The sequence below is a fragment of the Cherax quadricarinatus genome, chromosome 82 (genome assembly GCF_038502225.1).
Source record: "Cherax quadricarinatus isolate ZL_2023a chromosome 82, ASM3850222v1, whole genome shotgun sequence".
NCBI classification, from domain to species: domain Eukaryota; kingdom Metazoa; phylum Arthropoda; class Malacostraca; order Decapoda; family Parastacidae; genus Cherax; species Cherax quadricarinatus.
The window spans coordinates 4511179-4655357 of NC_091373.1; the positions used below are offsets into that span (position 1 = coordinate 4511179).

General features: G+C 40.4%; 6 protein-coding genes across 9 annotated transcripts; 2 read left to right on the forward strand and 4 right to left on the reverse strand.

Moving 5' to 3' along the window:
- Positions 1-4859: 4859 nt before the first annotated feature.
- LOC138855131 (protein FAM76A-like) lies at positions 4860-44214 on the reverse strand. The gene is made up of 3 exons (XM_070102538.1): positions 43984-44214; positions 20402-20466; positions 4860-7620 (listed from the first exon to the last, which is right to left on the reverse strand). The coding sequence occupies exons 1-3, from the start codon at positions 44068-44070 to the stop codon at positions 7380-7382; spliced, it is 393 nt and encodes a 130-aa protein (XP_069958639.1). The 5' UTR covers positions 44071-44214; the 3' UTR covers positions 4860-7379.
- An 8291-nt stretch (positions 44215-52505) lies between these two features.
- LOC138855132 (tigger transposable element-derived protein 1-like) lies at positions 52506-63819 on the forward strand. Its single transcript, XM_070102542.1, has 2 exons — positions 52506-54650; positions 63469-63819. Exon 1 carries the CDS (start codon positions 52798-52800, stop codon positions 54589-54591), a length of 1794 nt encoding a protein of 597 aa, XP_069958643.1. The 5' UTR covers positions 52506-52797; the 3' UTR covers positions 54592-54650; positions 63469-63819.
- On the reverse strand, positions 61215-68927 carry LOC128702871 (zinc finger protein 37 homolog). 3 transcript variants are annotated; one of them, XM_070102539.1, is made up of 5 exons: positions 68846-68927; positions 67810-67957; positions 66566-66834; positions 65062-65272; positions 61215-63893 (listed from the first exon to the last, which is right to left on the reverse strand). In XM_070102539.1, exons 2-5 carry the CDS (start codon positions 67899-67901, stop codon positions 61385-61387), a joined length of 3081 nt encoding a protein of 1026 aa, XP_069958640.1. In that variant the 5' UTR covers positions 67902-67957; positions 68846-68927; the 3' UTR covers positions 61215-61384. The 3 variants fall into 3 exon arrangements, with proteins under 3 accessions (XP_069958640.1, XP_069958641.1, XP_069958642.1); XM_070102540.1 differs by lacking the exons at positions 67810-67957; positions 68846-68927 and adding an exon at positions 65650-65780 and having other exon boundaries at positions 66566-66701; XM_070102541.1 differs by lacking the exons at positions 67810-67957; positions 68846-68927 and adding an exon at positions 65646-65780 and having other exon boundaries at positions 66566-66701.
- Positions 68928-76397: 7470 nt separating this feature from the next.
- LOC128706234 (uncharacterized) lies at positions 76398-91223 on the reverse strand. Its single transcript, XM_070102544.1, has 3 exons — positions 90982-91223; positions 78114-78298; positions 76398-77628 (listed from the first exon to the last, which is right to left on the reverse strand). Exons 1-3 carry the CDS (start codon positions 90997-90999, stop codon positions 77400-77402), a joined length of 432 nt encoding a protein of 143 aa, XP_069958645.1. The 5' UTR covers positions 91000-91223; the 3' UTR covers positions 76398-77399.
- Positions 81710-114147, forward strand: LOC128702872 (store-operated calcium entry-associated regulatory factor). 2 transcript variants are annotated; one of them, XM_053797334.2, is made up of 4 exons: positions 81710-81849; positions 105857-106026; positions 109208-109364; positions 110936-114147. In XM_053797334.2, exons 2-4 carry the CDS (start codon positions 105876-105878, stop codon positions 111639-111641), a joined length of 1014 nt encoding a protein of 337 aa, XP_053653309.2. In that variant the 5' UTR covers positions 81710-81849; positions 105857-105875; the 3' UTR covers positions 111642-114147. The 2 variants fall into 2 exon arrangements, with proteins under 2 accessions (XP_053653309.2, XP_053653308.2); XM_053797333.2 differs by lacking the exon at positions 81710-81849 and adding an exon at positions 103354-103604.
- An 18341-nt stretch (positions 114148-132488) lies between these two features.
- Positions 132489-135887, reverse strand: Aduk (Another Drosophila Unc-51-like kinase). The gene is made up of 2 exons (XM_070102545.1): positions 134815-135887; positions 132489-133525 (listed from the first exon to the last, which is right to left on the reverse strand). Exons 1-2 carry the CDS (start codon positions 135723-135725, stop codon positions 132988-132990), a joined length of 1449 nt encoding a protein of 482 aa, XP_069958646.1. The 5' UTR covers positions 135726-135887; the 3' UTR covers positions 132489-132987.
- Positions 135888-144179: the final 8292 nt, after the last annotated feature.

Sequence of the window (144179 nt, forward strand, 5' to 3'; positions counted from 1 at the left end):
ATTTCTGATATATGGGATCAACTTCGTCATCCTCCTTTGTAAGTTCTCCAGTGCATTTATATCCATTCTGTAATACGGTGATCAAAACTGTGTAGCATAATCAACTTTGTCACCCTCCTCTGTACGTTTGCCAGTGCATTTATATCCATTCTATAATATGGTAACCAGAACTGTGCAGCATAATCTAAATGAGGCCCAACCAAGAATATATAGAGCTGAAGAACCTCTATTATTTATACTTCTAGATATGAAGCTAAGGATTCTGTTAGCTTTATTGTGAACACTAATGCACTGTTGTCTTGGTTTTAGATTACTGCTAACCTGAACTCCTAAATCCTTTTTTCAATCAGTAGTATTATGATCTACATTATTTAGTTTATATGTGGCATGGTTCTTTTCCTGTCCAACATTTAGAACTTTGCATTTGTTTATATTAAACTGCATCTGTCACTTCTCCGACCATTGAATCAAGTCTATTCAAATCATCCTGGAGTGTTCTAATGTCCTCATTAGAATGAATTGGACAGTCTATTTTGGTGTCATCAGCAAATTTGCTTATGTCACTATTTACTCTCTCATCTATGTCGTTTATGTAAATTGTGAACAACAACATGCCCAACACTGATCCCTGCAGAACACCCCTTGTGACATGCCCCCATACTGATTTCTCCCCATTAATGCAAACTCTCTGCTGCTTATTTGTCAACCATGCCTCTACCCAGGAATAGATTTCTCCTCCTATTCCATGTGCCTGAAGTTTCCTGAATAGCCTCTGATGTGGAACTCGATCAAAAGCCTTACTGAAGTCCATATACACAATATCATATTCATTACCATGATCTACCTCCTCAAACGCCTTAGTGAAAAAAGTTAGTAAATTCTTAAGACAGGAACGCCCCTTTAGTAAGTAAGTAAGTTTATTCAGGTATACACAAATACAGTTACATAGAATTATCATACATAGCAGCATATGTGTAGAGAACCTAGGATAACCCAAAAAAGTCAGACAGAGTGACTTATTTCCATTGGGGTCCTTTTACCTTATTATTATAATATAAAGGTTATAATATTTTCTTATTATTCTATAATGAAGATAACATCTTATTATCATACTAAAAAAACATTCTCCTCCCTTTCTGTAGCTACAGTCATTAGATACCTTTTGGCTGTCTTCTTGAACTGGTTCATACTATGACTGGCTTTGACATGTGCAGGCAGTCTGTTCCATTCCTTTATTGCTGTACAATAAAAGGTGTTTGAAGCCTGGCCACTGACTGTGGGTACTACAAAGTTGTGCTCTCTCCCCCTAGTACTATGATTGCTTTGGTTCCCAACCTTGACAAAACTGACAGCAAGATATTCTGGACACTGTTTGTGAGCAATTTATAATTATAAACATGATTTAGCTTCAGTTGTTTTATTCTGTCTTCAACATTCAGCATATCCAACTGCTGTAATTCATTATGGCCTACATGCTCTCTTGGACCCAGGTCTAGGATGAATCTTACAATTTTGTTCTGGGTGATTTGCAGTCTATCTTTCAGTTTTTTTGTCAAGGCAGAGTACCATGAAGAGCAAGCGTAATCCATATGACACTGTATAAGGGCTAGACATAGGGTCCTGCGAGCCTCAGTAGGTAGACACTGTGCTTGTCTATAGAGGAACTACAGTCTGGCATTCGCTTTCTTTACTACACTGTTCCCTATCAATTCTCCTGACATGCATGGGTCAAAGGTGATTCCCAGATATTTTACTGATGAAACCAAAGTGATGGACTCCCCAATACACTGGACATTAAAATTATTTACCCTCCTCAGTTTATGTTTCGTGCCAAAGAGAATGGCTTCAGTTTTCCCGAGGTGTAATGATAGTTTGTTGTCTACTAACCATTTGCTGCAGGACTTCAGTTCCAGTGTTAATACATTAGCTATACAGTGGTCCCTCATTGTTCGTAATTAATCCGTTCCTGGAGCCGTTACTATAAACGAAATTTACGATTTACAAATCAATTTTCCCCATAAGAAATAATGTAAATACAATTAATCCATTCCTGACACCCAGAAGTATTAAAACAAAAAAATTTTTAACATGAAATATACATGTAGTACATAAACAATACAATGGGAAATGATGAATGAAACATTAACAGCATAACACTTACCTTTATTGGAGATTCTTCTTAGTGTATGAGAGACTGGAGGAGGAGGAGAGAGAGTGGATTGTTCATAGTTTGGAAGGGGAATCCCCTTCCATCAACACCTCAGGTACCATTTGCTTTTCTGGGGTTGCTTCTCTTCTCTGTTTCTTAATGCCACTAGGACCACCTTGAGAGTCACTGGAGTCCTGTCTCACAAAATAACTGAGGAGAGAGCTCTGTTTCTGGCGTCTCTTTAACACTTCCCTAAAATGGCCCAAGACTTTGTCACTGTACATGTTGCCAACCTGGCTTGCAACAAACTTGTTAGGGTGATGTTTCTCCATAAAGCTTTCCATCTTACCCCACATAGTAAAAATCTCTTTAATTTCTGAAGAAGGCACCTTCTTCCATCTCTCTTCCTCCTCCTCTGCAGCAAGATTCTGAGCTGCGATGTGTTGCTCTTCCTGCTGAAGCTCTTGCAGCTCCTCAGTGGTGAGCTCTTCATTGTGGTCCTCCACCAATTCTTCCACATCCTCCAAACTCACATCCAACCCCATGGAACTCCCCAGTGCCACAACTGATTTTACAACAGACATAGGCTCATTAGGGTCAGTCCCAAATCCTTCAAAATCCCTCTTGTCGACACAATCTGGCCACAATTTTCTCCAGGCAGAGTTCAAAGTCCTGGTAGTCACTCCCTCCCAAGCCATACCTATAAGGGTTATGCAGTGGAGGATGCTGAATTGTTCTCTCCAAAATTCCCTTAGGGTCAAGTGAGTGTCTGTGGTCACAGTCAAGCACCTGTGAAACATTGCTTTTGTGTAGAGTTTTTTTAAAGTTTGCAATAACCTGCTGGTCCATGGGTTGGAGGAGAGGAGTGGTATTCGGGGGCAAGAACTTTACTGTGATGAACCCAAACTCCTCGAAAATTAGGTCATCCAAGTTTGGAGGATGAGCAGGCGCATTGTCCATTACTAGCACGCACTTGAGATCCAATTTCTTTTCCAGGAGATACTCCTTCACACTAGGGCCAAACACTTCATTGAACCACTCGACGAAAATTTCCCTCGTGACCCATGCCTTACTATTAGATTTCCAAAACACACACAATTTACTCTTCATAACATTGTTTTTCCTGAACACACTGGGATTTTCAGAATGGTACACTAGTAATGGCTTCACTTTGAAATCCCCACTAGCATTAGCGCAGAACATTAGCGTCAGCCTGTCTTTCATAGGCTTATGTCCTGGCATTGCCTTTTCCTCTTGTGTAATGAAGGTCCTCTTTGGCATTTTCTTCCAAAAGAGGCGTGTTTCGTCACAATTGAACACTTGTTCAGGTTTCAGTCCTTCAGCCTCTATGTACTCCTGGAATTGATAAATTAGACACATGTGCAACTCTTGGGTATCTTCATTGAGGAAACGCTTCGCCACACAGTGGCTTCATCAGTCCATACAAAGGAGAATCTTGAAGAACAGGAGGAGAATGAGGTAATCAGTCCCTCAACCTTGAGTCGATGTGATCAGTCCATCAATCTTGAATTCTATTCAAGATTGATGGACTGATCACATCGACTCAAGGTTGAGGGACTGATTACCTCATTCTCCTCCTGTTCTTCAAGATTCTCCTTTGTATGGACTGATGAAGCCACTGTGTGGCGAAGCGTTTCCTCAGTGAAGATACCCAAGAGTTGCACATGTGTCTAATTTATCAACATGTCGGTTCTCTGAACCATTCATCTACACTCCTGGAATTCATGAACATATTTTTCAGCCGCCTTGTGGTCCGAACTGGCAGCTTCACCATGCCTTACCACACTGTGTATGCCAGTACGGTTCTTAAAACTCTCAAACCAGCCTTTGCTGGCCTTAAATCCACTCACTTCACCACTATTTGCAGGCAATTTCTTTACCAAATCTTCATGCAACTGCCTAGCCTTTTCACAAATAAACGAAGTCATAAGAGTATCTCCTGCTAATTGTTTCTCATTTATCCACACCAATAATAACTTCTCAACCTCTTCCAGTACTGGTGATCTCATTTTTGTCAGCATAGTTACTCCCTTTGCAACAACAGCATCCTTTATTTCATTTTTCTTGGCCACTATGGAACATAAAGTTGTGTAGGGTTACTTATACATCCTGGACAGTTCGGCCACACTTGTACCCCTTTCATATTGTTCAATGATGGTTTTCTTAAATTCAATCGTATTTCTCACCTTCTTTACCACAGGCTTGGCACTAGGAGCTTTCTTTGGAGCCATGGTAGCTTATTTAGTACTTGCAAGCACTAAAATAAATGGAATATTATGAAATATTTCACTGGAGCGCGCGAGGGGACCTTCGCTCACTGGTAAACAATGCCAGACTGGCTGCCGCCCTGGCCCACGCCGTGCATACGCGTCCCGGACGAACTACGACTTGCGAGTCAACCTATGAAAAGCGAGTCCATGTTTATACGAAAATACCCCTATGATTGGCGAATTTTACGATTGCCGGGAACTACGAAAAGCGGGGGACCACTGTATCTTGTGGGTCTTTGCCTGACACTAACAGAGCACTGTCATCTGCATACAGTAGGAGTTTGCACTTGACACTTATAGGCATGTCATTGACATAACATAAGAATAATAAGGGACCCAGAATACTTCCTTGGGGAACTCCACATGCTATCGGCAGGGGTTCTGATTCCGTTTTGTTGATTTTGACAATTTGTCTCCTGTTGCTAAGGTAGGACTTAAACCAATCTACAGAACCTATACCGATAGCTTGAAGTTTCTTACATAATATATTGTGGTTGACAGTACCATACCAATGAGGTTCCCCATTGACATCTCAGTTCTCAGGTAATCCATCAGATTAATTAGGGAGGTGTCGGTTGAGTAAGATCTTCTAAAGCCCGATTGATAGCTATGGAAAATGTTGTTGTCATTAAGGTACTTAACTACTTGACAGTACACTGACCTCTCTAGAATTTTGGATATTATACTGAGTATACTAACAGGCCTATAGTTGCTTACATCAGACCTACTATTTTTCTTGAAGATAGGAGTAACTCTGGCCTCCTTGAACCCCTCCGGTACGGTATTAGTGGTGATTGATAGATTTATTATGTGAGCAATAGGAACTGACAATTCAGAAGCACCATCTTTTAGGAACTTAGACGGGATGTTATCCGGGCCAGTGCTCTTAGTTGGGTTTAACCTACTTAGTTCTTTTTGAATAAAGTCATGAGATACACTTACTAGTTGACAACTGTTTGGGGTTACCCCTTTATTGGTATAGTATGTTTGAAACTTATCAGAGTCTGTGTTAAAGGTATTTGATGCAGCTGGTAGTTTACTTACTAGTGTTGATGCAACAGATGTGTAGTAGGAACTAAAGCAATTTGCCACCTTAGATGTTTCGTGGCATACCTCGTTATCGATAGTGAGTACTATGTTAGACCTATCTACTGGTTTATGGCTATACCCCAACTGTTTTAGTTGTTACCAGAGCTTTCTGGGGTTATGCTTATACTCTTCAATTTTTGAGCAATAGTGATTTGCCTTTGCTCCTTTTATAAGCCTCTGCACTCTGTTCCTCACCCTTTGGAATTCATTTAGTGCTGCAATATCCTGTCTGTTTGCTTTAAATATTTTTAGCAGCTGGTCTCTGAATTTCATATTATCTAATATCTCAGTAGTCATCCAGGGTTCAGTTCTTCATTTAATCCTAACCTCTTTAACTGGAGCAATATTATCAAGGATGGTAGTGAACATTGTTTTGAATTTTTCCCAGGCATCGTTTACGTCCATGCGACTTGTTATCTCTGTCCAGTTGAGATTCATTAATCAATTTATGCCTTTCAAGATGGCTACCAATTGTTTCAGCAATTACTGATTCCATAAATTTTCCCACTATGGAGATAAGGCTTATTGGTCTATAGTTTGAAGCTAAGGACCTGTCACCTGCCATTTTCCACTTATCAGGCACTATGCCAGTTTGTAGTGATATGTTGAAAAGATTAGCCAAAGGTTTACTAAGTTCCTCTTTACATTCCTTTAAAACTCTTGCAAACAATTCATCAGGGCCTGGGGATTTGTTAGGTTTTAATTTCTCTATTTGTCTGAGGACCATGTCACTAGTTATCCCAATCATGCATAGTTTATTATTGTCCTGCTCTACATAATTTATTTCTGGAATTTCACTAGTATCTTCCTGGGTAAAAACTGAGAGGAAGTGAGTATTGAAAATATCACATATTTCTTTATCACTGTCAGTGATCAGACCTGAGTTACTCTTAAGTGGGCCTATCTTGTCCCTAATCTTACTTCTGTATACTTGAAAGAACCCTTTTGGGTTAGTCATCGAATCCCTTGCGACCTTAGCCTCATAATCCCATTTTGCTTTTCTTATTCCTATTTTTATTTCTCTCTTTAATTGAATATATTGATTTCTTAACTGCCCATCTCCTCTTCTGATATGCCTACATATGCCACTCTTTTGACCAATGATATGTTTTAATCTACTGTTCATCCATTTAGGATCATTTTTGTCAGATCTAATTTCCCTACTCAGAACAAAAGTTGTCTGGGCAGCTAGAACTATGCTCTGAAAAATGTCATACTGGCAACCAACACCACCTACCTGACCCATAGTCAGGTCATCCCAATTTAGCCCATCCAGGTAATTTCTCAGTCCCATGAAATTGGCCAAGCGAAAGTCTGGGACAGAGATTTGATTGCAGTTATCTGGGTAATTCCTTGATATATTGAAACTAAGTGATTTATGATTTCTTTCCACAAGCTCATCATTAACCTCAAGCTTATTAATTAGTGATTCCCCATTCAAATAACCTTATTTCAAAATAACCTTTTACATTTTCCTCTCAAGCAACCATACCAACATCATTTTTTTTTTTAAAGCTTATTACATTTGCTTACTGTGTCCTAGCATTTTCCTGTTTCATGCATTTTTCCCCACTCACATGCAAAAGATGGCAATTGCTTAACACATATGATGAATAAGTGTTCCTTGAAAAACATTCATACCTCAGAACCACTGAAATATCAGGGAATGACTTTACAGAAGATAAACTCCGGTAAAAAAAAAAAGTAGTAGTCTCTCTATAGAATATGCTATACTAAATCCTCTGCTGACATGGCAGGAAGAGTATTCACACTGTATTTCTAGAAAAAAAAATGTGCCAAAGTTAAATTTAACTAATTACTAAATAATTAAAATCACACCATTTTTAGCTTTAAAAATAACATTTTTCCCTCACCTTTTTCTTGTCAATATCCTTCCTGTCAAACGCACATTTCTGCTTGCATTGGTCACATGACAGAGGAGGACCATATCTGCGTTCTGAATTGGTGCAACGTTGGCATTTGTTACCAATGAAGGCTGCTATAACATTACAGTATTCACAGGCTGAGGGTTTACCATATTGCTTTACCATGGATTCACATTTCTTGCAGATTGTGACTGTGCTGCTTTTGCTGAAACCCAAAGAACGTACATGAACAACAAAAAAAACATGAGTTTAATGTCTACAATTTAATTATAGGATACAACAAAAAAAATGCTAATAAAATCAATTTAATTTTTTAAGGTGCCTTGTTTTGTAAGACAAACCTTTATCAGTTGATCTATGCTGTATCCTCTAAAGAAACTCAAAATAAACGTAAATATTTTCCACACCCTCCTTCATCCCAAAGTTCTTTCTTTATAAACTGCTTTCAGTATATCATTGTAGATTCCTACAATGGACCATTTTTCTTGTGCAACCCTTCAGCCAATATTTACCTTAACTCCCACTCGCTTTGTTCCAGTATGAAGAAAATTTTTCATCTATCATTGGCACTCATCACTTTATTTACTACAGTATGTATATCAAAATTCATTGATATAGTAGTTATCTAAATCATGCCTCTCAGGTTTAGAATTTTAATAATCACATTGTCAATTACAGTTAAAGAAAAAAAACTCATCAATTTAGCCCAAACCTCTGAAAAATATAAACACTAACTCTGTCTCTGAGACAAATATTGATACAGGTAATACTGTCTATATTTCTGTAATTGTGAATTACTGATAACTTTTTACAGAATATGGCTTAAACACAAATTATGCTTGAATTAACAGCAACAAACATTTCTGCTGGCTTTAGTACTGATTTACCATGAATTTGAATCCTGTCACATTATTATGATTTTGGCAAGTCATCAACAACGGCTATGAATGGACCGGAGCTAGATCTTATTGCTGCCATGTGAGTACAGTGGTACCTCGAGTTTCGAATAGCTCCCAACTCGAACAATTATGTAAGTGCATTTTTTAAGTGCTTTTGTAAGCGTATTTTTGGGGGTCTGAAACGGACTAATCTAATTTACATTATTCCCTAGGGAAAAAATTTGTTCAGTATCGGCACTCAAACAGCCCTCTGGAACGAATTAAGTTTGTAACTCGAGGTACCACTGTGCAAAATTTATTTATAAAACTTGCATTAGTGGTCACAACAGAGCCCCTGCTAACTTCTCTAGCATAAAGAAATGTATCTAGTCAACTGAATCTTATTAAGCCTGCATAGCCTTGTGGTTACAGCACTACCAAGCTAGTTTTAGGACTAGTTTGCCATGGGTTTGAATCTTATCTATTACAAGTCGTTTACAATTAAGTTATTGCTAGTTCTGCAAGTCAATAACAAACATATGCAAACATATCAGTAACCTACTACAAGACAAGTAGACCCAGAGAATACACTCACTAGCAATCATTCCCTAGCTGTCATTCCAGAAGTTCATGGACCCTTAACCCCAGAACCTGAACATTCTTTGCCCATCTTTCAAAGTGAAGGAAGGTAAAGTACTTCAAACCTCCAGAACTAGAGTTCAGGAAATTCATTTTTAATAAATAAATATATAAATACTTTTTTTTTTTTTTTTACAAAAGTGCACCTTATATTGCTTCAACCTTTGTGCACAGCATACCCATGCATGCTCAGCTTGAAGCCAAGTCACTCCTTGCTAAATTACTATACTAAGATTGTCTAATTTTTTCAAGGGATGTGGGAGAACAAATTTAAATTTTCTTTAAAACAGATGTTTGGCAGTAACACCAAAAGGCTTCAATGGTAGGTTTTCTTCTCTTCATTTTATAATCAAATACTTTGCTATTTATTATAAAAAAAATAACCATGACTGCATGATCTATCCAACTAGCTAAAAATGCTTTACTCAAATTTAGTTCCACAAACCAGAAAATCTCTAAACTGGTGACCTTGACTGGCAATGTGTACTGATACTACCTTCGTTATTTTGCCTTTGCATCCATCGTTCTTGCTGAAAGAATTGCCATACACCTAGTGTTACATCTTATTTTAATTTTTTAAAAGAAACTCCTCACAAGAACAAGCCTTGAAATAAACACCAAAACACGAATATACACCACACTGAAGGAAAGGAGAATAGGAGTTGGTAAGAAATGCAAGAACTTCTTCGGTCTGGATGGTAATGTCAGGTGAGGCAAGGAAAGAGTCAAACCTGGTTGCATCACTGAGTAATTAACCTCCATGCAGAGGCAATTATGTCTAACTATGCAAAATGTGAAGTAGTGTTAAACATCCCTCAGTTGTTCTACACTGCTGGAACTTTATCTTATAGCTGCCTCTAACCATCTTGGCAAGAATATAACACTAGCATGTGTAATCCACAGCAACAAACATGTTCCAGTCATCAATTACTCATGGAATGAACAGGATTTGAACCCATGGCAAGCTTGGAAAACAAGTAAATTAATAATAAAAAGAGAAAGGGGTACAGAAGCAGCAGTTGCAATCCCAAGTTCACACACATACACACCACAAACCAGAGCCATGAGACAGGTAACATTCTTTTACCTCTTGCAAAAACTATTTACTGAAAAGTCCCAAAACATCATACACAAATAATCTGCACATATGTGATGCATCCAGACAAGGATGGGAAAGGGGCCTTACTCATCCTCAGGAAAATTAACAAAAAAAAAAAAATTGAATATTTTAGCTACTCCAAGCCCAGTTTCAAGTTACTTCCAGTCCTAAAACCAATCAAAATTATTTCTATTTCAGTAGTACATCTTTCATTCTATCAAATGATACCAAGAAACAGCCACACATGTTATGCATCCAGACATGTTTATTCCCTTATCCATTTTACCTGGCTATCCAAACAGAAATTTACTGTATTTTAGCATTTCTAGCAAACAGACTATGATGCTTGACATGAGCTAAATTTCTAAAACAAATGACCATCTTCCTTTAGTGTGTCTCCTCATGCTGATATTAAGTCAATCCACAAAACAGCATTCTTGGAAATTCGAACAAGAAGTACTGTTAAGACTTCCTTAAAAAAATTTAAAGAGAGCCTCAAAAAAAAAAAATTCTTCTGATATGGGAGAGAATCTTTTTCTGAAGGTAATGACACCAAAAATACAAAATCTGATGGAAAAACTTTAGAAATTATGCAGGTGCAAAGTTAGTGGTATGGGCGCAATTCATCCATCAGCGATTTTGCCAACTTATTCTTATTTTAAGCCAATCTCATTGTTCCATTTGACCAAATCTTACCTATTTTACATCATGCCTTCCATTCTATTGACTGAGCACAAGAAACAACCCATTCAACTATTACAATTACCTTATCAAGTGCACAGAATTTGGTAATTTGGCCAATTTTACACAAAACTAGAAAAAATAACAAATCTAAAAATAGTGAAAATAAACAATGTAGACATTCCTGGCACTAAAACATTTCCTCTTTTCATTAATAAACATCCAAAGGCCTCTCCTGTATTAAACTTGCCTTCCATTTCAAATTCATGATCACACAAAAATAGAAGATTTACTCTATTTCCTGGATAATAAAATATAACCTGGAATGATTGGTCATGGTTTATGGCATACCAATAATTGAATCTGACCTAATAAAAACCCTTAAAACAGATGGGGAAGGGGGCCTTACCCATCCTCAGGAAAATCGGAATTTTTTTTTTTTATATTTCTGCTACTCTTTTGCCAAATTTCAAGCTACTTCCAGTCATGAAACCAACCAAAATTATTTCTATTTCGGTAGTATGTCTTTCATTCTATCAAATGATACCAAGAAACAGCCAATAAAACCATCTTAGAAAATACATACCTCAAATTTGCTATTTTAAACTAAATGCCTTTTCACAGTTTTGCTTTTCCCACCATGCACCACGTGGGGTAGGATCTTTGTTTTTACACTGTGCAGACTCACCGTGTAGACTCATTGTCTCATATCGAGGCCAAAATTCACTGCTCACAGATTATCTGAGTAAGATGAGCTCATGACATAGCACTATATGAAGGACCCTGGTCTCAGTGACAGTTCTACATGATGGCCACTAAAAGGGTTAACGTGCATTTGATGTTATCTCAACATTAACAGGAACCTGAGACAGAATGCAGGTTTACCAAGCACATGCTTTTAGCAATCCATAACACCTTTAAAAGATTAAAAATTAAATATTTTATTTCTTTGCAAAGGTTAGAATGTGTAATTGCAATTTTGATTTGTTAAGAAAGCCACTATCATGCCAGGGCATTTCAGCAAACTAATCCTAGTACATAATAACTATTTAAATCTAGACAAGATAAGAATGGTTAACTTTTTAAATCTTTATTTTATCTTAATACTAATGCAAGGTAGTCAGGGTGGAGGTGTATAAGAATAATAATCTTGAAGTTGCACATAAAAACAATATTAAAGATAATGGTTCAAACTAATATTTTATGGACTGGCAGATGTTTTAATAGACTAGAGGTCATATAATATAATACAGTGGACCCCCGCATAACGATTACCTCCGAATGCGACCAATTATGTAAGTGTATTTATGTAAGTGCGTTTGTACGTGTATGTTTGGGGGTCTGAAATGGACTAATCTACTTCACAATATTCCTTATGGGAATAAATTCGGTCAGTACTGGCACCTGAACATACTTATGGAGTGAAAAAAAATCGTTAACCGGGGGTCCACTGTATTTGGGAGAGTTGCTTCTAACTGATTAGAAGTTATTTTGGTTGGTTTGGTTATTATTGAGAGATGAGATGATTTTTAAGCAAGTTATTTGGATCTGTCTATGGTGACAAATGGCAATGTTAGTGACCCTTTTATCACCTTACACTCTTGATGTTCTAGGGCCAAGAGAACACTAATCATTTCATTCTCTTTTCCTTCCCCTCCTCCCCTTTCTCAGCCTCACTCTATCATCCTCTTTCTCACTGCTCTCCTCATCCTCTCTTCTTTCTTATCCTTCCTACTCCTTCCTCTGTCTTATTATTCATCTTCCCCATTCCTCCCTCTTATCATTTTTCCTCCAAATTCTTTACCCTTCCTCCCTCTTTTCTCATCCTTCCTCTTCATCATTATCTTCCCTTGTCTTTTCTCCTACCCTTTACGATCCTCCACCCATTTCAGTATTGTACAGTTCTCAATGGTCAGACAAGTTTGTGTGTAGTATTAACCTTAAGCAAAAAAAGTTAAATGTCAGCACCACAAAGTCATGCATGTAAAGTAAGAATAACAGCATTATGGTCTCCATGCACTTACCACCTCTCTCCACCATCATTTCTTCTTAGTATTACGTACATTACCAAGTTATACCCCAGTAAGACAATTGTATCACCATCATCATAAAAATTTTACTTATTTTTAATTCTAACTTATGATAACCCCACTTCCTTGAATCCCAGCATATTTCACAAGAGAAAACAGTTTATGTCTCTGATTAACAGAAAGAAGAGTGAGCCACCAACACTCACTGCCTTGAATAACCCACACGAATTTATCATTCACATTAAAAAAAAAATGTACAAATTAACCACAAAATTAATTCATGTCCCTGTCTTTTGTATCAAGAAATAATTCTCCAAAAGGTTTGAGAAGTGTGAAGATAAGTTTTACTGGTGTAAAAATGGTACAGAGGAGTATTGTTTAAAGTTAAATTTGGAGTTTAAGTGGGGTAACAGAGGTTTTTGAGAAATGACAATAAGAGTTTGAAAGGATGAGGGAGAGAGTTATAGGAGTACAGCATATTATAAGTGTGAAAGTAGAGAAGAGGGTCAAGGAAGTGAGCTGTAAGAGTTAGGGTAATGAAGTACATCAGTCTTAGTAGCCAAAATAACTCCTTTAACCCTTTCAGGGTCGAGAGGCCCTCTCCTAAACTTGTTCTCAGGGTCGAAAATTTTTCGGAAAAAAAAAATTATTTTTTCTTGTGAAATGATAGAGAATCTTTTCCTGATCATAATGACACCAAAAGTATGAAATTTGATGGAAAACTTACGGAATTATGCTCTTGTGAACTTAGCGGTCTCGCCAATGTTTACGCATTGGTGATTTCGCCCACTTTGAGCCCTATTTTCAGCCAATTCCTGTGTACTTGTCTTTTCTATCGAATGAGTACAAGAAACCACCCATTTACCAATTTCAACTGTCCAATAAAGTGGTTAGAAATTGGCAATTTTGCCAATTTCACACAAATTTCAGAAGATGTCAATTTCCAAATAAGGTCCAGAATAAACAAGACAGACATTCCTGGCACTAAAATAACAAGTTCTCTGTTCGTTAGTCACGTCCCCAGGCCCCTCTTATATTTCTTTTGCTTTCCATTTGAATTTTTATTCTTACAAAAAATAGATTTACTGTTATGCAGACTACTGCATTAATGTAAAAATGGTATAAATAATATCAACACACTTGTGAAAGAATACATATTAGACTTACCAGTTGACGTGTATTGGATGCTTGGCATGATTTGTTTACTTTTGAACTTTGGTAAAAATCGAACATTTCTGCTACTTTGAGCTCAATTTCAAGGTACTTTTCATTGTGAAACCAATCAAAATCATCTCAATTTCTATAATATGTCTTCCATTCTATAAAATGTGACAAGGAAAACTAGAATACAACCATAAATACCATACGAAAATACAGTGCAAAGTTGCTGTTTTAATCCAAAAACATGGTCAAAGTTTTTTTTTCTCATTACACACTGTGTGCTGCAGGATTTTTTTATACTGCGCACACTGACCACATAGACCCTTTCTTTCATGTGTAGGCCTACCAGCTTTCTCTCGCTAGATTTGAAGGCGCTAGAATTTAGGCGTTCTAGTACGTCAATAACCCTGGTGCATAAGCCGTACTAGTACGTCGAAAACCCTGAAAGGGTTAAAGAAATAAGTAGGCCAAGAAATTGCAGCGCCTCTGGACCATGAGCTACAGTTCAACTCCCTTGACAGGTCCAAAAGCTGCAACTTAGCCTTCTCAAATTGAGCTAAAACTTGAAGTCAATGGCAAATAATATTGAGATATTTACCCAATATTCAACAATCTTAACAAGCCAGGGGACTGCAGGTCAAGCTTCTCGAACATAACCAAAGAGGTTTAATGTCGATGGAACAAGGCATTCTCAAAACACATATTTAACATCATAGTAGAAACTGTGATGCTCATACATCCTGCTCACAAACCAAAATCTACTACTAAATTTTGCCAAAGGATTAACAGCTTACAGGGAGTGCAAATCTTGTGCCAACTGAGTGCAAACCAATAAGCAGAACTTATGATCAAATTTTTAGCTATTTCGCCAGGATGCCTTCCGTTCTATTGACTAAGCACAAGAAACTACCCATTCTATTATCAGAGCTACCCTATAAAGCACACAGAAGTTGGTAATTTGGCTAATTTTACACAAAATTAAAACAAAAATCCCAATTTAAAAACAGTCTAAAATAAACAGTGTAGACATTCCAGACACTAAAACAACATTTACTCTGTTCGTTAATCACATCCCAGGCCTCTCCTATATTACACATTCTTCCATTCCAAATTCATCATTACACAAAACATGAAGATTTACCCTATTTCTTAGATAATGAAATATAACCAGGAATAATTATTCATGATATATGGCATCCCAACAATTGAATCAGACCTAGTGAAAACCTGTAAAACAAATGGAGGGGGGGGTGAAAGGTGATATTCCTCGTCCTCGGGAAAATCAGCAAAAATCATATACGTACTGTACATATTTCTGTTAATTTGAGCCCAATTACAAGTTATTTCCAGTCATGAAACCAACCAAAATCATCTCTATTTCAGTAGTATATCTTCCATTCTATCAATGATACCATAAAGCACCTCAAGGTCAGAGATCAGAGTTTTGCTTTTCCCATTATGCACCACATAAAGCAGGATTTTTTTTATACTGGCACACTTGCCACAAAGACCCATTCTCTCATATTTAAAGCAAAATTTAGCACTCAAAGCTTATCTGAGGGAGCTGAGCTCAAAACATAGCTCTACATGAGGAACCCTAGCATCAATGACATAGATCTATATACGTACATGACAGACAGTGAAAGGGTTAAGACACCCCAAAGCGTTGTTGGGGTCATGCAGTGAGTCTGGTACAGTTTCATCTTTATTTTTTACTGCTCCAAATGTCTCCGAAATTTACCCTCTCTCCCTTCTTCCACACACAAAAAAGTTCTAAAATTAGCAGATTAAGAGCTACAATATCCATTTATTAAGAAACAATGTTGGGTAAATAGGCAACAAACTAGTAATATGAAATAAGCATGGCAGAGCAAGCCCCTTTTTTTATTAAGACAATGCTCTGCCTTAAACAGCATTTCTTCATGTCTTGTTAAAGACCTATTTATGGCAATAACACCATCTAATAAAAAGGTTTGATCTGCTACGTGGACTGATAAAACATTGGAAATCTGAATTCAAGCAACTGTTCATGAGTGAGCATTACACCCGGATATTTACTCAGTCCAACATCACTTGTATACACATCATTTTGATATGCAAAAGGACCAAGATTTAACCCCCAGATGAGGGAAGATGTATGGGCAAATCTCCTGACACCTGCATCCCCCTCTTCACCTAGCAATAATTAGGAGTTGGTTGGTGTGAGTTGAATTATAGGAAAAAAGGACCTAAAAGACCACCACTGGAGTGAGAGTTCAATGATGGAATTTATTGTTTATATGGTAGTTGATGTGGTTTAATGAAAAAGAGAGCAAAATTTGACAGCAAAGAATAGACTGTGCAATCAAATTTTGAGAATTTCTTACAATGAAAAGAGTCTAGGAGCTATTTTTTTTCCCACCATATCATCTAAATTAAATTGTGAGAAATGAGTATGTTACATTCAACAGGTATGTGTGAGTGTCAGATAGTAGAAGCAGTATTTATGACTGAGCATGCTGCTGGAGTGTGAGCAAGGTAACATTTATGAAGGGATTCAGGGTACACTGGTCAGCCAGACTGGAGGTGGGAAGTACAGTGCATGCACACTGAAGGAGGGATGGGGATACTAGAGTTTGGAAGGTCATCTGAGATGTAGTGTTGGCACACCTCTGGTAAGACAGTGATGGAGTGATGGTGAAAGTTTCTTCTTTTTCTGGGTCACCCTACCTCAGCAGGTAGGGTGACTGAGAAAAAAAAAAAACTTAATAATTATACAAGCTTTCAAATATAGGGATGAAGAAATAATGAAAGCTGTTTACAACATATATTACACACAAAAAAAATCTGAATATGCAGCTATTGTGCAGTGTCTAAAACTAAAAAAGATACCAGACAGATCAAATAGAAAACCCAGAGAAGAGCTACAAAATGAATCCCAGAGCTAAAAACTAAGTTAAGATGAAAGGCTGAAAACACTAAAGATGCCCACACAGGTTGATAGAACAGAAGGAGATATAACAAAATATAAGTTTATAAAAGGATATGAATGAATAGATAAAGGAGAGTTTTTAACCCTTTGACTGTCGGTGTCGTATATATACGTCTTACGAGCCAGTGTCGGTCAGGTATTAATACGCCAAAATTCTAGCAGCTTCAAATCAAGTGGGAGAAAGTTGGTAGGCCCACATGTGAGAGAATGGGTCTGTGTGGTCAGTGTGCACAGCATAAAAAGAATCCTGCAGCATGCAGTGCATAATGAGAAAAAAACTCCGACTGTGTTTTTGGATTAAAATGCCGAATTTGAGGTGTATTTTCGTATAGTATTTATGGTTGTATTCTCGCTTTCTTGGTCTCATTTGATAGACTGGAAGACACATTACAGAAATACACATTACAGAAAGGACCTTGAAATTGAGCTCAAATTAGCTCAAATTAGCCATTCTAATGCACAGTCACGAATGGGATGACTTTACTTATACAATTATTACAATAATGCAATAGTCTGCATAACAGTAAATGTTCTATTTTTTGTGTGAATAAAAATTCAAAATAGAAAGCAAGAGTAATATAAGAGGGGCCTGGAGACGTGACTAATGAACAGAGAAAATGTTATTTTAGTGCCAGGAATGTCTGCATTTTTTATTTTGGACCCTATTTTGAAACTGGCATCTTTTTTAATTTGCGTAAAATTGGCCAAATTGCCAATTTCTGACCACTTTATTGGGTAGTTGAAATTGGTAAATGGGCAGTTTCTTGTACTCAATTGATAGAACAAATGAAGTTCTAAAGAAATAGCAACGAGTTTGGTCAACTGGAACAATGGAATTGGCTGAAAATAGGGCTCAAAGTGGGCAAAATTGCCGATGCCTATATATCGCCAAGATCGCTAACTTTGTGAGAGTTTAATTCCGTAAGTTTTCCACCAAATTTCATACTTTTGGTGTCATTACCATAGGGAAAAGATTCTCTATCATTTCATAAGAAAAAATAATGTTTTTTCTGAATATTTTGCGACGCAGACACTTCAGGATTTGGTGTCTCGACAGTCAAAGGGTTAATACCTCAAACGGAACTGAAGGAATACTGGGATTTTTTTTTTTTTACAAATAGTGAAAAAATGGAATAAATTCAAAGAGGAGGTAGTAAGTGCTACAACCACTGGAAATTATAATTAATTAAATGATAAACATATGACTTCTAGTTCTGAAAGTTTTGATAAAAAATTAACAAATTTTTGAAGTTCGAGCTATTAAGCCTGGATTTGTGGTATCCTCCTGCATTACCATTTGTTTTCTTAATTAACAAAATTATAAAGCAAACAGAATATCTTAATACTTTCAAATTGCTATGTCTAGGAATGGTTGTACAAACACCCCAATGGTAATTCTGCAACAAATAACATTCGTCATTACTCATTCTCTAGCAATTTTTCCAAAAACACTTAGACATCAAGATTCAAGTGACCCATTAATTATAGCATTCCTACCAATTCTTCAGAGCACAGGCATTGTGCTGCCCACCTTCAAAACTCAGGGGTCAACTAACTAGTTTCACTGAATGACTTCATACATATTACTTTGCTCACACTCCAACAGCACACCAAATTCTAAGAGCCAATTGTTGCCGTTTACATACCTGCTGGATGCCTGGGCATCCAGCAGGCTCTTTAATTAAACATCCTTCAAAACCTGTATTGTAATTTCATCACTATAAAACATGGAAAGGTATAATACTAAATATGAAATATTTTTATCCTCGAAAACATTTCTGATTATAATACGAGTGTCTGAGGAAATAAGGTTCACAATGTAAAAATCATTTTGAGATCTTTCTCCAGAGTGCATCCCAATAGTAAGAGGAAATTACTTGGTACTACACAGTATAAAGTTTTTACCATTTCTAAAATAGAAATTAACCATCTTTCACAGTAATGTGACATGTTTGTAAGCAGAGTGATACTTAAAAAATGATGCTAAATGACATAAATTAGATGTACATATATACTGCAGTGTGTTTCCTTGCTTATACACATTATATGCACCTTGTAGAACCAAAATTATATTATCTGTATAATTTATTATCCATGCACATATATACCGCATAAATATTTAAATGCCTACACGAGTGGTACCAGCTGATAGTATTTATGTTGGAACATTAAATTCTATGGTCAAGAAATGGCAGCCCATCCTGAATCAAGTGCCTGTCTTGTGGAATGGGAGGAATCCTAGAACAGAGTGGACTGTTCAAGAAAATGTTTGGAGGCAAATTAATGTGTCATTGCAGATACACACTTTACTCATTGAAAGTGTATTGTTATTATATTTAGCATGAAACACTGTACAATGTATCAGACTAAGTATGTGAAATACTGAATCTAAAAAAATGCATATTATATAACTGATAACAAAAATACTTTATATAATATCTTGTGCCTGCAGTGTTCACCATCAGAGGAAATATATTAAACTAGATAAGAACATATTATACAAAGAACAAAAATGTGGTTAGAACAATTCACAATTAATTTGGAGAAAAAGCCTTAGAAGGTTTGGTCTACCATGGATCACTATTTAGTTGTGATAAAGAGAAAAGGGAAGCAACTCAGAAGACAAGTCAGGTAAAGAGGGAGGAGGGAGGAGGGAGGAGGGAGGAGGAGGAGGAGGAGGAGGAGGAGGAGGAGGAGGAGGGAGGAGGGAGGAGGGAGGTGGGAGGAGGGAGGAGGAGGAGGAGGAGGAGGAGGAGGAGGAGGAGGAGGAGGAGGAGGAAGGAGGGAGGAGGAGGAGGAGGAAGGAGGAGAGAGGAGGAGGAGGAGGAGGAGGAGGAGGAGGAGGAGGAGGAGGAGGAGGAGGAGGGAGGAGGAGGAGGAGGGAGGAGGAGGAGGGAGGAGGAGGAGGGAGGAGGAGGAGGGAGGAGGAGGAGGAGGAGGGAGGAGGAGGGAGGAGGAGGAGGGAGGAGGAGGAGGGAGGAAGAGGGAGGAGGGAGGAGGAGGGAGGAGGAGGAGGGAGGAGGAGGAGGGAGGAGGAGGAGGGAGGAGGAGGGAGGAGGAGGGAGGAGGAGGGAGGAGGAGGGAGGAGGAGGGAGGAGGAGGGAGGAGGAGGGAGGAGGAGGGAGGAGGGAGGAGGGAGGAGGGAGGAGGGAGGAGGGAGGAGGGAGGAAGGAGGAGGGAGGAAGGAGGAGGGATGAAGGAGGAGGGAGGAGGGAGGAGGGAGGAGGAGGAGGAGTCGAGGTCAAGTCAGAACAGTACACCGTGAAAAGCTCAAGTCCTCAGAACACATGACTTGACCTGACCCTTGCATTCTCCTCACATCATTTCCTGATGTGTCTTCTGGCTTTACTTTTTCTCTCACCTAAGATTTTATAATGATCCAGGATGAATTGAAACATGCTCAAAAGTTGTCTCCTGATTGTGGGACAAGTGTGCGAAGTTTATAAAGAGGATCAGAATCTACTCTCAGTATACAATGAAATATTGAAGGTTTTATAAATAAATGGGTAATCAAGACCATTCCTTACCTTTCCTGTTGGAATTCACTTCGACAGTATGTGCATTTTACAATGGGAAACGAACCTCTACACTCCTGGAAAAAAAATTGAGGCACTGCATTAATAGCGTATTCAGACAAATTCTCGCATTATAAATTTTATAAACAATGTAAAAATATACAGAACTCTTTGAGAAGAAACTACTTGAAACAGCAATGAACAGTAAACTCTCTACATTTGGCAGTTTGTAATTTGTGACATCCTATTACTGCAATTTAATATACAGTATAGTACGTACAGTACAGCAATATTCAACACCTGTGCTCTAATTGAGATAGGTAATCTGCTAGTATGCAGCTTTCTCAGGTTATAAGAGGGGTAAGAACGGAGTTTCTTCTATAAAAGGTCGAAACCTTGTCCGAGAGGGTGAGGAACAATCACAACTCTTAGGACCCAGCAAGGTGCTGGTCTGTCATCAAAATGGACCACCAGTGTAGAGTTCTCTAGTCAATGCCTTGACACACTACCCACCTTTTTCCTCATTTATCTTTCTATGTTCATCTCATCTTTCACAGACCCATCTGCTGACAAGTCTACTCCCAAACACTATCTAAATACATACAGTACATCTACTTCCTCCATACTCCCTCCCTTCAATCTGATATTCACTCTGTCCTTGCTTAGACTTTTTTGGTACACATTATCTTGCTCTTTTCTATGTTCAATTTTAATTTCCTTTTTTACACACCCTCCCAAATCTATCCATCTTTTGCAACTTGTCTTCAGAATCTGTCATCGGTAAAGAGCAACTGCGATAACTCCCACTGTATCAGATCCAATAATATTTAATCCCACACCTTTTCTCCAAAACCTTTGCATTCGCTTCTACAACCACATCCATAAATATGTTAACTTGACCATGATGACATCGTGCATCCTTGGCTAAGTCATACTTTTACTGGAAAACAAGTCCCTTCCCCCACCCCTCTTTCTCCTACATGCCTTAACTTGAGCCTTACTCTCTGCCTTATTGTCCTTTCTAAATGACAAATCATCTGACACTATACACAAACTCTATGTTCTTTCATTCTTTGAAATGGACTGCCTGGGTTTTTTGTCCAGTGCTCTCTGAGTTTATTTTTTTCATACCTGAGCAGTTGGAATTTGTCACCAATGAATATGACATTAATTTCCATTATCCACTGGTATATTTTATAGATTTCTGTTTGCAATGTTTCCATGTCTTCTACTACAGTGACTTTTATGCTTAATTTTGTATCTGCAATGTTCAATGCAAAGTTGTGGTTATGAGGATGAGAAACAGTAGAGGAACCAAGACCATGCCTTGGGATACTGAATATTTTACACTGAACAGCCATCGTAAACTCCTCTCTCCTATGTGCAAGTTATTTGTGTATTATTCCAGTCATGGTATTGTGCCTTTTTGTTCTGTACTGAACATTTTACTTTGCTAAGGTTAGAGTGTACTTTGTGTGCTACAATTACTTATCTATTTGTTAGAAAACTAATTATCTATTTTCCTACTGTTCCTGGTACTATATCTATTAACCATATTTTCTAAGATATCACTCCATGATCCTATCTGTCAAATGCCTTAGCATATGGCTGACCCAGCAGTTGTGATAAGCATGATCTCCTTGCTTAGATCTAGCATGCTGGTTTGGCTTGTGTAGGTTATGTTTTTTCATAAGATTTGTATTATGGCATCTCACCACCTTTTCAAAGATTTTTCAGATTGTGTGTGATGTTAGTGTTACTGGTCTGTAGTTTTTACCTAAGGTACTATGTATGCATTTCACAGTCCTCCTGCCTCCGTTGTGCAGAGGAACTCCTGGTGTGTCAGTGCTTTTAAATGTCTTTGGGATTTCACATACAACAGATCTAAGCCTTCTCCAAAGAATAATGAGTACTTGTGGGTAGCCCCTTGTGCCTCATTACAAATACTTGTATAAAGTTCCATTTATCAGGCCCAGGTGCTGCATGTGGGAGCATCTTTTGTAAATTTCCTTTTTGAATTCTGAGAACTTTGTGCTCATGTCAGATATATGATACAGTAGGGTCCCACTTTACGGCATTCTGCTAATACGGCAATTTCAAATTATGACCAAAACTTTACACAAATAACCCGCACATAAAAGAGAGAAGCTTACGACGACGTTTCGGTCCGACTTGGACCACTGACGAAGTCACACTGTTATTTGTGTATCGTTCCAGTCATGGTATTGTGCCTTTTTTTGTTATTTATGACCAAAACTTGCTATACGACAAGTGGTCTTTCTAATATGGCGTGCCCCACCCAGTTTGTTTACATTCATGAGCACATCTCTCCATTATGTCTGGAAATTTTCCAAAATTTCATTTCAAGTGTTTTAAAGTTATTGAATACAGTATTTTATATGTACTCTGATAATTATACTTATGTCTACCTGTTCCTAAATATACTTGCACACCGTGCTGGCGTGCAGGTACACATTAAAATCACTGTCCCCCTACTCTTGATGCCACATAATAGTAGTCTCTTGGGCACATTAAATGTCATATATTATGTTAATATAGACATTTCCATTAATCCATCTATGATATTCTTTTCAAAATTATGTAATAAACATGCTACATAACATGTAAACATGATACATACAACCACAGTACAAAAATTGACAAATATGAGATTTGTTAACATGTAAACATGATACATACAACCACAGTACAAAAATTGACAAATATGAGATTTGTTTACCAAGTGGTTTGTAGGAGTGTCAGAAGAATTACATTTTCTCTAGCCAAACACCAGTTACTCAACTGTAGAAAAATATTCCTTTCACATGCCTTCACTCTATCTACAGCTATTCACGACCCCTGTGGGTTTAGCACTTCTTTTTTATAATAATAATATCATTCACTCTAAAAATGGTGTGCTGCATGAAAATGAGAGTGTTGTTGTTTATTTATTCTGTACTAGCTTATCAGAGCATCATTCCTTCTAAAATGATGTTACATGAGAATGGAAGTGTTGGTCTTTATTTATTTTACTGTACCACTGTGGAGACAACTTGTACACAATGTAAGATGTTTGTATGAATGTGTATGAACCATAAACAGATGCTTCGTCCGTTTGTTTACATAGTACTCTGCATGGGTGGGGTAGCCAGGAGGGCTACCCTACCCTACCTCCCACACCTGACTTTCTACAAATAAATACTTTTCACCTCTCACCCTACATAAAGACCATTAAGACTACAAATTTTTTAAGGTAAGTAATGAGTGTACTGTATATGCATTTTATCAGTCTAGAGTGCTTTAAGTGTCGTAGTATATTATGTGTCAGTGGGCTGGCCAGGAGGGCTACCATACCTACCCACACCTGACTTCTTATAATAAATACTACTCACCTTTTGCCCTACATTAAGACTACAAATATTTTGAGGTAAATAATGAGTGTACTGTGTGTATTTTACTTTGCATTGTACAGTGGTCCCTCGCTTTTCGTAGTTCTCGGCAATCGTAAATTTCGCCAATCATAGGGGTATTTTTGTATAAACATGGACTCGCTTTTCATAGGTTGACTCGCGAATAGTAGTTCGTCCAGGACTCTTACGCACGGTGTGAGCCGGGGAGGCCTCCCTACCCAGCCAGTCTGGCATTGTTTACCAGTGAGTGAAGGTCCCCTCAAGTGCTCCTACGAAATATTTCATAATACATGTATTCCACTCATTTTAGTGCTTGCAAGTACTAAATAAGCTACCATGGCTCCAAAGAAAGCTCCTAGTGCCAAGCCTGTGGTAAAGAAGGTGAGAAATATGTACAGTGACAAAGTCTTGTACCATTTTAGGGAAGTGTTAAAGAGACGCCAGAAACAGAGCTCTCTCCACAGTTACTTTGCGAGACAGGACTAGAGTGATTCTCAAGGTGGTCCTAGTGGCAGAGAAGAGAAGCAACCCCAGAGAAGCAATTGGTACCTGAGGTGTTGCTGGAAGGGGATTCCCCTTCCAAACTGTAAACAATCCAATCTCCTCCTCCAGTCTCCCATACACTAAGAAGAATCTCCAATAAAGGTAAGTGTTATGCTGTTAATGTTTCATTCATCATTTCCCATTGTATAGTTTATGTACTACATGTATATTTCATGTAAAAAATTTTTTTGTTTTAATACTTCTGAGTGTCAGAAACGGATTAATTGTATTTACATTATTTCTTATGGGGAAAATTGATTCGCAAATCGTAAATTTCGTTTATAGTAGCTCCTCCAGGAACGGATTAATGACGAAAAACGAGGGACCACTGTATTTTAATGCCTAGTTCTACTGCTAACTTAATATATGTTAGTGTAAACTTGTTATCTGGCATTTATGTGGAAAATATTGGTGTTCTGCTTTCTGGCGATGTCTGCTTTGCGGCAGTAGCTTGGAACCTAACCTGCCGTACAAGTGGGGCCCTACTGTATATGGGCAATGGTAATAAAAATCAAACTACTGTATCTGGATCCTCAACTCTCCTGTCATTTAGTGGACTGCTGTACACTGACTCACATTAGCCTTTCAAAATTTCATTTTGTACACGAACCTCCTGCGATTAGTGAGCTAATCTGAGTTTTTTTTTATGCAGATTCTGAAAATGTGTTGCAAAATTAACCCTTAAACGGTCCAAACAGATCGATGTTCAAATTCGTAGTGCTACAAAAGTAGATCTACTTTTTTTCACATATTTTCAAATATAACAAAAAAAAATGTAGATAAAAGTTTTTTTTACACGATTTCAAATGTAAAACAAAAAAGATCTACATTTTTTTACATATTTTCAGATGTTGAAAAAACGTATATATATGTTTGGACCGTTTAAGGGTTAAAGATCTTTTACTATTTCCGGAAAAAATTTTTTTTTTCCTTTTTTGCTCTTCTATCGTATATGAATACAGTATAGCCTCTCCTCATTTAGCAACGTACTCATTTACTGATGACTCAGACTTACGATAGGTTATCTGATCACTATGCATACTTAAATAATGTATATTAGAGCTGATTTCCTCTTTTCTATTTAATAAAATATACAGTACACTACTGTATAAACATTTAAAAATATATCATAAATGTTATAAATGGTGCAAAGGCAACATTAAAACAATATCAAAGATAGTTACAGCATGCTCATCACTTAGCGACAAATTCGTTTACCGACACAGTCTTAGGAACGGAACTCCGGCGTTAAGTGAGGAGAGGCTGAATTTAATAAGACATGACCTGTGAACACGCAATGAGCTCAAATCTAAAACACACTTAATATAGTGACTGAATTTTGCTCAGTATTTGTGGATTTCCCACAACCAACAGTGATATGGGGAGTGTGACCAAAAGCCCAAATGTCGTTTGATTAAAAATAACTTTTTGGTCAACAATGCTGCCCAGTTATCTCTATCTTTGTTAGTACATACTAAAAAGGTTGGAAATTGAAAACCACCTGTGGGAGATGCAGAATGCGTAGACTGAAAATTCACCGCCCTGAATTTCGCCATACCCAGGGATCCAGCAAAAGCTAGCTCTTTTGTGGGTTTGCTAAAGATGTAACAAAACCAACATTAAATGCAAAGATTTAAGGGAAGTAATCAAAGCTATGAACTGCTTGTAACAATTTGACTGTCGGACCACAATCAATAATGAGGCAAAGATGGTAGCAATGTGAATGATAGCAATGAGAATCATTACTATTATGTGTATAGAGAAGCACTAAATACTGGGGAATGAGATGAAATCAGGAATGATCCAAGACAACAGAGAAAAGCATACAACTCAGTTGTGAAAATACAATACTAGGCAACTATAGTATTCACCCTTGTGTTACATGATCAGGAAAAAAAACAGTTGCCTGTCTCACCTGGTCTTAGTATTTGGAGCCATTAGGGTATACAGCAGTTGCATCAATATGACTGAAAAGCGATAGTGATCAAGACAGGATCAGAAGTAGTTCCCCACACTAGAGATAAGCTGGCCTTTGAGCTCTAGTCGATTGTGAATTTCTCTTACATTTCAAAGGTTTGTGTGTGGAAGAATATTCAAGAGCAAGATGACAACCCTCAGAGTAAATCTATTTGAGCATATAGACTGAAAAGAATGCAAGCCGCCACCTGGAGTTTTTTAAAAAAGGCATCAGTTTGAGAGGCAACCCATACGTAAACAACAAGAACTTGGTAGAGTAATATATGGAAACTGGTCCTGTAACTAACCAATGGTATACATGTACAGGAAATGGAAGGAAAACTAAGAGAAGATATGTATGCCTAGCAAGAGTGTGCCAAAATGCAGAGAAGAAATTCATACCCAAGAGAAAAGCAGAGAAGATAGCTCATGGTTAAACCCCAGCTGAGAAGTAAAAATAATAAATATCAGAGTATGAAAGAGATAAAGAAAACAGAGGATGGAAGTCCGCAAAAACGTGAGCTAAAACAGAAGTAAAGCTTCTACATATTCCCCTCAGGTAAGATAATAGAGACCAAAAAATTAAGAACTGACAAGTAATGAGAGGGAGATTGCCAAGAAAATGAACCCTTTCACTGTCGCAAGTACTGACAGTATTGCAATCTTAAAAATAAAATTATCTTCTGAAATGGTAGATAATCTTCTTCTGAAGACGACAGCAAAACTGTGAATTTGATGAAAAACTTAGAGTTACACAAGCATAAAGTTGGAGGTCTTGGCACAAATTATGCATTACTGATTTTGCCCACTGAGGCTTCAAGTGCACAAAATTTGGTAGCATGGCCAGTTTTACACAAAATTCAACAAATTCCAATCTAAAAACAGTCCAAAATAAACACTAGACATTCCAGCAACCTTTCCTCTATTCATTAATCATATCCCCAGGTCTCTCCTATATAACACTTGCCCTCCACTGATTCCATCACTACACAAAAAAAAAAAAAATTAACATTTTACCCTATTTCTTGGCTAATAAAATACAGTAACACCCTGGTTTTTGTCCTTAATCCATTCCAGAAGGTCGGCCGAAATCCAAAATGGACGAAAATCGAAGTAATATTTCCCATAAAAACATAAATCCAATTAATCCGTTCCAGACACCAAAAAATATTAACAAAAAAATTCATTTTATAGAGAATAACTATAGTAGTTTTACATACAGAAAACAATGAAAAATAAATACTATAAAGCATTAATTTTAACCCTTAAACGGTCCAAACGTATATATATACGTTCTCTCGCATAGCGCCCCGAATTTTGCGAAAAAAAATCGTGTTTTTTTTTTTAATAGGAAAAAAGAGCATATGGTACCCAGGCGTCCAATTTTTTTTCATATGGCGCACAGTGAGTGCACACACCCATTCTCTCATGTCTAGGCGACTCAGGCTTATCATGGCAATGTTGAATGAATGACAAATGAAACGTATATATATGTTTGGGGCGCTATGCGAGAGAACGTATATATACGTTTGGACCGTTAAAGGGTTAATGGATAAATGAACATTTAAATCAGTTTTACCTTTCTTGAAGACTCCTGTTGGCATATTCTTTACGAGATCCGGATGCAACTGCCTTGCCTTTTCGAAAATTATTACCTCCACAACACTATCTCCCATTAACTGTTTTTCCTTGATCCACACCAACAACAACCTCTCAACATCTTCAATTGTTTGCCATCACTACCACCATCACTTCCACCCTCTATTACCATCACTATCACCCTCTACCACCATCACAACCACCCTCTTCTGAAAAGCAGCATCTCAGGAGGATGGCCGCATCTGATACGGACGATTTCTGAGCGGATGTATGAAACCCGGGGGAAAATTTCACCGAAAAAAGTGCTTGAAATCAGAATTGTATGATTTCTGCACCAGACAAAAACTGAAGGTTCGCTGTATAACTAAGATTGGTAATAGTTTAAGCCATCTCAATAGTTAAAGGATACCTAGTAAAAATCTATAAACCAGACCAGGGAAAAAATAAGGGGTGCACTACCCTCAGGGAAAAAAATTAATATTTCTGCCACTTTGAGGCCTATTTCAAGTCACTACCAGTCTGAAACCAACCAGAAGCATCTCCATTTCACTAATATGTCATCCATTCTATTAATATAAACAACCCTAGAAAACACCTCAAAGTTACTATTTTAAACCAAACTTAACCCCTTGACTGTCACAACCCCCAATCCTGAGGTGTCTCCTGGTGTTGCAAAATTTCAAAAAAAAAAAAAAATTATTTTTTCTAACGAAATGATAGAGAATCTTTTCCCGATTGTAATGACACCAAAAAAATGAAATTTGATGGAAAATGACGGAATTATGCTCTCGCGAAGTTAGCGACCTCAGCGATATTTACAAATCAGCAATTTTGCCCACTTTGAGCCCTATTTTCGGCTAATTCCATTGTTCCAGTCGACCAAACTCATAGCTATTTCTTTAGAACTCCATTTTTTCTATCGATTGAGTACAAGAAACTGCCCATTTACCGATTTCAACTACCCAATAATGTGGTCAGAAATTTGCAATTTGGCCAATTTCACAAAAATTAAAAAATATGACAATGTCAAAATAAGGTCCAGAATGAACAATGCAGACATTCCTGGCTCTAAAATAACATTTTCTTTGTTCATCAGTCACATCTCCAAGCCTCTCTGATATTACTCTTGCTCTCTATTTTGAATTTTTATTCAAATAAGGAGGCCTGGTCACAGACCGGGCCGCGGGGGCGTTGACCCCCGAAACTCTCTCCAGGTAATCTCCAGGTAAATAAAAATAAAAGATTTACTGTTGTGCAGACTACTGCAATACTGTAATAATTGTACAAATAATGTCAGCCCATTTATGACTGCATATTAGAATGGCCAGTTGGACATTTATTGGACAATGACATCATTTGTTTACTTTTGAACATGGTAAAAATCAAACATTTCCCCTACTTTGAGCTCCATTTCAAGGTTCTTTTTATAGTAAAACCAATCAAAATCACCTCTATTTCTATGTTTTCCATTCTATCAAATGAGACCAAGAAAACGAGAATACACCCATAAATACTATACAAAAATAGACCACAAAGTTGGCATTTTAACCCTTAAACGGTCCTAACAGATCGACGTTCAAATTCGTAGTGCTACAAAAGTAGATTTACTTTTTTTTACATATTTTCAAATACAGTGGACCCCCGGTTAACGATTTTAATCCGTGCAAGAGGGGTAATTGTTATGCGAAATAATCGTTATGTGAATGAATTTTCCCCATAAGAAATAATGGAAATAAAATTAATCCGTGCAAGACACCCAAAAGTATGAAAACAAAAATTTTACCACATGAAATATACATTTTCCCACACACAAAGAGAAGGATACATGCACAATAGTAGAGTAGTACATGCACAGTATATATTGTGCATGTACTAGTCTACTAAATGAAGAATAAATGACACTTACCTTTATTGAAGATGCAGCAATGACTGATGAGACACTGTGTCCTGGGAGTGCCTTTTCCTCCTGAGTACTGTAGGTCCTGTTTGGCATTTTCTTCCAGAACAGGCCTTATCACACTGTGTATGCCACTACGATTCTTAAATCTCTCAAACCAACCTTTGCTGGCTTTAAATTCACCAATATGAGCACTAGTTCCAGGCATTTTTCCCTGTTCACCTGGGTGTTAGTCGACTTGTGTGGGTTGCATCCTGGGAGATAAGATTAAGGACCCCAATGGAAATAAGTTAGACAGTCTTGGATGACACTGACTTTTTTGGGTTATCCTGGGTGGCAAATCCTCTGGGGTTAATTGTTTCTTGGTATTCTCAATAAGCCACACCAACAACGGTGCTACAGCAGCAGCAGCAGCTGACAGTGCAGCAGCAGCAGCAGCTGTACCACCAATAGTAGCGATGGTTGATTGGGGTTTATTATACAACCTGGCCAGCTCGGAGACATGCACTCCACTTTCATACTTATCAATGATCTTTTTCTTCATCTCTATTGTAATTCTCACCCTTATTGCTGTAGGGTTGGCACTAGAAGCTTTCTTGGGGCCCATGGTCACTTATTTTCCAGAAAAAGCACCGAAAACACTGTAATAATACGAAATATTCCGATTGTATGCTTGGATGTTACCGCGGAGGCTGGCTGGTAAACAATGCCACCGGCGGAACATGTGAGCGCGTCTCGGAAGAAAATCGGTAAGCGGGTTTTTAAGCGGTATGTGAGGCAAAATTTTTGCAATTAAAGTAAGCGGTATGCGAAATAATCGCTATGTGATGCCATCGTTATGCGGGGGTCCACTGTATAACAAAAAAATGTAGATAAAAGTTTTTTTTACACATTTTCAAATGTAAAATAAAAAAGATCTACATTTTTTTACATACTTTCAGATGTTGAAAAAACGTATATACAGTGGACCCCCGGTTTACGATATTTTTTCATTCCAGAAGTATGTTCAGGTGCCAGTACTGACCGAATTTGTTCCCATAAGGAATATTGTGGAGTAGATTAGTCCATTTCAGACCCCCAAACATACACGTACAAACGCACTTACATAAATACACTTACATAATTGGTCGCATTGGGAGGTGATCGTTAAGCGGGGGTCCACTGTATACGTTTGGACCATTTAAGGGTTAATTAAAAAAAAAACGGTCGGAGTTTTTTTTTTTCTCATTATGCACTGCATGTTCCAGGATTTCTTTTATATAGTGCACACTGACCACACAGACCCATTCTCTCACATGTGGGCCTACCAGCTTTCTCCTGCTTGATTTGAAGCCACTAGAATTTATGAGTACAGTATATACGTCAAACATGGTACCTCGTAAGATGTATATATATGACCAAAACAGTCAAAGGGTTAAGATCAGAGGTTAGTTGTTCCCATCATGCACTGGGCAGGAAGTTTTTTTTTATAATATGCACACCCACTATACAGACCCATTATCTCATATCCAGGCAAAAATTTACCACTCACAGCAGATATGAGGTCACTGTGCTTAAGACAGATCTACGTGAGGGACACTGTGTCCCATACAGATCTGCTGATTGATGTGGGAGATAGTGAAAGGGTTAACAAGCATTACAAGGATATACTACTGTATATTTACCAAGAAAACAGGAGAGAATGGCTAGACCAGCATAGACTAAACAATACTGCCAAAGTGAATATAGCAAAGTTGACTAGACACTTTTTTTTTTTCCAACAAACTGGCCATCTCCCACTGAGGTAGAGTGACTCAAAAAAGAAACACCTTCACCATCATTTGCTCCATTACTGTCTTGCCAAAGGGGCACCTATATAGTTCAAAACTGAAGACATCCCCACCCCTCCATCAAGCTTGACACATCATAAGTACTAATGGGACTAGACAAAGTGTTTCCTTGGGTCTCACAAGAGGAAGTAGACACATTACATGAACTGTATGGGAAAATCTACTTATCACTGATGGAGACAGAGCATATTATGGAAAGTTGGAAAATGGCAAATGTCTTTAAAAAAAATTCACAAAAAGGGACAGACAGGAAGCATTGAATTAAAGGTGGGTATGCTTGCTGCACACACACACTAGGGTAAAGTGATGAAGAAAGACAATAAGTACAGTGGTGGAGCATATGGAGAGGTATGGAGTCCAATGTTAACCAGTATAGATATATACCCTTGATGAATTTCAAATCGTACCACCCCTAGAGCCCAGCCATGGGCCAGGTTCATCTGGTGCTAGCCTGGTGAACCAAGCTGTTGCTGCAGGAGGCCCACTGCCTCACTTATCCATCACAGCCTGGTTGATCTGGCACCTGGTGATTACACTTGTCTGGTTTCCTCTTGAAGACTTCTACACTTGTTCCAGCAGTGTTTCTGATATCTTCTGGTAAGATGTTGAATAATCTGGGGCCACAGATGTTGATACAGTGTTCCCTTATTGTGCCCGCCACACCCCTGCTTTTCACTGGGTTTATTTTGCACTACCTCCCACATCTCTTGCTCCAGTACGTTGTTAGGGCAGTGTGCAGATTTAGGACCAGGCCCTTAAGTACTATCCAGGTACATGTACAAGTATATACACCTACCATCCGACTTACGACATGCTCGACATACAACCACTCAACTTACGACCACGTTTTGTATGCCAAATTTCTGGGAAATAAACAACTGTGTTGTACACAGTGTTTATCCTAAACTTTACAGTATAAAATACAGTACTAACAGCATAAAAAGTAAAGTAAAAAATGAAATACCAAAATAAAACAATAAAATAAAATCATTATAAAAATGTAATGTTGATATTCAGTAGTAAGGTTCGACTTACATCCATTTTGACTTATGACCAGTTGGTCAGAACCAAGCTCGATTGTAAGTCGGATGGTAGGTGTATTACCATGTATCTCTATTTCCTCCGCTCCCGTGAGTACATACTATTTAAGAGTTTAAGGCGTTACCAGTAATTTAAGTACTTTACAGGCTCTATGCGGGCCATAAACAATCTCCGTATTTGCTTCAGCTCTGATATTTCTTCAGCCTTAAACGAGGCCGTCAACACTGAACAATATTCCAAATGAGGGAGCAGTGGCGATTTGAAAAGTGTCACCACTGGCATTATTTCCCTTGCTTTGAAAGATCTCATTACCACTCAATCATCCTCCTGGCTGTTGTGACCTTAGTCTTATTATGTTCTTGGAAATAAAGGTCAGTTAAATAATTATTCCCAAGTCTTTCTTACACATGTTCCTTTTGTTCTATTTGACAATTCTCATGAGCTTAGCATAGTGTTCCTTTTGAGTTCATCATTCTTTCCATACCTAAGCAGTTAGAACTTATCACCACCGAACATCATGTTCTCCACTGCCCACTAGAAAACATTGCTAATAACTTCCTGAAATTTTTCAGTGTCTTCTACTGGAGTGACTTTCATACATATTTTAGTGTCATCTGCAAATGATGATACAAAACTGTGATAAGTGTTTATATCTATGTCTGCTGTGATGATAAGAAACAGCAGAGGTGCCAGGACAATGCCTTGGAGAACTGAGCCTTTTATCTCGCTGATGCTGGATTTACTCTTTACTACTACTTTTTGTGTTGTGTGTGTTAGGAACTTGAAAATCCATCTGCCTACCTTCCCTGTAATGTCTATGGCCCTCATTTTGTGTGCAATCACTCCATGATCACATGTCAAATACTTTCACAAAGTCTATGTATATCACATCTGTATTTTGGTTGTCTTCCAAAGCCTCCACAATTCTGTCATAGTGGCTTAGCAGCTGTGACAGACATGATTGTCCTACTCGAAAACCATGCTAGTTTGTGTTATGCCAATTGTGCTGTTCCGTGAAATTCGTAATCTGCCGTCTCATCATTCTTTCAGAAGTTTTTATGATGTGAGAAATTAGTGCTACTGGTCTGTAATTTTTAGCAAAGGAGCTATGTCTGCACTCATTAAAGTCTGGTATTTCACCCATGTCTAGGCTCTTTCTCTAGAGAATACTGAGGGCTCTTGCTGGTGGTACTTTGCACTTTTTTTAAAATAAGGCATTCCATGAATCTGGTCCAGGTGCTGAGCGAGTGGGCATGACTTCAATTTCTTTTTCGAAATCTATAGGGTTGATACATACTAATATCAGATAGTTGGTCTGCCCAGCCTTCTGCTAGAGTGAAAAACATTTCTGCATTCTCTACCCTGCTGTCATTTAGTGGACTGCTGAACACCGACTCTACTGTTCCTTTAGAATTTCACTCATTCCTGTTCAGCATCAGTATACGAGTCTCCTCTCATTAATAGTCCACTTCTACAGGTAGTTCTTGGCATGGATTTTGCATATGAAATATTTTGGGTTTCTTGCAATATCCTGGATGGCCTTTTGTTCTATTTGTGCTTCTTCTGTTTGGCTAAGACTATCTAAGGCTAAGACTGTCTCGGCTAAGACTACCTTTCCTTCTTTGTGACATGTTTATGTTTTAAAGTGATTCAATAACCCATTTTCTTCTTTGATACCATCTCCTATGCTCTTTCTCCATACATTTATATACATGTATACTGTATATAGAGGTGGCCCTCCACATTCGCAAGTTCCACTTTCGTGAGCTTCGAACATTCGCGAATGCCCAGCCTCCCAATCATATTAACCCCTTCAGGGTCCAAGGCCCAAATCTGAAGTGGTGCCCCAGTGTCCAAGAATTTTCAAAAAAAAAAATTTGTTATTTTTTCTTATGAAATGGTAGAGAATCTTTTTGTGAAGGTAATAAAACAAAAAGTACGAAATTTGATGGAAAATTGACAAAATTATGCTCTCGCGAATTTTGATGTGTCAGCGATATTTACGAATCGGCAATTTTGCCGACTTTGACTCCCATTTTAGGCCAATTACATTATTCCAGTCAACCAAATTCTTAGCTATTTCACTAGTATTACTTCTATTCTATCGATTGAGCACAAGAAATCAGCAAGTCAACTGTTTCAACTACAAATTAAAGTGATCGGAAATTGTTAATTTGGCCAATTTAACACAAAGTTCAAAATATTCCAATTTCAAAATAGGGTCCAGAATAAACAATGTAGGTATTCCTGGAACTAAACTAACATTTCCTCTGTTCATTAGTTACGTTTTGAGGCTTTACAAATAAATTCTATTTTGATTTTTTATTCACATAATGAATTTTTATTCGCACCAAAAAATAGAAGATTTACTGTTATGCAATACTGTAATAATTGTATAAATATCATCACCATATTTGTGAATGCATATTAGACCCACCAGCTGGCGTGTGTTAGACGTGTGAGGTCGTTTGTTTACTCTTGAATATCGGCAAAAATTTAACATTTCTGCTACTTTGAGCTCAGTTTCAAGCCATTTCCAGTGCTAAAACCAATCAAAATCATCTCTATTTCTGTAATATGTCTTCCATTCTATCAATTGAGACCAAGAAATCGCAAATACAACTATAAAAAACATACGAAAAAACACTGCAAAGTCGCTGTTTTAATCGAAAAATCATGATTTCAGTTTTTTTTCTCTCATTATACACAGTGTGCTGCAGGATCTGTTTTATGTGGTGCACACATACCACATAGATGTATTCTCTCATATCTAGGCCCAAATGTACCACTCACAGTTTATCAGAGTGAGCTGAGCTCATGACGTAGATCTACGGTTTGGACCCTGAACGTAAAGCCGTAGATCTACGGGACGGACCCTGAAAGGGTTAATGATTCCTGCCGCATCCCTACTACCCTCCCTCTTACTCCCTCAACCGGAAACCAGCCCACCAGTCCGCCACTCACTCAGTTGTTGTCCAGATATGAGTGTCACTCAATACTGGAAGAAATTCACCATCGCTGACTGCCTCTCAATAGTGCATGAGTGTGTCAAGGATTTGCGCCCTCAGACAGTGAAGGGTTGTTGGAGGGCTTTGTGGCCAGTGAGTGAGTGAGTGAGTGTGAGTGTGAGTGTGAGTGTGAGTGTGAGTGTGTGTGTGTGTGTGTGTGTGTGTGTGTGTGTGTGTGTGTGTGTGTGTGTGTGTGTGTGTGTGTGTGATTTTTGTTGGATTTGGTCCTCAGGACGAGGTTAACAAAGCCCTGAGGAAGGCTGTGGAGTTAGCAAGGCTAGTTGGTGGTGAAGGGTTCGAGGAAATGCAGGAGGGTGAGGTGGGAGAACTGGTTGAAGAACATGCACCGGGCCTAAATGATGAAGAGTTGTTGAAGATTGTGCAGGCAGAGAATGAGGATAAGAAGAGGAGAGTGTTGCTGAGGCCAATCAACCTCAAGCCCTTGAAAAACTAGGGCAGGCGATGAGAATGACAGCACTGCTCAAACAATTTTTTTACGACAGACCCATCGATGTTGAGGGCTTTGATGGTGATGAATGACATTGATAGGAGCATAATTCCCTACAAAACTCTGCTTGTAGATATGAAGAGGAAACAGTCTCATTTGTTATTAAACCTTAACATGTATGTATACACAATACATGTATGTATTTTATGATGGTTTCATGTGTTTTATGATTGTTCATAGTTCAATAGGTTAAGGAAGCAGTATTGTTAGGCACCCGATCTGCATGACAGTGTCTTCCACTGCAGACACTGCAAGGCTCCAGGCGGACATCAACCAAATCTTTCAATGGGCTGCAGAAAACAATATGAAGTTCAATGATGAGAAATTTCAATTACTCCGATATGGTAAACATGAGGAAATTAAAACTTCATCAGAGTATAAAACAAATTTCAGCCACAAAATTGAGCGAAAAACTAATGTCAAAGACCTGGGAGTGATTATGTCGGAGGATCTCATCTTCAAGGACCATAACATTGTATCAATCACATCTGCTAGAAAAATGACAGGATGGATAATGAGAACCTTCAAAACTAGGGATGCCAAGCCCATGATGACAATCTTCAGGTCACTTGTTCTATCAAGGCTGGAATATTCCTGCACACTAACAGCACCTTTCAAGGCAGGTGAAACTGCTGACCTAGAAAATATACAGAGAACCTTCATGGCACGCATAACGGAGATAAAACACCTCAATTACTGGGAGCGCTTGAAGTTCCTGAACCTGCACTCCCTGGAATGCAGGAAGGAGAGATACATGATTATATACTCCTGGAAAATCCTAGAGGGACTAGTACCGAACTTACAAACGAAAATCACTCACTACGAAAGCAAAAGACTCGGCAGACGATGCAACATCCCCCCAATGAAAAGCAGGGGTGTCACTAGCACGTTAAGAGACAACACAATAAGTGTCAGGGGCCCAAGACTGTTCAACTGCCTCCCAGCATACATAAGGGGATTACCAATAGACCCCTGGCTGTCTTCAAGCAGGCACTGGACAAGCACCTAAAGCTGGTACCTGACCAGCCGGGTTGTGGCTCATAAGTTGGAATGCGTGCAGCCAGCAGTAACAGCCTGGTTGATCAGGCCCTGATCCACCATGAGGCCTGGTCACAGATCAGGCCGCGGGGGCGTTGACCCCCGGAACTCTCTCAAGGTAAACTCCAGGTAAGTAAATGCGATTATTATATTTCCCTATAATATATTTGTGCACCAAACATTCGTAAATTTTCAACATTTGAGAGGTTCTTGATCCCCTAACCCTCGAGAATGTGGAGGGCCACCTGTATATAAAACCGACCTTCTGAGTTTTCTTAATGGTATGTATTTAATACAGACCTTGTATGCTTCTGCATTCAGCTTCTCCAGGCACTGGTGAGGATTTAGTGTGCTCATGCCTGTTTCCCAGGATATGACTGATAGTTCTTGATTTATTTTATCCCGGTCAATCCCTTCTCTTAACATTATTGCTGTAGTTAACTAATCCTGAGTTCAGACTCATTTGTACTTCTATGGTGTTGTGATCAGAGTACATTGTTTTTGTATTTGTTATTTCTCTGATTAGTTCTGCATTTTTTGTGAATATCAAATCCAGGGTATTTTTATTTCTAGTGGGATCAGTTATCTGTTGATTCAGTGAGTACTTTTCACAAAGTCTCTTTAGTTCCCTGGTATGTACCTGTTGAGCCAGAGTGTTTCCAGGAGATATTTTGAGTCATCTTCCATTTTACATGTGGGAAATTAAAATCTCCAAGAAGGATAATAGTTGGTGTGGGATTTTCCAGCCTATCCAAACAGTTATCTATCTTGACTGGTCTGTGAATTTTTCAGCAGGCTTCAAGAAGACTTCAGAGGCTTAAAGAAAATGGCTCCTGGCTCACAAATCTACCAGACAAAGCAAGAAAAAGACAAACTATATATTTTTAAACTGTAAAAAGAAAATCATTTGAACAATGTACCTGAGAATGTAATTTATTTGATAGAAATAAGACAAATACGTAACTTTTCTTATTGTCAAGTACAAAGCGACCCCTTTAACCCTTAAACGGTCTAAATGTACATATACGTTCTCTCGCGTAGCGTCCCAAACGTATATATATGTTTCATTTGTCATTCATTCAACATTGGCACAATAGGCCTGAGTCGCCTAGACATGAGAGAATGGGTGTGCGCACTCAAGTGTGCACCATATGAAAAAAATTGGGGATACCTGGGTAACACATGCTCTTTTTTCCTATAAAAAAAAAAAATTTGTTTTTCCTCAAAATATTTGGGGTGCTACGCAAGAGAACGTATATATATGTGTGGACCGTTTATGGGTTAATCCTGCCATATACAGTGGAACCTCTGGTCACGACCTAATTTGGTCATGACCCGAATCTAATTTCCCCATTGGATTGTATGCAAATATGATTAATCCATTCCAGACCCCTACAAACTGTATGTAAATATTTTTTTTTTTTTAAGATTTTTAAGCACAAAAATAGTTAATTATATCATAGAATGCACAGTGTAATAATAGTAAACTAAATGTAAAAAACTTGAATAACAATGAGAAAACCTTGAACATCAGTGAAAACTAACATTGCACAAGTCCCTTCTAGACCCCTACAAACCGTTCGCTGTAAACAGTTTTTTTTAAAGAGCTTTAAGCACAGAAAAATAATCAAAGTTTGAAAAATCCTTAATTACACAAAATAATGCACAGTTTAACAGAGAAAAAACTTAAATAACACAGGAAAAACATACCGTAAACAACCAAGAAAACAAAATGAATTCAAAAACACACGAAATACAACACAAGGAGTTCACAGTAAATGAACACACATCTGACCGAGACTGACTACAAGGTGAGAGTCTCTGTTAGGTGTACACAAACAACAGGAAGTGGGGGAAAACTGGCATGCGAAACAAATGGCACAGAATGCAAAAATTGGTGCAGCTGTGTTTGTTCGGCACCTGATTACGTGTTCGTGACCAGACGCAAAAATTTGGAAATTTTTGGGTTGTGAACCAATCTGTTCATGTTCGGAAGCGTTCGTGACCAGAGGTTCCATTGTAAGTGTATGTGCTTATATATTAGAATTACATACTTTTATCTTAAGCCAGTCTTAAGTCTGTATACATAAAGTATGCGCAATGATTTTTTTTTTTTGTTCAGTTATGTTCTATCAGTCTTAGGTAAAGTTTAAGCTTGTTAAAATGCTCTTCACAACTATGCAAAACATGGAAATAAACACCGAAATTTCCTAATCTAGTACCACTATTTACAAATTGTCAATTACTGTTTTTTATTATTCAATGAATAATCTTGCAACTTTCATGTTAACCATTTTTAACTCTTGTAAATAGTACTCAATAGTTCTTCTAATAGGTCTGGTATTGTATATAGCCCTAGCTCTAGTCTGAGTTTGCCTGAATATGCTGTGTATATTATAACTTTAACGATACATTTCCCCTATTCGCACTTAAGATTTTTTCTAGGCAACTGCAGAGCAGTCAGTGATGAACACAGTGAATGTTAACACCAGGACATCTCAATCACAGAGAAATGCTACCAAGGGAAAATGGACTCCATCATTGTTACCTGGAGTTTACCTGGAGAGAGTTCCGGGGGTCAACGCCCCCGCGGCCCAGTCTGTGACCAGGCCTCCTGGTGGATCAGAGCCTGATCAACCAGGCTGTTGCTGCTGGCTGCACGCAAACCAACGTACGAGCCACAGCCCGGCTGGTCAGGAACCGACTTTAGGTGCTTGTCCAGTGCCAGCTTGAAGACTGCCAGTGGTCTGTTGGTAATCCCCCTTATGTGTGCTGGGAGGCAGTTGAACAGTCTCGGGCCCCTGACACTTATTGTATGGTCTCTTAACGTGCTAGTGACACCCCTGCTTTTCATTGGGGGGATGTTGCATCGTCTGCCAAGTCTTTTGCTTTTGTAGCGAGTGATTTTCGTGTGCAAGTTCGGTACTAGTCCCTCCAGGATTTTCCAAGTGTATATAATCATGTATCTCTCCTGCCTGCGTTCCAGGTTTAGGAACCTCAAGCACTCCCAGTAATTGAGGTGTTTTATCTCTGTTATGCGTGCCTTGAAAGATGCTGTTAGTGTGCAGCAATATTCCAGCCTAGATAGAACAAGTGACCTGAAGAGTGTCATCATGGGCTTGGCCTCCCTAGTTTTGAAGGTTCTCATTATCCATCCTGTCATTTTTCTAGCAGATGCGATTGATACAATGTTATGGTCCTTGAAGATGAGATCCTCCGACATGATCACTCCCAGGTCTTTGACGTTGGTGTTTCGCTCTATTTTGTGGCCAGAATTTGTTTTGTACTCTGATGAAGATTTAATTTCCTCGTGTTTACCATATCTGAGTAATTGAAATTTCTCATCGTTGAACTTCATATTGTTTTCTGCAGCCCACTGAAAGATTTGGTTGATGTCCGCCTGGAGCCTTGCAGTGTCTGCAATGGAAGACACTGTCATGCAGATTCGGGTGTCATCTGCAAAGGAAGACACGGTGCTGTGGCTGACATCCTTGTCTATGTCAGGTATGAGGATGAGGAACAAGATGGGAGCGAGTACTGTGCCTTGTGGAACAGAGCTTTTCACCGTAGCTGCCTCGGAGAAAAGCTCTGTTCCACAAGGCACAACTCGCTCCCATCTTGTTCCTCATCCTCATATCCGATTACTGATGGACAATACCAAGAGATGCTCCAGAAATGAAATACGTATACAGGACAAGCAAAGATACCTCGGGCTGAATCAAAGCAAGTGAATAAGAAGTAAAATCATTATACAGGTATATTAATATTCCTTGTTCAAAATTTGTTCATCATTGTTACGTACTTATTTCCATGTCTCTATGATTTTGTACATCTTCTGATAACTGATAAAATACAGAATTGGTACCTAGTCGATAATTATTGCTTAATTAATACTATTACAACTATTTCTTTAACACATCACTCTGCCCCTTTTTTCAGTGCCACTACTACCTTCTTATTGCCATCTCTATTACTGTTGCATCACTACTACCAACTACCACTTCTAATATTACAATAGTACTACACCCTCCTCCCTTTCTCCCACTCCAGGCCCCCCATCTCCCTCTAGTACGTCTGTGTGACTAGGTAATGGTCTATGTCAGACCGAAACATCATAAGCATGTTTTCTGTGAGCAGGTTATTTGAGCATTGTTCATCAAGGTATTGTGTCTTTCTTATTCTAACCTGAAATGCGTTTAAAAAAGTGGTGTGGTAATATGGAATATATATTCTAAGGGGATAAATAAGTATACAAAAATGTGATGGGCTGCATAGTGAGAACAGCTTACTAGGTTTCAATGTATTGGATGATAAAATGTTGAAGGGTATACCTGTAAATATACCTGAATGTTTATTTATTGGTAACTAGAGTAAGAAAAGGTTGAATGCAATAAATGTTGTGTCACTGTATAGGAGAGAAATTAATTTGAATACACTAAAGACAGAAGAATAAGTATCAGTGCCCTGTTGAACTGATAGGAATGGGAAAAGGGAAATGGGGGGAAGAGAGAAACTGAGCATGATTCAACTTGGGTAAAAGCAGTGCAGCATTAGGTATCAGTGAAAAAAAAAAAAACTCGCACCTGGTTAGCTAGCCTATAGGTCTATTGTAATTATAATTATCAATCTGTAGCTACAGGACCAGAGCTATTCTCATAGTATCCTGTCTTCAGTAAGTTTTTCCATCAATTTTTTTTAATATTTTCAATGGTTGAGGCCTTAAAAATTGAAACAGCTAAGTTTACCTGGAGGGTGTTTCAGGGGTCAATACCCCTGTAGCCTGGTCCACGACCAGGCCTCGCGGTGGATCAGGGCCTGATCAACCAGGCTGTTACTGCTGGCCACACACTAACCAACGTACAAACTACAGCCTGGTTGGTCGGGAACTGACTTTAGGTGCCTGTCCAGCTCCTCCAGGGGTCTACTGGTAATCCCCTTTATGTATGCTAAGAGGCAGATGAATGGTCTTGAGCCCCTAACATTTATTGTGTTGTCTCTTAGTGTACTCGTGGCACCCTTGCTTTTCATAGGGTGAGGTTGCACTGCCTGCAGGGTTTTGCTTTCATAGGGAGTGATTTCTGTGTGCAGATATATGACTAGTTCCTTTAAGATTTTCCAAGAGTGTATTATCATGTAACTTTCTTGCTTGCATTCCAAGGAGTACAGGTCAAGGGACTTCAACCAATCCCAGTAATTTAGGTGCTTTATCATACTTATACACAAAGTGAAAGTTCTCAATATATTCTCCAGGCCTTCATTTTTGCCTACCTTGAAAGGGGCCATTAATGTAGAGCAACATTCCAGCCTAGAGAGAACGAGTGATTTGTAGACAATTTTTATTGGCTTGGCATCCCTAGTTTTGAAGGTTCTCATAATTCATCCAATCATTTTCCTTGCTTGTTGTGATCGTTGAAAGTGAGATTCTCAGACATGATCACTCCCAGGCCCTTCACATTAGTTTTTTGCTCTACTGTGTGGTTGGAATTTGTTTTAATACTCTGATCCTGTTTTTATTTCCTCTAAGTTTTCCATAGCAGAGTAACTGGGATTTGTAACTGAACCATGCGAAAATCAGAAATACAGAAAAAGGAAGTGAATGGTATTGTGGCAGTAAGAAAATTTATTTAGATACAGGTACACACACAGTTACACAAATTATACGTATTAACATGTGTAAATTACCAAGGATAACCCAAAATAGTCGAAGTAACTTATTTCCCCGATGTGATAAAAAAAAGGACATAGGTTCAAAACAATTATTTAAAGAAAGAATTTTTGCAAAGTAACTTCTTTCTCCCATCCTTCAGTCATTAAAACAGGCCACACGTGGTGAAACGCTTCTAATAAATGTCCTAAACTGTACGTTGGCGAGTTTATTTAGACACAGGTACACCTAAGTACAAATATCATACATAGTGTAAATTATTTAGAATAACCCTAAAGAGTCAAAGTGACTTATTTCCACTGGGGTGCTTGTATTATCTTATTATTTAAATCTTATAAATAAATATAAATAAAATAAAATATTTATTTCTTCGCTAAGGTTACAATGTGTGTTTACATAACATGATTAGAGCAAAGAAAGCCACTATCATGTTGAGGCATTTTGGGCAGACTTAAATGTTAAAATGGCTAAGTAATTCAACTGTATAACAATTAAGGAATAATAATAATAATCTTTATTTCTACAAGTAAATGATACAACTTATACAGACCATAGCTGACATCAATGACATACTTCTATATAGAAAGTCCCTTGTTATGCAGAGCATTTCAGGCAAAAAATTGGTCAATTTTGTCCCCAGAATGCGACCCACACCAGTAGACTAACACCCAGGTACCTATTTACTGCTAGGTGAACAAGGATAGCAGGTGTCTTAAGGAAACACGTCATATGTTTCCACCTGTACCGGGGATCGAACCAGGAATCTCAATGTGTGAGTTGAGTGCGCTACCAACCCAGCTAGCAAGTGTTGGCATGTGAGGTGTTATTACTATGAACACTGGTGGCTAATTACCTGGATCCTACTCCAACTTGAGGGAGTGAGGACACTACTGAAGTGAGAAAGTGGAGTAGAGTGATTATAATTATTATAATCATGGAGAAGCGCTAAACCCGTAGGATTATACAGCGCATGTGGGGAGGGGGGGATGGAAGGTATTCAGGGAAGCGGAGTGCAGATCCAATTCCTAAGATCAAGAGCCCGTGACCAGCGTCAAGGAAGTAAGAGTGAGCCAGGAGCACCGGTCTCCTGCAACACTCACCTTACACAGCTGCTGACCCTGGGAGAGCTCCTCAAACGGGTGCCGGCTGAAGCAGCGGGAACAAGCGAATAATGCAGACATATTCATACGCTCCAGACGCTCTCTCTCATACAGAGAAATAAATAAAATGCAAGTTTTGGTGGGGGATGGATGAGTGTGCGAGTTAACTGGTCGACCGTCACAACAACTGAAGGATCATGGCGTCTCTCACCCTCCCTACCACCATCCTCCCTCCTACCACCTCCCGACCACCATCATCCCTACTACCACTATTATCCCTCCTACCACCACCCTCCTCCCTCCTACCACCACCCTCCTCCCTCCTACCATCATCGTCCTTCCTACCACCTCCCGACCACCATCATCCCTCTACCACCTGCTGACCACCACATCCTTGCTACCACCATCCTCCCTCCCTATACCAATATCCCCTCCCTACCGCCACCCTACCTCCCTACCACTTCCCTCCCGAATCCCTCTGCTGACTAGACCTACCTGGAGTTCATTACCTTTGTAAATTGTGAGTTCATTACTTTTGTAAATTGTGAATTCATTACCTCTGTAACTTGCTCAGTCATGTTGACGGCAGTGAAGGGACTTGAGCTAGAGTTCGTCACGGCCACGCTAGCTGGAGATTCGTCTGTAAAAACTTGCATTTGTGGTCACAGAGGTGCCTGTGCTAACTTTCCTATGGTGTAGAAATATACCTAGTTGGATGAATCTTATTGTGGCTAGCTGGTCTAGTGGCTAGCGCGACGGGCTGGAGTTTTGAGACTCTATGACCGCGGGTTCAATCCCGACCGGGGGTATGGTTTGGTTTGCTCAGCTATCAAAACTTTGAGGCCCAGTCCCTGGACCCATTATGTACCTCTGTAATCTTTTGACTACCGCCCACTGGATGGGTATGGGGTGCATAATAAACATATTAAACTAACTACCTCCCTACCACTTCCCTCCCGAATCCCTCTGCTACCTCCCTACCACCTACCTCCCCAATCCCTCTGCTACCTCCTTAACACCTACCTCCCTACCACTTCCCTCCCTAATCCCTCTGCTACCTCCTTACCTTCTACCTCCCTAATCCCTCTGCTATTACCTGGAGTTTACCTGGAGAGAGTTCCGGGGGTCAACGCCCCCGCGGCCCGGTCTGAGACCAGGCCTCCTGGTGGATCAGAGCCTGATCAACCAGGCTGTTGCTGCTGGCTGCACGCAAACCAACATACGAGCCACAGCCCGGCTGATCCGGAACTGACTTTAGGTGCTTGTCCAGTGCCAGCTTGAAGACTGCCAGGGGTCTGTTGGTAATCCCCCTTATGTGTGCTGGGAGGCAGTTGAACAGTCTCGGGCCCCTGACACTTATTGTATGGTCTCTTAACGTGCTAGTGACACCCCTGCTTTTCATTGGGGGGATGATGCATCGTCTGCCAAGTCTTTTGCTTTCGTAGTGGGTGATTTTCGTGTGCAAGTTCGGTACTAGTCCCTCTAGGATTTTCCAGGTGTATATAATCATGTATCTCTCCCTCCTGCGTTCCAGGGAATATAGGTTTAGGAACCTCAAGCGCCCCCAATAATTGAGGTGTTTTATCTCCGTTATGCGCGCCGTGAAAGTTCTCTGTACATTTTCTAGGTCGGCAATTTCACCTGCCTTGAAAGGTGCTGTTAGTGTGCAGCAATATTCCAGCCTAGATAGAACAAGTGACCTGAAGAGTGTCATCATGGGCTTGGCCTCCCTAGTTTTGAAGGTTCTCATTATCCATCCTGTCATTTTTCTAGCAGATGCGATTGATACAATTTTATGGTCCTTGAAGGTGAGATCCTCCGACATGATCACTCCCAGGTCTTTGACGTTGGTGTTTCGCTCTATTTTGTGGCCAGAATTTGTTTTGTACTCTGATGAAGATTTAATTTCCTCATGTTTACCATATCTGAGTAATTGAAATTTCTCATCGTTGAACTTCATATTGTTTTCTGCAGCCCACTGAAAGATTTGGTTGATGTCTGCCTGGAGCTTTGCAGTGTCTGCAATGGAAGACACTGTCATGAAGATTCGGGTGTCATCTGCAAAGGAAGACACGGTGCTGTGGCTGACATCCTTGTCTATGTCGGATATAAGGATGAGGAACAAGATGGGAGCGAGTACTGTGCCTTGTGGAACAGAGCTTTTCACCGTAGCTGCCTCGGACTTTACTCTGTTGACGACTACTCTCTGTGTTCTGTTAGTGAGGAAATTATAGATCCATCGACCGACTTTTCCTGTTATTCCTTTAGCACGCATTTTGTGCGCTATTACGCCATGGTCACACTTGTCGAAGGCTTTTGCAAAGTCTGTATATATTACATCTGCATTCTTTTTGTCTTCTAGTGCATTTAGGACCTTGTCGTAGTGGTCCAATAGTTGAGACAGACAGGAGCGACCTGTTCTAAACCCATGTTGCCCTGGGTTGTGTAACTGATGGGTTTCTAGATGCGTGGTGATCTTGCTTCTTAGGACCCTTTCAAAGATTTTTATGATATGGGATGTTAGTGCTATTGGTCTGTAGTTCTTTGCTGTTGCTTTACTGCCCCCTTTGTGGAGTGGGGCTATGTCTGTTTTTTTAGTAACTGTGGGACGACCCCCGTGTCCATGCTCCCTCTCCATAGGATGGAAAAGGCTCGTGATAGGGGCTTCTTGCAGTTCTTGATGAACACAGAGTTCCATGAGTCTGGCCCTGGGGCAGAGTGCATGGGCATGTCATTTATCGCCTGTTCGAAGTCATTTGGCGTCAGGATAACATCGGATAGGCTTGTGTTAATCAAATTTTGTGGCTCTCTCATAAAAAATTCATTTTGATCTTCGACTCTCAGTCTGGTTAGCGGCTTGCTAAAAACTGAGTCATATTGGGACTTGAGTAGCTCACTCATTTCCTTGTTGTCATCTGTGTAGGACCCATCTTGTTTAAGTAGGGGCCCAATACTGGACGTAGTTCTCGATTTTGATTTGGCATAGGAGAAGAAATACTTTGGGTTTCTTTCGATTTCATTTATGGCTTTTAGTTCTTCCCGCGATTCCTGACTCCTAAAGGATTCTTTTAGCTTAAGTTCGATGCTTGCTATTTCTCTGACCAGTGTCTCCCTACGCATTTCAGATATATTGACCTCTTTTAGCCGCTCTGTTATTCTTTTCCGTCGCCTGTAAAGGGAGCGCCTGTCTCTTTCTGTTTTACATCTACTCCTCCTTTTTCTTAGAGGAATAAGCCTTGTGCATACATCGAGTGCTACCGAGTTAATCTGTTCTAGGCATAAGTTGGGGTCTGTGTTGCTTAGTATATCTTCCCAGCTTATATCGGTTAGGACTTGGTTTACTTGGTCCCACTTTATGTTTTTGTTATTGAAGTTGAATTTGGTGAATGCTCCCTCGTGACTAATCTCCTTATGTCGGTCTGGGGCTCCGCGCATACATGACTGAACCTCAATTATGTTGTGATCTGAGTATATTGTTTTTGATATGGTGATATTTCTTATCAGATCATCATTGTTAGTGAAGATGAGGTCTAGTGTATTCTCCAGTCTAGTAGGCTCTATTATTTGCTGGTTTAAATTGAATTTTGTGCAGAGATTTAAAAGCTCGCGTGAGTGTGAGTTTTCATCAGAGCTGCCTCCTGGTGTTATTTCTGCAACAATATTATTTGCTATATTCCTCCATTTTAGGTGCCTTAAGTTGAAATCCCCCAGGAGCAAGATGTTGGGTGCAGGAGCTGGAAGGTTTTCCAGACAGTGGTCAATTTTTAACAGCTGTTCCTGGAATTGCTGGGATGTTGCATCCGGAGGCTTGTAGACTATCACAATGACTAGGTTTTGGTTCTCGACCTTTACTGCTAAAACTTCCACTACATCATTTGAGGCATTTAGCAGTTCTGTGCAAACAAGTGACTCTGCAATGTACAGGCCAACCCCCCCCTTTTGCCTGTTCACTCTGTCACATCTGTATAGGTTGTAACCTGGGATCCATATTTCGTTATCCAAGTGATCCTTTATGTGGGTCTCAGTGAAAGCCGCGAACATTGCCTTTGCCTCTGCAAGCAGTCCACGGATGAAAGGTATTTTGTTGTTTGCTGCTGGCTTTAGACCCTGTATATTTGCAAAGAAGAATGTTATCGGACTGGTGGTATTGTTGGTACTGGGGGGGGGATTTTTTTTCCGGCATTAGTATCTGTATCTGTTGGTTTGGAGTGGAGGCCATCGACTGTGGTTCCACTCCAGGAATGACTGGATTTGGTGTACGATTTCTGCCATTTCCTGCCAGTTTTTTTTCCTTCCTGGCACTAAAAAACCTCTCCCTCTTGAGTGGCTGTGGCTACCCAGGTTTTCCCATGGCCTGGATGTTTTGTATCTTTTTGTCAGGACTAAGGGTCCTGAATCTGCACTCTCTAGAAAGACGTAGAATTAGGGGGGATATGATTGAGGTGTATAAATGGAAGACAGGAATAAATAAAGGGGATGTAAATAGTGTGCTGAAAATATCTAGCCTAGACAGGACTCGCAGCAATGGTTTTAAGTTGGAAAAATTCAGATTCAGGAAGGATATAGGAAAGTACTGGTTTGGTAATAGAGTTGTGGATGAGTGGAACAAACTCCCGAGTACAGTTATAGAGGCCAGAACGTTGTGTAGCTTTAAAAATAGGTTGGATAAATACATGAGTGGATGTGGGTGGGTGTGAGTTGGACCTGATAGCTTGTGCTACCAGGTCGGTTGCCGTGTTCCTCCCTTAAGTCAATGTGACCTGACATGACTAGGTTGGGTGCATTGGCTTAAGCCGGTAGGAGACTTGGACCTGCCTCGCATGGGCCAGTAGGCCTTCTGCAGTGTTCCTTCGTTCTTATGTTCTTATGTTCTTACCTCCCTATCACTTCCTTCCCTAATCCCTCTGCTACCTCACTACCACCTACATCCCTAATCCCTCTTCTACCTCCCTACTACCCACCTCTCTAATACCCTCTTCTACCTTCCTAAAACCTACCTCCCTACTATCTACCTCCCAAATCCTTCTGCTACATATCTACCATCTACCTCCCTAATCTCTCTGCTACCTCCCTACCATCTACCTCCCTAATCCCTCTGCTACCTATCTACCATCTACCTCCCTAATCTCTCTGCTACCTCCCTACCACCTTCATCGCTAATCCCTCTGCCACTTCCATACCAATTCCCTCCTTAATCCCTCTACCTCCCTACCACCTACCTCCCTAATCTCTCTGCTATCTCCCTAACACCTACCTCCCTACCACTTCCCCCCTAATCCCTCTGCTACCTCCCTACCATCTACCTCCCTAATCTCTCTGCTACCTCCCTACCGTCTGCCTCCCTAATCCCTCTGCTACCTCCCTACCATCTACCTCCTTAATCCCTCTGCTACCTCCCTACCGCCTACATCCCTAATCCCTCTACTAACTCCCTACCACTTCTCTCCCTAATCCCTCTGCTACCTCCCTACCACCTACCTCCCCAATCCCTCTGCTACCTCCCTACATCTACCTCCCTAATTCCTCTGCTACCTCCCTGCCATCTACCTCCCTAATCCCTCTGCTACCTCCCTACCATCTACCTCCCTAATCCCTCTGCTACCTCCCTACCGCCTACATCCCTAATCCCTCTACTAACTCCCTACCACTTTCCTCCCTAATCCCTCTGCCACCTCCCTACCACCTGCCTCCCTAATCCCTCTGCTCCCTCCCTACCATCTACCTCCCTAATCCCTCTGCTATCTCCCTACCACTTACATCTCTAATCCCTCTGCTACCTCCCTACCATTTCCCTCCCTGATCCTTCTGCTACCTCCCTGCCACCTACATCCCTAATCCCTCTGCTGCCACCTACATCCCTAATCCCTCTGCTGCCACCTGCATCCCTAATTCCTCTGCTGCCACCTACATCCCTAATCCCTCTGCTGCCACCCACATCCCTAATCCCTCTGCTGCCACCTACATCCCTAATACCTCTGCTGCCACCTACATCCCTAATCCCTCTGCTACCTCCCTACCACTTCCTTCCCTAATCCCTCAACCTCCCTACCACCTACATCCCTAATCCCTGTGCTGTCTCCCTACCACCTGCTTCGCTAATCCCTGTTACCTCCCTCACTACTTCCCTCTTTACCTCCCAGTTTCCATACATCCCTCAATACTCCTCTCCCTCCCCCCTGTTGTCGCTTCCAGGGGTCACAGCCCCCGTGGCCCGGTCCCAGACAAGGCCTGGTTGCTGGCTTGATCGATCAATCTGTTAGTATCCGGCTGAATGGAACTCTCTCTTGAGGAATCTGTAGTTTCCGCTCGCAGACAGCTACGGGTTTGTCGGTAATCTGCCTTATGCATGAAGGGAGGGAGTTTAAGTTTTGGTCTCTTATCAGTATCGAGTTCTCTTTCTGTATACTCATGTGACTCCAACACAGGAGTCACATGATTTCATCGTCTACCCGTCCTCATCATAGGTAGAGGTTGTTTTGATAAGGACCTGCCTCGCATGGGCCAGTAGGCCTTCTACAGTGTTCCTCCATTCTTATGTTCTTATGACATTCCTCAGGTCACGTGCGTCACACCTCACTCTCCGCCTATTTATATAATGTCTTTCTACCTCTGTATGTTAGAAGTGATCAAGGTCCCAGGACCGAAACGTTTTCTAATAAATATGTCATAGTGTTTGCTCATGTGTCTTTCTAAACCAACTTGTCGGTATTTATTACCAAGGTTAATACCACTCACAATATGTACATAGTATGTTACAAAAAGGTGATATCTATAAAGTATAGACATCTCCAAAGAATACTAGAAGATCTTCTTCCCCTAGCATTCAGCCTGTTTCTGTTTTTTGTAACAAGTTGTCAGAATAAGATCAGTCTAGTTATCCCTTGAAGAGTTTTGGTTAGTTTAGAATACAAACTCCTTCATATCTCTTGTAGTGCTATATTGAATTGTACACATGGTAATATAGTGCTGAGGGCACTTTTAAGATAAGATAAGATTTCGTTCGGATTTTTAACCCCGGGGGGTTAGTCACCCAGGATAACCCAAGAAAGTCAGTGCGTCATCGAGGACTGTCTAACTTATCTCCATTGGGGTCCTTAATCTTGTCCCCCAGGATGCGACCCACACCAGTCGACTAACACCCAGGTACCTATTTGTTGCTAGGTGAACAGGACAACAGGTGTAAGGAAACGTGTCAAAATGTTTCCACCCGCCGGGAATCGAACCCGGGCCCTCCGTGTGTGAAGCGGGAGCTTGAGCCACCAGGCCACCAGGCGTACAGTACAAATCGTGAGTACTTTACTATGATTAGATATACTCTTGAATACGAATAATACAAATATATACAAGTGTATGAATATGTATGTGTGCTCAAAGTGCTTGTAATGTCTCAGTGGGACTTGACTCGAAATAGACCACCATCCACCATCCTCCCTCCCTGACAATAAGTCCTCAAATAATCTATCTTCTCGACCATCAAGGCACTCAAAACAGCTAGCTTGTACAAAATGACGGAACATTCTTCAAACAGCAATAATATACCAAGCAGCCACACAGCGTCAGGAGCAAGGAGACAAAAGAAAAGGCATAAAACTCCCTTAATAATGAATCTAAGTTCAGCATAACCAAATCCACGACTACGACGGTGCATAGATGCCACACGAAGTAGATCAGAAGCTTCAGCTTGGGACCAGGATTGAAGAGCGTTTCCACACGACACACCACCTCTGCAAAACATCAAAACCACAAAGTCTGAATGAGAGGTACATTTCTAACTCACCAGCAAAAACCGTACTCTACCAAAACAGTTTAAATAATGAACACACAGCCAGAGATAAGAGAGATCCCTAGAGAGATGATTCTAGGACTAAAAGGAGATGGAAAGAGAGAGAGGTGTGGACTGCAAGCCTCACATCAAGTGAGATCAAGTGACTTGCCTGTGATACTCCCGTGAAGGTGCAAGGTTCCACCTGACACAAACAAGCAAGTAGTAGTTAGCAAGGCAGTTTGCGATGGCAGACAGCCGATCACAACTTTTCAACAGTGAGCACAGTGAGAAATGTAATATGTTACCTCCTACCTACATACAGAGCTAATATATTATTATTATTATAATCAAGGGGGAAGCGCTAAACCCGGAGGATTATACAGCGCCTGAGGGGGGATGTGGAAGGCATTCAGGCTTAATTCGGGGAACTGGAGCACAGATCCAATTCCCTAAATCAAGAGCCCCTCACCAACATCAAGGAACGTTCCTTGAGGGGACAGAGCAAATATAAAAAGTCAAATAATATAAAGCAAGATACAGTGGTCCCCCGCTTTTCGTAGTTCCCGGCAATCATAAAATTCGCCAATCATAGAGGTATTTTCGTATAAACATGGACTCGCTTTTCATAGGTCGACTCGCGAGTCGTAGTTCGTCCGGGACGTGTACCCACGGCGTGAGCCAGGGCGGCAGCCAGTCTGGCATTGTTTATCAGTGAGCGAAGGTCCCCTCACGTGCTCCAGTGAAATATGTCCGGGTGTTGTGCATGTGTCATTTCATCCTGTCGGTATTATATACAATTCTTGTACTACTACTACTACTACCACTACTACTACCTCCACCTCTTCCTGCCTATATATAGCCGTCCTGCTCCTCCTCTGTTAGTGTGACTTTGTCAATGGTCCAAGTCGGACCGAAACGTCGTCGTAAGCTTCTGTCTTTTATGTGCGGGTTATTTGTGTATCGTTCCAGTCACGGTATTGTGCCTTTTTGTTATTTATTTTCATAATATTCCATTTATTTTAGTGCTTGCAAGTACTAAATAAGCTACCATGGCTCCAAAGAAAGCTCCTAGTGCCAAGCCTGTGGTAAAGAAGGTGAGAAATACGACTGAATTTAAGAAAACCATCATTGAACAATATGAAAGTGGTACAAGTGTGGCCGAACTGTCCAGGATGTATAAGAAACCCTACACAACCTTATGTTCCATAGTGGCCAAGAAAAATGAAATAAAGGATGCTGTTGTTGCAAAGGGAGTAACTATGCTGACAAAAATGAGATCACCAGTACTGGAAGAGGTTGAGAAGTTATTATTGGTGTGGATAAATGAGAAACAATTAGCAGGAGATACTCTTATGACTTCGTTTATTTGTGAAAAGGCTAGGCAGTTGCATGAAGATTTGGTAAAGAAATTGCCTGCAAATAGTGAAGTGAGTGAATTTAAGGCCAGCAAAGGCTGGTTTGAGAGATTTAAGAACCGTACTGGCATACACAGTGTGGTAAGGCATGGTGAGGCTGCCAGTTCGGACCACAAGGCGGCTGAAAAATATGTGCATGAATTCCAGGAGTACATAGAGGCTGAAGGACTGAAACCTGAACAAGTGTTCAATTGTGACGAAACAGGGCTCTTTTGGAAGAAAATGCCAAAGAGGACCTTCATTACACAAGAGGAAAAGGCAATGCCAGGACACAAGCCTATGAAAGACAGGCTGACGCTAATGTTCTGTGCTAATGCTAGTGGGGATTTCAAAGTGAAGTCATTACTAGTGTACCATTCTGAAAATCCCAGAGTGTTCAGGAAAAACAATGTTATGAAGAGTAAATTGTGTGTGTTTTGGAAATCTAATAGTAAGGCATGGGTCACGAGGGAAATTTTCGTCGAGTGGTTCAATGAAGTGTTTGGCCCTAGTGTGAAGGAGTATCTCCTGGAAAAGAAATTGGATCCCAAGTGCCTGCTAGTAATGGACAATGCACCTGCTCATCCTCCAAACTTGGATGACCTAATTTTCGAGGAGTTTGGGTTCATCACAGTAAAGTTCTTGCCCCCGAATACTACTACTCTCCTCCAACCCATGGACCAGCAGGTTATTGCAAACTGTAAAAAACTCTACACAAAAGCATTGTTTCACAGGTGCTTGACTGTGACCACACACATTCACTTGACCCTAAGGGAATTTTGGAGAGAACACTTCAGCATCCTCCACTGCATAACCCTTATAGGTATGGCTTGGGAAGGAGTGACTACCAGGACTTTGAACTCTGCCTGGAGAAAATTGTGGCCAGATTGTGTCGACAAGAGGGATTTTGAAGAATTTGGGACTGACCCTAATGAGCCTATGTCTGTTGTAAAATCAATTTTGGCACTGGAGAGTTCCATGGGGTTGGATGTGAGTTTGGAGGATGTGGAAGAATTGGTGGAAGACCACAATGAAGAGCTCACCACTGAGGAGCTGCAAAAGCTTCAGCAGGAAGAGCAACACATCGCAGCTCAGAATCTTGCTGCAGAGGAGGAGGAAGAGAGATGGAAGAAGGTGCCTTCTTCAGAAATTAAAGAGATTTTTACTATGTGGGGTAAGATGGAAAGCTTTATGGAGAAACATCGCCCTAACAAGGTTGTTGCAAGCCAGGTTGGCAACATGTACAGTGACAAAGTCTTGGGCCATTTTAGGGAAGTGTTAAAGAGACGCCAGAAACAGAGCTCTCTCCTCAGTTATTTTGTGAGACAGGACTCCACTGACCCTCAAGGTGGTCCTAATGGCATTAAGAAACAGAGAAGAGAAGCAACCCCAGAAAAGCAAATGGTACCTGAGGTGTTGATGGAAGGGGATTCCCCTCCCAAACTATAAACAATCCGCTATCTCTCCTCCTCCAGTCTCCCATACACTAAGAAGAATCTCCAATAAAGGTAAGTGTTACGCTGTTAATGTTTCATTCATTTGTAGGTAGTAGGTTGGTAGACAGCAACCACCCAGGGAAGTACTACCGTCCTGCCAGATGACTGTGAAACAGAAACCTGTAACTGTTTTGCATGATGGTAGGATTGCTGGTTTCTTTTTCTGTCTCATAAACACGCTAGATAACAGGGATATCTTGCTACTCCTACTTACACTTTGGTCACACTTCACAGACACGCACATGCATATATATATAAATACATCTAGGTTTTTCTCCTTTTTCTAAATAGTTCTTGTTCTTCTTTATTTCTTCTATTGTCCATGGGGAAGTGGAAAAGAATCTTTCCTCCGTAAGCCATGCGTGTCGTATGAGGCGACTAAAATGCCGGGAGCAATGGGCTAGTAACCCCTTCTCTTGTAGACATTTACTAAAAAAGAGAAGAAGAAAAACTTTATAAAACTGGGATGCTTAAATGTGCGTGGATGTAGTGCGGATGACAAGAAACAGATGATTGCTGATGTTATGAATGAAAAGAAGTTGGATGTCCTGGCCCTAAGCGAAACAAAGCTGAAGGGGGTAGGGGAGTTTCAGTGGGGGGAAATAAATGGGATTAAATCTGGAGTATCTGAGAGTTAGAGCAAAGGAAGGGGTAGCAGTAATGTTAAATGATCAGTTATGGAAGGAGAAAAGAGAATATGAATGTGTAAATTCAAGAATTATGTGGATTAAAGTAAAGGTTGGATGCGAAAAGTGGGTCATAATATGCGTGTATGCACCTGGAGAAGAGAGGAATGTAGAGGAGAGAGAGAGATTTTGGGAGATGTTAAGTGAATGTATAGGAGCCTTTGAACCAAGTGAGAGGGTAATTGTGGTAGGGGACCTGAATGCTAAAGTAGGAGAAACTTTTAGAGAGGGTGTGGTAGGTAAGTTTGGGGTGTCAGGTGTAAATGATAATGGGAGCCCTTTGATTGAACTTTGTATAGAAAGGGGTTTAGTTATAGGTAATACATATTTTAAGAAAAAGAGGATAAATAAGTATACAAGATATGATGTAGGGTGAAATGACAGTAGTTTGTTGGATTATGTATTGGTAGATAAAAGACTGTTGAGTAGACTTCAGGATGTACATGTTTATAGAGGGGCCACAGATATATCAGATCACTTTCTAGTTGTAGCTACACTGAGAGTAAAAGGTAGATGGGATACAAGGAGAATAGAAGCATCAGGGAAGAGAGAGGTGAAGGTTTATAAACTAAAAGAGGAGGCAGTTAGGGTAAGATATAAACAGCTATTGGAGGATAGATGGGCTAATGAGAGCATAGGCAATGGGGTCGAAGAGGTATGGGGTAGGTTTAAAAATGTAGTGTTAGAGTGTTCAGCAGAAGTTTGTGGTTACAGGAAAGTGGGTGCGGGAGGGAAGAGGAGCGATTGGTGGAATGATGATGTAAAGAGAGTAGTAAGGGAGAAAAAGTTAGCATATGAGAAGTTTTTACAAAGTAGAAGTGATGCAAGGAGGGAAGAGTATATGGAGAAAAGGAGAGAGGTTAAGAGAGTGGTGAAGCAATGTAAAAAGAGAGCAAATGAGAGAGTGGGTGAGATGTTATCAACAAATTTTGTTGAAAATAAGAAAAAGTTTTGGAGTGAGATTAACAAGTTAAGAAAGCCTAGAGAACAAATGGATTTGTCAGTTAAAAATAGGAGAGGAGAGTTATTAAATGGAGAGTTAGAGGTATTGGGAAGATGGAGGGAATATTTTGAGGAATTGTTAAATGTTGATGAAGATAGGGAAGCTGTGATTTCTTGTATAGGACAAGGAGGAATAACATCTTGTAGGAGTGAGATAAGAGATAAGATAAGATAAGATTTCGTTCGGATTTTTAACCCCGGAGGGTTAGCCACCCAGGATAACCCAAGAAAGTCAGTGCGTCATCGAGGACTGTCTAACTTATTTCCATTGGGGTCCTTAATCTTGTCCCCCAGGATGCGACCCACACCAGTCGACTAACACCCAGGTACCTATTTGCTGCTAGGTGAACAGGACAACAGGTGTAAGGAAACGTGTCGAAATGTTTCCACCCGCCGGGAATCGAACCCGGGCCCTCCGTGTGTGAAGCGGGAGCTTTAGCCACCAGGCCACCAGCACCATACCTGGCCACCAGCACCGGTTGTGAGTGTGGGGGAAGTTCGTGAGGCAGTAGGTAAAATGAAAGGGGGTAAGGCAGCCGGGATTGATGGGATAAAGATAGAAATGTTAAAAGCAGGTGGGGATATAGTTTTGGAGTGGTTGGTGCAATTATTTAATAAATGTATGGAAGAGGGTAAGGTACCTAGGGATTGGCAGAGAGCATGCATAGTTCCTTTGTATAAAGGCAAAGGGGATAAAAGAGAGTGCAAAAATTATAGGGGGATAAGTCTGCTGAGTATACCTGGTAAAGTGTATGGTAGAGTTATTATTGAAAGAATTAAGAGTAAGACGGAGAATAGGATAGCAGATGAACAAGGAGGCTTTAGGAAAGGTAGGGGGTGTGTGTGGACCAGGTGTTTACAGTGAAACATATAAGTGAACAGTATTTAGATAAGGCTAAAGAGGTCTTTGTGGCATTTATGGATTTGGAAAAGGCATATGACAGGGTGGATAGGGGGGCAATGTGGCAGATGTTGCAAGTGTATGGTGTAGGAGGTAGGTTACTGAAAGCAGTGAAGAGTTTTTACGAGGATAGTGAGGCTCAAGTTAGAGTATGTAGGAAAGAGGGAAATTATTTCCCAGTAAAAGTAGGCCTTAGACAAGGATGTGTGATGTCACCGTGGTTGTTTAATATATTTATAGATGGGGTTGTAAGAGAAGTAAATGCGAGGGTTTTGGCAAGAGGCGTGGAGTTAAAAGATAAAGAATCACACGCAAAGTGGGAGTTGTCATAGCTGCTCTTTGCTGATGACACTGTGCTCTTGGGAGATTCTGAAGAGAAGTTGCAGAGATTGGTGGATGAATTTGGTAGGGTGTGCAAAAGAAGAAAATTAAAGGTGAATACAGGAAAGAGTAAGGTTATGAGGATAACAAAAAGATTAGGTGATGAAAGATTGAATATCAGATTGGAGGGAGAGAGTATGGAGAAGGTGAATGTATTCAGATATTTGGGAGTGGACGTGTCAGCGGATGGGTCTATGAAAGATGAGGTGAATCATAGAATTGATGAGGGGAAAAGAGTGAGTGGTGCACTTAGGAGTCTGTGGAGACAAAGAACTTTGTCCTTGGAGGCAAAGAGGGGAATGTATGAGAGTATAGTTTTACCAACGCTCTTATATGGGTGTGAAGCATGGGTGATGAATGTTGCAGCGAGGAGAAGGCTGGAGGCAGTGGAGATGTCATGTCTGAGGGCAATGTGTGGTGTGAATATAATGCAGAGAATTCGTAGTTTGGAAGTTAGGAGGAGGTGCGGGATTACCAAAACTGTTGTCCAGAGGGCTGAGGAAGGGTTGTTGAGGTGGTTCGGACATGTAGAGAGAATGGAGCGAAACAGAATGACTTCAAGAGTGTATCAGTCTGTAGTGGAAGGAAGGCGGGGTAGGGGTCGGCCTAGGAAAGGTTGGAGAGAGGGGGTAAAGGAGGTTTTGTGTGCGAGGGGCTTGGACTTCCAGCAGGCATGCGTGAGCGTGTTTGATAGGAGTGAATGGAGACAAATGGTTTTTAATACTTGACGTGCTGTTGGAGTGTGAGCGAAGTAACATTTATGAAGGGGTTCAGGGAAACCGGCAGGCCGGACTTGGGTCCTGGAGATGGGAAGTACAGTGCCTGCACTCTGAAGGAGGGGTGTTAATGTTGCAATTTAAAAACTGTAGTGTAAAGCACCCTTCTGGCAAGACAGTGATGGAGTGAATGATGGTTTAAGTTTTTCTTTTTCGGGCCACCGTGCCTTGGTGGGAATCGGCCAGTGTGATAATAAAATAAAATAAATCATTTTCCATTGTATTGTTTATGTACTACATGCATATTTCATGTTAAAAATTTTTTTGTTTTAATACTTCTGGGTGTCAGGAACGGATTAATTGTATTTACATTATTTCTTATGGGGAAAATTGATTCGTAAATCGTAAATTTCGTTTGTAGTAACGGCTCCAGGAACGGATTAATTACAAACAACGAGGGACCACTGTATTTTCATTTTACCTATTAATGAAAATATCGGCAATATAAAATTATATGAATAGGTAAATATATACATACAATACACACTATAAACATTGGATCCCATTCAGGGAGCGCAATAAGTACAATAAAACAGCCGAATGATAATGAACGAGAGACCAAAGTCATTGCAGTTGTTTTTTCACATTAAATAAGCCAGCAGTAATAGCCTGGTTGATCAGGCTCTGATCCACCGTGAGGCCTGGTCATGGATCAGCCACAGGGGTGTTGACCCCTAGAACACCCTCCAATCAAAATGAAGCACTAAACTTACAAGGGTCATACATCCAGCCTGAGTGAGTGCCTCCAATCAGGTGTGGAAACATGACACAAGTTCAACTGAGGGCAAGCTCTCACCCAGTTAGTTGATTTACAAATCTTGCAGCCAATCCGTGTGAAAAACTACAACCTGACTGCCAGTTTGGCTGGAACAAGGTGCTCACAAATGGAGGTATGATGAACTCAAAATAAATTGTAAGGTACTCGGCGCATGCCACACTGAATTCACACGAGCTGTGAAGGCTCTCCCTACATTTTGAAGCTCAGCAATATTACATACTGTTATGCAGTGACCACATGTGCAATTATAATCATGGGGGAGCGCTAAACCCGTAGGATTATATAGCGCATGTGGGGGAGGACGGAAGGTATTCAGACTCGATCCAGGGAACCGGAGCACAAATCCAATTCCCTAGTATTATTATAATAAAAAAAAGGTGCTAAACCTACAAGGGTCATACAGCTCCTCCAATTCCCTAGTTCAAGAGCCCCTCACCAGCATCAAGGACCCTCCCTTGAGAGGTTTCTTACATATGACTTACCCTTTACTGAGTGGTTCAAGTTTGTTGTACTCCAATTTTTTTTCATTTCCTCCATTTTTCTGTGGTTAACTAAAAATTGTCCTCATTGAACATCCTGTTGTTGTCAGTGGCCTGCTGGAAGACTTGGTTTATGTCACCTCTGAGGCTCGCTGTCTTTTCTGTGATTGCCACTTTCATAAAAATTCTAGTATAATCTGCAAAGGATGACAATGCTGAGTTATGCCCGTTTATGCCAGATACAGCAATGTCAAAGAGAAGTAGGCGAGTACTGTGCCTTCAGGACAGAACTTTTCACTATAGCATTCCCTGATTACACTGGTTACTGTTAAGAAGTTAAATATCCATCTGCTCACCTTCCCAGTTATTCCATTTGCATTCATTTTGTATTCAATTACCCCATTCGGCACTTATCCAAGATCTTTGCAAAGTCAGTGTACACTACCTCTGCGCTTTGCTTGTCTTGAAGTACATCCAAGACCATGATATAGTAGCCCAGCAATTGCGAAAGGTAGGAATGACCTGTTCTGAACACACGTTGATCTGGGTTGTGCAAGTGGTGTGATTCCCCATGATTGGTATTATTATTATAATCAAGGGGGAAGCGCTAAACCCGGAGGATTATACAGCACCTGGGGGCGGGGTGCATGTGGAAGGCATTCAGGCTTAATTCGGGGAACTGGAGCACAGATCCAATTCCCTAAATCAAGAGCCCCTCACCAACATCAAGGAACCTTCCCTGAGGGGCCCATAATTGGTAATCTTGCTTCTTAAAATGTTTTTAAAAACCTTGATAATGTGGGATGTTAGAGCTATTTATTGGTTTATAGTTTTTTGGGGTAGGGCAATATCAGTGGTTTTTATGACTGGAATGACTCCAATATCAATTTCCACCAGTCTGGACCTGGAGAGGAATCCGTGGGTTTGCAATCAATGACCTCTTGGAAGTTAAATGGCGCTTGAGCTACTTATATCAGATATTTGAGAGATGTCTTTAGCATTTTGTGTCTCATTCTTGAAGAACTCATTTGGGTTGTCAACCTTCAGGCCGATTAGTAGTTCAATGAACACCGAGTCATGCTAAGACATGAACATTCACTTATTTCTTACTTTAATGTGATCCTTGACAGCAATATATGCAGACTTCTTTCAACAAACTGGCCATATCCCACCGAAGCAGGGTGGCCCAAAAAGAAAAATTAAAGTTTCTCTTTTTAACTTTAATAATGTATACAGGAGAAAGGGTTACTACCCACTTGCTCCCGGCATTTTAGTCGCCTCTTACGACATGCATGGTTTATGGAGGAAAAATTCTGTTCCACTTCCCCATGAAGTTAAATGTAGACATTTATATTTTTTTTATACTTAACTTGTAACTTCTCTCTATTTTTAAGTTACTATTAATACTGTACCATGTATCCATTACAAAATTAAAAAATAAAACAATGTACAATTTAAGTAAAGTTTTGCCCAAAGTGCTATGCATTCTATGGCCCTTCAGATTACTTCATGTTTTATACAGAAATTTTGAAATAAAGGTTTTTGTATTTGTATTGCATGACAGTTAAAATGCTTATAATCTATACAAAAATATATTTAGAAAAATTACATTCTATACAGTACAATACTAACAATTTTCAGTATCAGGCATTTATGTGAAATGATCAAAATTGGAAATACAAATGTGCACTGACAGAGCGATCTTTCAGCAACCCTTTGCTTGTAGCAATAAATATAAGATTCCTAAGGACAGGCATACAAGATAGCTTCATCAATCATGGCATTTTGATCTAGAATGTGACTAGATGAGAGTGCACTTTGGTGAGCTTCTGTAATATGGTGGGCAAGAGTTTCTGGACTTTCAAATACTTCACCACATGTTTCACAGCATGTGCAGTCATCTATCGCAAATATACTGGTTACGATTTCTTGATCATTGGAAGAGTCCAGAGTACCAGTCATTATGTCAATGCTGCTGCTACATATTTCGATATGATCTAAAAATTCCCCTCGTGAATTAAAATCAGTTGTGCCACAATTGCTGCATCTCCTGCAAGTTTCAAGGTGAGCCATAAATTCTTCATGAGTTGGGAAGTTTGAAGCTCCACAGTCATTACACTTTGTTCGATGCCTCATCATGTGTTCTTTCCAAAGTTCAGGAGCAATCACTTCTTTGCAAAATTTGCATATATTTTTGGTTGGATCTTCTTTCCTTCGAACCTTTGTCATATGCTCCCTTAAACACATTATGTTTTTGAATACTTTGTTACAATGATCACAAGTCACTGCAGATCCACCATGCTTTCGATTTTTGTGAGCTGGTAAGGATGATTTTGTAACAAGTACTCCACAGATATGACATGGTACATAATCATTTTCTAAATGAGTGTGCTTGAGATGTCTTTGGAGATTGAGCACAGATTTTCCACATAATTTGCACTGCTCCCTCTGTTTATCACTCTTTATTTGTAATGATGATGTATCAATGTTTTCAATCATGAATCTTTTATAAAGTCCCTTACCACATTCCAAACACTTTTTGTGATGACCTGGATCAGTTCCACTCACTATTTCTAATTCTGTTGGACTTTTAATATCTCCACAATTATTGCACTTGAGATCTTTACTCCTGCCCAAGCTCCCACCATTTTGATGTCTCTCTAAATGAACTTCAAAATGTTTTCTTTCACTAAAGTTTTTATCACACATTTCACAATGAAACTTTGGTGCTTCAACATGAGTTCGGAAATGCTTTTCAAAACTATACCTAATGTAATATTTTTTTGGACAATATGGGCATTCATAAACTTCATCTTTTGTATGCAGTCCTATGTGTATTTTTAAATTGACAAGACTCTTGAAAACCTTCCCACACTGCTCACAGCAAAACTTCTTATTTGGATTATGCTCTTTCATGTGTCTCTCTAAAGAGGTCAAAAATCCAAAATTCTTCCCACAAGTTGCACATTTGAATTTCATCCAGTCAGTTTCTTCATGATATCTCTTCATGTGGGACTGCAAAGTGAGTCTTTTCTGGTATTTTTTTCCGCATAACTTGCAGGTATAGATATTTTCATGGGTGTGCTCTAGAAGAGCTGCCCGAGAATCAAAATCTTCATTACATATGGAGCAAGTAAATGAATCATTAAACTCAGTCGAGAGCTGACTAGCTATACCAGTATCTGTTGACAAGTGATTATCAGATTTTGTATAGATATCAACTACAGAAGCTACTGCATTGGCATCTTTGGATATTTGGGTAGCATCAACTCTAATATTTACATCATGACTATTATCAGATACTTTGTCATCAAATTCATGTGAACTACCAATTGCAGTTTCATTGTCTATAATTTCTTTATGAAGATGCTCGTGTATGTGCTTTTCACAATCTTTAAAATTAAATGACTTCAAGCACAAAAAACATTCATAACCATCAAAAGATTCTACAATTGAAGATCTGTCAAATTCCTTTGAATCTTCTACAATCTCATTAGTGGTTGGCATAACTAGATCTTCAATTACATTTGTAATTTTACAGTCTAATTCTTTTTTAATTTCAAGTAATTTGACTGAATTTCTAGTATTTTCAGCCAGAGAACGTTTACAGGAATCATCCTTCACGATAGGATCAGAGGTGTCAAAATTAGATTTGTTTATCTGTTTGCGTTTTCTTCCTCTTCTTTCCCCAGTAGTCACAATCGGAATGGAATTCTCATTCCAATATTTATGACTATTTAAGTCATCTGTGTCCACTTGATGTCTTCCAGGTATATCATAGTATTCAAATGTACCATCTTCTGCTTTTATTTTGATGGTTCTTCCAGAGCGTGTCCTGGTGATGTTGGGCATGACTGCATCTGCTTCCTCATCTTCATCCTCGGAGAAAAGAGGAGGATCAACTAGTCCTTCCAAGTCATCCTCCTCCTCAGAAAGTTCAGGTTCACCTAATAATTTCTTTCTGCTGACTATTTTGGATGGAATATAATCATCATTTTCTGCATTCTTTTTGGGACGCCCACGTCGTTTTTTTGGAGAATTATCAGCCACACTGATATTTTGCATGATATATTTATTAGATCGAGACATTGCCTTTTTATAATCCATAATAAAAGTATTAGGATTTGGGATGTCAATAGTTCTCTTAACTACAGCTCTCATTTGCCTGTTAATAAGTCTAGTTTTACTGGTATCTCCTGTGTATAATGATGGACTGCTGTTGTCTTGTGCTGTAAACAATTCTCTGTTGAACCTGAAAATAAAATGTCATTAAGTGATACAGTAGGGGATGGATGATAAACAGAAATCTTGCTATTATGTGCCATGAAAAGTTATAGAATCAGTTAACCTACAAAATCTAGGTACAGTGGTACCCTGAGTTTTGTACATAATTTGTTCCCGAAGGCTGTTAGTGTGCCATTACCAAATGAATTTGTTCCCATAAGCAGTGATGTAAATTAGATTTGTCCGTTTCAGATCCCCAAAAATACACTTACATAATTGTTTGAGTTGGGAGCTGTACAAAACTCGGGGTACCACTGTACTAGACTCTGAAGAATTTTTCCCCACCAACCTAAGTTGGGCCATTAAGCCAATGCGTTAAGGGTGTTTGTGAGGCCACAGCTCCTCCCTCCTCTAATGTCACCCATGCCATTTAAGAGTTGATTCCAGTGCAAGCTTATGCTAATATATCATTCAAAGACTGTGTGACAAAGGGTAAACAAACTTTTTTGCCAATTATTTGGCAGGCTAACAAGGCAATTTGGATGATTGAGGCTGTTTGTTAAATGGTTCAGATCAGGCATTAATTTATTTCTGAGGGAAGATACACTTAGCCTGCATTCAGGGTTCTTGTTCTTGATCATTCCTGCAGTCATCCTGTGATCCTACAGTCTCTGGACCAAGCAATGATGCCTTATTGCCAACTGCATCAAGTAATGTTAAGCAAAATAGACCAGAAATGGATTACAGAATATACAACTACTCCAAAACAGCAATCAACTACTGACAATTCGGCATCCATGTCAAAATAAGAACCACAACCATCCACCTCAGCCCAATAGGCCCATTTCAACCCTCTCCACACTTTTCCATATGTATATGTATGTATGTACATATTACATAATTCTCTCAAATTCACTTAAATATTTCTCTGCCTGTGTAAAATGACCATATTAAATTTTGGGAAAGCACTTAACTGGTTAGGGTTGCACAGAGCGTGGGGAATGGGAGGTAATCAAGTTTGATTCAAGCAAAGTAAGGAAGAGTAGCTCCAATTTTTTGGATCAGAATATTAAAGAGTTCTTCACAAGTATCAAGACACCCTTCTTAAAAAGAGCAAAATTACTAAATAATATCTCTCACCATTGTATTAGAATGTAAACCAACTTTTGCATTAAATACAGACTGTAGTAACTTACTTAACAACAATAGCATCAGGATCCTCAGCAGTAGGGTTAGTATAACAAGGTGAAGTTTTATTTTCCTTAACTTCAATAACTTGTCTTGATTGTTGATTCTTTTCATGCAAATTTTTAACTTGACGGCTTTGAATTTGAAGGTGATCTGCATTGTCCGTTGGTCCCAATTCAATAATTTCTTCATCCATTAGGTCTACTCTAACAGACAGTCCTGAAATTGAAACATTCATAATTTTTATTAAATGCAATCTGAAAGTAGGGTAGGAATATGTTGAGTATATATATATATACATATACATATACATATGCAATAAGATCACAGTAAACAGGTGATATCACAATGTGCAGAATAGCCACTGTGAAAAAATAGTGAAATTCCAAGCGCTTTCGTGATTTCTCACACTATCAAGGAACTACAAAAATAAAAGATTAACAGGAAGACGTATAAGGACAGGACTACACCTCGTAGTCTTGTCCTTGTATGCCTTCCTGTTCCTTGATAATGTGAGAGATCACAAAAGCACTTGGAATTTCCTTATTTTTCACAGTGGTTCCTTTGCACATATACATATGTATATACATACATACACACACATCCAGTTGACTGTAAAGACAACTCATAATCGGAAGGACCTAAGGTTGACTCCCATGCAAGACGAGATGTATGAGCAAGTCTCATTACACCTGCTGCCCCTGGTCACCTTGCAGTGGGTCACATACTGGAAAGTGGTAATACAGCATAGATGAGGATATGCTATGAAATGAAGTGAGGTACAACAAACGCTCTTAGTTTGTCAACTGTGTGAAAAAATGTGACTGGATGTTGCAGTGTACACTTAAACTTCAATTTAACAGACTAATAAGGGAAATGTCTGAGTGACTGTTAACTCTGAATGTTAAAAAGTAGCAAGAGCATTACATTATGTACATAATGCATTATATTCATAAAGAATCACTACAAACACAATTATGCATATAGTGTACTGTAATAAACACTGAAGATAAGTGTTGATACAATTTAGGTAACAGATTTTGTGTTACTTCAATAGTTCACTATTAATATGGGGGGCGCTAAACCCGTAGGGATTATAAAACTCCTGTGGGGTGGGGGGGAAGGGTATTCAGCCTTAATTCAGGAAACTGGAGCACAAATCCAATTCCTTAGATCAAGAGCCCCTCACCAGCATCAATGTATTATACTCCTTGAGGGGTATAGTTTATTATTACTGCATATTCATGGAAAATACACTGAACTTGTGAAGACCATTTAAGACTACATGATAGAGGTGAATGAGATGGCAGGGAGAAGAGGTATAGGTATGAAAGGGAGGATACTGGCAGAGATGAGGGTAATCTCTATCAGTTAAGAAATTAGTATAGAGATCACAAACCAAAATTATTATAATTTCCTTCATAGGGAAGCACTAAACCCAGAGGTCATACAGTGCCTGGCAAACTGAAAAAAATCAGGTTTCATCCAATGATAATGATGGTAGTCATATACCTAAAGCTTCAGCCACTTCCACATCAAATCTCGGCTGTTGTTGTCGTTGTTCTCCCTTAGTCTGCTCTTCTTCATTTTCATTACCAACCTCTGCTGGAGGATCATTTAATGGCAGCGGCAAGTTCTTCAGTTTGAGAATGGCACGTGACAGCTCCGCTAGCGAGTGCCGACGAATGTTGTGAGTGTGGTACTTGTAAACTGAAGGCACCATAATCCCACATATTATGCATTCCAGCTGAGCATTTACTGCCATTTTTTCCTTCATGTTCCTGAAAATTTTAAATTTTGAATTTAGTGCTACTTTTTACAAAATATTCATACTGTATACTACATGTTTATATGATGTATAGTATGCAGTATACTGTATAAATGTATTGAAACAAATTTAAAATAGTATTCAGAAAAATAAGTCACAACACAGAGACTGGACAAATTCACAATATTTATAATTAGTGTAGTGGCAGTACTGAGCAATTGGGATTAATAACCTGAAACTTGCACTTTAAAAACAATTTACATTCTATTTTAAATTTTTGCTTATCTACAGCAGCATTTTAAAAGGCAGAGTGGGAAAGAAAATATACAAGGGCGATACAGTGCTACAAATTTCTAAGGATAAGGTAAAATGTCCAAATTTGTGATTCCTCAAAGGAGATTCCCTGATGCCAGTGACTCTTGATCTTAATTCGAGGAATTAGACCTGCTCTCCCCTTCCTCAGACTGAACCTTAATGCCTCCCATTCCCCAGCTGTATGAACCTTACAGGTTTAGTACTCCCCCCCATAAATGTGGTATTAATTATAATCTAAATTTGTGAGGGCCATAGTCAAGTTGGTGCTTTACATTATATGAACATGTTACTATTGTTATAATCATTGGGTAAAACTAGATAATTTAAGATTTTGTATAGGTTTTTAACCCCAGAAGTTAGCCACCCAGGATAACCCAAGAAAGGCAGTGCATTATCGAGGAACTGTCTATTGGGGTCCTCGATATTGTCCCCCAGGATGCAACACACACAAGTTAACTAACACTTAGGTACCTACTTGCTTGCTAGGTGAATGGGACAACAGGTGTAAGGAAACACATCCAATGTTTCCACCCTTTCCAGGGATCAAACCACAGACACTCAGTGTGAAGAGAGAGCATTGCCTACCAGGCCACGGGGCACCTTGCCAAGCCGCAGGCAAGGTGGCCCATAAGGGTCATATAGCACCAGTAGAATGAGAAGAAATCATACTCACTCCGAGAAAGAATGTAGTTCCAATTCCTTGGATCGAGTCTTTATATTTTTACTTCCTGGGGGAGTGCTAAACCCATATGGGTCACACAGCATCTTGTGGAATGGGAATTATCATCATCATCATAACGAAGTGCTAAATCCGTAAGGATCTGTGGAATGGGAAGCCATCAGAATTAATGGCTTGGTTGATTGCCTCCTCAGTTCACACACTGAGGGATTGGGATTATTATTATTATTGCAATCTGAACTAAGTACTAAACCCACAAGTCATACAACGCTACTGAGGGATTGGGAATTGATTACAACGACTCCAACGAAAATCAAGTAACTGACTTTTTTGGGTTATCCTAGGAAATTTACACACATGTTAAACTATGTATGATAATTGTACTTATGTGCACCTATACCTAAATAAACTTACTAATTCCTGCATGGGTGAAACACTGGGCATGTTTCCTTACACCTGCTGTCCTTGTTCACCTAGAAGTAGGTAGGTACCTGAGTGTTAGTCAATTGGTGTGGGTGGCATCCTGGGGGACATGATTAAGGACCAGAACAGAAATAAGAGACAGTTCCCAATGACACCCTGGGGTGCTAACCCTCCAGGTTAAAAATCTCAACAAAAATCTTTTCTTACATTGCCTTGGGTGATGGAGGTGTGGAGATTAAGTTTATTAAGGTATAGGTACACATTATAACAAATTATCATAAATAGCATCATATGTGTAGATTACCTAGGATAACAAAAAAAAAAAAAAAAAAAAAAAAAAAAAAAAGGCCAAGTAACTTTTGATCCAGGGTAAATCCAATACCCTGGGTCAAGAGCCCCTCACTAGCATCAAGGCACCTCCCTGGCGAGGTTAAAAAAAATCATGTCACAATTAAGCGCTAAACCCACAGGGGTCCTACAGCGCTGCTCAACGATCATAAAGCCATTAACATAAGTAGGCCTAGTGAAAACCCTGACTAGACAACCCATATTTACCAAAATTATTTTCTTTTCGGTAATTTCCAGCCAGAAGATATATGCAACTGACCCGAGAGTAACTGTAAGGTGGGCAAGGCAATGATGTCAGCAGCTCCAACACAACGTCCCTTCATGACATCAACAACACTACTGAAGTGTTTTCGTGTGACTTATTTTCAAGGTGTGAAAGGTCTGGCTAGTAACCTAACGACCTTCCATCGACACCTTATTTCTTGCATTTCACTTTATTTCTTCCACTTCAAGTAGGTAACATCTTACCTTGTATAATCAGCGATATATCAGCATCCAGTAAGTGTTTGTGATGGGTTCTTAACGGTATAAATATTCTTAAAGAAGGAGCACAGTGAAAGAGGTAAATACCAAGATGGCGGCTCCATCATATATTGCTCTGAGCTTAGGCGCTAAATTTAAATATTCATACATATAATAATAATAATATTATTATCTTTATTTCTACAAGTACATGTACAAGGTATACAAGCCTAGCTGACATCAATGACATACTGCTATATAGAAAGCCGCTTGTTATGCTGAGCATTTGGGGCAAATTAGGTCAGTTTTGTCCCAGGATGCGACCCACACCAGTCGACTAACACCCAGGTACCCATTTTATACTGATGGGTGAACATGGACAACAGGTATCTTAAAGAAACACGTCCTAATGTTTTTCAGTCGTACCTGGGATTCGATTTCCGGACCTCGGATTAACATTGATTAATAAATTAACATAGATTAACATAAGATGACATCTCTTACTCATTTCTGCAACATTACAAGCTACTAATGATGTGTTGATTGCAGTCAGCACATTGTCAGAAGCCTGTAATGTTGCAGAAATGAATAAAAGATGTCAGATGATACGTACAGAGGGACGCAAGCGTCCCTCTGTACGAGGAAGAGACTAGTGTTCAGGTGGATTCTAGGAAGGGTCGCTAACCTCTTGGGGAGGGCGTTGGTGCTCCTGCAAGCAGCAGATCCTGGCGCAACCTGCTGCTCTTTGCAATGGCTGTCTGACTGTCCTGCCGAGGAGGGACAGGCACCTAGCAACGTCTGTTGTTGGGGCAATGATGCATTCCCTAGAATCTTTGTTAATTGCTCATTACTCTGTAATTTGTTCATGATTGTAACCATATATGGATGTGTTTATGATTCATTACCTTTGTGACTTGTCATGATTGTGATCAGCTCTACCTGGAGCTCATTACCTTTGTAACTTGTCATGACTGTGACCAGCTCTACCTGGAGCTCATTACCTTTGTAACTTGTCATGACTGTGACCAGATCTAGTTCATTACCTTTGTAACTTGTCATGAGTGTGACCAGCTCTACCTGAAGCTCATTACCTTTGTAATTTGGTCATGATTGTAACCAGATCTAGTTCATTACCTTTGTAACTTGTTCAGCTATCAAAACTTTGGAGTCCAGTCCTTGGACCAATTGTGTACCTCTGTAATCTTTTGACTACCGCTCACAAGATCGGTATGGGGTGCATAATTAATATATTAAACGAACTAAACTAGACATTTCGCTTACTTCTCCGAGGCTAAGGGACAATATCATCCAGGTATAGTCTCTCTCAGCTCAGCTGGTAGCTGCTTCAGATAATGAGGGACTGTGATTCCATCCCCAAACGAGTGAAAACGTTGAATAAGTTTCCTTGCACGTGCTATCCAGCTGGTATGACTGTGTGCAGCTGATGGGTAGCAGGGTATACCTAGAGAAGGTTTCGGGTCAACGCCCCCACGGCTCGGTCTGAGACCAGGCCTCGTGGTGGTTCAGGGTCTGATAAGCCAGGCTGTTACTGCTGGCCGCACACAAACTGAAGTACTAACCACACCCCGGCTGGTCAGGTACTAACTTTAGGTGCGTGTCCAGTGGCTTCTTGAAGACAGCCAGGGGACTATTGGTAATCTCCCTTATGTATGCTGGGAGGCAGTCGAACAGTCTTGGGCCCCAGACACTTCATAAACAACAGCAACAACAACAACAACAATAATAATAATAATAATAATAATAATAATAATAATATCTTTATTTCTACAAGTACATGTACAAGGTATACAGGCCTAGCTGACATCAATGACATACTATTATATAGAAAACCGCTTGTTATGCAGAGTATTTCGGGCAAATTCGGTTAGTTTTGTACCAGGATGCGACCCACACCAGTCGACTAACACCCAGGTGAATAGGGACAGCAGGTGTTTTATGGAAATACGTCCATTGCAGTCTCAATGGAAATAAGTTACTTTGACTTTTTTGGGTTATCCCAGGTTCTCTACACATATACTGCTATGTATGATAATTTATGTAGTTAAATGTATTTATGTATACATGAATAAACTTACTTATTCTAGCTGTACCGGAGATTCAAACTTCGGACCTCAGTGTGTGAACGGAGTGCGCCAGCGATCCAGCTACTGGACACTTGTATTAAAATGTGCCAAAGTGGTTAGGCCACTTTATTACCTCACCCCCCCCCCACCCACCATTTTCCAATATTTCCATCTTGGCCCATCCTTCTTCCTTCCCCATCTTACCAAAGTTCTGGTCATACTTCGCCTCGCCTCGCCTCGCTATCCTGTTCACCTAACAGTATGCACAGTAGGTTCCTGGGTGTTAGAGGACTGGTATGGGTGGCAGCTTGTGGAAGAGGCTTACAGTACCCCGATGAAAATAAGCCAGTCGGATAACATGGCTTTATTGGGTTGTCAGGATTGTAATTCGTGAATCACTCTTCGGCAGTGTACTTCATCACTGCATTCCACTGATGAAGCTCAGACGAAACATTTCGTCAATAAAGGTTCTTAGTGTTTACCTGGAGAGAGTTCCGGGGGTCAACGCCCCCGCGGCCCGGTCTGTGACCAGGCCTCCTGGTGGATCAGAGCCTGATCAACCAGGCTGTTACTGCTGGCTGCACGCAAACCAACGTACGAGCCACAGCCCGGCTGGTCAGGAACCGACTTTAGGTGCTTGTCCAGTGCCAGCTTGAAGACTGCCAGGGGTCTGTTGGTAATCCCCCTTATGTATGCTGGGAGGCAGTTGAACAGTCTCGGGCCCCTGACACTTATTGTATGGTCTCTTAACGTGCTAGTGACACCCCTGCTTTTCATTGGGGGGATGTTGCATCGTCTGCCAAGTCTTTTGCTTTCGTAGTGAGTGATTTTCGTGTGCAAGTTCGGTACTAGTCCCTCTAGGATATTCCAAGTGTATATAATCATGTATCTCTCCCGCCTGCGTTCCAGGGAATACAGGTTTAGGAACCTCAAGCGCTCCCAGTAATTGAGGTGTTTTATCTCCGTTATGCGCGCCGTGAAAGTTCTCTGTACATTTTCTAGGTCAGCAATTTCACCTGCCTTGAAAGGTGCAGTTAGTGTGCAGCAATATTCCAGCCTAGATAGAACAAGTGACCTGAAGAGTGTCATCATGGGCTTGGCCTCCCTAGTTTTGAAGGTTCTCATTATCCATCCTGTCATTTTCTAGCAGATGCGATTGATACAATGTTATGGTCCTTGAAGGTGAGATTCTCCGACATGATCACTCCCAGGTCTTTGACGTTGGTGTTTCGCTCTATTTTGTGGCCAGAATTTGTTTTGTACTCTGATGAAGATTTAATTTCCTCATGTTTACCATATCTGAGTAATTGAAATTTCTCATCGTTGAACTTCATATTGTTTTCTGCAGCCCACTGAAAGATTTGGTTGATGTCCGCCTGGAGCTTTGCAGTGTCTGCAATGGAAGACACTGTCATGCAGATTCGGGTGTCATCTGCAAAGGAAGACACGGTGTTGTGGCTGACATCCTTGTCTATGTCAGATATGAGGATGAGGAACAAGATGGGAGCGAGTACTGTGCCTTGTGGAACAGAGCTTTTCACCGTAGCTGCCTCGGACTTTACTCTGTTGACGACTAGTCTCTGTGTTCTGTTAGTGAGGAAATTATAGATCCATCGACCGACTTTTCCTGTTATTCATTTAGCACTCATTTTGTGCGCTATTACGCCATGGTCACACTTGTCGAAGGCTTTTGCAAAGTTTGTATATATTACATCTGCATTCTTTTTGTCTTCTAGTGCATCTAGGACCTTGTCGTAGTGATTGCACATATGCCACTGGGGTATCCTGGGTTCAAGGACGGATCTTCTGTGAAACTAATGAAACTTAAGCTTCAGGGGCCCTTAATCCCGGAGGGGCCCCAGAAGCGATTTTAGTCCACATTGCTTAAAATATTTGGGTCTACTGTGTGAGAAGGGGTTGCGAAGGACCCTCCATAACAGTTCCAACTTCAGGGCCCCAAAAATGTAGGTCCGCCACCACCTGGGTTACTAACCCTCAGAGACATGAAGATTGGGTTGTATTATCTAAAAGTCTTTGTGATCATTATCTATTGTTCGACATATCAACCAAATTGCTAAATCTTACAATTTTTCATATTTGCATTCTCTATGTAGTGAAAAAAAAAAAATCTTGATAGGTAGAGTATCTGGGTCTTTACCTATGAGTTTTCTTCTTAATTTTTTTTTTTTTTTTTTGCAATTTTTGAGGGTTTGCCTAATTAACTGCTACAATGACTTCAGTCTACTGAAACTTGCAATTAAGACTGATAATTTTTCCTCTCAAATGTTGTTATTGTTAGTCTCTCCTTGTGTCTATTGCATTGGCTCCTAGAGTCAGTTTATTATCTGTATTATGCAACCCAGACCCATCTTGTGGGCGGTAGTCAATAGATTACAGAGGTACATAATGGGTCCAGGGACTGGGCCCCAAAGTTTTGATAGCTGAACAAGTTACAAAGGTAATGAACTCTAGGTAGATCTGGTCACTATCATGACCAAGATTCAAATGTAATGAATCATCTACACGTCTATAAATGGTTACAGTCATGAACAAATTACAAAGTAATGAGCCATTCACACGTCCACACCCGGTCACAACTGTAATGAGTTATTGGTGTAAATATTAATTGGGTCACACACACACACACACACAGGCACACATAACAGGAAAGGCACTGCAATGGATCAGAGAATACCTGACAGGGAGGCAACAACGAGTCATGGTACGTGACGAGGTGTCAGAGTGGGCGCTTGTGACAAGCGGGGTTCCACAGGGGTCAGTCCTAGGACCTGTGCTGTTCTTGGTATATGTGAACGACATAACGGAAGGGATAGACTCAGAAGTGTCCTTGTTTGCAGATGATGTGAAGTTAATGAGAAGAATCAAATCGGATGAGGATCAGGCAGGACTACAAAGAGACCTGGACAGGCTACAAGCCTGGTCCAGCAACTGGCTCCTTGAGTTTAACCCTGTCAAATGCAAAGTCATGAAGATTGGGGAAGGGCAAAGAAGACCACAGACACAATATAGTTTAGATGGCCAAAGACTGCAAACCTCACTCAAGGAAAAAGATCTGGGGGTGAGTATAACACCGAGCATATCTCCTGAGGCGCACATAAATCAGATAACTGCTGCAGCATACGGGCGCCTGGCAAACCTACGGATAGCGTTCCGATACCTCAGTAAGGAGTCGTTCAAGACACTGTATACCATCTACGTCAGGCCCATACTGGAGTATGCAGCACCAGTTTGGAATCCACACCTAGTCAAGCACGTCAAGAAATTAGAGAAAGTGCAAAGGTTTGCAACAAGACTAGTCCCAGAGCTACGGGGATTGTCCTACGAAGAAAGGTTGAGGGAAATCGGCCTGACGACACTGGAGGCCAGGAGGGTCAGGGGAGACATGATAACGACATATAAAATACTGCGCGGAATAGACAAGGTGGACAAAGACAGGATGTTCCAGAGATGGGACACAGACACAAGAGGTCACAATTGGAAGTTGAAGACTCAGATGAATCGAAGGGATGTTAGGAAATATTTCTTCAGTCATAGAGTAGTCAAGTCGTGGAATAGTCTAGAAAGTGAAGTAGTGGAGGCAGGAACCATACATAGTTTTAAGGCGAGGTATGATAAAGCTCATGGAGCAGGGAGAGAGAGGACCTAGTAGCAATCAGTGAAGAGGCGGGGCCAGGAGCTATGAATCGACCCCTGCAACCACAAATAGGTGAGTACAAATAGGTGAGTACACACACACACACACACACACACAGTAGTGGAGGCGGGAACCATACATAGTTTTAAGGCGAGGTATGATAAAGCTCATGGAGCAGGGAGAGAGAGGACCTAGTAGCAATCAGTGATGAGGCGGGGCCAGGAGCTATGAATCGACCCCTGCAACCACAAATAGGTGAGTACACACACACGAGCGCAAACATGGCTTCTAGAGACGCAAAGACTGAATTTAAACGCTGTTTATGAACATTTAAAGCTATTAAGTGACTATTGATTTAGGGAATTGGATCTGTGCTCCAGTTCCCCGAATTAAGCCTGAATGCCTTCCACATCCCCCCCCTGGGCGCTGTATAATCCTACGGGTTTAGCGCTTCCCCTTTGATTATAATAATAATAATATTAAGTGACTAGTTAATGGTCCAAGTAGGACTGAAACGTCGTTACATAAGTTTCATTCACCTGTGTGTGAATTATTTGTGTATTAACCCCAAGCATCCTGCTTGTGGAAAATGCTGTATATATTTTCCGGAAATACGGTAATTTATAGGTAAATAGATGCCCTATATTGTATTTTTATAAGAAGTATGTTATCGAAGAAAAGTAGAGACACTCGCCATCTTGGTTTTTGAATTTGTATTAGAAACGTTGGTGAATGGGGAAGAATTTTTCGTGCTCTAGAGGTTAAAATTGTGCTGACACCTCTCAAATAGGAGGCGAAATTGGTGGATATGCATTCCTGCATAACTTGAGATATCAGGCGACTGGACAAGACCTCTCCAGAACCTCAGTTAAGTCTTATGTAGTAACCTGGCCAGTGTTATTTTCATAGACAGTGAGGTTTTCTGAGTATGATATACATTAATCTTCAGTCAAATTGGTGAGTGATATTAAGATATATTTTCCTTCTGTTATGTAATTGTGTATATATATAACCATTTATTATTTTTAATATACAGTCCACAAAATTTATATATTTACCAGCATTCCTGGTGATGTATCTTTTATTTATAATTAATAGGTCCAGAGCAACTTGTGGTTATGACAGTGGTAGGTATCGAAGGGGGACATTTTTTGCGACCTAGGTGTCCCAAATTCCTACATGTCTAACTGATAAATAATAATTATCTTTTCATTTACTGTTATGTATATAATGATACATTCAGATAAATGCAATTTTCCACACTGCTGATATGCTTGCACTGTAAACTCCAGGTAAGGTCAAGCTTAAGAAAGTTTTTGAGAATTGGCCCGGACCCTTTCAAACTGAGCCGTGTGCTGTTGGGGGTATATCACGTATACTCCTGAAACACCATTAGTAATCAAGGGTCACATTGTTTCATATAGGCATCACAAACACTCCTGAAACACCATCAGTGACCAAGGATCACACTGGCTCACGTGCCACTCTTGTTACACTATATTGCATAGAGTAGCGCTTGCAAGTTTACAGGAACATCAATGAACAGAAGTCAAAATTTATTTCCACGTGATACAATGTTTATACAGAAATGGGTGAAAGGAAATAGTATATTTGTATTGTTCTGCATATTTATTAGTAAATTATTTGTATAAAATTCCAACTCATCATTTACCAATGACAACCAACAACAAGAGAATCCAGTGAAGGTCCATTTAAACCAGCATGACTTTTTTATTTTGGATTTTTATTATGACACATGAATGGTTATTTGATTTCCTATCAAGAGAGACTTAAGCTATGTGTATATCTAAATAACAAACACGCTACAAACACTTCTGGGTTAACACTCAGTTAACCCAGAAGTCAGTCTAAGACAGGGACCATCTACTCTACTCAAATTCACACTGAGTTTGAAAGCAAGGATACAAACACGGGTTGCTCGTCTCAGACACAACTCGCTAATTAAAAGGTTATTTTACATTTTACACCTAGTTAATAATTCAATCCTAACAGGTTGGGCCTGACGCGATGGTCCCTCCGTTGGCACAGGCCAGCGGCCAGACCGCAAACCTAGAACTTGTAGAATAAGCAAGTTTATTTAGGTACAGGTACAAAAAAGTACAGTAATTATACATATTAACATGTGAGTTAATTATCAATTATCTAGGATAACCCCAGTAAATCAGACAGACTTGTTTTCATTCGGGTCCCTGTAACATCTTATTATTTAAAGCCTAGCTGTAAGTTATAGTATAAATCAAACCTTTATTAACGACATTTCTCAAGGGATAGAGCTTTAAAGTCATGATGACAGGATAAAGTCATCACCATATTGTCGACAGTACCCAACATCTAACAAGCCTGGAACGGCTGCCCTCGGCTGTTCATTTTCCTCTCACACCATCCAAAATGCTGCCAGTAAACGATTTCAACACTGATTTAAAATAATAACACAACTATTAAACTAATAATAAACCTACATCACAGAATGGAACCTCAGTGGGCTGCAGATGTTGCGTAGAATTCCGATCGATAAAGTAACATTGTGTACGGCCTCAGTCGATTCGAAAAGTATTGGAGTGACACCTCATTGTACTGGAGGTGTGGAAAAGTCAAGGCGTGATGGGGACAACTTGAGCTGGGTTATTGAAGAAGATGGTGGCACCGGAGATGCTGAGACCGGGAGAATCCCCTAAGCTCACTTCAGACCCCAAGGAGGTACCCAAATTCACTTCAGATCCAACGGAGTTACCCAGTGAGCTTCCAAATCTCACCTCAGAGCCTTCAGGGGGCCCTGACACCAGAGAAGAAGCTACAGGGCCTGATGACCCACTCTTTGGCCTGAGGAGACAAAAAAAATTCACTTGAAATTGCTGAAAGGTTTAAGTGTGATGAAAAAAATCATAATCGGTATTTGTAATGGTTGTTAGTTTACAAAGAATATTACCTCTGATCAACAAGTTGTGAAAATGATTTGTCCGAGTATAAGTTGTGTCTTAGTTTGTCAGACAATAAACAGGCTATAAACTGACGGGAACTGTTACATAACAACAGAAAAATAACGAAGACTATATTTTCATTTCAATTTACAGAAAATAACGTATTTAATTTAATTAATTTGACTTTTAACTATGATTTTCAGCCAGTGAGAACGTTTGAGAGAGTAATAAGGCACAATATCGTACTGAAACAGTACACAACCTGTACATATCTAGGATCTGGCTTTGTGGATAAAGTACTACATACTTTGATGAAGAGTGTGAAGGTTTGAATCCTACTGTTTATTGAGATAATATTTACATATCTGTGTGTTGAGAGAGTCTAACCTGGCGCGGCTGACACTGAGATGGTCAGAGGACACTTGCACCTCGCCGACAAAGGAACCATATTGCTCGCTAGGGAAAACAAAGGTCTCTACCTCCCTGGTACCGTCTGTTAACACCGCGTCGTCGTCACCTCCCTGTGGACGACATGATATCTGTCCGGCCAGACACACCACCAGTGCCAGACTCTGAAACACAACATTCAATGTAATAGTTATGCGACTGTGACCCCTCATATGCAAAATGACTATAATTATAATCAAACCACTGGTAAGCCAGTGGAAGGCCTCAGTCAGATGACAAAAGGTCCAATTGTGGGTCATCATATGGCTAATACCCGCGTCAGGAAACACTTGTCCTGTTTCCTGACAAACCTAACCTAACCTAACCTGTTATCCCTCTTAAACTTCTCTGTTTTTCTAAATTGTGCATATTTTTTTTTCCTTCCACAGCACTGTCTCAGTAGAACAGTGCTGAATAATAGGTCTCATTTTGCCCTGTGTTATGTATGCATAAATAGTTTTTCTTTGTAAAACATCTACACTGTTAACTTATTATGTATTGTGACTAGTGTTTCTTCTTGGGAAATAACGTTATATTAGCTCATATTTTCTAAATTTATTGTTTCTTCCTGTCTCACTCCTACTTCAGTCAGCATGTCCTTCACCTCTTTTTCTTCCCCTTCTCTTCACTTTACCTAAGTATATTCATTCCTTTTTTTACACAGATCAATATTTTTAGCTTTTCCAGAAGGTATCACCGACTTACGTCCCTCAATTTTAGCATACGTATCTTTTTATTTTCTTTTATTACCTCCCTTTATCACTACTTTGTATTTGTTATCTTTTAGCAAGTCGTTGTTGATCCTCCTCTACCTGTGTCATTTCTCCTCCCTTTCCTTCAGTATCTCCATCATTTTAGTTTCATATCTAATTGGTTTTATTACCTTTCCATTTTCTCTGCTTTATCTGGTTGTGGTTGCAGGGTTCGAGTCACAGCTCCTGGTCCCGCCTCTTCACTGGCTGTTACTAGGTCACTCTTTTTCCTCCATGAGCTTTGTCATACCTCTTCCTAAAGCTATGTATGGATTCTGCCTCCACTACATCACAACCCAGACTATTCCACTTCCTGACAACTCTGTGACTGAAGAAATGCTTCTTAACATCCCTTTGATTCATCCGTGTCTTCATCCTCCAACTATGACCCCTTGTTGCTGTGTCCCATTCTGGAACATCCTGTCTCTGTCCACCTTGTCAATTCCTCTCAGTATTTTGTAAGTCGTTATCATATCCTCTCTATCTCTCCTGTCCTCCAGTGTCGTCAGGTCGATTTCCCTTAACCTCTCCTCGTAGGACATACCCCTTAGCTCCGGGACTAGTCTTGTTGCAAACCTTTGCACTTTCTCTAATTTCCTTACGTGGTTAGTAGTGTACTTTTCTCAGCTCCTCACTACTGAGCTCCTCGGAAGTAACACCTAGGTGTTACTCCTTCCCCATCAGCCATCACCCATACCCTAGAGGCCCAATATTCCTGCTCTATCTCCTTGGATCAAGATCACCTTCCCCATCTCCCAGCACCTCACTCTCCCTCACTCATAATCCACACTATTGTTCCATGCTGTACAAATCCAGCCAACAACTCAGAACTCACAATTTCTCACTAATACAAAAAAAAAAAAAAATTTTACTCATAATGTTCACAACATTTCACATTTTTTACACATCTCAGAACACACAAAATAAATCACATTCACCAACTCCACATCATGTTTACCTACACACACACACACACACACTACGAAGAAAGGTTAAGGGAAATTGGTCTGGCGACACTGGAGGACAGGGGGGTTAGGGGAGACATGATAACGACATACAAAATACTGCGTGGAATTGTTAAGGTGGACAGAGACAGGATGTTCCAGAGATGGGACACAGAAACAATGGGTCACACTTGGAAGCTGAAGACCCAGATGAGTCAAAGGGATGTTAGGAAGTATTTCTTCAGTCACAGAATTGTCAGGAAGTGGAATAGCCTAGTAAGTGAGGTAGTGGAGGCAGGAACCATACATAGCTTTAAGATGAGGTATGATAAAGCGCATGGAGCAGGCAGAGAGAGGACCTAGTAGCGCTCAGTGAAGAGGCGGGGCCAGGAGCTGAGTCTCGACCCCTGCAACCACAATTAGGTGAGTACAATTAGGTGAATTCGATGAGTATACACACACACACACACACACACACAGAAGAGCTGAGTCTCGACCCCTGCAACCACAATTAGGTGAGTACACTTTTCTCAATAACTGTTAAGAAATATACTTGGATGAACAACGTTTAACATGTCACTACAGAACAACCCCAGATTACTTTGAACACCATCAAACAACTCTCATACATCATCTTAATACTCTCAAACATAGTTTGAATATTTCCAAACATCGTTTGAACACTTCCAAATAATATTGGAACACTTCCAAAATAACATTTTCAATATTCCCAAATAACATCTCCAGAGTTTCCAGCATTAACATAAAAATGCTAACTCATACACTTATGACATCAAACATTAAAAAAACTAACACACAAACACAACACTTTCACTAGAGTAAAAAAAAATACAGATAAATTATTGTATGTTAATGTTAGCCTAATTTTAGATATAGTTTATATAAATTGGTAAGAGCAGCAGAGTAAACGTGTTAATGGTTCTGTAGATCGTTCATAAACTTACGCAGTAAAATGACTTAGAAAAATATATTCCAGGACAATTTAACCTCGTGTTGTATATATTGTGTCACCATCTAGAAGCTTCTAGATGAATATTGAAAAATACCTTAACCTAACTATTGGGCGTGGGGGGGCGGGGGTTGAACTTAGTTGTGTTGGAAATAGTATAAAGGGACTTAGTAATGTATTAACAACATTAAGGCGTAGTTTAAAACTAAGATAATTACGTACTGTTTAGGAAATTAAATTTTTGAAAAAAAAAAAAAATACATATGTAGTGTCTTCATTTGTAGAAAATGGAGCTAATTTTTTTGTAGGTAATATTTTTATATAATTTGTCATATGAGAATTCAGAGGATGTCATTACGTCATTTACACATTATAATTTAATTACAGTATTGCCATTAATTTGGTCATTCCCGCCTAAAGTTTCAAAGTAGGTTCCCTGATCTAAGAAATTAAACTTTGTTCCATTTCCAAGAATCAAGTGTAAATGTCTTCCATCCCTTCCCCGGAGGTGTGTAACCCTTAAGGTTTTAGTGCTTACCCGTATATCTTATGACGACAATCCCGCCAAATGTGAGAATCATGTATAGAAAACGGGAAATAAGTTACAGAAAATGGGAATTAGCGGCAAGGAGGAGGTGCGAGGCTGCAGGATGGCGACAGTGGCGCCATTCACAACATCTCTTGACTTAACATGTCTTCACCTTCCTTGGATCAAACCTAAATGCTTCACTTTTTTATTCAAGTAGATGCTGTTAGTAAGTTTTTTGATAATAGGGGAAAAATTCCGTTTATTATGTAGACGATGTTGTAATTTGATTTTGACTCGTTTTAGCGGGAAAATTATAGAAAACGGAATTGGCGCCAATAATGACGAGCGGTGCAGGGTGGAGGCCAGTGGCGCCACCCTGCACCACTCACCGCCACTTGGCGCCACTTTACTGGCATTACTCGGTGTATTAATGTGTTAATGGTGCTGAGACGTCTTGATCATCTGGGCATCGCTTATTAAGGTAAGAGATAGATGTTACTATTTCCCTCAATCAAAGGAGGTGCCTCTATGTCAATTCAGGGCTCTTGATCCAAGAGAAAAGGTCTTATTCTCCACTTGAATGCATCCCAGGTGATGTATAAACCCTTCGGGTTTAGCGCTTCCCTTTGATTAGAATGAAATTGCAGATAAATAATTGTTAGTGTTAGCCTAATTTTAAATATATTTTATATAAATCTGGTAAGAGTAGCAGAGTAAACTGTTGTTAATTAATGGTTCTGTAGATCGTTCATAAACTCACGCAGTAAAATGACTTAGAAAAATAAATTCGAGAATAATTTAGCCTCTTGGAATTTATATATTGTGGCACCATCTAGAAGCTTCTTGATGATTACTGAAAAACACAGTAGCCTGACCACATTAGAGGGTGGGGGGTGAACCTAGTTGTTTTGGAAAACTTGGAATTAGTGGCAAGTACGAGGTGAGAGGCTAGTAGGAGGCCGCCACTCACACCATCTCTTGAGTGTCTTAAGATTTTTTTTTTACCCCGGGGTGTTAGCCACCTAGGATTGTGATGTAGTCCAGCTGGGCTTGTGAGGTCTCTGGGGAGACCTAATTTAACCAATTATATGGTCACACCTTGCCTTGGCAAACGTCTGTAGCCACGCCCACGTCTGAGGTCTTTTGTTCTTGACGCCTCAGACCTAGGCGTCAGGTCGTACACGTGGTTGTGGAGGGTGCTTGGACCACCATAAAAGCCCAAGGAAGAGCATGATCAGGAGATTCGAGCGGAACTGCTGCTGGGATGCAGAGCTCCTGAGCAGAGACTTCGAGCGGAGCTGCTGCTGGGGTGCAGGGTTCGGGAGAAGGCTGCTGAAGTCTCTGGAGGAGACTGTTGGAGGCATTGGGCAGAGTACTGGCTTGGCGCATTACTCGTGCTGTATAGGTCTTGGGACCTGTGGCTTAGTTCCTGTACTGAACTGTCCTCTGTGCTATATTGTAAGTTATATTCATTTTCGTCGAGTTGATTGTATTTCCCTGTCTCACTGCTTTTGTGTACCACCCCATTTATCTAAACCAATGATGTACTCCTGTTCCCAAATATATTATTGTACAAGGACTTAACAATAAACTGTGTTTGAGTAGAATAGTAATATTCACTGTCCCTGTCATTTATTCTTTTTTTCTTATATTTTATTATGTTTATATATGAGTGAAGAGTGGGCGAGGCATATGTTAGTGAGTAATGTAGAGTTAATGAGAGTGTCGTGGTGGTCACCACTGACCTGTCATTACCTACCTACCTCCGCTAATCATCTCACTCCTACCACAGCGCCTGCCTCTCCCCTGCCTACATAATCCCTTACTCCCCACTTATATCCTATTCAATCATTACCCCCCTACATGACAGGATAACCCAAGAAAGGCAGTGCATCATCGAGGGACTGTGTGTCTGTGATTTCCATTGGGGTCCTCAGTTTGTACATCAGGATGCGACCCACGTCCTGAGGTACCTACTTGCTAGGTGCACGGGACAACAGGCCTAAGGAAACGCGTCGAATGGTTAACACCTTTGCCGGGAATCGAACCTGGAACCTCAGCGTGTGAAGCGAGAGCTTTGCCAGCCAGGCCGTGGGGCCCAGTACCATCTAGACTCTTGAAGCTTCTAGATGAATATTTAAAAATATCGTAGCCTAACTTTTTTTTTTGGGGGGGGGTGTCAGTAGTGCCTCAAGCGGGAAATTAAAAGTTGAAACTCATCCTCAGTCTTTCAGTCTTGAAAGGGAAACAAACGTCTTGATGCTGGTGAAGGGCTCTTTATCCAAGGAATTGGAGTTACCGCCATATATTGTAGTGGCGGGAAAATGACAGAAAACGGGGAATTGGCGCCAATAATCAGGTGAGCGGTGCGGGGTGGCGACCAGTGGCGCCACTCTCGTGGCATCACTCGTTGTGTTAACTTGTGTTGTTAGTAAAAAGATACATGTTACTATTTACCACAATCAAGGGAGGTACCTTGATGTCAATACGGGCTCTTGATCCAAGATAACAGTTATTCTCCATTTTTATGCATCCCATGTGCTCTATTACCCTTACAGGTTTACCGCGTCCCTTTCATTAGAGTAAAAAATGCAGATAAATTATTGTATGTTAGTGTAAGTAAGTTTATTCAGGTATACACAAATACAGTTACATAGAATTGTCATACATAGCAGCATGTGTAGAGAACCTAAGATAACCCAAAAAAGTCAGAGTGACTAATTTTAAATCTAGTTTATATAAATTGGTAAGAACAACAGAGTAAACGTGTTAATGGTTCTGTAGATCGTTCATAAACTCACGCAGTAAAATGACTTAGAAAAATATATTCCAGGACAATTTAACCTCGTGTTGTATATATTGTCTCACCATCTAGAAGCTTCTAGCTGTATAGTCCTTGTGGCTTAGCGCTTCTTTTTGATTATAATAATAATAATAATAGAAGCTTCTAGATGAATATCGAAAAATACCATAACCTAACTATTGGGCGGGGGTTGAACTTAGTTGTGTTGGAAACATTATTAAGTGACTTAGTAATGTATTAACAGCATTAAGGCGTAGTTTAAAACTAAGATAATTATATACTGTAAATTTAGGAAATTAAAATTAAAAAAAAAAAAGAAGATGGCGCTGTATTTTGTAGGTAATGGTTTTATATAATTTGTGATAGGATTATTGAGTTTCATTCCGTCATTATTGTAATTTAATTAAAGTATTGCCTTTAATTTGATTATTCCCGCCAAAAGTTTTCAAAGGAGGTTCCTTGATGCTTTTGAGGGGCTCTTGGTCTGTGTAATTGAATTTTTGCTCCATTTCCAAGAATCAAGTGTGAAAGCCTTCATCCCTCCACGAGCTGTCTAACATACGGTTTTACTGCTCCCCGTAAATATTATGACTCCCGCCAAAACGGAAAATAATGTATAGAAAACGGGAAATAAGTTACAGAAAACTGGAAATTAGCGGCAATTAAGAGGTGCGAGGCTGCAGGATGGTGACAGTGGCGCCACTCACACCACCTGTTGACTTAACGTCTTCACCTTCCTTGGATCAAAGTTAAATGAGGGCGACAGTGGCGCCACTCACACCATCTCTTGACTTAACATGTCTTCACCTTCCTTGGATCAAACCTAAATGAGGGCGACAGTGGCGCCACTCACACCATCTCTTGACTTAACATGCCTTCACCTTCCTTGGATCAGACCCTGTCACTTTTCTACTTATTAAAGCTATGGCGGGAAATTTAATATGGAGATGTGATTGATGTGGAGGCGGTGGGGGGGGGGGGGTCAGCAGTGCCTCCAGCGGGAAATTAAAAATGAAAGTATCGACCTTTCACCCTTGAATGGGAAACAGACGTCTTGATGCTGGTGAAGGGCTCTTTATCCAAGGAATTTGTAGTTATCGCTATTTTCTGTAGCGGCGGAAGATTAAATTATATAAATATGGTAAGAGCAGCACATAAACTGGTTCATATAGATCGTTCATAAACTCACGCAGTAAAATGACAAAAATCAAATTGAGTACAATTTAGGTTAGGTCAGGGTTGTCTGGAAACGGGAAAAGTAGTTCTTGTCGCGGGTTTTAGATGACCCTTCGTTGGAGCTTTTGGTCATCTGACCGAGGCCTTCCGCTGGCTTATCGGTCCACCCTTTTAAAAATTATGGTCATAATTATAACCATGTAGTGTGGACAGTTTAGCCTCGTGATGGGCCTTATATATGGTGTAACTGGTAATAATTAAGACGCATACGCAGTTTCTGGATAATTATTATAATCATAACTAAGCGCTAAAAGCACAGGGGTATTCTGAAACGTTACGCCTATACAGTAAACTTCAGTGGCATACCGAGACAGCCTACTTTATTCACGTGCTGAAGCCACGATCGCACGTGCAAAGAAAATGATAGGATGGATAATGAGAACTTTCAAAACGAGAGATGCCAAGCCCATGATGATCCTATTCAAATCACTTGTTCTCTCTAGGCTGGAATACTGCTGTACATTAACATCTCCATACAAAGCAGGTGAAATCGCAGATCTAGAGAGTGTACAGAGATCCTTTACTGCACGTATAAGTTCTGTCAAGCACCTTAACTACTGGGAACGCTTGGAAGCACTTGACTTGTACTCGTTGGAACGCAGGAGGGAGAGATATATCATAATCTACACTTGGAAAATCTTGGAAGGAATGGTCCCAAATCTGCACACAGAAATCACTCCCTACGAAAGTAAAAGACTGGGCAGGCGCTGCAAAATGCCGCCAATAAAAAGTAGGGGCGCCATTGGTACACTAAGAGAAAACACCATAAGTGTCCGGGGCCCAAAACTGTTCAACAGCCTCCCATCAAGCATTAGGGGAATTGCCAATAAACCCCTGGCTGCCTTCAAGAGAGAGCTGGACAGATACTTAAAGTCAGTGCCGGATCAACCGGGCTGTGGCTCGTACGTCGGACTGCGTGCGGCCAGCAGTAACAGCCTAGTTGATCAGGCCCTGATCCATCGGGAGGCCTGGTCATGGACCGGGCCGCGGGGGCGTTGATCCCTGGAATAACCTCCAGGTAACCTCCAGGCCCCATCGCCTTTGAGGTATCTAGTTCGTTTAGCAGCCTCTTCACTTCTTCCTCGGTTGTGTGTGTGTGTGTGTGTGTGTTTGAGTAATCACCTATTTGTGGTTGCAGGGGTCGAGTCACAGCTCCTGGCCCCGCTTCTTCACTGTGTGTGTAACTGCTGCCTACCATATACGGTTATCTAGCGCATACAAAAGCAGTAATGTCTAGTTTCTCCCTGAACGACCTCTGACCCAGCGCTGGTGGCTAGAGGCATGTCCGTGACTCATTACATTTACACTTACAAAGCCATCTAAAACTTATACTTTTTCACAACCAAAAAAAAATAATTACTCGCCTCAAAAAAAGAAAAAAAAGAACAAATATTTGACTAGCCATCGAGATATATGTTTCACTTAACCAATACCAATGTTTATAAAATTCATATTAAATATACATACTTTTATATGCTGTTAGTTCGTAATTCCTATAATTATACGGTTGTGATAAAATTAATAAGGTTTAATCAGAAATGATACAATCAGTACAATTTGTTTCCTGCACATGAGTTAGCCAACACTGCCACACGTAATATCAACAACTTCTTGCCTTTATGCTCCTTACATACGAGTTACAGGAAGTTTGTATTTACAGAGTTTAATACATGCATTTGACACTAGGAGCATGGAGGATTATGAGAGGTGAGTGAGTCAGCAGCCACAACATGAGTGAGTGAGTCAGCAGCCACAACATGAGTGAGTGAGTCAGCAGCCACAACATGAGTCAGTGATGTACATAAAAGCCTCCTCTGGACTCCTGAAACAAGTTTAGCCCAACAAATACATTTTTTTTTGTGGATATAACATCGAAAGTGGAGGCAGACCAGATCTGTCGACACTCTTACTGTATTTTGTTTACTAATGAAATCTGATGCACCACATGTATGATAGTTATCATACACCACATGCATGATAATTATCAAACGTGGTGTACATAAATTATAATTTATGTACGTGTACCTGAATAAATTTATACACTGTGGCGAGTTTCACTGTTAAAAATGTGAGGACCCCTGGACAGATACCTAAAGGCGGTGCCGGATCAGCCGGGCTGTGGCTTGTACGTTGGACTGCGTGCGGCCAGCAGTAACAGCCTCATTGATCAGGCCCCTGATCCACCGGGAGGCCTGGTCGTGGACCCAGCCGCGGGGCGTTGATCCCCAAAATACCCTCCAGGTACGTCGCTGTAAGAGTTATTCAGGGTGTGGCAGACAAGTGTCAAGCTAGCAGGAGACTCCATCCTGAGTGATAATGTATAACGATAACCATCCTCCATGATGAGTCAAACTAATGTACAGGACCAAACTAGGCAGATTAGGTGTCCCTGTAATCATTGTGGTAAAGGTGTCGGAAGCCGCAGTCGGCCGATGAACTGTGATGTATGTGAAGAGTACACTTAAGGTGCACGGATAAAATCAATGCCGATGTGTATGATGGACTAGTAGCTAGGAATGCCAACCTTAACATTGTCTGTAATGCATGCACAGGTCAACGTGAGACCACAGAAACTATACAGTTACCTCAAATAACACCAGACAAATGTTTACACCGTACTAAGACATGAAAGTACAGTGAACATCATACGTAAAACGTAGAAGGGGAAGGTGCATTATGGTTGTATGGTTGGTCATGTTTGTGTTTGTAACAAACGCACTCTAACCCAATTACCTAATATAAAGTCAATAATGTAATTTATTTCCATTTGGGATCCTTGTACTTGCACTGTGTGGTGAATCTTATTTTGTTTATAAACAAAACACAGCAGGAATTGTATTTAAATCATATACACATAAAAAATATATAATTTATCCTTACGCATTCAATTGACTCACGAAATCGTACTAACACGCACTGGCCTGGAGTTTTACGACGCACCCGCCATAGGTTTAATCCCCACCCGTTCCGTGGTTTGTATTCATCTGATTACACTACAAAAAAAAATACGTTTTTTACAAATTCCCGACAGTGAGGAGACTTTTGCCATTATTATCTCGCGGGACTGATACCTTCACCCAGTACTTCAATACTTCCATATTGTCCGGAATTTCCCTTTTTACACAGTGACATTTTTAATTTTTTGCCTAGCATCTGACTTCCAGCAATTAAACTAGATTGTCTCACACAATGGCATTATAATTTTTCCCCGGGATACGACCTAAATCAATCGTTTAACAAAGTACAATCACCTGTTTACTTCAAGTTAACATGGTCAACAGGTGTAAGGAGACACAAGGTAATTTCCCTGGGCCCGGAAATCTAACCCGCAGCATTTCGATTGCAAAGCAAATGCTGTCTAACCACTGTGTTCAGTAAGTCTATTCAGATACAAGTACACATAAATACAGTTACACAAATTATTATAGTAACATATGTGTGAATTACCTAGGATAACCCGAAAAAGTCGGGTAGTGTTCCTGGAGTCCCCCAGGGACACTACCCGACGACTCAGAAAGTACAATACCAGCACCTCTGCAGGTACAGTAATGGTGAAGATACACATAATTTGGAAAATAAATATTAAATCCTGACAACGGTGTTGAGCGTAATAATAATAATCTTTATTTCTACAAGTACAGTGTATACAAACCTAAGTTAACATTAATGACACACTATATAGAAAGTCCCTTGTAATGCAGAGCATTTCGATCAAATAAAGTCAGTTTTGTCCCCAGGATGCGACCCACACCAGTCTGCTAACACCCAAGTACCTATTTTACTGATAGGTGAACAGGGACACAACAGGTGTCTTAAGGAAATACGTCCTATTGTTTCCACCCGTACCGAGGATTGAACCCCGCACCTCAGTATGTGGGCTAAGTGTGCTACCAACCGAGCTACGGGTTAGTTAATTGGTTTAATGTCTTTATTACTCACCCCATAACCATCCTGTGGACGGTACTTAAAAAGATTACAGAGGTACATAATGGGTCCAGGGACTGGACCGCAAAGTTTTGTTACCTGAACAAGGTACAAAGGTAATGAACCATTCACATGTCTAGACCTGATCACAACTGCAATGAGTTATTAATGCAAATATTAGCTTTATTTAGGTGAGCAAAGTAAGGGTATTTTTCCAGGATGGTTTGTAATACTCCGCTGTGGATAAAATCCTTTGATATATCTTGAACATTTCAGAGTGAGTTGTCTCGGAATTCATTATTTTATCTCAATTCAGTATATAATGACGAAAAGGTGTGACAATTGTCCATCTGACGAAGTTTAGTCGAGCTACTGGACACTTACTTCATGAAGTAATGACTTTATAAAGTTCTAAATTGAATGAAAAGTCATCAGAGTAAAGACTTTCTCGTGCAAACTGTATACCACATAATGTAACCATACTTGTCCGCATTATTTGCCAGTTCAACCATGAACAGAGCTAGTTCACTGCACAACAAGGACAGAGAACGTGTAACACCGACTAACACCACACAAAGAACCCTTCCCTTTATTCGGCACATTATATATATATATATATAATATATATATATATATATATATATATATATATATATATATATATATATATATATATATATATATATATATATATATATATATATATATATATATATATATATATATATATATATATATATATATATATATATATATATATATATATATATATATATATATATATATATATGCAAAACAACCACTCTGAAAGAATAGAGAAATTCCAAGCGCTTTCGTGACTACTCACATTATCAAGGAACTATGTTCCTTGATAATGTGAGTAGTCACGAAAGCGCTTGGAATTTCTCTATTCTTTCAGAGTGGTTGTTTTGCATATTCTGAAATCACCTGTTTACTGTGATCTTATTGCATATATATATATATATATATATATATATATATATATATATATATATATATATATATATATATATATATATATATATATATATATATATATGGTGGATAGGGATACAATGTTTCCGAGACGGGACACAGGAATAAGGAGACAGAGATAAGGCTTTGTTCGGATTTTTAACCCAGGAAGGTTAGCCACACAGGAAAGTCAGTGGGTCATCGAGGGACTGTGTCTTATTTCCATTTGGGTCCTTGAATCTTGTTCTCCAGGATGCCACCCACACCAGTCGACTAACATCCAGGTACCTACTTGCTATGTAAATGGGACAGCAGGTGAAAGGAAACATGCCCAATGTTTCCACCTTTGCCGGGGAAGAAAACATTGGGCAGGTACCAGTGTGTGAGGCGAGAGTGTTGCCTACCAGGCCATGGGACACCTGGAAGTTGAAAACTCAGATGTGTCATAGGGATGTTAGGGAGTATTTCTTCAGCCTATGAGTTGTCAGAAAGTGGAACAATCTGGAGAGTGGAGTACTAGAGACAGGATCCATATATAACTTTGAGATACGAGAGCACTGAGAGAGCGGACCTAGTAGCGACTAGCGAAGAGACGGGGCCTGGAGCTGTGAATCGACCCTTGCAACCACATATAAATGAGTACATAAATATATACACACAGATAGGGATACATACCATAAGTGTGGAATACATGTTGCCTGGTGAGGAGACAGCAGCAGTGGCGGCGGCGGTCCAGAATAGACTAGTGGTTCAGAGCAGGTGTGGTTGGATTCTGGAGGCTGGTGGTGGCTGGATTCTGGAGGCTGGTGGTGGCTAGAGGCTAGTGGTGGTGGTGGTGATGGTGGTGGCTAGAGGCTGGTTTTGGTGGTGGTGGATGGAGTGAACAGGTTACTCCAGACACAGAAGCTGGCCAGCGCAGCACTCAAGGAATGCCATTAAGAATGTTGAGTTGTGCTTTGTGTTATTGTAGCCAGGCAAGAGACATACCGATTTTCACACCTAACACAACACTGGAGCTCAATTCCTGGACCATTTATGTACTGTAATATTTACTCTACTGCTCAGAATGCGTATTTTTTTGACTGCAATCCACCACGTGGATGCTGGGTGACTATACATCCCACAGGATGGGTACGGGGTAACTATACATATCACAGGATGGGTACGGGGTGACTATACATCTCACAGGATGGGTACGGGGTGACTATACATCCCACAGGATGGGTACGGGGTGACTATACATCCCACAGGATGGGTACGGGGTGACTATACATCCCACAGGATGGGTACGGGGTGACTATACATCTCACAGGATGGGTACGGGGTGACTATACATCCCACAGGATGGGTACGGGGTGACTATACATCCCACAGGATGGGTACGGGGTGACTATACATCCCACAGGATGGGTACGGGGTGAGTATACATCCCACAGGATGGGTACGGGGTAAACCATCCCGTGTCCATCCTCTGGGGGGGTAAAAAAATACCCCCCAGAGGATGGACACGGGATGATTTCCCCCTAGTAAGTTTATTTAGGTACAGGTATAATACAATCACACAAATTATCATACGTAGTAAAATATGTATAAATTACCTAGGATAACCCAAAAAAGGTCAGACAAGGTGATTTATTTCCATTGGTAATTTCTGCCTGAGGATGGGAAAAGGCTGACTATACCGCCCCCATGATGGGTATGCGGTGACGTTTACCTTTTATCATTTACACTCATCTGAGTGTAAATGATAAACTCACACGGAAACAAACAACCAAGTTTCGCTGCAGATGTCATAAGAAAAGTTTCAACAAGATGAAGTCAGCAGTTAAAACAAAAAGTCGAAAGGAATTTACAGTGTAAGTGTGAAAGCAGTTTGCTATTATCTGGTGAGCCAATGTAGCCTGGCAAACAGGAAACACCAAGCTCTCCCTGATGTCATATTCCAGGTAATGTGCTGAGTCGGAGAGCTCTGGAACCACTTCTCTACACCATGCATGTACATCAACCTTCCTGATAATATAATAATGATTCCAGGGCCTCTAAAACCATATTACTACACCAAGTACATCAACGTTCGTGAGAGCTACCTCTCTACACCATATCTACCCAAGGAAGGTTCCTTGATGCTGGTGAGGTGTTCTTGATCTAAGGAACTAGACCTGTGCTCCAATTCCTTGAATTAAGTCTGAATGACCTCCACTCCCCAGGCGCTGTGTGACCCCTACGGGTTCAGCGCTCCTCAATGAATGCAATATAATAACTCGTGTGCATATTATGTCCTTTGTTTTTATTGTGTGGTATAAAATTTTGAACCTATAATATTTTTTTCTTTATTTGTTCATTTGTGAAATCTTCTGAGGATTAAATCTGATAACGGTACACTTAAATTATAGGAATGTAAATTATCATTATCAATGTACTGTGTAACTATTGCCCTTTACAAATATATGTATGTTTGTATAAAAAAATAGATAATAATAATTACGGTAGACACCTGATCATCTCTGGTGGTCAACTGGGCACCGTCAGCCATATCATTGATCCACTGAAGTTATTGTAATCATGGGGAGCGCTAAACTCTTAAGGGTCACATAGCGCTTGGAGAATGAGAGAGATTCAGGTTCCATCCATTAATCTATCATTACGATACAGTTCAAAAACTGCAGCATTTCTCCACTCGTCCTTCAGAGTGTAGGCACTGTACTTCCCACCTCCAGGACTCAAGTCCGGCTAACTGGTTTCCCTGACTCTCTTCATAAATATTACTTTGCTTACACTCCAGTAGCACGTCAAGTTATGAAAACCATTGCCCTCCACTCGCTCCTAATACCCTCACGCATACTTGCTGGAAGTCTAAGCCCCTCGCTAAAAAAAAAAAAAACCTCCTTTACCCCTTCCCTCCAACCTTTCCTAGGACGAGTTGCAAAGGTTTGGGAGTAAGTTGCAGAGATGTGGGAGTGAGTTTTAGAGGAATGGGATTAAGATTTAGAGGCGTGGGAGTGAGATGCAAAGGTATGGAAGTGAGTTTTTTAGGAGAATGGAAGGGAGTTGCAGAGGTGGGAGTGAGCTGTTGAAGTGTGGGAGTAAATCATAGGAGTGTGGATCTTTTGAAGGGCGTAGCATTGCCATAACTGTGTGTTTGTGACAAGGGGACACACAACACTGTTTGTATAAAATATTTCATTACATGTTAAGGTACTGACTACGTGATAAGCTGCTACATCAGTCACAGGGTGACAGATGTGTTATATATAATGTCAAGAAGGCGTCAAGGTTTTTAACTCTAGAAATCTTGTGTGGGAAGCGGAGCTAGTGAGATACAGCAGAGACGGAAGAAGTAAGAAGGTTGTGCAATGCCACAACCTTGGACGACACTGATCAGTGTTCATGTTTATATATGTGTAAATTGTTTTAATTTTCAAAGCTGGAAACAAACAAGATACTAGCCTATGGCTGTGTCCACTAGATATATATATATATATATATATATATATATATATATATATATATATATATATATATATATATATATATATATATATACAGAGAGAGAGAGAGAGAGAGAGAGAGAGAGAGAGAGAGAGAGAGAGACAGACAGACAGACAGAGAGGAATAGCCAGTGAGATTACTTTATACCTCAATTTGGGGATTAAATACTTGATGTACAGGTAAGGTGTAGGCTCAGTTACTCTCGTAAACTCACTAAACCTTAAAGCTAACAAATTTACTATATTCTTGAAGGTTGTGTTTGCTAGACAGTGTCTTGTCTGCCATGAACACAACAGAAAACACTCTATTTGATCCCAAGGTCAAATATATATATAAGCTAGTAATATATTCATAGGTAATCCATTGTCTTCCACTTACCATAACAAGGATTTAAACACAATTTTTATTTATTTATTTATTTTATGTCTTTGCAAACAGTACATTGAGATTTTGTATTTACAATAGTGGGATGCAATGCAAAGATAGCCTCTATTATGCCTTGGCTAATTATGGACCAACTTAACATTATTGGCTTACAGTCTACTTAACACTAAGGAGTATATCATAGTTGTACAGTAGGATAGGAATTATTTCATAGTTGTACAGTAGAATATTAATTATAAATGAATCAAAATTTGTATAATACAAAGATATATTTATATTCGAAAATGCTTTTTGTGAAAACAATGATTCAATTATATTCCTGTCAACAATGGATAAAAGGTTCAATGTGATTGTTTCAGTTATGATGTGGGAGTACATAGGTGAGTAAGTGTGTACTGAGTATTTAGCATTTAGTCTGGGGTGATTAAGTGGCTTTTGAGAAGTCTTAAATTGATTTTCAGACTGGGTTACTTTAATATCCTCTGGTAATGAAGTCCATATTTTGGGGCCCTTTATGTGCATAGCGTTTTTACACAGTGTGATATGGACACGAGGTATATCAAAAAGAGATCTGTGTCTTGTGTTGTGGTCATGTGTCCTGTTTAGGTTGGTGAGGAGAAATTTGAGTGGAGGGTTTATAATTGTGTGTATTGTTCTGTGTATGCAGTAGGCACATGAATAAGTATGGATGTTCTTAATGGTGAGCAGATTCAGACTTTTGAAAATTGGTGGATTATTATTATTATTATTATAATCAAGGGGAAGTGCTAAACCCGTAGGATTATACAGCGCTTGGGGGGGGGGGAATGTGGAAGGCAGTCAGGCTTAATTCGGGGAACTGGAGCACAGATCCAATTCCCTAAATCAAGAGCCCCTCACCAATATCAAGGAACCTTCCCTGAGGGGAAAAATTGGTGGAGTATGTTGGCGGGAGTGGGAATTTGTTATCATTCTTACTGCTGCCTTTTGCTAGGTTATTAGGGGTTTTAGGTGATTGGATGTTGTTGATTCCCATGCACAAATTCCATATATAAGATAAGGGTATATGAGTGACTGGTACAGTGCCAGGAGAGCTGATTGTGGAACGTAGTACCTTATCTTTGATAGTATGCCTACAGTCTTGGAGATTTTCTTGGTGATTTGTTGTATGTGTGTCCGGAACTTAAGGCTACTGTCAGGGTGGATACCTAGGAATTTTCCCTCTGTGTTTTATACCACAACAAAATGAAAGTTTTTTTTATAGTCATTAGGATATGGGTGATTTAGAAATAAATGTTAATAATAGTATACAGAACTTGAAGTCCTCAAAGATCTATCACTTCTCTAGTGGGAGTCGAACCTGTGTTACAGGTAAGAGATAGGCTTCGTGTCTTGAATTGTTTTTATTTACGCTATTTAATTTCATAATTATATATTTTGTTTCACTTTTTATTGTAACATATTGTTTACTGATAATTTAGCTTGACATTAAACCAAAATAGTCTTTAGGGATAAAATGAGCTGAGGTAATTTAGATAATGACTGTCGATTTAGTTAAGTGTGTGAAGCTAATTAATTTGATATGTTTTGTGATCGAAAATGTCACACATATACACAGTTGTTCTGAATGCACTTAGATGTTAGCGGGCACACATACATGTACATTGTGTAGATTTAAATTGCAATATAACTCAATAAAGTTAAAGTTAGGTAGTTTAATATGTTTATTATGCATCCCATTCCCATCATTTAACTTTTGTCAAAAGATAGAGATACATAATAAGTCCAAGATCTAGGTGCCAGCGTAAAGTTAACTCAGCAAGATACAATAGCAATGAATTATTTACAAGAATAATGGATTCAGTAGTAAGGAGTTGGTTGTGGTGGACTAGAAGCGGCCTTCTCCATCACCTAATATGTCCAGGACAGCCTCCAACCATCACCTGGGCTGCCTCCATCACCACCTCCAGGACAGCCTCCAACCATCACCTGGGCTGCCTCCATCACCACCTCCAGGACAGCCTCCAACCATCACCTGGGCTGCCTCCATCACCACCTCCAGGACAGCCTCCAACCATCATCTGGGCTGCCTATATATCACCTTAAGTACGATAAGGCACCTAAATTACTGGAAGCGGTTGAAGATCCTTAATCTGTATTCCCTGGAACGCAGGCGAGAGAGATATATGATAATATACACTTTTAAGGTCCTGGAGGGATTGGTACCAAACCTGCACACGAAAATCACTCCCTATGAAAGCAAAAGACTCGGCAGGAGATGCAACATGCTTCCAAGGAAAAGCAGGGGTGTCACGAGTACATTGAGAGACAACACAATAAGTGTCCGGGGCCCAAGACTATTCAACTGCCTCCCAGCATACATAAGGGGGATTACCAATAGACCCCTGGTTGTCTTTAAGAAGGCACTGGACAATCACCTATAGTCAGTACCTGACCAACCGGGCTGTGGTTCGTACGTCAGCTTGCGTGCTGCCATCAGTAACAGCCTGGTTGATCAGACCCTGATCCACCATGAGGCCTGGTCTCAGACCGAGCCGCGGGGGCGTTGACCTCCGAAACCCTCTCCAGGTAAACCTTTAGGTCAGCCTCCAACCATCACCTGGGCTGCCTCCATCACCACCTCTAGGCCAGCCTCCAACCATCACCTGGGCTGCCTCCATCACCACCTCCAGGCCAGCCTCCAACCATCACCTGGGCTGCCTCCATCACCACCTCCAGGCCAGCCTCCAACCATCACCTGGGCTGCCCATATCACTACTCCACGGCCAGCCTCCAACCATCACCTGGGCTGCCTCCATCACCACCTCCAGGCCAGCCTCCAACCATCACCTGGGCTGCCCATATCACTCCTCCACGGCCAGCCTCCAACCATCACCTGGGCTGCCTCCTTCACCATCTCGTACGTAACAAGTATCTGGAAGAGTGTCGAGCCTTTTAGTGGTGATGCTTGGCTCACGACCGAGAAGTCCCTAGTTCAAGCCTCAAATCTTGGAAACGTATGGGTAAGTTCCTTTGGATATCTACCGCCCGTCCACCTAGCAGTCCTGCACTATTGGAAGTCATAACAGAATATCTTTATTGTGCACCACATGCCCATGGTGTGATTGGTATGTCAAAAGATTACAAAGGTACATAATGGGTCCAGAGACCGGGCTTCAGTTTTCATAGCTAAACAAGTTACAATAGAATGAATTATTTATATATTTTGATCTGGTAGCATTCGTAATAAATTATTTATGCAGATGTGAATTAGGTCACAAAAATATTAGTGTAGCTTATATGTAGTTTTGAATTATTTTTATTAGCTTCTATTTTAGTATAATTTAATTTAACAAGTTTAAAGAGTTATGAGTTATTTACAACAGGCAAAGTCAGGGTATTTTTTCCAGAATGGTTGGTAATATGACGTCGTGGATAAAATACTTTGATATTGTGAGTGAGATATCTCTGAATTCATTACGTTTCTCGCATTCCATAAAGACGCAGGTTGAGCGGTACATAATAATACTAACAACAATAATAATATCTTTATTACTACAAGTACATGTACAAGATATACAGGCTTAGCTGACATCAGTAATATAATATTATACAGAAACTCGCTTGTTAAGCAGAGCATTTCGGGCAAATTATGTCAGCTTTGTCCCAGGATGCGACCCACACCAATCGGGTAACAACCAGGTCCCCTTTTTACTGATAGGGAACATAGACTACCCGTGTAAAGAAACACGTTCGATTCCTGTGTAAAGAAACACGGGAATCGAACCCAGATCCTCGACATGCGAGAGCTTTAGCCACCATGTCACGGGGTACGGTATGGTAATAGTCCATCTCGTAAAGTTTACATTTAGTTATGCCTTAGCCTGGTCAAAACTGCAAGAATGCTGGAAATATTCGAGCTGTAACATGAGGAGTAAAAGTAATATACCTCAAGTAGTCCCGACTGGACTTCGAAATGAGACGAGGTAAGAACATAAGAACATAAGAAAGAAGGAACAAGTCTCCTACCGACTCAAGCCAATGCCCCAACCTTGTCAGGTCAGGTCATATTCACTTAAAGAAGGAGCACGGCAACTGACCTAGTAGCACAAGTTAATCGGGTCCAACTCACACCCACCTACACCCACTCATGTATTTATGTAACCTATTTTTAAAACTACACAACGTTTTAGCCTCTATAACTACTTGGGAGTTTGTTCCACTCATCCACAACTCTATTACCAAACCAGTGCTTTCCTATATCCTTCCTGAATCTGAATTTTTCCAACTTAAAACCATTGATACGAGTCCTGTCTAGGCTAGATATTTTCAGCACGTTATTTACATCCCCTTTATTTATTCCTGTCTTCCATTTATACACCTCAAACATATCCTCCCTAATTCTACGCCTTTCTAGAGAGTGCAGATTCAAGGCCCTCAGTCTATCCTCACAGGGAAGATTTCTGATACATGAGATCAACTTTGTCATCCTCCTTTGTATGTTTTCCAGAGCATTTATATCCGTTCTGTAATACGGTGACCAAAACTGTGCAGCATAATCTAAATGAGGTCTAACCAAGGATATATAGAGTTGAAGAACAACCTGAGGACTTCTATTATTTATGCTTCTTGATATGAATCCAAGGATTCTGTTAGCTTTATTGCGAACACTTATGCACTGTTGTCTTGGTTTCAGATTACTGCTAACCAGAACTCCTAAATCTTTTTTCGCAATCCGTAATATTAAGATCTACATTATTTAGTTTATATGTGGCATGGTTATTTTCCTGTCCAACATTTAGAACTTTGCATTTGTCTATATTAAACTGCATCTGCCACTTTTCTTATTCCCTTTTTTATTTCTCTCTTTAACTGGGGTCCTGAGGATATGTCAGAGGATATGTCAGAGGATATGCCAGAGGATGTGTCAGAGGATATGCCAGAGGATATGTCAGTCTGCTCGACATTGTCTTAGTGGTGTGGTACAGTGATGTTACTCTGTTTTGTATTATAGTTACATAGTGTTTATTGGTTATCCTAGGTAATTTACACCATGATAATTGTACTTTTGTGTACCTGTACTTAAACTTATTCAACAGTCCAGTATAGGGAAGAAATGGGGAAGACGAGAAGGAGTTTGAGGTAATCAATCTCTCGGCTGTTAATGGACTGGTGTGGGTGGCATCCTGGGGGACAAGAAATAAGGACCACACTGGAAATCAGAGACAGTCCTCGACTCACTGACTTCCTTGGGTGGCTAATCCTCCGGGGTAAAAGGGTATTGAAATGTTACACAAGCGTCTTATTTTTCAACTTGCCGGTTTTTTTAATCAATTATATAATGGCAACAAAGCCAGTTCCTGCATGTTTCCCCGTCATATTTTTTTCGCATGCTATTTCATTACTTTTTAACAAGTCAATAGAGACTAGCACCTTCCCGAAACTACTCAAGATGGCAAGGGTTACACCAATACATAAAGGTGGTGACCCTACAGACTTAAACAACTATAGGCCAATATCTAACTTACCATTGCTATCCAAAATCTTTGAGAAACTTGTGCACAGGAGACTGTATTCATTTATAACGGCTCAAAACATACTCAACCCCTGCCAGTTTGGATTCAGGAAAAATAAAAGCACTAATGATGCAATCATAAAAATGCTAGATCTGCTTTACACAGCACTGGAAAATAAGGAATATCCACTAGGAATTTTTATTGACCTAAGAAAAGCTTTTGACACAGTAAACCATGAAATCCTACTCCACAAACTTGACCACTACGGTATAAGAGGCCATGCGCTTGCTTATTTCAAATCTTACATTACTAATAGGTATCAGTACGTCACCATTAAAGACACAGCATCAGCAACACGGCCACTTGATACTGGAGTTCCGCAGGGAAGTGTCCTTGGTCCCCTGCTCTTCCTCATATACATCAATGACCTACCAAACGTATCCCAACACCTAAAACCCATTCTCTTTGCTGATGACACGACTTATGTCATCTCTCACCCTAATCTTGCCACCCTTAACACCATTGTGAATGAGGAGCTGATTAAAATATCGACTTGGATGACAGCCAACAAACTTACGCTTAACACTGACAAAACTTACTATATTATGTTTGGTAGCAGAGCAGGAGATGCACAAATTAACATTAAGATTGACAACACTCTAATTACCAGAAATAATGGGGGAAAATTCTTAGGCTTATACCTTGACAATAACCTGAATTTCAGCACCAATATCCAGCATATAGCCAAAAAAGTATCCAAAACGGTTGGGATCCTCTCCAAGATACGATACTACGTGCCGCAAAATGCCCTTCTCACACTATACCACTCACTTATTTATCCATACCTCACCTATGCTATTTGTGCTTGGGGATCAACTGCAGCAACACACCTAAAGCCAATAATAACCCAACAAAAAGCTGCAGTAAGAATAATCACTAAATCCCATCCCTGGCAGCACACCCCCCCACTCTTCAAAGATCTAAACTTACTCCCAGTTCAGTACATCCACACTTACTACTGTGCAATCTATATCTACAGGGCCTTAAACTCTAATATCAACCTTGACCTTAAACGCTTTCTTGATAGTTGTGACAGAACCCACAGGCATAACACCAGAAACAAACATCTCTATGACATTCCCCGTGTCCGACTAAACCTTAACAAAAATTCAATGTATGTCAAAGGCCCTAAAATCTGGAATACCCTACCTGAGAACTCTAGAACTGCAGACACATTCATCACCTTCAAAACTACCATTAGAAAACATCTTATCTCCCTGATACACCCCGTCAACTAACTTCACGAATACCACCTGGTGGTTCACACTTACACTCGCTCACTCATTTGACCATAAACAGAAATATTAATCTCAGTCTTAATATAATGAATCCTGTGATACTCTAATACTGAAACTATATACTGTGCCTAAACAAAAGCATTCACATTTCTAAACTCACAAAATAGTATTTAGTCACTTAGCCATAATACCAACTTACCTCATAATTTGTAATATTTTACATTTAAGAATAAAACTAAGTATGCCCGAAATGCCTAGCCATGCTAAGCGTTCTAGAGGTACACTCTGTAATCTCAATTTTACTACATGTTAAACCAAACAATAACCAAATTTCTGTAAACTCAGCATTGTAATCCTTATAGAGAATAAACTTTGAATACAAGATGGTCTCCGCTCAAAATAAAATCACATTACCTGGAGTTTACCTGGAGAGAGTTTCGGGGGGTCAACGCCCCCGCGGCCCGGTCTGTGACCAGGCCTCCTGGTGGATCAGCGCCTGATCAACCAGGCTGTTGCTGCTGGCTGCACGCAAACCAACGTACGAGCCACAGCCCGGCTGATCAGGTTATTATTATTGGTTATTATTATTAAATTTTTACAATTTCGTATGAGGCCTAAATAAAATTATACATATACTGCATATTTTTAAGCTATGAAATCTGTCAGTATCATAGTATGTCTCTGATGCTGGGCTTGGCGCTACCATCCCCTTCCTTGGATCAAACCTGATTACCTATTCCTCCAGGCGTTTTATAACAACCGGGGGGGGGCGAGGCTTTTGTTTCCCAAAATTTCCCTTAGGCTCTCAGTTTCCCGGTTATTAAAATAACAATAATTCTAGTAGTATATCAAATTGACAATTTCATCCTGTGATGCATGGAACCCATCCTGTGATGCATGGAACCCATCCTGTGATGAATGGAACCCATCCTGTGATGCATGGAACCCATCCTGTGATGCATGGAACCCATCCTGTGATGAATGGAACCCATCCTGTGATGCATGGAACCCATCCTGTGATGCATGGAACCCATCCTGTGACGCATGGAACCCATCCTGTGATGCATGGATCCTGTGATGCATGGAACCCATCCTGTGACGCATGGAACCCATCCTGTGATGAATGGAACCCATCCTGTGATGCATGGAACCCATCCTGTGATGAATGGAACCCATCCTGTGACGCATGGAACCCATCCTGTGATGCATGGAACCCATCCTGTGATGCATGGAACCCATCCTGTGACGCATGGAACCCATCCTGTGATGCATGGAACCCATCCTGTGATGCATGGAACCCATCCTGTGACGCATGGAACCCATCCTGTGACGCATGGAACCCATCCTGTGATGCATGGAACCCATCCTGTGATGCATGGCACCCATCCTGAGTGATGGAATACGTCAGGGAACTATACCTAGCTTTTGTTCATATTTTGTGGCTATTATATAGAATATGCACACTATGTAACTATTATATATAATAGGCCACACTATGCAACTATTATATAGAATAGGGCATACTAGTATATAGAATAGGGCACACTAGTATATAGAATAGGGCACACTAGTATATAGAATAGGGCATAATATTATATAGAGTAAGGCACAGTATTATATAGAATAGGGTAGCAGCACACTAGTGATGTAATTAATTAAAGGACCCAGTCGAAATGTGTCATTTTTTTAAATTATTGGCTTATCCTAGGCTAAATTGTGTATAAGGCCTAAATATAAACTTACACTGAAATTCAGTCACCTGGTCTGACCTTTTTCGGTTTATCCGAAGTGACACATGTTAATGTGTATTAAACAAACTTATTTTATTCACCTGACTTATTTCACTTATTTATTTAATTACTTAACTTATTTAATTACTTGACTTATTTTACGTACTTATTTACTTGACTTACTTTAATACTCCTAAAAATAATATCTTTGTTTCTGCAAGTACATGTATGTACTTGTTTTACTTATTTACTTACCGGACTTGCTTTACTTACTTATTTACTTACCTTACTTGCTTTACGTATTAACTGATTTGACTTGCTTTATTTACTTATTTACTTTACTTACTTTGCTTTACTTGTTTGACCTTTTGTGGGTTATCCTAGGTGCTCTATGTATGATAATCTACACAAGTTTATTTTTGTATACCTAAATAAACTTACTTACTTACTTACACAACCAAATGTCACTCTGTACAAACACTGTATCATGGAAATAAGTCACTTTGACCTTTTTTTTGGGGGTTATCCTATATAATCTACACACATGCTGCTGTGTATAATAATTTACATACCTGTATATATGTGTAGGTGTACCTGAATAAGCTAATTTACTAATATTTTACTAATATTAGTGAAAGTTATGGATGGTAATGGAAGCAACCAATGAGAGAGAGACTAGTGTGTTGGACATCACTGTGACGTCAAGTGATGATTATTTTGAGTCAGGTGATGTCTATATAGAGGTGTCTGTCTGTCAGTGTTAACTCAGGATATATACCACCATTACCGTGCTGTCAGCACTCGAGACAGAGACCAGAACACACTCAAGTGTCAGCATATACGTCAGGAGACTTCAGTACCAGAAGTTGGCTGATTTTCAGGAATTTCTGGGGTCGAATTTGGTAGGTTTATTTAGTTACAGATGCATATGTTATACATTTATGGTATATAAATTGTATACTACTCATGTACAATATGTACGGTATGCGTCTTGTAGGTATTGTATAATACAATACCTACAAGATGAAGAATTAGACCATCGAGGTATCTTTATTGTAGATGTTTCGCCCATCTATTAGCTTTATCAATACAAATTTAAGGGCATAATTAGAAGACAGTAGAACTATATACACAAGATGAGGTAATTAGTCCCTCAGCTGAGGTACTACACATAAATAGTCACACAAATTATCATACATAGTAACGTGTATAAATTACCCAGGATAACCTCAAAAAGTCAGACAATGTGACTTATCCAGCAAAGACTCGTAGTTAAATAAGTTTTATTTAGGTACAGATACACATGAGTACCATTATCATACATAGTTTAACATATGTATAAATTGCCCAGGATACCCATGATAATTGTACTTAGGTGTACCTGTGCCTAAATAGACTTTACTTTCTTTCACTTACTTCACATTTCTTTTACTTATTTCACTGTATATGCCTATCACAGTTAATTGCAACTATTTTATAAAACCATATGTTATGAGCCTTATTGAAGCTTATTTTAACCTAGATAGGTAGGGAGCTTATGCCAGCAATTATATTTGCTTTGTTAACTTTGTACAGTATATAAAGTAAACTTCAATGGGTTTACCATGATGCTGGCAAAGGGCTCTTAATCCAGAGAATTAGAGCTACTCTCCTTTTCCTTGGATTGAACCTGCTTACTTCCCATTTCCCAGGCATTGTGTGACCCTTTACTGATTTAGCATTTCCAGTGTAATAATGATAATGATTAATAATTTGTAATCATTTGTAGAGGGGAGACCTGATCGAAGTGTATAAGTGGAAGATAGGTATTAATAAAGGGGATATTAATAAGGTCTTGAGGATCTCTCTCCAAGAGATATGTTTATGGAGCAACTTGCAATGTGAACAGACTGACTGATGTTGTAGTGGCCAGGCTTAGGCTTGGTTACAAGTACTTCTGGCAGTTTGGGAGACACACAGATGATGATCAAACTAAATGTAAATTATGTGATCAGGCATATGGTCACTCTCTTGAACACTATGTGCTTAATTGTCCACTCATTGAGGAATACAGAGACAGACAGTATAATAACCTATGTGACATGTCAAGATATCTTATTAATGAAAATAAGATACCAGATATACTAAGCAAATTTCCTAAATTTGCATGTAACAGATAAGTGAACTATAGATATGTAGATATAAATCCATATGTATTCCTGTTAACCCTTTGGGGCCTAGTTCCTAGGCCTTTTGTGTATCCATATGCTCTCGCGCTACCGTCCACAGGATGGATATGGGGTGCACAATAAACTAGCCACTTCGGTGGCAAAATCTAAATCTAAAAAAATCTCCAAGAGAGAACCCGCAGTAATGGATTTAAATTAGATAAGTTTAGATTTAGAAAGGACATAGGAAAGTATTGGTTTGGAAATAGGGTAGTAGATGAGTGGAACAGTCTACCTAGTTGGGTTATTGAGGCTGGGACTTTGGGTAGTTTCAAATTTAGGTTGGATAAGTACATGAGTGGGAGGGGTTGGATTTGAGTGGGACTTTCACATCAGAGCTTATTTCTTGGGTGGCATTGAAAATTGGGTTGGGCAAATGTTTTGTTAGTGGGATGAATTGCAGTGTTAAGATAAGATAAAATTTCATTCGGATTTTTAACCCCGGAGGGTTAGCCACCCAAGATAACCTAAGAAAGTCAGTGCGTCATCGAGGACTGTCTAACTTATTTTCATTGGGGTCCTTAATCTTGTCCCCCAGGATGCGACCCACACCAGTCGACTAACACCCAGGTACCTATTTGCTGCTAGGTGAACAGGACAACAGGTGTAAGGAAACGTGTCGAATGTTTCCACCCGCCGGGAATCGAACCCGGGCCCTCTGTGTGTGAAGCGGGAGCTTTAGCCACCAGGCCACCGGGCCACCCTTCTTTCTTATGTTCTTATGTACTGCATCTCCAGGTATACTGTACAGTATTTTAACCTGGGGTGCACGCAGGCACTGAACACATTGTTCAGTCACTATACTGCACAACATGGTGAACAGATCAGTATGTGATCATTTTAATTATGTGTGTATGTTGCATTTTCCCGTGAATCTTGTGTCTTGTCTATTTTTTTTGTGAGGATTACCTAGATTTCTATAATTCATATTAACCTTTTTGTTTTAGCACAAGCAACATAGTGATAATGAAAGTGAAAAAGATGTCAGCAGCTTTAGGACTTCTTGTCCTAGTATTGTTCGTAGGAGCTGCGAGAGCTGCTTGGGGTACAAGCGGTGAAAGTATTTTGTTGAAAGATGTAGAGGTGCTCACCTTGTATAATGGCAAGATGACGACAGGTTAGTGTTTTAATGCTAATTATAATATCATTTGTATGGTAAAGTATGTATTACTGTTTTTGTGTTGGGTTCTATATTTTGTCAAGAATGCTTTACTTCCCAAAATAGGGGTTACAGCAAACTATACATCTAGACATGAACTATATACCTCCTAGTGTAAATATGTATGTACTACATTATTTCTTTATGAACTAGTAAACCCTCTACAGTGGACCCCCGCATAACGTTGGCATCACATAGTGTTAAATCCGCATAGCGATACATTTTATTGCTAAAATTTTGCCTCGCATAGTGCTAAAAAATTCGCTCAACGCGATTCGTCCGAGACACGTCCATGCGGCCTGAGCCAGCCTCACTTGTTCTGCCAGTGGCATTGTTTACAAGCCAGCCTCCGCGGTAACATTCAAGCATACAATCGGAACATTTCGTATTATTACAGCCTTTTTATAGTGATTTCACCTGAAAAATAAGTGACCATGGGCCCCAAGAAAGCTTCTAGTGCCAACCCTATAGGAATAAGGGTGAGAATTACTATGGAGATGAAGAAAGAGATCATTGCTAAGTATGAAAGTGGAGTGCGTGTCTCCGAGCTGGCCAGGTTGTATAGTAAACCCCAATCAACCATCGCTTCTATTGTGTCCAAGAGAACGGCAATCAAGGAAGCTGTTCTTGCCAAAGGTTTAACTGTGCTTTCGAAGCAGAGATCGCAAGTGATAGAAGATGTTGAGAGACTGTTATTGGTGTGGATAAACGAAAAACAGATAGCAGGCGATAGCATCTCTCAAGCGATCATAAGTGAAAAGGCTAGGAAGTTGCACGAGGATTTAATTAGAAAAATGCCTGCAACTAGTGGTGATGCGAGTGAATTTAAGGCCAGCAAAGGTTGGTTTGAGAGATTTAAGAGGCGTAGTGGCATACATAGTGTGATAAGGCATGGTGAGGCTGCCAGTTCGGACCAAAAAGCAGCTGAAAAATATGTGCATGAATTCAAGGAGTACATAGACAGTGAAGGACTGAAACCTGAACAAGTGTTTAATTGTGACAAAACAGGCCTGTTTTGGAAGAAAATGCCAAGCAGGGCCTACATTACTCAGGAGGAAAAGGCACTCCCAGGACATAAGCCTATGAAAGACAGGCTTACTCTTCTCATGTGTGCCAATGCTAGTGGTGATTGCAAAGTGAAGCCTTTATTAGTGTATCACTCTGAAACTCCCAGAACGTTCAGGCAAAAGAATATCCTCAAGGCTAATTTGTGTGTGCTGTGGAGGGCAAAGAATAAGGCATGGGTCACTAGGGACTTTTTCTATGACTGGTTACACCAAGCATTTGCCCCCAATGTGAAAAATTACCTAACTGAAAAGAAATTAGACCTTAAGTGCCTCCTGGTGTTAGACAATGCCCCTGGTCATCCTACAGACTTGGCAGAGCGACTTTATGGGGACATGAGCTTCATTAAGGTGAAGTTTTTGCCTCCTAATACCACTCCTCTCCTGCAGCCCATGGACCAGCAGGTTATTGCAAACTTCAAAAAACTGTACACAAAAGCTCTGTTTGAAAGGTGCTTTGTAGTGACCTCAGAAACTCAATTGACTCTAAGAGAGTTTTGGAGAGAGCACTTTAATATCCTCAATTGTGTAAACCTTATAGGTAAGGCTTGGGAGGGAGTGACTAAGAGGACCTTGAACTCTGCTTGGAAGAAACTGTGGCCAGAATGTGTAGACCAAAGGGATTCTGAAGGATTTGAGGCTAACCCTGAGAATCCTATGCCAGTTGAGGAATCAATTGTGGCATTGGGGAAGTCCTTGGGGTTGGAGGTTAGTGGGGAGGATGTGGAAAAGTTGGTGGAGGAGGACAATGAAGAACTAACCACTGATGAGCTGCTAGATCAACTTCAATAGTAAGAGGCCACACCTGAGGAAATTGCTTCGGAGGAGGGGAGAGAGAAATTGAAGAAGTTGCCTACTTCAAAGATTAAGGAAATCTGTGCAAAGTGGCTTGAAGTGCAAACCTTCATGGATGAAAATCACCCTCAGACAGCTATTGCAAGCCGTGCTGGTGACTATTACACTGACACTGTTGTGAAACACTTTAGGAAAGTCATAAAGGAACGAGAGGTACAGGCCACTATGGACAGATATGTTGTGCGACAGAAGTCCAGTGACTCTGAAGCTGGTCCTAGTGGCATTAAAAGAAGAAGGGAAGCAACCCCAGAAAAGGACTTGACACCTCAAGTCCTAATGGAAGGGGATTCCCCTTCTAAACACTAAAACCATCAAGTCTCCCCTCCTCCCATCCCATCAATCATCACCACATCTTCAATAAAGGTAAGTGTCATGTAACTGTGCATGTTTTCTTAAGTTTGTGTGTATTAAAATTAATATTTCATGTGGTAAAATTTGTTTTTTTCATACTTTTGGGTGTCTTGCACGGATTAATTTGATTTCCATTATTTCTTACGGGGAAAATTAATTCTCATAATGATAGTTTCACATAACATTGAGCTCTCAGGAACGGATTAATAGCGTTATGCGGGGGTCCACTGTATTTAATGGGCTAACTGGGGAAGCTGGTCGCCAGTATTGGCAATTTTGGTAGATAGAGAAAAGATTATCACATTTCTGTGATAAGATAAGATTTCGTCTGGATTTTTAACCCCGAAGGGTTAGCCATCCAGGATAACCCAAGAAAGTCAGTGCATCATCGAGGACTGTTTAACTTATTTCCATTGGGGTCCTCAGTCTTGTCCCCCAGGATGCGACCCACACCAGTCGACTAACACCCAGGTACCTATTTGCTGCTAGGTGAACAAGACAATAGGTGTAAGGAAACGTGTCGAAATGTTTGTCCACCCGCCGGGAATCGAACCTGGGCCCTCCGTGTGTGAAGCGGGAGCTTTAGCCACCAGGGCTTTGTCCATTATTTCCAAATCTGTTGACTTGGCAAATTTTGTTCTGCATTTCCAAAGTTCATTAAATTGAGGTTTGTTAAATGGAGAGTTTACTGTATCTATGTTTAGTGTGTACATTATCAGTCGGTATACTATATCTCACTGAGCACTGTAAGTTATTGTATGGATTACTTCTGGTTTTGATTGCTTCATAAATAAATTTTAGTCCAGATTTTAAAAGTAGTATACAAATTGATGATAGCATAACATGTGTAAATGTTTGTTTTAATTCAGGAAGACGGTCATCACCGGTACCACAACTGCAGTGTGTTAAAGGGGGAACAGCGCCATGTGATGCCTTCATTCCCCGGGTAGTGCAGTGCTACAATCGGGGATGGGATGGAGTTGATGTACAGTGGGAGTGCAAGACTGACATGGATAATGCATTTAGGTGAGTAATGGTCTAATTGGAACCACTGTGATACATAGCTCTTTGAACCCTCTTAAAACTCTTGCCCAACTTTCTTGGGGGGGGGGGGCTGACTATACTCAAATTGTAGAGTTGCTGAGTAGTCTGTAATATCCATCAGCACATACAGTAATTGTTTCATTGATAATGTAATCAGTGACTAAGTCACTAGTCTCAAAACATTGCACTAGAAATATCATTTAATAAAAATTACCTTTAATCATTAGCAGTAAAATGTAATATACCAGTAATTAAAGAAAATTTCATAATTATAACATATTTTTGATGTGTTGGAGAGCAGCTAATGCCAACAATCATAGTAGAAAGACTCATATGCTGCAGAGCACCATTTTTCTTCAAGTAAAGCTTTAACAAATGATTATATAATGCTGTATTCAGAGTGAAATGAAATGTACAGTAAAGGTTTAGTAGGATCACCCGAAGAATATGCATCCCATGAAAAAAAGTCAAATTTTGTTTTGCAAGTTTTTCTTGAACCACTTATTTATATTTGGCATCAGCTCTAGCTAAGCACTGAACCTAGTCTTGCTAATTTTTTTTAAATAAAATAAACTAACTTCACCTATTTAAGAATTTGCATAGCAAAATTTGATTTTTCCTTGGAGTGAGTGCAGTATACTTCAAGTGGTCTGTTTGGCATGCACTAGGCATCTTTCAGCTATACATATTTTTCACAGTAATAAAATACATGACTATCAAAGGAAAAGTGTTTTTGATGCCACAGTGGGTCCTGTGCTCCCCTTCCCCTCTGAGTACATTTTCCACACTGCTCACGCAGATATATCTTCACTGTGTTGTATTCATGTAGTATCTTTAACCTTCTTTTCCTACATTTATCATTGCATTTTTTCTGGGAAAATGTGTCTTTCCTAGTGAAAGTGGGAATATTGGTGTCTGATAACTTTAAGGGCCAATAGAAAGGGGTACAGTTCGTGGAACTAGTGATAGAGACCTCTGCAGTCACAGGAATTCCTCAGTATTTTAAGAATTTTTTTTTTGTAGGGTAGGAAAGAACAAATTAGATAATTAATGAATAAATGTTCTAGAGTTTACATGACTCACGAAATCGTAATGACACGATTGCAAACAAACCATACCACGGGCAGGGATAGAACCTGCGATCAGAGAGTCTCAAAACTCCAGACCGTCACGTTAGCCACTGGACCAGCTAGCCACAATAAGATTCGTCCAGCTAGGTATATTTCTACACCATAGAAAGGTTAGCATAGGCACCACTGTGACCACAAATGCAAGTTTTTACAGACGAATCTCCAGCTAGCGTGGCCATGACGAACTCTAGCTCAAGTCCCCTCAAAGCCATTAACATGACTCACGAAATCGTAATGACACGATTGCAAACAAACCATACCATGGGCGGGGATAGAACTCGTGATCAGAGAGTCTCAAAACTCCAGACCGTCGCGTTAGCCACTGGACCAGTAGTTGTTCTGCATATTATGATATTACACCTGTTTTCTGTGATCTTATTGCATTTTACATTCATATCTCATCTTTATTTTTTTCACCTGTAGGTTTGGTGAAATTGAAGTCTCTTGTGAGGGCTACAGTAACAGAGACGATCCCTTTGTTCTAAAGGGGTCATGTGGTTTGAGATACTCCATAGACTACACAAAGGAGGGACTCCATCAGAAGCAAGGTCATCACAATTATTATGGTGATGAAAGTGGATACAGTCATCATGCTTATGGAAACTCTTATTCCACCTACAAAACTGAGAAATCATCAAATGCAAGCTACATTGCTGATTTTATTGTGCTAGTTGCTGTGGCTCTGATGTGTTGGGTTTTATACAAAACATGTTTTGGATCTTCACGCCATGTTGGCCAGGATGCTCATAGTAACACAAACGATGATTACCCATCAGGTGGTGGTGGTGGTGGCTATGGATGGTTTGGGGGTGCTGGAGGTTCACATCCTTCAGCACCACCTCCTCCAGAGTACACAGATGGTGCTTCCTGTAGGAACCGCACTGCTGGAAATGCAAGAGGGTTTGGTGGCGCTGGAGGTTTCTGGACTGGCGCTGCTACTGGTGGCTTGCTTGGCTACATGTTTGGTAACAGTGGCAGAAACCACAACAGAGGTTATGGTCAACCTAGTTCATGGGGTTGGGGAGGTGGTGGAGGAGGTTTCTCTGGTGGCCACCATAGTGGTGGTGGTGGTGGTGGTTCCACAGGAACTCGTGGAGCATCAGGTCTTGGGGGTACTAGTCGCCGGTAAAAATGTACTTGCATCACATTTACATTTTGTATTGTGAGAATGTATGTTGTAAATGATTATTGTAATTAACCTTATAATGGACCTCAGTTTACATTGTATTTTGCTTCATGGTTGTATTTATTGTATCTATTTTTTTACAGCAAAATTATTTGGTGATACTATTGTAGCAAATTTAGGCTGCATATCTATTTACCACCTCACAAGGTTTTTCAATCAAACTAAAAGGAGAAATCTGATTGCTCTTAATGTTTAATTTTTTTAGTTTATATCCCTTAAATATTTTCTTTTTGACTTGGTGGCCATCTGCCAAGGCAGGGTGACACAAAGAAGAAAATGCCTTTTCCAGCATTCACTCAACTGCCATCTGTTCAGAAGTGTCCTGACATCACAGTCAAATAACCCTCCTACTACAACATCCCCAGCCCTCCAGAGTGCAGGCACTTTCTCTTCCATCTCCAGGATTCAAGTCTGGCTAATCAGTTTCCCTGAATCCCTTCGTAAACTACCCTGCTCACACTCCAACAGCACATTAATTAGAAACCACTGTTCCCCCATGCACATCAGTCTAGCATGCTCAGACAAGCCTGCTGGATTTTCAAGTGCTAATTTATTTAATGATTTACTTGTCTAATTAAATCCAGTGACATCACAGGGATCTAAATTTTCTTTTATTTTAAATACTGAAATTCAGTTAGAACTAAAGTTTGGTTGACAATGCTTTTAAACATATTGTCTTTCCAGGATTGCCTAATGTAATTTGCTAATCATATTGATCATCAGTAATTGTATTTTTGAAGTAGAGTATATTTAAGGTTCGTGCAAGAGCACACTACTATTCATTATACTCGAAGTGTTAAAATTCACTCAACTGTATACAATATTATTAATAATTGCAGGGTTATTTTTAAAGGGTAAAATTATATATACAAGTAATCTTGTATTTATATACAGGCTATCATCACTGACATATGATATTTTATGCACGATTTGATTTTTTGTTACAAATTTCTGGGAGTTCTGACATCATGGTCAGATGACTCTCCTACTGCAATATTCCCCCCCTCCTCCAAAGTTTATATTTATACATTACTGTATTTTTCTTCTTCTTTCAACAAACCAGCCATGTTCCACCAAGGCAGGGTGGCCCAAAAGAAAAACAAAAATTTCTCTTTTTAACTTTAGTAATGTACACAGGAGAAGGGGTTACTAGCCCCTTGCTCCTGGTATTTTGGTTGCCTCTTATGACATGCATGGATTACGGAGGAAGAATTCTGTTTCACTTCCCCATGGAGAAGTACTGTATTATTATTATTATTATCATTATTATTATTATTATTTTTTTAACAAGTCGGCCATCTCCCAAAGAGGCAGGGTGACCCAAAAAGAAAGAAAATCCCCAAAAAGAAAATACTTTCATCATCATTCAACACTTTCACCTCACACATAATCACTGTTTTTGCAGAGGTGCTCAGAATACAACAGTTTAGAAGTATATACGTATAAAGATACACAACATATCCCTCCAAACTGCCAATATCCCAAACCCCTCCCATTTCCAGGACTCAAGTCCGGCTGTATAAAATAACCAGTTTCCCTGAATCCCTTCACTAAATATTACCCTGCTCACACTCCAACAGCTCGTCAGATCCCAAATACCATTCGTCTTCATTCACTCCTATCTAACATGCTCACACATGCTTGCTGGAAGTCCAAGCCCCTCGCCCACAAAAGCTCCTTTACCCCCTCCCTCCAACCTTTTCGAGGACGACCCCTACCCCACCTTCCTTCCCCTTCAGATTTATACGCGCTTCATCTCATTCTACTTTGATCCATTCTCTCTAAATGACCAAACCACCTCAACAACCCCTCTTCAGCCCTCTGACTAATACTTTTATTAACTCCACACCTTCTCCTAATTTCCACACTCCGAGTTTTCTGCATAATATTTACACCACACATTGACCATTTCCCATTAAGGTAGGGCAATCACAGAAACACATTCACCATTCATTCAACAGCTGTCTTGCCTGGAGTTCACAGACATCATAACTCAACTGACATTTTGAGCTTCAACTTCCCCACCCATCCTTCAGAGTGCAGACTCTTTATGTACTTCCCACCTTCAGGGCAAATCAGTTTACCCTGAATGCCATCATAAATTTTACCTTGCTTATACTCTTACAGCATGTTAAAGCCCAAAACCCAAATGTCTCCACTCACCCATCTAACAATACTTTTATGTGTAACATTTCTTCTGTGGGGGACTTAGAGCCATGAAATCCAGGTGGAGGAACCCCCAGAACTCTGAAAAGATGTTCTTTTTATCAAAACAGTTATAATGTACATGTGCTTAGACATTAATGTGTTCTTGCAGAATCCTTTTGATTGTTTTGTATGGACAGTATAGCATCAGTAAAAGATAATGTAGACTGTACTAAGAATCACTTCACTGTTTTATAGTGAGGAAGAAATATGTGCAGAGTTCTGAAAAATGATTAAGAATGTCTTTGGCAGTTTAATTTTTCCTTTAAATATATTTAAATCAATGTGTATTACAGGCAGTTTTAAAAAATCTCTATTAGGTGGTGTTGGTAACTTGTTTCATTTGAAGGTTTTCATGGACTTAATTTTCTAAAATTTGTCATGTTTTTCCTGGAAAATCAATAAGTGAATCCTTCTTTGTATTCATTTAACTTTACTCCTGTTTGAAACTGACTTTTGGCAAGAACATTGGTGTGAATTGATTCATAACAAATTACACTATTAAGCTGAGTTTAGGATCCTGGTCTTCTTATCATCAATGTCATGGTTATTAATCTGCGCTTTCCCATCTTTGCATAGGGCACACTTCTCGTTCATGGGTATCTCGTGAAGAGGCACCCAGTTCGACTGTGTGTGAATTGTCAAGTTCCAATTTCAGTTTTGCCATATTCTATTGGACTGTTCTGTCTATCAGTGAGAATGCAGAATTTACCTTTGACGTCATCACTGCTCTACCACCCTTACTTTGTCTTCCCTCCTCACTGACGGCTCCACGTTTGACACAGACTCCCTCTGATTTTTTGACAACAACGGATTTATTATACAACCACTGATTATATTTCCTTTAGCACTCCTCACCACTCTTACTAACTCTACCCTACAGTGCTGTATGACCCTGGTGGTTTACCACTTGGTTTTGATTATAATAATAATAAACCTGACTTTTTCTTAGTTTATACAGCTCTTTCTAAACTTAATATCATTCGTCATCAGGCACTGAGTCTGGGGGGGCCTCTTTGTTGTCAAAAGCTTTTATATAGAATGTAATCTTGCTGTATTCTGAGACCCTTCAGGGGAGGGAGGAGGCAGGAGGGAGATAAAAGGCTTCTTGATCCTGGTAAAGAGTGTATGATCCAAGGATTTGGGCAGTACCCACTCCTTCCTTGGATCAAACCTGGTTACCTTACATTCCCCAGGCATTGTAGTGTGACTTGTATGGTTAGTGCTTCCCAATGAATATATTATTACTATATTGTATTCATAGATCTTCATGAAATAATGATAATCCACCAATTACTGTTTCATAGACATCATCATCATCATTACATTGATTTTTTTTTTTTTTTTTTAACAAGTCGGCCGTCTCCCACCGAGGCAGGGTGACATTGATATACCGAGTAAATTGGAGGAGATTGAGACTTCAGCTCACAACAAAAAGGTTCCACATTCGACCTAAGTGCCAGGGAAATGTGTAAGCATGTTTTTTTTTTTTTATTCTCTGTCCATCTAACATCTTGATATTAGTGAGGGGCTCTTGATCCAAGGAACTGGACTTTTTCTTCCTTGGTTTGAACCTAAATGCTTTCCATTCCCCAGGAACTACATGACCTCTTGAGGTTTAGTGCTTTCCCCTGATTAAAATAAAATTCAAGAGATGCCCTGAGAAAAGTCTCTTGATCCAAAGAATTGGAGCTACCCTCCTTTGGATTGAATCAAATTATTTGCCAGTTCCCTGTCCTGTAATGACCCCTATGGGTTTAGCAGTTCCACCTTTTTTTTTTTTTGTTTTTGTTTTAGCCATCTGTGGGTCAGTTCTGGGAAAAATTCTTCTGCAAACATTTTAAACTGCAGCTGTGCTAGAAGCCATAGCCTGGTCAGACCTTTCAAGAGTTGCCTTGATGTCTGGGTAATTAGAGTTGCCTTCCATTTTATTGGATCAAACATGCCTGCCTTCCCATTTCCCAGGATCAATGTTCCAAATCCTTGAACCAAGCCTGAATGCTTTCCATTCCCGGAGACACTATATGATCCCTATGGGTTTAGTTCTTCTCCCATGAAAATAATTATCTCTCTTTCTCCATATGCTGTACTGTATGACTGCTGTGTTTACCACTTTCCCATAAATATAATAGCCTGTGCAAAATATTAACATGAGAAAGCTTCAGCCTTGCTGGAATTATTCAGATATTGGCTAATAGGTATTAATGCAATGGCATGTGGTTGAATGATAGTGCCTCTAGCTCACACTTCAAAATAAAAACTAAAAATCAAAATTTTATTTCTTTGTAAAAGTTACAATGCATGTTTACATTTCATAATTTGAGTGGTACAAAGAAAGCCACTATTATGCCGAGTCATTTCAGGCAGACTTAATACTTCAAGACTATTTAAGTCTAGACAGGTAAAGAGTAGTAGATTACAAATATTCAACATTTTACTCTATTATTAACCCTTCAACTGCCTAAACGTAGATCTAGGTTTGCACTTCTAGTGCTCCAAACGTAGATCTACGTTTTATTTTTCCTCTTCAAGGGGGGCTCCTTGGCGAGGTGAAGAGGCTCTTGGTCTGAGGAATTAGCCCTGTCGGTCTTCTTCCTCAGACCGAACCTAATTACCCCCCATTCTCCCCTCCCCTATCCCATCCTCCCCATCCTCCCCTTTTTCCATTCCTCCTCCTCCTCCTCACCCCTCCCTTTTGCCCTTCCTCTTTTTAGCCTTCGTGATTTCTCCCACAGGCGCGCTAGTTCCTAGGTAGGGGAAAGGACACCGGGGTCGATCCCATTCCGTTGAGGTTTCTTGGCGGTGGCGTAGTTTGCCGTGGAATCTGGATTGCCTAGGGATGTCCCGATCCCTCTCCGGTATCCCGGAGTAGCTTTGGGTGTCTTTTGGGCGACGGGTGTATCTCTGGAAGCCACCTTTCGGATTCCGGGGGTGGTGGCTGAAGGAGGTATGCTTTGTGGCGGATATCCGGCCGCCCTCTCTTTTGTCCACCGAGGTAGCTCGGCAGATGTGAGGTTGCTATCCCGGATTGCTGGTTTACTGGCATGAAGGGTAGGGTATGGCACGGGTTCCATGCTGCATCTGCGCTACTAGCGGTGTCGAGTCCTCTTGGGCGCGGAGGGAGATTTCCGGCCCTTTCATTCCTCCTGGGAACTATTCCTCCCCGCTCCCCCCTTTTTTTATTCTTTTTTTTGTTTTTATTTTCTTTTCTTCTTTCTTTTTTTTTCTTAAAAACAAAAAGCAAAGGAGTAACCTAACCATGGCAGCCCTAGTCCATGAAACCACTACCCCCGGGCCCCTTCTTGATACCGCACCCCATTCTGACCCTGCCTTGTGTTTAGACCACTCTTCGGACACTCCTGATGCCCCTGTACCTCTTGCTGGTGCTGTTTCCTCACCCGCTTCAGGTACCGGGGCTTCGACTGACTCCTTCGATTTGTCTGAACTCCGCTCTCCTTTGACTATGCTTCCGGCTTCTCCCTCTACGGTACGGCAATTTTCAAATCGCCCACCCATTTCATGCCGGACCAACTCCGGTCCTACTCCTAAACGCCAACGTCAATCTCCTGATGATGCTCCGTCGTTACCTTCCCATTCTACTCGGAAACGACCGACACGTCAAGCACTCCCTCTCCACGCTCAGTTTCGGACCACACAATGGACTAAATTCTTTACTTTAAGACCAACTTCTTCTTCTGCCTACCTTTCTGACCATAGTATTGCCAAAGCGCTCCTGCGTCATGTTGGCAGAGATATTTCATTTCACGCTCTCAAGAGCGGTACGCGCATCGTCACTGTCCAGAATGCTACCCAAGCTCATGATCTTTCTCTCCTTTCGAATATCGATACTACTCCTATCACTATTGAAAAACATCTTTCTCTCAATTCTTGTAGTGGTACTGTCATTCTGCCCCATACCATAGTCCAACAGAATTTCCAGTCATGTGGCAATGACATTTTTGAACAGCTGGAACTCCAGGATCTCCCAATCCTCAAAGTAGACACTTATGTCCTTCCTGCCCGGGGGCGGAGACGTTACCCTTGCAATGTGGCTCGTTTAACTTTTGACAGCCGAGAACTCCCGTCCTCTGTATATGTCGCGGGACATCGGTTACAAGTTCGAAAGGTGATACCTACACCGCAACAATGTAGAAATTGCTGGCGTTTTGGTCACCCAGCGAAATATTGCAGATCTATGGCCGAATGCCCAGTCTGTGGTGCCGACAACCATTCTAATACATCTTGCAGTCAACCTCCATCTTGCCTTAATTGTAATGAAGCTCACCCTTCGTACTCCCGCCGTTGCCAGGTCTACTTAAATGAACGTGAAATCCGTTGCCTCAAAGAGGCAGAAGGTCTCCCTTATGCTATGGCAGTTACTCATCTCCGCCTCCAAGGGAGACTACCCCGTGTTTCTTATTCTCGTGTTTCCAAACATCCCCCCACTTCTGGGGTCCCATCTTCTGCAGCCTCCTCTGTTGTTACCCCTCCCATAGCCATTACGGCATCTAATCCTTTTGCTGTCCTTGGCTCTGACGTCCCGACTACAACTCAGTCTGTTCTCACATCTTCGCGTCCTTCCTCACAAGCCCCAGTATCGACAAGACCTCGTACGACACCTAATACCAATCGCCCCTCTACTCAGAAGTCCAAAAAATCCACATTGCTCAAATCTTCTTTGCCCCTTCCTTCCCTTCTTCCACCTCCACACGTTACCTTTCCAGTCTCTGTACCTAGTTCTTCCCCTCTCTCTGGCTCTATTACAAGTGTGGAGATTCACCCTCCTCCTCGTACTATGCCTTCCACCCCCGTCCCCTCCCAAGTTTCTCCCTCTTCTGTCACCTCCCAGGTTTCTACCTCTTCTGTCCCCCCCCACACTTCATCTCCAGTCCCTTACACTTTTCCCTCCCCCTCTACTTTGGTACAGTCCATTACTGTCCCAATCTTTACTCACCCTCCTCCTCCTATCTCCAATATGGTTTCCCATACATCTTTGAATTCAGAAACACTTGAAGCCATTTCAGAATATATTGCAGAGACTAAACCTTCAATGGACACTGATTCACTTCCTGTTCCTTCTCTTCCCTCTCCTCCATCTTCACAACCCCATTCTTCGCAACGCTCCGTTCCTTCGCTACTTGAACATCTTCCAATGCCACCACACGTTGACTTTTCTAACCCCTCTAGTCCGTAGGTGCCTTTACCTACAGATTCCTGATATTTTCTTCATCGCCAATCATGGCCTATTTACAGTGGAATATCCGCGGCCTCAGGGGTAATCGGGGTGAGCTTCAGATGTTGCTTTCCAGGTTTTCCCCTGTTGGTGCTTGCTTACAAGAACCAAAATTACACTCGGCTGTTTTCCAACCTATCTCAGGCTATAATTTATTGTATTCTTCGGATCCTTTCTCAGATGGGACCTTTAATGAAAGTGCCCTTCTTCTACGCAATGATATTCCGTACTGTCAACTATTTGTCCATACCTCGCTGCATTACACTGCAGCCCGTATCCACTTGAATAAGTGGTTTACAATATGTTCTTTATATCTCTCTCCTTCTCGAGCATTTTCTATCCCAGACTTTGCCTTTCTTGTTTCATCCTTACCACCACCACTTCTGTTACTTGGTGATTTTAATGCCCACCATTTCCTCTGGGGGGGGTCTCATTGTGACTCACGTGGCATTCAGTTGGAGGCTTTTCTTGCCTCTCACCCCCTCCATGTTTTAAATACGGGTACTCCCACCCATTTTGATCCTCGTACTCATACTCTCTCTTGCATCGATCTATCAGTCTGCTCTTCCTCCACTGCACTAGACTTCACCTGGTCTGTTCTACCAGACTTACATGACAGCGATCATTTTCCGATCATTCTTACTTCTCCTTCCTATTCACCACCTTCCCGTAGCCCTCGCTGGCAATTTGATCGGGCAAATTGGGATCTTTACTCACACCTCACTGCTTTTAGTGAGGTTCCTTCTTCATCCTCCATTGATGAGCTCCTACACATCTTCTCGACATCAGTTTATACCGCAGCTTCTCATTCTATACCCCAAACCTCAGGCAGGCATTCTCAGAAGTGCGTGCCTTGGTGGTCTCCTGCTTGTGCTCGTGCAGTCCGTTTGAAACGTGCTGCATGGGGCAGGTACCGGTACAATAGAACCGCTGAGAGACTTGTTGATTTTAAGCAGAAGCGTGCGATCGCTCGCCGTGTCATCCGTGAAGCTAAACGCACTTGTTGGCGAGACTATGTTTCCACCATCACCTCTGCTTCTTCTATGAGTGCAGTCTGGAAAAAAGTGAGGAAATTGAGTGGTAAATACTCTCCTGACCCGGCTCCTGTTCTACGGGTCACTGGTGTTGATATAGCAAACCCTCTCGACGTTGCCATTGAACTTGGCACACATCTGGTCCGTATTTCCCGAGGGCTCCATCTATGCCCCTCGTTTCTTTCCTCAAAGTCTGCCAGAGAGTTAGTACCCTTGGACTTTTCTTCTCTCGGAGAAGAACAGTATAATGTGCCTTTTACACTTCAAGAACTGGAGGCAACGCTCTCAGCTTGCCGATCATCGGCAGCTGGGCCTGATGACATTCATATTCGTATGTTACAACATTTACATTGGTCAGCCCTTGTAGTCCTCTTACACCTCTTCAATCTTATTTGGGCACAAGGAGTTCTTCCCCAGCTGTGGAAATCTGCCATTGTTCTCCCTTTCCGCAAACCGGGTACTACAGGACATGATGCCTCCCACTATCGCCCCATCGCTCTTACAAGTGCAGTTTGCAAAGTGATGGAACGCCTCGTAAATCGACGTTTAATGTGGTATTTAGAGACTCACAACAGTCTCTCCGCTAGTCAATATGGCTTTCGTAAGGGTCGTTCTACCATAGACCCCTTACTACGCTTGGATACGTATGTTCGTAATGCCTTTGCGAATAATCACTCAGTTATTGCCATATTTTTTGACCTTGAGAAGGCATATGACACAACTTGGAGGTATAATATTTTGGCCCAGGCCCATTCCTTAGGCCTCCGAGGCAATCTACCATCCTTCCTTAAGAACTTTTTAACTGACAGACATTTCCGTGTTCGAGTCAATAATGTTCTTTCCCCGGACTTCGTCCAAGCTGAAGGTGTCCCTCAGGGATGTGTTCTAAGCACAACACTTTTTCTCCTTGCTATAAATGATTTGGCCTCTGTTCTTCCACCCAATATTTGGTCATCACTCTATGTTGATGACTTCGCTATTGCTTGTGCAGGCGCTGACTGTCACCTTATTGCAGTTTCTCTCCAGCATGCGGTCGACCGTGTTTCCACTTGGGCCACCACACATGGGTTTAAATTTTCAAGTACCAAAACTCACCAAATTACTTTCACTAGACGCTCTGTTATCTCCGATCATCCTTTGTATCTCTATGGCTCCCGTATCCCCGAACGTGATACAGTCAGGTTTCTAGGCCTTCTCTTTGACCGTCGGTTAACCTGGAAACCTCACATTACCTCTCTGAAGGCAACTTGTCACAGCCGGCTAAACCTTCTTAAAACCCTTGCTCATCTTTCCTGGGGAGCTGATCGTCGAACTCTGCTTCGCCTACATTCAGCCCTTGTTTTATCGAAACTCGATTATGGTGACCAGATTTATTCCGCGGCCTCTCCTGCTACTCTCTCTAGCCTTAACTCTATCCATCACCAAGGCTTACGTTTGTGCCTTGGTGCTTTTCGCTCTTCCCCTGTTGAGAGCCTCTATACAGAAGCAAATGTTCCATCCTTGTCTGATCGCCGTGATGCCCATTGCCTTCGTTACTATGTACGCTCTCACGATCTACACAATCCTTCCATTTATAGAATGGTCACCGATATTAGTAGACATTCTTTATTCGTTCGCCGCCCCTGTTTGCTCCGTCCCTTTTCTCTTCGCCTACTTTCACTCTTGTCTTCCCTTCAGTTACCACCTTTATATGTTCATGTAGCATCTCACTTTTCCCTACCCCCCTGGGAAGTTCCAGCTGTTCGGGTCTGTTCTTTCTCACTCCCTTGCTCGAAAGCTCAACTGCCTACGGTGGCTTCCCGCTCTCTTTTTCTTGATCACTTCCACTCTCATTCTCATGCCACCGCTGTGTACACAGATGGCTCTAAGTCTTCAGACGGCGTCGGATTCGCAGCAGTGTTTCCGGACAGCGTCGTACGAGGGCATTTACTATCTTCAGCTAGCATTTTTACTGCTGAACTGTATGCCATTCTTGCAGCACTTATTCGTATCGCATCTATGCCTGTGTCATCATTTGTAGTAGTCTCAGACTCCCTTAGTGCTCTACAGGCTATACGAAAATTTGATACATCTCATCCCCTAGTTCTCCGTATCCAACTTTGGCTACGCCGTATCTCTACCAAACATAAAGATATTGTTTTTTGTTGGGTCCCTGGTCATGTCGACGTACAGGGCAATGAACAGGCAGACACTGCTGCGCGGTCAGCAGTATATGACCTACCAATTTCCTATCGAGGTGTTCCATTTCTGGACTATTTTGCTGCAATAGCTACCCACCTTCGCACCCGTTGGCAACAACGTTGGTCAACTCTGCTCGGTAACAAACTTCATTCTATTAAACCGAGCATAGGTTACTGGCCGTCTTCTTGTCATCAGTGCCGAGGTTGGGAGACCACTCTCTCCCGCCTTCGCATTGGCCACACTCGTCTTACTCATGGGTATCTCATGGAGAGGCACCCTGTTCCTCTCTGTGAGCAGTGTCAAGTTCCAGTATCGATTAGCCACATTCTGTTAGACTGCCCTCTCTATCAGCGAGCACGCAGAATTTACCTCCAACGTCGTCTTCGTTCTCCTACTCTCTCTTTACCTTCCCTTCTTGCTGATGGACCCTCCTTTAATCCTGACTCTCTCATTGACTTCTTGACAACGACTGATTTACTCCACAAACTCTGATGATACTTTTTGCACTCCCCTCAGCCCTTTCTGGTTCAGTCTCTTGCTGCCCTTTACCCTTTCACCATCCACTGCCCCGCTGTTATCCGTAACCTGTTGCTCATCCATCTCCCTTTTGCCACCTGATGCCCTCGCTTCCTTCCTGCCCTGCAGCGCTGTATAGTCCTTGTGGCTTAGCGCTTCTTTTTGATTATAATAATAATAATAATACGTTTTATTTTACGTGCTTTCAAATGTAAAAAAATCATAGATCTATGTTTGGAGTGCTAGCGCTGCATACGCAAATCTACATTTGGACAGTTTAAGGGTTAATATGAGGTAGTATAATTTATACATGATGGTAGGATTGCTGATGTCTTTTGTCTGTCTCATAAATATGCAAGATTACAGGTATGTCTTGCTACTTCTACTTACACTTAGGTCACACTACACATACATGTACACATTTATTTATACACACTCATCTGAGTTTTCTTTGATTTTATCTTAATAGTTCTTGGTCTTATTACTTTTCCTTTTATATCCATGGGGAAGTGGAATAAGAATCTTTCCTCCGTAAGCCATGCGTGTTGTAAAAGTCAACTAAAATGCCGGGAACAATGGACTAGTAACCCCTTTTCCTGTAAATATTACTAAAAAGAATAAGAAAATTGTCAAAGTGGGAAGTCTGAATGTGCGTGGATGTTGTGCAGATGATAAGAAAGAGATGATTGTGGATGTTACGAATGAGAAGAAACTGGATGTCCTGGCTTTAAATGAAACAAAGCTGAAGGGGGTGGGAGAGTTTCAGTGGAGAGGAATAAATGGGATTAGGTCAGGGGTTTCAAATAGAGTTAGAGCTAAAGAAGGAGTAGCAATAATGTTGAAGGATAAGCTATGGCAGGAAAAGAGGGACTATAAATGTATTAATTCAAGGATTATGTGGAGTAAAATAAAGATTGGATGTGAAAAGTGGATTATAATAAGCGTGTATGCACCTGGAGAAGAGAGAAGTGTAGAGGAGAGAGAGAGATTCTGGGAAATGTTGAGTGAATGCGTGGGGAGTTTTGAATCAAGTGTGAGTGTAATGGTGGCTGGGGATTTCAATGCTAAAGTGGGTAAAAATGTTATGGAGGGAGTAGTAGGTAAATTTGGGGTGCCAGGGGTAAATGTAAATGGGGAGCCTTTAATTGAGCTATGTGTAGAAAGAGATTTGGTAATAAGTAATACATATTTTATGAAAAAGAGGATAAATAAATATACAAGGTATGATGTAGCACATAATGAAAGTAGTTTATTAGATTATGTATTGGTGGATAAAAGGTTGATGGGTAGGCTCCAGGATGTACATGTTTATAGAGGGGCAACTGATATATCGAATCATTATTTAGTTGTAGCTATAGTTAGAGTAAGAGGTAGATGGGAAAAGAGGAAGGTGGCAACAACAAGTAAGAGAGAGGTGAAAGTGTATAAACTAAGGGAGGAGGAAGTTCGGGTGAGATATAAGCAACTATTGGCAGAAAGGTGGGCTAGTGCAAAGATGAGTAGTGGGGGGGGTTGAAGAGGGTTGGAATAGTTTTAAAAATGCAGTATTAGAATGTGGGGCAGAAGTTTGTGGTTATAGGAGGGTGGGGGCAGGAGGAAAGAGGAGTGATTGGTGGAATGATGAAGTAAAGGGTGTGATAAAAGAGAAAAAGGTAGCTTATGAGAGGTTTTTACAAAGCAGAAGTGTTATAAGAAGAGCAGAGTATATGGAGAGTAAAAGAAAGGTAAAGAGAGTGGTGAGAGAGTGCAAAAGGAGAGCAGATGATAGAGTGAGAGAGGCACTGTCAAGAAATTTTAATGAAAATAAGAAAAAATTTTGGAGTTAAACAAGTTAAGAAAGCCTAGGGAACATATGGATTTGTCAGTTAAAAACAGAGTAGGGGAGTTAGTAGATGGGGAGAGGGAGGTATTAGGTAGATAGCGAGACTATTTTGAGGAACTTTTAAATGTTGAGGAAGAAAGGGAGGTGGTAATTTCATGCACTGGCCAGGGAGGTATACCATCTTTTAGGAGTGAAGAAGAGCAGAATGTGTGGGGGAGGTACGTGAGGCATTACGTAGAATGAAAGGGGGTAAAGCAGCTGGAACTGATGGGATCATGACAAATGTTAAAAGCAGGGGAGGATATAGTGTTGGAGTGGTTGGTACTTTTGTTTAATAAATGTATGAAAGAGGGGAAGGTACCTAGGGATTGGCAGAGAGCATGTATAGTCCCTTTATATAAAGGGAAGGGGGACAAAAGAGATTGTAAAAATTATAGAGGAATAAGTTTATTGAGTATACCAGGAAAAGCGTATGGTAGGGTTATTATTGAAAGAATTAGAGGTAAGACAGAATGTAGGATTGCGGATGAGCAGGGAGGTGTGTAGATCAAGTGTTTACATTGAAGCATATATGTGAACAGTATTTAGATAAAGGTAGGGAAGTTTTTATTGCATTTATGGATTTAGAAAAGGCATATGATTGAGTGGATAGGGGAGCAATGTGGCAGATGTTGCAAGTATATGGAATAGGTGGTAAGTTACTAAATGCTGTAAAGAGTTTTTATGAGGATAGTGAGGCTCAGGTTAGGGTGTGTAGAAGAGAGGGAGACTACTTCCCGGTAAAAGTAGGTCTTAGACAGGGATGTGTAATGTCACCATGGTTGTTTAATATATTTATAGATGGGGTTGTAAAAGAAGTAAATGCTAGGGTGTTCGGGAGAGGGGTGGGATTAAATTATGGGGAATCAAATACAAAATGGGAATTGACACAGTTACTTTTTGCTGATGATACTGTGCTTATGGGAGATTCTAAAGAAAAATTGCAAAGGTTAGTGGATGAGTTTGGGAGTGTGTGTAAAGGTAGAAAGTTGAAAGTGAACATAGAAAAGAGTAAGGTGATGAGGGTATCAAATGATTTAGATAAAGAAAAATTGGATATCAAATTGGGGGGGAGGAGTATGGAAGAAGTGAATGTTTTCAGATACTTGGGAGTTGATGTGTCGGCGGATGGATTTATGAAGGATGAGGTTAATCATAGAATTGATGAAGGAAAAAAGGTGAGTGGTGCGTTGAGGTATATGTGGAGTCAAAAAACGTTATCTATGGAGGCAAAGAAGGGAATGTATGAAAGTATAGTAGTACCAACACTCTTATATGGGTGTGAAGCTTGGGTTGTGAATGCAGCAGCGAGGAGGCGGTTGGAGGCAGTAGAGATGTCCTGTCTAAAGGCAATGTGTGATGTAAATATTATGCAGAAAATTCGGAGTGTGGAAATTAGGAGAAGGTGTGGAGTTAATAAAAGTATTAGTCAGAGGGCTGAAGAGGGGCTGTTGAGGTGGTTTGGTCATTTAGAGAGAATGGATCAAAGTAGAATGACATGGAGAGCATTTAAATCTGTAGAAGGAAGGCGGGGTAGGGGTCGTCTTCGAAAAGGTTGGAAGGAAGGGGTAAGGGAGGTTTTGTGGGCAAGGGGCTTGGACTTCCAGCAGGCATGCATGAGCGTGTTCGATAGGAGTGAATGGAGACGAATGGTATTTGGGACCTGATGATCTGTTGGAGTGTGAGCAGGGTAATATTTAGTGAAGGGATTCAGGGAAACTGGTTATTTTTATATAGCCGGACTTGAGTCCTGGAAATGGGAAGTACAATGCCTGCACTCTAAAGGAGGGGTTTTGGGATATTAGCAGTTTGGAGGGATATGTTGTGTATCTTTATACGTATATGCTTCTAAACTGTTGTGTTCTGAGCACCTCTGCAAAAACAGTGATTATGTGTGAGTGAGGTGAAAGTGTTGAATGATGATGAAAGTATTTTCTTTTTGGGGATTTTCTTTCTGTTTGGGTCACCCTACCTCGGTGGGAGATAGCCGACTTGTTGAACAAAAAAAAAAAATGTAAAAGAAGAAAATTAAAAGTGAATATAGGAAAGAGTAAGCTTATGAGGATAACAAAAAGATTAGGTGACAAAAGATTGGAGGGAGAGAGTATGGAGGAGGTGAACGTATTCAGATATTTGGGAATGGACGTGTCAGCAGATGGATCTACGAAAGATGAGGTGAATCATAGAACTGATGAGGTGAAAAGGGTGAGCAGTGCACTTAGGAGTCTGTGAAGACAAAGAACTTTGTCCTTGGAAGCAAGGAGGGGAATGTATGAGAGTATAGTTTTAGCAACGCTCTTATATGGGTGTGAAACATGGGTGATGAATGCTGCAGCAAGGAGAAGGTTGGAGGCAGTGGAGATGTCATGTCTGAGGGCAATGTGTGGTGTGAATATAATGCAGAGAATTCGTAGTTTGGAAGTTAGGAGGAGGTGCGGGATTGCCAAAACTGTTGCCCAGAGGGCTGAGGAAGGGTTGTTCAGGACATGTAGAGAGAATGGAACGAAACAGAATGACTTCAAGAGTGTATAAATCTGTAGTGGATGGAAGGCAAGGTAGGGGTCAGCCTAGGAAATGTTGGAGGGAGGGGGGTAAAGGCGGTTTTGTGTGCGAGGGGCTTGGACTTCCAGCAAGCACGCGTGAGCATATTTGATAGGAGTGAATGGAGACAAATGGTTTTTAATACCTGACGTGCTGTTGGAGTGTGAGCAAAGTAACATTTATGAGGGATTCAGGGAAACCGGCAGGCCAGACTTGAGTCCTGGAGATGGGAAGTACAGTGTTTGCACTCTGAAGAAGGGGTGTTAATGTTGCAGTTTTATAAACTGTAGTGTAAAGCACCCCTCTGGCAAGACAGTGATGGAGTGAATGATGATGAAAGTTTTTCTTTTTCGGGCCACCCTGCCTTGGTGGGAATCGGCCGATGTGTTAATAAATAAAATAATAGATGGCTACAATTGTATTATGTAATGTAAAAATTACCCATACACATAATAAAAATTAATTCAAGGCTGAGCTTTCATGCACATAACATGAATAATAGTAAATAATTTACAATATTAGTGATAGCATCCTCAGCTCATACATTGAGGGGGTCCGGGATCGATCCCCAGCATAGGTGGAAACAAGCATATTTCCTTACACCTATTGCCCCTATTCACCTAGCAGTAAGTAGGTACCTGAGTGTTAGTCAATTGGTATGGAATGCATCCTGGGAAACAATCCTGAGGGACAAGATTGAAGGACGACAATGGAAATAGTCCTTGATGACACATTAACTGTATTGGGTTATCCTGGGTACGTAATCCTGCCCAGGTTAAAAATCTAACAAAATTTTATTTCATCTCATGTTCAGCAAGGAACTCTTAACTCTCTCAGAAAGGCCCTGAAGCTGATCAACACCCTTAAGAGGGCCAAGAACTGGAGTTTAACTCAGTCTAACACAGAAAATACATATGGAGTAAAATATTAAAAAACGAGCAAATTTTGTTTCTTTTATTCCTTGTACTTTTGTAACAGTGGATGCACATTTCCAACACAATATTCATTGAGGAATCGCTATACCCAAAGGGTCATACAGTGACAGACGTGATCTGAAGAAGGGAATAGTAATTTCCAATACCTTGGATCAAGAGAAGCTTAGCAAACATCAAGGCATCTCCCTTGCAGTGCATACTAGTAATAAACAGGAACTTTTTACTACTACCATTCTAATGAGAGAGAGAGAGCAATGAGAATTTGGGTCACAAATTTTTTTTTTTTTACAAACTCCCACACCACACACCATTGTTGGGTCTTGTCAGTAACTGGATGGGTTAAAGTATGCACACACATTCATCCTTTCCTAGTCTTGCTGGATTCATAAAAACCATTAACTTGTTGGGGTCACAGCACTGAAACTTTAGACATTTCAGGTGTTGCTCAATCTGAGAGGGGCATCCCCTGTATAACAGCCCCAGTCCTGTATTTCAGTGCCTGAAAGCAGCGCTGTATAGCCCTTGTGGCTTAGCGCTTCTTTTTGATTATAATAATTAGTGCCTGAAAAAAAGCCTATTAGCTGTATGTCAAAAGCTTAAAGAAGCAGAGCAGCTGCAACTCAACTCCCTCGAGAGAACTAGCAGCTATAACTGATCCTTCCCAAGAGATCAGGAGCCTAAGAAGCCCAGAAGCTTTAGCTCAGTACTGAAGAAGCTTACTACCTTTTACTTTACAGCCTCAAAAGGCAATGTGTGGTGTGAATATAATGCAGAGAATTCGTAGTTTGGAAGTTAGGAGGAGGTGCGGGATTACCAAAACTGTTGTCCAGAGGGCTGAGGAAGGGTTGTTGAGGTGGTTCGGACATGTAGAGAGAATGGAGCGAAACAGAATGACTTCAAGAGTGTATCAGTCTGTAGTGGAAGGAAGGCGGGGTAGGGGTCGGCCTAGGAAGGGTTGGAGGGAGGGGGTAAAGGAGGTTTTGTGTGCGAGGGGCTTGGACTTCCAGCAGGCATGCATGAGCGTGTTTGATAGGAGTGAATGGAGACAAATGGTTTTTAATACTTGACGTGCTGTTGGAGTGTGAGCAAAGTAACATTTATGAAGGGATTCAGGGAAACCGGCAGGCCGGACTTGAGTCCTGGAGATGGGAAGTACAGTGCCTGCACTCTGAAGGAGGGGTGTTAATGTTGCAGTTTAAAAACTGTAGTGTAAAGCACCCTTCTGGCAAGACAGTGATGGAGTGAATGATGGTGAAAGTTTTTCTTTTTCGGGCCACCCTGCCTTGGTGGGAATCGGCCGGTGTGATAATAAAAAAAAAATAAAAGTTGATCAAACTTGCTTTGGATACAAAAAACTTGAAGCTGTGTGAGGAAGCCCAACTGACATGCAATCAATAATGGATTAACATAGGCAGCCACTAGATGTCTATATCAGTATGTGCAATGGTAATTATTATTATTATTATAATCAAAAGAAAGCACTAAACCTACCAGGGTCATACAGCACTGCAGGGTAGGAACTGATGCAGGATCTAAGGATAAATAAGGGTTGAGGTGACAATCTGTATAGGTAAAGTTAGGAGGGGCTGTGAAGAGTGTTAAAGGAAGGATTATCAAAGTTTGTGTAATAAATCAGTTGCTGTCATAAAGTCGGAAGAGGGAGTCTGTGTCAAAGGCATGTCTGTCGGCAATGAGGGAAAATAAAGTAAGGGCGTTAGAGTGGTGACGACGCTGAAGGAAAATTCTGTGTGCTTGTTGATAGACAGGACAGTCCAACAGAATATGGGAAATTAAAACAGGAACTAGACAATTCTCACAAAGTGGAACAGAATGTCTCTCCATGAGATATAAGCAATGGTAAAATCTTCCATATACATGTGTACTATAAAGACCAAATCCCAAGAAGAACTGAGGTGAGTCCCTTGATGGCTATTAAGAACAATGTAGTGAAAAGTACACATCCTTCTTTCACATTTTTGTCTGGACTGACGTGGGGAAAAACCATTGTATCAAACCCTGTATTTTCATCTATAAACCAACTTTAAGGGGTTTAAACATAATACGTACATATCTTCATATCGTCTAAATTTAATTCAACATACCACAGCCAATCTTCTTAAACAAAAATATCAACAATATTAGATTTTTTTTTATTAACATATCAACCATTTCCCACAGAGGCAGGGTGACCTGCAAATGAAGCACTTTCATCATCACCCACTCCATCACTGTCTAGCCAGAGGCGTGCTGACACTACAATTAAAATAACTGCAACATATCTCCAACACTCCTTCAGAGAGCAGGCACTATACACCTCCAGGACTCGAGTCCGGCTAACCAGTTTCCCGAAATCCCTTCATAAATGTTACTTTGCTCACGCTCCAACAGCACATCAAGTCATAAAACCATTTGCCTCCACTCGCTCCTATTTAACTCATGCATGCTTGCTGGAAGTCCAAGCCCCTTGCACATAAAACCTTCTCTACCCACAAGTAGCATTATCTCCAGTACAAGTTCAGATACAAGAAACTCATGTACCGTGCCAGTAGCATACATGATTAACTTTATTATACTGTACAATATATATATCATACAGTCATACTTTTGAAACAATATCTGCATTATTACACTGAAACATTTTAACCGGTTACACCGGGACTTAAACCCTGTCAGATACAGAAAACTTGGTACGTACAATGTTTCATAGGTATAAATTTGTTTACAAGACTATATAGTTATAGATTATGTACAAATTATACTAAGCATAATAGGAAATTAATAAAAATAATAAAGAACAGTAATTATGTAATACGAATAACATTTTAGGCAGAAATAGAGCTACAGAAATGTTGTACAGGGTTTTACATAGCTAGGGGGTTGAAAATATTAAGAGGTTTGTGTAAGTAACATTAAAGCCATCTTTCTCATGAACAGTAATACAAGATTATAATAATAATAATAATAATTATAGTATTAATAGGTTTTCAAATTGATTTTCCATACAATTCTACAGACTATTTTTGCATATATAGGACGTACATTATTTCTTCCTAAAGAATGATCCAAAGCATTATTTGTAAAACCTAGTTATGATATTAGTGGCAGGAGATATGGTGCATTTGTGTGTTTTTTGCATTAAGAATTTCAAATGTGCAAAACCATTGAAAACTCTTATAAAAAAATTTCAAAATATGAAGGATCTGAACCAGAAAACTGTAATGATTACAAATAAATCATAGAATAACAAAAAAAGGCACAATACTGTGACTGGAACGATACACAAATAACCTGCACATGAAAGAGAGATGCTTACGACGACGTTTAGGTCCGACTTGGACCATTTACAAAGTGACTTTGTAAATGGTCCAAGTCGGACCGAAACGTCGTCGTAAGCTTCTCTCTTTTATGTGCGGGTTATTTGTAAATCATAGAACACATGGGGCTTGCAAGTTTTAGGATGTGCCTGCCAGAGGTTCAAGCCCCACCAGTTCTGTGATTTGCTTTAAAGAGGATTTTTTTTAATGAACTGACAACTACTATATTAATCTAAATCTAAAGATATTTTTTTTTATTAAAATATTACTGGAATTGCAAATTAAATCTGACTAAACCAAATCATCCCCTCTGCCCTGATGATTCACACTGTAGTTGCTGAGTGTTTTAGTGAACTGACAACTGCTAATATTAATCAAAATCTAAACATAATTTTTTTTTAACACACTGGCCATCTTCCATGGAGGCAGGGTTATAGATGGGCAGCGTAAAAAAAAAAAATTAGCGAAATATTACTTGAATTACAAATTAAATCTGACCAAACCAAATCTATCTTCCCCATGATAATTCACACTGTAGTTGCTGGGTGTTTTAGTGAATCAGCAATTACTATATTAATCTAACTCTCAACATAATTTCTTTTTATCAAAATATTACTGGAATTACAAATTAAATTTGACCAAACGAAATCTCCCCCTCCTTCTCCCAATAATTCATGCTATCGTTGCCGGAAAATCGGATGAGTTTCCATGTAATGTACTGTAATAATAACAAAACTGTGTGTTACTGCTTGCCATTACTTTGATTCAGTAACATTTAATCCTTACAATAAAGTTTGCTTGTTAGGGTTAAACCCAATCTGTTGCACATGGATGCTTAAGGCCACAAATCATGTGTACAGTACACTACAGTATAATGATTGCTTTAATTCTTATATACAGAGATTACAGTACAGTAAGGTAATCTCTCAGTGTATATACACTGAGAGATATACACTTTTCTGTGTATATACCCTGTGCTTTATTTTAATTAAATTATAACAATGTAATCCAATGAAATTTATTAAAAATATTTAAAGTGTAATGTTATAAAACACAGCATCAATATATGCAGTACAACACACGGTCATAAAACAAATATGGCACTGTACCTTATTATACCTTATGAACAAAGTAATTTGCACACCACTGCATAATGGACATATTTTCCTGAGAGAACATCATTTTTTAATATATAGGTAGCAATCAAACTGATAAAAATCTCCTAATTATCCTTCAATGCAATATCTGATAACACTCAGTCAACAAGATGACTCTCTTAAAGAGTAAGCACAGTTTACAACTGTGCAAGTTTTTTTTAAATTAAAATTTTTTAACAATCAATCTGTTCTATATACAATACTTAATATTTGGAAAGTACAGCATTTTTATGGAACTCGTGGAAAATTATGGAAACAGTATTTTTTTTTTAAATATTACATTATAACTTCAGCTCCAAGAAGTACATTTTGTCACTGAACAGAGCAATTTTTATCATCACTCTCAGCAAATAATTCTTCATTGACACTTGCTTGAGATGAATCTTTATTAAGAACCTCTTTCAAGTGCTCAGCTTGTGACATCCATCGTTTAACTTCCTCTCTAAGAAGGTCTTTTCTACGTCCCTTTGGTTCATTTTGCAAATGTTCTAACAACTTCCCCAATGCTAGCTGGTATTTTTCAAAAGCTACGGTATAATTTCCTTCGTATGCATACAGCTCTCCTGAAGCTGCAATTTCTATAGCAGAGCGAATCTGCGGAGTTGTAGCTGTCAACCTCAAAAGCTCTTCACGATTACCTTTGTATTCTGTACTGCCAACAGATTCTTCACTCTGAATTTTAGGAATTTTCATATTTTTAATGGCATCACTCTCATTATTTATGATTTTCTTGAGATCTTCTGTTCGATTCATGTACTCTGCAATCTTTCGTCGTAAAGCAGAGCGTTTGCTTGCATTGCCTTCTACGTGGAGGAGTGGAACAAGGTACTGGAGTGCTTCACAATAGTGCCTGAAGATAATGTGCATCATTAATTAAATTGTGGCATAACCTTCACTTATAAGGCAATGATTACAAAAACTCCTACAATAATGACTTCTTTTGCATAAAACAACCTGGCTTGATTATATAATCTTACAAAACTTTTAAGTCATCATATATTCCACAGTTCACCCCACACCTTCATGACCCTAAACTACAGTGCTACCTGAGAATTCTTTTCCTTGAGTTGTACCTGTACCTCATGAGAAATAAATACTCGATAATATTTAATGCATACGACTGAATCTTTGTAAGCACAATATGCAATTAAAATCCCCCCAAAATAAAATGGCCTATGAAAAGAACCTAGAAGCTGTACAGTAAATTCTTGCACTATGCATATATAAAATAAAATATTGTAATTAAAACTATAGATTAGCACTTGTCCTCAAAAAAGTTGAGCTTAATAAAAAGTTACATTACTATTTTCTGAGGAAGGAAAATAACTTTAGCACTTCTAAGCTACCATATACGCCAGTGTACAAGTTGGCCTGGTGTATAAGTCAACTCCTAAAATTTTTAGGTGTTAATTCAGATTTAGGTCAGTACCACTTCTATCAGACTTTCAAGTTAAGAGGGTTTGAGTGGACTGACATGGACCATTAGGGGAATATTTGGAAAAAGTGTCTTATTTTCTCTAGCTTTGTTTCAATTTTCTGGCGTTTTGGGTATTGTTTGAATGTGACATTTTTTTATTACAAGCATGATTCTGGGTAACAAAAATAAAATAGGTAAGCAGTAACAAATAAAACTTGCAACTGTGGTACAAGTTATGGTACAGTACTAGCATGATAGCATCAGTAGGGTAGTGGTGCCACTTCCTTCCTTTGGTAATGTGCTGTGGCCTTGTTTTCACCTCTGCCATGTATCAGCAAATTTTATACTTGGCTTAAAAGGCTGACTTATACACCAGCATATATGGTAAATATCATACAAATTTTTAATACAGAATGTCAAAAACGAAATCTGAAGCCAAGACAGCAGTACCTAATACAACATATAATTAATAAAACACAATACCAATATAAAAGTACTGTATTTCTGGTTTAGTTATACCACCCAAATGTATATAAATACTGTATATACATTACTGTATCACTGGCAAAATTTTCTGAAAAGTAACTGAGTTGAGGCAAGTGGCTTTTCCAAAAATTTCAAGGCTAGTGCTCATACAGTATTTCAAATACAAGTACTGTAGTAAGGTACAGTATAATTATATACAGCAATTAAATTTATTGATAAAGATCATATAAAATTACCTGAAAGCCTGCTCATACTCCTGACATTCATCAAAATTGACTGCCGTAGTGAGAAGATCGGTCGCCTTCGTCATACTCGCTGGACCAGGTTTGTGCTCAAGGTCCACAAAAGGGTGAGAAAAGAACATTTCAAAATCAATTCTCTTGCTCACATCTCGTTCTAAGCAACTCTGTAATAAATCTCGGCACTCGGGAGAGATGTTTGTTCCATAAGGCACATCGATGGCTTTGTCCTTTTTAATCTTTTCTATTAATTCATCCATTGTTTTAGAAGAATATGGAGCTTTCCCAAAGAGGCATTCATAAAGGATGACTCCCACTGACCAGAGATCCACCTTGGCATCATACTGGCGCTTCAGAATTATCTCTGGAGCCATGTAGAGTGGACTTCCCTTGATGGTGCTGTTGGTGTCATCTTCCGGCATGTGTTGAGCAAGTCCAAAATCTGCGATCTTAAGAATAGGATGACTTCTAGATTTTAATAGAATGTTTGAAGGCTTGAGATCAAAGTGACTGACCTTCTTCTCTCTCATGTACTTGAGAGCTGAAGCCAGCTGCTGGAGGAACCTCTGGCACACAGCTTCCGGCAGCCGCCTCCGGGACTTCACAAAGTTCGACAGGTCCCCACCGCTACAATACTCCATTATAATATAAATATACCTGTCGTCCCAGACGAAATCTTTCATTTCTACAATGTTCTCATGCTTCAGCTCTTTCAGTATCTTAATTTCCGATATTAAATTGTCAAGTGCCGTCTTGGAGAGGTTAGACTTCAAGACACATTTAATGGCCACCACCTCCCTTGTCTTCCCTTTCTTAAAAGCTTTAAACACATCAGCAAAGCTGCCAGAACCAATTTTTTCCGCAATGATGTAATCTGGTACATTGGGGGTCCCAGCAGAGGAAGCCATTGCTACCTTATACACTACCTTAACTTGCTTCCTCCACAGTACTCAATGCATAACTACAAGCTGCTGTCTTCACAAGCTCGCTGTAACAAGTTGTAGTTCAAGCTGTCAGTTTGGTTTATATAACAATCATTTTGTGGGAATTTTTCGAGTCATGACACCGCCTTGTTTACCTCCTCCAGAGCTGCCAACACCACCGATGGCCGAGGCTATTATTATTATTATTATTATTATTATTATTATTATTATTATTATTATTACTATTATTATTATTATTATTATTATTATTATTATTATTATTATTATTATTATTATTATTATTATTATTATTATTACTACTGTTGTTGGTGTTAGTATTGCCATTATTTTTTTTAATACGTCCGCAGTTTCCCACCGAGTTAGGGTGACCCAAAAAGAAAGAAAAACCCCAAGGAGAAAGAAAGAACTTTCATCATCATTCAACACTTTCACCATCACTCATACATAATCACTGGCAATGGGGCCGGATAACATCTCTCCATGGGTCCTGAGAGAGGGAGCAGAGGCGCTATGTGTACCCCTAACAACAATATTCAATACATCTATCGAAACAGAGAGATTGCCTGAGGTCTGGAAGACAGCAAATGTAGTCCCAATTTTTAAAAAAAGGAGACAGACATGAAGCACTAAACTACAGACCAGTGTCACTGACATGTATAGTATCTGGACCTGGAGTTTACCTGGAGAGAGTTTCGGGGGTCAACGCCCCCGCGGCCCGGTCTGTGACCAGGCCTCCTGGTGGATCAGCGCCTGATCAACCAGGCTGTTGCTGCTGGCTGCACGCAAACCAACGTACGAGCCACAGCCCGGCTGATCAGGAACTGTCTTTAGGTGCTTGTCCAGTGCCAGCTTGAAGACTGCCAGGGGTCTGTTGGTAATCCCCCTTATGTGTGCTGGGAGGCAGTTGAACAGTCTCGGGCCCCTGACACTTATTGTATGGTCTCTTAACGTGCTAGTGACACCCCTGCTTTTCATTGGGGGGATGGTGCATCGTCTGCCAAGTCTTTTGCTTTCGTAGTGAGTGATTTTCGTGTGCAAGTTTGGTACTAGTCCCTCTAGGATTTTCCAGGTGTATATAATCATGTATCTCTCCCTCCTGCGTTCCAGGGAATACAGGTTTAGAAACCTCAAGCGCTCCCAGTAATTGAGGTGTTTTATCTCCGTTATGCGCGCCGTGAAAGTTCTCTGTACATTTTCTAGGTCGGCAATTTCACCTGCCTTGAAAGGTGCTGTTAGAGTGCAGCAATATTCCAGCCTAGATAGAACAAGTGACCTGAAGAGTGTCATCATGGGCTTGGCCTCCCTAGTTTTGAAGGTTCTCATTATCCATCCTGTCATTTTTCTAGCAGATGCGATTGATACAATGTTATGGTCCTTGAAGGTGAGATCCTCCGACATAATCACTCCTAGGTCTTTGACGTTGGTGTTTCGCTCTATTTTGTGGCCAGAATTTGTTTTGTACTCTGATGAAGATTTAATTTCCTCATGTTTACCATATCTGAGTAATTGAAATTTCTCATCGTTGAACTTCATATTGTTTTCTGCAGCCCACTGAAAGATTTGGTTGATGTCCGCCTGGAGCCTTGCAGTGTCTGCAATGGAAGACACTGTCATGCAGATTCGGGTGTCATCTGCAAAGGAAGACACGGTGCTGTGGCTGACATCCTTGTCTATGTCGGATATGAGGATGAGGAACAAGATGGGAGCTAGTACTGTGCCTTGTGGGACAGAGCTTGTCACCGTAGCTGCCTCGGACTTTACTCTGTTGACGACTACTCTCTGTGTTCTGTTAGTGAGGAAATTATGGATCCATCGACCGACTTTTCCTGTTATTCCTTTAGCGCAAAGTCATGGAGAAGATTATCACGAGAAGAGTGGTGGAACACCTAGAAAGGAATGATCTCATCAACAGCAGCCAACATGGTTTCAGGGACGGGAAATCCTGTGTCACAAACCTACTGGAGTTCTATGACATGGTGACAGCAGTAAGACAAGAGAGAGAGGGGTGGGTGGATTGCATTTTCTTGGACTACAAGAAGGCGTTTGACACAGTTCCACACAAGAGATTAGTGCAAAAACTGGAGGACCAAGCAGGGATAACAGGGAAGGCACTACAATGGATCAGGGAATACTTGTCAGGAAGACAGCAGCGAGTCATTGTACGTGGCAAGGTGTAAGAGTGGGCACCTGTGACCAGCGGGGTCCCACAAAGGTCAGCCCTAGGACCAGTGCTATTTCTGGTATTTGTGAACGACATGACAGAAGGGATAGACTCCGAAGTGTCCTTGTTTGCAGATGACGTGAAGTTGATGAGAAGAATTCATTTGATCGAAGACCAGGCAGAGCTACAAAGGGATCTGGACAGGCTGCAGACCTGGTCCAGCAATTGGCTCCTGGAGTTCAACCCCACCAAGTGCAAAGTCATGAAGAATGGGGAAGGGCAAAGAAGACCGCAGACGGAGTACAGTCTAGGGGGCCAGAGACTACAAACCTCACTCAAGGAAAAAGATCTTGGGGTGAGTATAACACCAGGCACATCTGAAGCGCACATCAACCAAATAACTGTTGCAGCATATGGGTGTCTAGCAAACCTCAGAACAGCATTCCGACATCTTAATAAGGAATCGTTCAGGACCCTGTACACCGTGTACGTTAGGCCCATATTGGAGTATGCGGCACCAGTTTGGAACCCACACCTAGCCAAGGTTTGCAACAAGACTAGTTCCAGGAGAGATAGGGGGGACATGATAACGACATACAAAATACTGAGAGGAATTGACAAGGTGGACAAAGACAAGATGTTCCAGAGATGGGACACAGCAACAAGGGGACGCAGTTGGAAGTTGAAGACACAGATGAATCACAGGGATGTTAGGAAGTATTTCTTCAGCCACAGAGTAGTCAGAAGTGGAATAGTTTGGGAAGCGATGTAGTGGAGGCAGGATCCATATATAGCTTCAAGCAGAGGTATGATAAAGCACACGATTCAGGGAGAGTGACCTAATAGTGACCAGTGAAGAGGCCGGGCCAGGAGCTTGGAATCAACCCCTGCAACCTCAACTAGGTGAGTACTGTCTTTGCAGAGGTACTCAGATACGACAGTTTAGACGTCCCTCGAAACTGCCAATGTCCTAAACCCCTCTTTCAAAATGCAGGCATTGTACTTCCCATTTCCAGGACTCAAGTCCAGCTAAACGGTTTCCCTGAATCCCTTCACTAATTATTACCCTGCTCACACTCCAACAGCTCATTGGGTACCAAAAACCATTCGCCTCCATTCACTCCTATCTAACACGCTCACGCACGCCTGCTGAAAGTCCAGGCCCCTCGCCCACAAACCTTCCTTTACCCCCTTCCTCCAACGTTTTTGGGAACGCCCCCTACCTCGCCTTCCTTCCCCAATAGATTTATACGCTCTCCAAGGCATTCTACTTTGTTTCATTCTCTTTAAATGACCAAACTACCTCAACAACCCCTCTTCAGCCCTCTGACTAATACTTTCAGTAACTCCACACCTCCTAATTTCCAAACTATGAATTTTCTTCATAATATTTACACCACACATTGCCCTTAGATAGGACATCTCCACTGCCTCCAACCGCCTCCTTGCTGCAGCATTCACAACCCAAGCTTCACACCCATATAAGAGTGTTGGTATCACTATACTCTCGTACATTTCCTTCTTTGCCTCCATGGATAATGTTCTTTATCTCCACAGATACCTCAATGCACCACTCATCTTTTTTCCCTCATCAATTCTATGATTAACCTCATCCTTCATAAATCCATCCGCCGACACGTCAACTCCCAAATATCTGAAAACATTCACTTCTTCCATACTCTCTCCCTCCAATGTGATATCCAATTTTTCTTTATCTAAATAGTTTGATGCCTTCATCACCTTACTCTTATCTATGTTCACTTTCTACCTTTACACACACTCCCAAACTCGTCCATTAATAACCTTTGCAATTTTTTTTTAGAATCTCCCATAAGCACAGTATCATCAGCAAAAAGTAACTGTGTCAACTCACATTTTGTATTTAATTCCCCATAATTTAATCCCACCCTTCTCCCGAACACCCTAGCATTTACTTCTTTTACAACCCCATCTATAAATATGTTAAACAACCATGGTGACATTACACATCCCTGTCTAAGACCTACTTTTACCTCACTATCCTCATAAAAACTCTTTACAGCATTTAATAACATACTACCTCTTCCATACACTTGCAACATCTGCCACATTTAGTTACAAGCATCACACAATTATGACGAAAATTTTTTGATGGTTACTATTATTATTAAAATCAAAATTAAGCGTTAAAGCCATAAGAAAACCACTTAACATGTGCATTATTTTGAGCAAAGTACTACTACTACTACTACTACTACTACTACTACTACTACTACTACTACTAATAATAATAATAATAATAATAATAATAATAATAATAATAATAATAATAATAATGATAATAATAATAATAAAAATAATCCAATTATTTATTTTCTTCAGTAAATAGGTAATGTAATTTACATGTAAATAAGTCACTAACATTTTTTGGGTTATCCTGGGCAATTTACACTATGTATGATAATTGTACTTATGTGTACCTGTACCTAAAAAACTTACATACACGGTATAAACCTTAGTAATAGATACATGTACCAACAAGTTGGTTCAGAAAGACAGGCGAGTGAACACTAGGACATATTAGAACACATTTAGGTCCTGAGATCACTTCTAACATACAGAGGCTATATAATATCTTTTTAACCTTTGTATGTTAGAAGTGATAAGGTCCCAGGACCAAAATGTTTTGTAATAAATGTGTCCAAGTGTTTCCTTAGGTGTATTTCTAAGCCAACATACCACAACTAAGCTTCTTAAATGTACTGAGGTACAGGGGACTGTAGCGGGGAACAAAATTTACCTGATTTGCCCGAAATGCTCTGCATGACAACGGGTCTTCTATATTGTACTCTGGTCGCATCCTGGGGACAAGATTAAGATAGGGCCATAGTGGGAATGAGACAGACAGTCCTCGATGAACCACTGACTGTATGTAGAAGTACAATAAAGCAGCTAAATTACTGGGAATGGTTGAAGTCCCTTGACCTGTACTCCTTGGAATGCAGGCGAGAACGATACAGGATAATATACACTTGGAAAATCCTAGAGGAACTAGTCCCAACTCTGCACGTGGAAATAATTCCTTACGAAAGCAAAAGATCCGACAGACAGTGCAACATCCCCCAATGAAAAGCAGGGGCGCCACGAGTACGCTAAGAGACAACACAGTGTCAGGGGCCCAAGACTCTTCAACTGCCTCCCAGCATACATAAGGGGGAATATAAATAGACCCCTGGCTGTCTTCAAGCAGGCGCTGGATAGGCACCTGAATTCAGTTCCTGATCATCCAGGCTGTGGTTCGTACGTCGGTTTACTTGCGGCCAGCAGTAACAGCATGGTTGATCAGACCCTGATCCACTGTGAGGCCTGGTCGTGGACCGTTCCGTGGGGGCATTGACCCCCCGGAGCACCCTTTAGGTATACTCCAGGTATCCTGGGTGGCTAAACCCTCTGGGTTAAAACCCCCAACATATCTTAAAATCTGGTAGAGTTTAGTGTGGAGGGTCTAAAGCCAGCAACAAACAACAAAATACCTTTCATCCGTGGACTGCTTGCAGAGGCAAAGGCAATGTTCGCGGCTTTCACTGAGACCCACATAAAAGATCACTTGGACAACGAAATATGGATCCCAGGTTACAACCTATACAGATGCGACAGAGTGAACAGGCAAAAAATGGGGGGGGGGGGTGGCCTGTACATTGCAGAGTCACTTGTGTGCACAGAACTGCTGAATGCCTCAAATGATGTAGTGGAAGTTTAAGCAGTAAAGATCGAGAACCAAAACCTACTCATTGTGGTAGTCTACAAGCCTCCGGATGCAACATCCTAGCAATTCCAGGAACAGCTGTTAAAAATTGACCACTGTCTGGAAAATCTGCCAGCTCCTGCACCCAACATCTTGCTCCTGGGGGATTTCAACTTAAGGCACCTAAAATGGAGGAATATAGCAAATAATATTGTTGCAGTAATAACACCAGGAGGCAGCTCTGATGAAAACTCACACTCACACGAGCTTTTAAATCTCTGCACAAAATTCAATTTAAACCAGCAAATAATAGAGCCTATTAGACTGGAGAATACACTAGACCTCATCTTCACTAACAATGATGATCTGATACGAAATGTCACCATATCAAAAACAATATACTCAGATCACAACACAATTGAGGTTCAGACATGTATGCTTGGAGCCCCAGACCGACATAATGAGATTAGTCACGAGGGAGCATTCACCAAATTCAACTTCAATAACAAAAACATAAAGTGGGACCAAGTAAACCAAATCCTAACTGATATAAGCTGGGAAGATATACTAAGCAACACAGACCCCAACTTATGTCTAGAGCAGATTAACTCGGTGGCGCTCGATGTATGCACAAGGCTTATTCCTCTAAGAAAAAGGAGGAGTAGATGTAAAATAGAAAGGGACAGGCGTTCCCTTTACAGACGACGGAAAAGAATAACAGAGCGGCTAAAAGAGGTCAATATATCTGGAAGGCGTAGGGAGACACTGGTCAGAGAAATAGCAAGCATCGAACTTAAGCTAAAGGAATCTTATAGGAGTCAGGAATCGCGGGAAGAACTAAAAGCCATAAATGAAATCGAAAGAAACCCAAAGTATTTCTTCTCCTATGCCAAATCAAAGTCGAGAACAACGTCCAGTATTGGGCCCCTACTTAAACAAGATGGGTCCTACACAGATGACAGCAAGGAAATGAGTGAGCTACTCAAGTCCCAATATGACTCAGTTTTTAGCAAGCCGCTAACCAGACTGAGAGTCGAAGATCAAAATGAAATTTTTATGAGAGAGCCACATAATTTGGCTAACACAAGCCTATCTGATGTTATCCTGACGCCAAATGACTTCGAACAGGCGATAAATGACATGCCCATGCACTCTGCCCCAGGGCCAGACTCATGGAACTCCGTGTTCATCAAGAACTGCAAGAAGCCCCTATCACGAGCTTTTACCATCCTATGGAGAGGGAGCATGGACACGGGGGTCGTCCCACAGTTACTAAAAAAACAGACATAGCCCCACTCCACAAAGGGGGCAGTAAAGCAACAGCAAAGAACTACAGACCGATAGCACTAACATCCCATATCATAAAAATCTTTGAAAGGGTCCTAAGAAGCAAGATCACCACCCATCTAGAAACCCATCAATTACACAACCCAGGGCAACATGGGTTTAGAACAGGTCGCTCCTGTCTGTCTCAACTATTGGATCACTACGACAAGGTCCTAGATGCACTAGAAGACAAAAAGAATGCAGATGTAATATATACAGACTTTGCAAAAGCCTTCGACAAGTGTGACCATGGCGTAATAGCGCACAAAATGCGTGCTAAAGGAATAACAGAAAAAGTCGGTCGATGGATCTATAATTTCCTCACTAACAGAACACAGAGAGTAGTAGTCAACAGAGTAAAGTCCGAGGCAGCTACGGTGAAAAGCTCTGTTCCACAAGGCACAGTACTCGCTCCCATCTTGTTCCTCATCCTCATATCTGACATAGACAAGGATGTCAGCCACAGCACCGTGTCTTCCTTTGCAGATGAAACCCGAATCTGCATGACAGTGTCTTCCATTGCAGACACTGCAAGGCTCCAGGCGGACATCAACCAAATCTTTCAGTGGGCTGCAGAAAACAATATGAAGTTTAACGATGAAAAATTTCAATTACTCAGATATGGCAAACATGAGGAAATTAAATCGTCATCAGAGTACAAAACAAATTCTGGCCACAAAATAGAGCGAAACACCAACGTCAAAGACCTGGGAGTGATCATGTCGGAGGATCTCACCTTCAAGGACCATAACATTGTATCAATCGCATCTGCTAGAAAAATGACAGGATGGATAATGAGAACCTTCAAAACTAGGGATGCCAAGCCCATGATGACACTCTTCAGGTCACTTGTTCTATCTAGTCTGGAACATTGCTGCACACTAACAGCACCTTTCAAGGCAGGTGAAATTGCTGACCTAGAAAATGTACAGAGAACCTTCACGGCGCGCATAACGGAGATAAAACACCTCAATTACTGGGAGCGCTTGAGGTTCCTGAACCTGTATTCCCTGGAACGCAGGCGGGAGAGATACATGATTATATACACCTGGAAAATCCTAGAGGGACTAGTACCGAACTTGCACACGAAAATCACTCACTACGAAAGCAAAAGACTTGGCAGACGATGCAACATCCCCCCAATGAAAAGCAGGGGTGTCACTAGCACGTCAAGAGACCATACAATAAGTGTCAGGGGCCCGAGACT

Excerpts from the sequence above, each read along its gene's own strand:
- LOC138855131 (XM_070102538.1), bottom strand. The coding sequence starts at position 44,070 with ATGAATATGTCTGCATTATTCGCTTGTTCCCGCTGCTTCAGCCGGCAC. Across the intron at positions 20,467-43,983 it reads AGGGTCAGCAGCTGTGTAAG|GAGTGTAGAGGTTCGTTTCC; the intron begins GTGAGTGTTGCA and ends TTTTTTTTCCAG. Across the intron at positions 7,621-20,401 it reads AGTGAATTCCAACAGGAAAG|CAAAAGCAGCACAGTCACAA; the intron begins GTAAGGAATGGT and ends TTTGGGTTTCAG.
- LOC138855132 (XM_070102542.1), top strand. The coding sequence starts at position 52,798 with ATGGCTCCAAAGAAAGCTCCTAGTGCCAAGCCTGTGGTAAAGAAGGTG.
- LOC128702871 (XM_070102539.1), bottom strand. The coding sequence starts at position 67,901 with ATGCTGTGTGACCCATATGGGTTTAGCACTCCCCCAGGAAGTAAAAAT. Across the intron at positions 66,835-67,809 it reads GAACTACATTCTTTCTCGGA|GAACATGAAGGAAAAAATGG; the intron begins GTGAGTATGATT and ends TAAAATTTTCAG. Across the intron at positions 65,273-66,565 it reads GGAAGTGGCTGAAGCTTTAG|GACTGTCTGTTAGAGTAGAC; the intron begins GTATATGACTAC and ends TTTCAATTTCAG.
- LOC128706234 (XM_070102544.1), bottom strand. Across the intron at positions 77,629-78,113 it reads CTCAGTGTCAGCCGCGCCAG|GCCAAAGAGTGGGTCATCAG; the intron begins GTTAGACTCTCT and ends TTGTCTCCTCAG.
- LOC128702872 (XM_053797334.2), top strand. The coding sequence starts at position 105,876 with ATGAAAGTGAAAAAGATGTCAGCAGCTTTAGGACTTCTTGTCCTAGTA. Across the intron at positions 106,027-109,207 it reads TAATGGCAAGATGACGACAG|GAAGACGGTCATCACCGGTA; the intron begins GTTAGTGTTTTA and ends GTTTTAATTCAG. Across the intron at positions 109,365-110,935 it reads GACATGGATAATGCATTTAG|GTTTGGTGAAATTGAAGTCT; the intron begins GTGAGTAATGGT and ends TTTCACCTGTAG.
- Aduk (XM_070102545.1), bottom strand. The coding sequence starts at position 135,725 with ATGGCTTCCTCTGCTGGGACCCCCAATGTACCAGATTACATCATTGCG. Across the intron at positions 133,526-134,814 it reads GAGTATGAGCAGGCTTTCAG|GCACTATTGTGAAGCACTCC; the intron begins GTAATTTTATAT and ends CATTATCTTCAG.